Source organism: Aythya fuligula, chromosome 2 (assembly GCF_009819795.1).
Source record: "Aythya fuligula isolate bAytFul2 chromosome 2, bAytFul2.pri, whole genome shotgun sequence".
Taxonomy (NCBI): Eukaryota; Metazoa; Chordata; class Aves; order Anseriformes; family Anatidae; genus Aythya; species Aythya fuligula.
In genome coordinates, this window is record NC_045560.1 from 27,023,312 (window position 1) to 27,150,956 (window position 127,645).

General features: G+C 38.4%; 3 protein-coding genes across 6 annotated transcripts; 2 read left to right on the top strand and 1 right to left on the bottom strand.

Annotated features, from left to right (window-relative positions):
- The first annotated feature begins 7,712 nt into the window (after positions 1-7,712).
- Positions 7,713-21,311, top strand: C1GALT1 (core 1 synthase, glycoprotein-N-acetylgalactosamine 3-beta-galactosyltransferase 1). Of its 4 annotated transcripts, none has more exons than XM_032181805.1 (4): positions 7,713-7,777; positions 13,245-13,484; positions 15,100-15,767; positions 17,175-21,311. In XM_032181805.1, exons 2-4 carry the CDS (start codon positions 13,262-13,264, stop codon positions 17,382-17,384), a joined length of 1,101 nt encoding a protein of 366 aa, XP_032037696.1. In that variant the 5' UTR covers positions 7,713-7,777; positions 13,245-13,261; the 3' UTR covers positions 17,385-21,311. The 4 variants fall into 4 exon arrangements, with proteins under 4 accessions (XP_032037696.1, XP_032037697.1, XP_032037699.1 ...); XM_032181806.1 differs by having other exon boundaries at positions 7,748-7,772; XM_032181808.1 differs by lacking the exon at positions 7,713-7,777 and adding an exon at positions 8,095-8,649.
- A 12,665-nt stretch (positions 21,312-33,976) lies between these two features.
- COL28A1 (collagen type XXVIII alpha 1 chain) lies at positions 33,977-100,842 on the bottom strand. The gene is made up of 36 exons (XM_032182138.1): positions 100,664-100,842; positions 99,613-99,769; positions 98,467-99,026; positions 96,701-96,721; positions 96,005-96,061; positions 94,646-94,699; positions 94,075-94,116; positions 93,344-93,370; positions 92,351-92,395; positions 88,275-88,319; positions 87,578-87,631; positions 76,000-76,068; positions 75,317-75,385; positions 73,955-74,023; positions 72,911-72,979; positions 71,328-71,396; positions 70,146-70,214; positions 68,717-68,785; positions 67,549-67,620; positions 65,612-65,680; positions 64,998-65,069; positions 64,270-64,338; positions 61,684-61,752; positions 58,283-58,351; positions 56,216-56,284; positions 49,113-49,181; positions 47,334-47,402; positions 42,100-42,168; positions 40,361-40,441; positions 40,236-40,271; positions 39,982-40,018; positions 39,112-39,666; positions 37,640-37,818; positions 36,833-37,049; positions 36,217-36,389; positions 33,977-35,406 (listed from the first exon to the last, which is right to left on the bottom strand). Exons 2-35 carry the CDS (start codon positions 99,743-99,745, stop codon positions 36,217-36,219), a joined length of 3,495 nt encoding a protein of 1,164 aa, XP_032038029.1. The 5' UTR covers positions 99,746-99,769; positions 100,664-100,842; the 3' UTR covers positions 33,977-35,406.
- A 10,423-nt stretch (positions 100,843-111,265) lies between these two features.
- Positions 111,266-124,127, top strand: MIOS (meiosis regulator for oocyte development). The gene is made up of 11 exons (XM_032181870.1): positions 111,266-111,330; positions 112,129-113,495; positions 113,700-113,798; positions 114,739-114,996; positions 116,161-116,330; positions 117,225-117,290; positions 117,918-118,076; positions 118,982-119,134; positions 120,254-120,458; positions 121,567-121,696; positions 121,932-124,127. The coding sequence occupies exons 2-11, from the start codon at positions 112,199-112,201 to the stop codon at positions 122,026-122,028; spliced, it is 2,634 nt and encodes an 877-aa protein (XP_032037761.1). The 5' UTR covers positions 111,266-111,330; positions 112,129-112,198; the 3' UTR covers positions 122,029-124,127.
- The last annotated feature ends 3,518 nt before the right edge of the window (positions 124,128-127,645 follow it).

The window sequence follows — 127,645 nt, forward strand, 5'->3', positions numbered from 1 at the left end:
GCAGAGCTGCTTATTCCTATAATTTTGAATATATCTATTTTTCTTTTATTCCTCTGTGTTCTTTTTTTTTATCCTTTGGAGACATTTAAAGGACATGCAGACTGTTTGCCTCTCCTCCAGACAAAATCCTCTCTTGCTATAAAAAGTAGTCGTCTCTCCCCCTGGGAGTTTCTATTGCTGTCGTCTCTCTTATTTAATCCTTTTTCTTTTCTTTCTACTTAATTATGTTAAGCTTCAAAACAAATAAGGCTTGCTCTGACCTCAGAGTTGAGAGGTCACAGCACTGAAGTGTTAAAAGAATATCTTTTCTAGAGCTGGGCATTCAGATCTTCAGTAAAGCACTAGAAAGGCATGTCTAGTGCAGCAGTGGGAGAAAAAACAAAGTAAGGTGATTTGTTACCACCCGCACAAAAGCCTTGGCATTTTGCACTACTGCAGCATCCTTTTTTAATGTCCCAAGTCCTTCCATTGTCCCCCATGTGTATTAGCACATACAAGAAAAGGTTGTTGAAAGAGCTGTTGGCCATACAGCGCACATTGGAGGCATGGCATATGGCATACCAATGGCTCTTTTGTAAGCAGGCCCAGGACCACAGAGGAATGAAACACTGCTGACTTTAACTGAATAGTGGTCTTGGCTAATGAGAAGAAATCCGATGTAATTTATGCTCTCTTCCCTGGGGGTCGGTGAACAAACCCCCAAACCAAAGAACTATTACATATGGTTTTTTAACCACTTGTAAAACGAGACAGAAAAATTACTTGTCTGATGCTAATAATATAACATAAAGCAGAATAATTCTCTAGAGTTTTTAGTCATACTGGTAGAACTAATTTAAATTCTGGTTCTTCTTCATACAGTAAGAAAGACTGTGTCAGCTGAATTAGCATTTAAACTAACAGATAGAGTCAATGTGGCAGGACTAACTAAAAATTACAATCTTCAGTTCACTTCTTCATTGTGATTGACCCATTGTGATATTTTGCCCAATTCAGTAGATGTTTTAATACAAACAAGGTCCTTTTCATCTAGAGTAGAGCTAAATTCCACTGTAAGAGATGTGGCTAGCTGATGTAAAGTTGTTGCAGCAAAATCCATGCTTGAATGTATATAACAGTCTTAAACACGTTGGAATGTATTTTTCATTTGGAATAACTGGACTCGATTCTAACAAAGTCATTTTCACACACATCATTAGTGCTGCTTTCGTCTTTTAAAGCATTGTATTTCATTTTGTGGTGTATCTGGAAGACATCATCAACAGTGTCCCAGGAAATATGCTTGGATGCACGTATGTGTCCTCCTAAATACAATTAAGAACAACAACAGAGGAAGAATGACAATTATTGAATACTACATGTGGATAATTTTTTCAAATAAAGTAAAATGGTCTTCGGCAGAGGACTGAGAAACTATTCTAAAACGTATGAGTGCAGCTGCTCTTTCCCATCACTAGGTAGAGCTATTGCCTCAAAATGAGAAATCGTCTCAGTGTTTGCAGCTATCAAATATGGGTGGAGAACAAATACAACTAAGATCGGCAATAAAATAATTAGACTGGCAAATGTAACACTTTGCAGTGTGGAAAATAAACAGCTGCAATAGCACATACACTGAGACAATTATTTTCGTTAAAAGAAAAAAAAATGTTTTTTTCCAGTTTTCTCACCAAAGTACATACTAAAATATAGCTTGCTGCACAGTCAGTGTATAATGCCTTTTTACTAATCTGTTAAATCAAACAGTATTGAACCCTTCAAATGATTGTCTTGCTCCTTTATTATAGCTATTTAGTCTGCTTTTTTTCCTAGGAATTAATTCTGAAATCTGTACAGGAGTAAACTTTTATTGCTGCTATTTCTATTGTATAAACGGTAAAATAGAATGTCTCTCCCTTTTATTCTTCCCTAGCTAGAAACTCTAACAACAGGCTTTGTAAAAATTGTTTCCTTACATATTAGAAGAAGGTAAAAGAGAAGAAAAGTAATTTTGTAATTGGAAAAAGAGAAGAAAACTAAAAGGAGACAAAAACCTAAAGAGAAGAAAACCAATTCTAGTGAAACTCAAAATGCAGTAACAGTTCAAAAGGATTAAAAGAATTGAACAATTGAAGCACTGCAAAGTAGGAGAAAACTTTGTTCTGCGTGTATGAGGTATTGTACTGAACAATACCTCATTTCTCATCATAGATGTCAGATAACAATGTGGATAATTCTACTAATTAAACAGGTTAATTTCCAATATTAATTCCAACATTTTTATTAATCCTTTTTTTTTTTTTTTTTTTCCAAAGAAAAATAAGGAAATAAGAGCCAACTAAAATTTTCTATTGACTCTCACAGAAATACAAATATATGATGTTGATGCTCGAATTTCATTTTAGCTCACAACGATCCATTAAACCTTTTCACTTTTGCCAGAAACAAGTCCAAGATAGGCAAACAAAAGAATATATCCACAAGTGTTGGCTACTCTTCAATCCATTCTGAAATGTACTTCTTTTGGTTGGGACCTTTTATGTGACATTTTCGTAGGCTTTGACAGAGAAAGTATTTGCTCTTGCGATTGCTACCTTCTAAATTGCTTGTAGCTGTAGAATAAACGGAAATTTACTTATCTATATAGAAATATATCAGTAAGAATAAAAAGAGGTGCATTTTTCTTAGGTGCTTAAATCATTTTTTCAATGCTATTTCTATAAATAAAGCAGGGCCAGCAAGTACATTTCAGTACAGTAGGCTGAGTAATTATTACCACACTTGTCAGTGTGATTTATGCCCATGCCAAGCAGCATTCCTTGAGAAAATCCCTGGGCATGGTTTACAGAATAACACCCACCAAGAGCTAGTTCTAAGGAGTGCTATGGGCAGGACCGAGGTTTCCCCCCATCCACAGTGCAGTCCGCCAGGGGAATCCCAGCAGACTTCATAACTCTTCAGTACCCCTGCATGCCTCCTCTCCACATTGCCCAGTATTGACAGTGTGCGTCATTTTCTCAGTTTTGTGATACAAAAATGTCATTCTGGCAGGCTGCCAAACAGCCCTCAACTTAGTTTGAACTGAAAAATACTAAAATAATTATGCCAAAGAATGATCCCTAGCTCTGTCTTACTTAGAAATAGGGGTGTAGCCCCAAGCATTTGTAAGTCCTTTTTGGGGCAGGTCTGTAAGCCGGACAGAAACACTGTCTGTGAGCACTGTGGGATGTGCTCTTCTTGCAGAATTTCCAGGACAATATCATATTGCATTTTGTCCAATATTTCTAATAAAAATACAAAGACATTTCACACTCTTTAATTTTGGTAGCGAACAAAATTCCTTCACTTCACACTCTCTTAAAGTGCTCTTTAAATAACACATGTTCAGCAAGATCCAGTGATTAATTTTTTATTCTGCCACTCGAGGTGTACCGTTTAAGTTTTTGGCAGGTACCGAATACTAATCTATAAATTCACAGTGGATTGTTTTAAGTCAATTATTTGTTGCAAGTAGATCTAATTAACGTGAATACCAATGCAGATATTGTACATTGTTTAAATGCAGAGAGTACTTCTAACTTTACAGATCAGTGGTGTGTATTATCGCATGGCAATTCCATTGTTGTTTGTGCAAGCAATGCAGGGAGTGAAGTTCCTTACCATAATAGGTGGTCAGACTGGGAGGCAGCTGGTGTGTTTATGAATAAAGGGAAAGCGGGGTGACACACTTCAGCACAGAGAACCCTCTTCTTTATTATATTAAAATCCCATTTTCTCAAATAGATGACAGTAAATAAATTAGAATTACAGCTTTGTATATGGTTCTAATTGTCCCAAGACAGCCAAAGGAAGGACCAAGCACCAAAATAGTGTGTGCCTTCACAAGTGGGCAAAGGTCAGGTGGTAAGTTGAAACTTTGCATGCTTTCCTAAAGGCCTTTGTTTTGCTCTTGCAGTTAGTGTAGGCATGAATTATACTAGTACCTCATCTAGGCCAGCGTGCCTACAGCTACACTTTGTGGGTTCACAAGGTGACACAGAATAGGCTCCTTACAGAACGGTCTCCCTTAGTCTGAAAGGCCAAGATAATAGAATTTTTTTAATAAATACTATAAAGCAAATAAAATAAAACATTTAATCTGGTCATCTCTTTGATCAAAAATGAGTGAGAATGGAGAACACAGAAGCAGCTTTCAATTAAAACACATGGAAATTACTCAATATATATTTTCATGGTCTTTGATGATTATTCATAAAAGTAATGGTATAAAGGAAGTCAAGATAAAGTCAAGATAAGACCATTCATAATTGAATAAATCGTTAAGAAAACAAAACAGCTATCCATGAGAGTATGTAGAATTTCACAGAATGACAGAATCACAGAATTGTCTAGGTTGGAAGAGACCTCAAGATCATCGAGTCCAACCTCTGACCTAACACTAACAAGTCCTCCACTAAACCATATCACTAAGCTCTACATCTAAACGTCTTTTAAAGATCTCCAGGGATGGTGACTCCACCACTTCCCTGGGCAGCCCATTTCAATGCCTCACAACCCTCTCAGTAAAGAAGTTCTTCCTAATATCCAACCTAAAACAACCCTGGCACAACTTTAGCCTGTTCCCCCTCGTCCTGTCACCAGGCACGTGGGGGAACCCCCCACCTCTCTACAGCCTCCTTTAATGTACTTATAAAGAGCGATAAGGTCGCCCCTGAGCTTCCTCTTCTCCAGGCTGAACAAACCCAGCTCCCTCAGCTGCTCCTCACAGGACTTGTTCTCCAGGCCCCTCACCAGCTTTGCTGCCCTTCTCTGGACTCGCTCGAGCACCTCGATGTCCTTCTTGTAGCCAGGGGCCCAAAACTGAACACAGTACTCGAGGTGCGGCCTCACCAGAGCTGAGTACAGGGGGACGATCACTTCCCTAGCCCTGCTGGTCACGCTGTTTCTGATACAAGCCAGGATGCTGTTGGTCTTCTTGCCCACCTGAGCACACTGCTGGCTCATATTCAGCTGACTATCCACCATCACTCCCAGGTCCTTCTCTGCCTGACAGCTCTCCAACCATTCCTCTCCCAGCCTGTAGCTCTGCTTGGGGTTATTGCGCCCCAGGTGCAGGACCCAACACTTGGCCTTGTTGAACTTCATGCAGTTGACCTCAGCCCATTGGTCCAGCCTATCCAGATCCTCCTATTTGACCTAGAAAAGCTGTTTTCTTGCCAGCCATCAGCATGTAGAAAGCGACTTGTGAAAGGAAGTCAGTTTCACCTTGGATATCTAATTAAATATTTAAGTGTATTATGTATGCCACCAATGACTTGCCAAATGACAACAGCTCTTCCTCTTCCACCTGAACTTTGTCCTTTCTCTTATTTAGAAACCAGCATTCTCAGCCTCCTGTACATGGCAATGAGCAGGGTTAAGTAGCTGATCTGTAGCTGTTAGAGTAGATGTATACTCTGGAGTGCTCTCCAGAGGGCTCACAGGTAAAGATGCCCAGCCAGGCAGCTCATGAGGGTGTGTAAAGTGGCTGAGGGCCTCTTTCCCTGCCTCTACCATGTCGCCTTTTGAAAGCATGCATTAAAAAGTCCTTCTGTTGACTACAGCTAGCCTGTCTAGGTAGGGAAAGATCTGTCTTTCCTTCCTTTCTTACATACTGCCATGAAGACCAAAATGACCAATTTCCTTGTAAATTAAATGACTGAAATGTTAATTTCCCTCTCATTCATTCCCAGCCACACATACCCGAGAAGGTAAGTGACATGAGCAGAGGATAAAGTCTCTCACAGAAGTAGTGCATTTCTAGAAAGGACTGTGGTCAAGCAGATCTGCAGGCCCTACAAGCAAGAGAGAGCACCAGGCTGCTCCCCTTTCCTACCCAGAACAAGTGGATGGCTTTTCCTTCTGCAGAGCCACCCAGAGGCATGCCTTGTTGTGCGGAGCAGAGCAGCACTACAGAAGGTTTGCAGAAGTGTTTGCTACCGCAGCTCATGCTGGGCAGCCCTTTAGAGGAAGTCCAGCTCTGCATGCTCTGTCGCTCTGAACCCGCAGACTGCTTATCCATCCCCAAGTGAAAAACAAACAAACAAACAAACAAACAAACAGCTTGTATGTTTGCTATGCAAGTTTCTCCATAAAACATGAAACAGCAATTATACAGTGGCCAAACCAGCCACATTTGTTAAAGCAAACACTGTGTGTACACCAATATTGGCAGACCATAATTGACCTTCGTTAAATTACGGTACATTCCACCTTCTCTTTGAAATTTTCCTTTCAAATTAAGCTAACAAAGAATAAGATGGCTCAGTAAACGTGTCCATATGAAAATGTGTAGCATATGTATATATACATGGGCCACGATCCTTGACAGTGCCACACCCATAACACAGGTGCCAAGCAAAACGAAGTCTTACATTCAACTAAATCCTATTACATCATCCATAAGATGAGACATTTTGAAAACTTCATTTTATTTCAGAATTTTAAGGCATGCCCTGGGCATGGGTGGACAGAACTCCAGTCAGAATTAGCCAGGGGAAAAAAGGAGGAAATGAGTAAAAACAACTCTCTCTATTTTGCAGCCTTTGCAATTTCCATTGCCTTTTAATAGTTTATAGTCAGATTTATTAATGCCAAACCCTCAAACTTTTCCTCTACAACAACAACTGTATTCACCACACTTTTGTCCTTTCTTCTCTGATTGAACTAGCTCATGGAGATACCATTTCCTAAGTTGCTTTTAATTATTATTTTGAGGGTGCAGCAAACCATGAGATGGGACAGGAATGGAAACAGTGACCTGAAGCCACACAAGAGTTTCTTTGACCCATACAAAAGCCAGAATCTTGTGTACCTATCGCGAATGCCTCATCTTCCAGAGAAAAAGAACTGAAAACAAAGGAGAGGACACATGCCACAGTGTCCCATTTTTTTTCAGAAAGAGGAGAGACAAAGAACAAGAACACATCTCTTGCCATGAGGGGTGATGCTATAGTTTGAACCAGACCTCTGGATGGGCTGGAGGGAGAAGCAAGAGTCACGGGGAGGGGGCTATGGCAAGACACCAAGAGCAGTGTGTCCAGTGGGCTCCGCTGACAGGAACTGGTGGCCCTCACCAAGGACCAGTTCTTGTCCTCACTTCTCTGCACCCCAGTCCTCTTACAAACACATGTCCCAGTGGTGGAGTCACTGTTCCTGGGGGTTTTAGGGTTGGACCTGGTGCTTAGGTATGTGGTTTAGTGGGTGACAGTGGTGACAGGGGGATGGTCGGACCAGATGATCTCGGAGGTCTTTTCCAACTTTAATGATTCTACGTTCTCTATGTGGGAACTACAAAACCCCATTAACTCCCTGCTGCTTGCAGGACGGCTATACAGCAACGCAAAGCCCCTTTCAAATCCACAATCCGTCTCCGTGCTTAGTCAATTCCCCTCAGGAAACACACCGGGGGCGCGTTGCCCGCCGGCGCTCGGAGGCAGGCCGCGCTCGCCCGCGGCCACCAGGCGCCATTTCCGCGGCCGTTCCCTAGCAACCGCCCGCAGCATGGCACGGGCACGGCGGGGGCTGCCGGCCGCCAGCCGCCCGGCCTGAGGGCCGCTCCCGGGGGCGAGCGGGCCGGAGAGGGGCCGGTAGGGCGGCCGGGCCCGCAGCCGCCGGGCCGGGGCGGAGCGGAGCGGAGAGGAGGGGCAGGGCCGGGGCGGGCCGGGTGACGCGCGGGGCAGCGCCATGGGGGCGGCGGCGGAGCGCGGCGCCTTGCGGGGGCCAGCGGCTGAGGGCGAGCCGGGCCCCCGCCGGTGAGGTGAGGGGACGGCAGCGGGGCCGGGGGCGGCGGCGGGCGGCGGGGGGGGACGGAGCGGGGCGGGCGGCCCCGCGGTGCCGCTGCCGGGGACTTCCTGGAGCGGGGCGGCCGGTATTGGCACGCAGGGCTGCTGGGGGAGGGCTTTGGTGCTGCTTGCTTGGGCGCTGGGCAGCCAGCGGTGCCGCCGGGGGTTCGGCTCGGGGCGTTGTGGTGCCCGGTGTGGCTGCCGGGGGCACGGTGGCACGGATCGGCTGGCTGCTCGCTGCAGCCTCAGGGCACGGCTGCGGCGCGCTGGGCCCCAGCACTCGCCGCCAAGCCAGGGGTACAAGGCAGAGCCGGCCGCGTGTGTCTGCCACTCGTGTTTGTCACGGTGAAATTACGGGATCTTAGTCTAAAGCGATGGCGGGGCGGCGCTGGGATTAAACAGGTGCAGAAGTATCTGCATTCTGTGCTGCATGCTGTGAACTGCGAAACCCCAGATTCATTATCCGCTGTTGAATGCGTTTCCTCTGAAACAACTCCAGAAGGTTTTATGGTCTGAGTTGGCTTAAAAATACGAAAGGTGGTTTTGGGGGATAAGCTCCAGTGTCATATATTCCTATTGCTTGCGGATCCCCCTAAGGAAGGACCCTAACCCTTCTCAGCACAGCCAGCAGACTGAGAACAGTATTTTAGAAGATGGGATAAAAGCCTCATCTCCAGGAACAGAGAGGAGCAGAGAGGCACAACGGTGAAGGAGGGAAGAACCATTAACATCATTTAGGCAGGAAGCTCCCTGCCCTGTCACAGGAGAGCCAGCACCCTGTCTTCCAGGTGTGAGATGTCAAGAGAAGTCGGCAGAAAGGGTCTTTAGATCATCTTACAGGGTTGAGGTGGGTAACTGCCTACAAGGTATGGGGTCATGTTATGGGATGCAGAAGAGCATCTTGTGGTTGTATAGAACTTACAGGATGCGTAGGATGGGGACCAAAGGAAGGTGACCAGGTGGTTTGCAGGGGAATAAGTATGAGCAAATAGATGGGTAAGAGGATAAAAGGGCCATGCTCTGTGGCAGATTACCACAGCCTGTTCCCTTTTCTCATTAAGCTCCATTTCTACCTGCTTTCCTGCATGGGAGAACTCTTTATTCTGTGTTCACCTGTGCATAGTGAGGTTGGAGCTCCCGCAACAGGAGCAGTCGGTCCTGTAAGACCTCCGTGTCTGGAGTCAGATGGTCTAAGTACCCGTGGTGGACTGGGAGCACAAGTCCACAGTGCTGGTAGCAGAGGGTCTGGAGTGCACACACGTGGTGTGCGTGAGCCCATTGTGGTGCTGTGGGTGGAGAACATCGGGCTGGGCTGGCACACGGTCAGCAGAGTGAGAGGCCGGGGAGCCAGGGACCGAGCTGTGAGTGTGGGCACGGCACTGGTGAGATCAGAGGGTCCTTGGGCGGACAACAGGAGAGATCGGGATGTCCAGGCCAGCTTCTGGAGAGACTGTAAGATCTGGGGGCCACTTCAGATTGTACTTGATTGGGTGGCACAAGGCCAGACCACTGGTGCCATCTGTGTTTGCACGAGCTCTCAGTTTAGCTGGGGCAGTCTCCCTGTGCAGGTGTGTGTGTAGCTAGGGAAACGCACCCCCTGCCCGGCCCCTGGCTGCACCTCGGGCTGTGACACTGGGCTGCCAGGTCCAGCAACACCTAATGTGCGTACAGGACCTCCGCTGTACGTTGAGGACGCCAAAGTCTTTGGCTCTCAAAACTGAAATTTGGAGCGAAATCTGCAATGGCTGTTAAGTTGCAATAGAGTTGTAAAACATTTGTCATTCTGGCTAATGCAAATAAGGCTACTTGCACGGGTGTGTGAATAGATCTGTTTAAGCTGCCGCGGTGTAGTAATGGAGCACAGATTAAACACAAATTTAGGCTTTGTAGGTTTTTTTTTTTTTCTTTTTCTTTTTAAATGGGATCTGGTGTTGAAGTCAATAGAAATGAAGATAGAAATAGGAATAAAAATGGGGAACTTTTAGTGCTGTGGTACATTTTGCACTTTCCTTTTCCCTCTCTGTATTTCTCAATCTCAAATAAATCTGGTTGTGGAGAAGAATGGTAACACAGAGCCAGAACGGGGGTGCTTATCATCGTAAGAATTGACCTTCCTTTCAGACACTTTCTGGTTTTAGTCCAATGCTGTAACTGTCAGTTATCGTTGCCGGCAAATTAAAGGACTCTGCTTGTATCAAATATCAACATCCTATTAAAAAAAGTAAAACCAAAAATTGCCATCCTGCTTGCTGTTGGAGCTTATGAAGATGTGGATATGCACTCATGGGTGTAATGGTCCAGTCTGGTGACATGAAACTGGTAGGCAGAGGAGCAGATTCTTTTAGACTGGAAACTGTGACTGGAGGCATTTCATAGGGAATCTGAAGGGCTGCTTCAGCATCTGTCCCTTCTTGCCCCAGAAATCCTGCTTGTCTGTGGAATACCACAAGTAAGCTTCAGATTGCCGAATGGGCTGGATGTACTTTCTTCTGCTTTAACATTTTCCATACACTTATTTTTTTTTAATTATTTCATTGTTGTTTAAGAATGTAATGCAGTTTTAATTTAACACAACGCCATAATTTAATAACCTGCCGTTATTTCAAATGACTTTATTTTGCTTTCTCCAAGCAACAGTAATTTTAGCAGCTGTTAGGGCAGATAACCGAAAGTGCATGGCAGAGAGACACGGGATTGCAAAGTGGAACAATGGGGACTTCCAGAAAGTGCTGTAGGTACGCTGTGTGCATCCATGGATGTTTTTTTTCCCCCTTTAAAATATGCTGAAGGAGGCATTGTTTTATCCTGATGCTCTCCCTTTCTGTATTGCTAATTTTGAGGGGACCTTTGTGGTGATAGGTGAGATAAGTAACAACGACAAAACATATTTTTAGTACAGTGAATGCTTCTCAGTGTCATGGGCTGCTTCTGCATACAGGCTGTTCCTTAAATTGTGGCGGGGGCAGGGTTGGAGTGTACATGTTGTAAGCCTTTGTGTCTTCTTTCCAAGTTAGTGGCATGTAAGACATCAGAAATAAAGCTAGACACGTGATGTATGACAATGTATGATTAAAAATTGTATACTATGCATTTTCATATTAAAGGACTGGAGTTCCTTAAGACCTGTAGTTGTAATTACGTGAATTTGGTACAGCCTTTAAGTTTCCTAATTTTTCTTTTGTGCTTCAAGTTGTGTTTCCAGTTTCATTTCATTTTTGTGGCAGCACAGAAGGAAAGCCCTACCACATGTTACAGCTTCTCCCCTCTCAGATGATCTAGGTGCATACGCGTGCAGTCAACCCGATGATCTCCGAAAATGCCAGCCTAGCAGTAGGCACACCTGCTCTCTGCCTGCTCTGCTTTCCGATCAGGAGAGAGGTGGGAGGGATGAGAGCTGGTGTTTGGAGCAGGTTCTTGCTGTGGGGCTGCCTCGGGGGCAGTCTTTTTGCCATGGACTCTTCGTAGCCAGCAGGAGAAGTGGGTGCAGGCTAAATAAATTGTGTTGGTGGTTGCAGCTTGTCTCTGACCAGGGGTTTTCAGCAGGAGAGCAGCGTTTGGCAAAGATTGACACCTTGCTTGGCGTCAGCTGTGTGCATTGGGCCTTTGCTTCTGCTCAGATGCAAGACTTGGCAGCACCAGGACCGTGTAAGATGTAGAGCCTGGGGTCATCCCAGTGCTTTTCTCTACTCTTGTTTCTTTTCAGTGGTAGTAATGAGATACACTTCTGCAGATTGAATGTATTGCAGACAGCAGGACATCAAATATAATTGCTGCTCTAATATTAACAAGGAGGGGATGCAACAACTTTTTGAGCAGTGTCCCACCTTTATACTTTAATATGTGCTCATTTTGGGTATTAGGAAACTTGGAGATGAATTCAGAACAACCTAAATTGCACGGGTTAAAAGATGTTAGGAGACGGTACTCTATTAGCCTGGTTCGCTACGTGTCAGGGAGCACAGTAACATTCCTGTTCCCTAAATAGTTTCTCCCTTTTATGTCTGTGTGCCTCAGACATACCTTTGCAGTCTGGACCCCGTTCTGAGATCTCCTTCCCTCGTTCTTGTGTAGGAGGGCCCCATTCTTCTCCCACACTAGTAATTCTTCTCCTTCCTTGCAGCTGTTTTTCCTGCAGCGCTGTCAGTGTCACCACAGAGCTGAAGGATGTTGTCATGGAGTGTCTGAACACTTGCTCCTGCCCGCCTTGCTGATCTGCAGAGAGCAGCAGATTGTGCAGACAGCACTAGTTCCTTAAAGCTAATCCGGATGGTCTGTGTAATCCCGAACTTTTTTTGGCTTGCTACCTAACACAGTTGGGTTCACCGTTGGTGATGCTAAGAGTGATGCTAGCGGAGGGAACGCCATCAACTCGTTTGTAAGGTCCTGGCTTGACTCCAGCGAGGATTTCACTGCCTGTGGTTTTGTAGCTTAGTCATGGACTATTAAAAAATATCTCAGCCCTTTCCAAAGATGAAAAGGCCTTAGGCCTTAATGGCCTGAAATTGGCCTGCAAGCGCTTAATATATTATAAATTCAAAATTGATTTGAATGTGTAAAGCACACTTTACATAGGCATAGATGTTGGCTGCGATTAATTTTATAAAAATGCTAAGCCAAGACCTTTTGGTTTTGAGAAACAAGGGTGTGGCTGAAGTGGAGGTTTACATGACTGGAATACACATTTTTTTAATGTGTAGAAGAGGCTTTAAGGCTGATATGTCTCATTTGCCTCTTCTGCCAAATGCCTTTAAAAGAGAGTGTTTCTTTATGAAAATTCAGACGTTGTCCTACTCTTTCTTCTGAACATCTATCCTCAGCACTTTTAAAAGTGGAAGAAAAGCTGCCCTGCTTTGAGATGAGAGTAGATTTGCTGTATAAGTCTTCAATATCTGCTTGTATTTGACATCTGTGAAAGAATTCCTGTAATAAACTAACTCCTCGGGTTTAAGTACATCTCATGGTGACATGGGATCCTGACAAGTAGATTGCCTTTGATTATCATCTTTTAGTTTTGTAAGATTGAGCTATTACTTTTTTTAAGCACAATTTTCTGAAGACCAAGAGAATAAAGAAGTGAATGTAAACCACCTTTTTATAATTAAGATCTTGCACTTTAAATGTGTACATTCTTTTATTAATATTGTACCAGTATAATTAAGTAAATGAATGTTTTCCGTTGTGTATTCTGACTGTCCTTTACAACTCTAAGCTACATAGTACACAGCTGGCCTTTTACTAGATATAAGTCTGTACAGTTTTATGTAAATATTTGCATTGCTCTTGTACTTAAACTTCCGTGCAAGCCCTGGGGAGCTGGATCTGAGGTAGTGTTAAGATTTCTACTTTTAAAGATTTGGTCCTTGATTTTTTCCTAATTTTTTTGATTCAAGTTCTGTGTTAAACTGTTTTAGGCTTAATATATTTTTCATTTGTTTTGGACAGCGCATTATCTTCAGGAAATGGCCTCTTCTAAGTCCTTGATGAACGTTCTAACCTTCAGTTTTGGATCTGCAATAGGATTTTTCCTATGCTATCTTCTGTTTAGCATGATACTTGAAGAAAAGGTTGAAATCCAACCTCATATTCTTCACAATGATCCACATGGCCAACACGCAGCAGATACAGATAACGATCAGTTGCAAGGACAAATGAATTTCAATGCAGACTCGGGACAGCACAAAGGTATCTTGTTACACCTGACTAATGATATAGGGTGTTCCCTTTTCATGTATTGCAAAATGTTGTTTTCTTTACTGCCAAAATTTTGTATGAGTCATTTTCTTTCACTTGCCAATGTTCAGGTTACACCTAAATAATTTTGATCTCCCAAGGTCTGCTGAATGGTGGTTGTCTTCAATTACATCACGGCAGTGATTTTTCCCTTTCCCCTTGGAGCCTGTTTGTCCAAGTACTGTGTCCAGACTTGGCAGTTTCTTTAGGAAGTTTAGAATTTCTCTGTAGGAACTTCTCAGACGAACCATTGACATCAAATGTGATTTATTAAGGAGATATATTTGCTAGTGCTGTAGATGTGGTTGAATTGCTTTTTAGCTTTTAGAAGGTAATTTTGGACCATTTCTAACATATGATCTAACCTCTCAGATGAAGCTAAAAAGAGGGGAAAAAAAAAAAAGAAGAAGGAAGAAAAGCAGCAATGTGTCACTGGGCCCTCCTTACTAGGCTGATTATGTGGCAATCCAAAGACAAATTGGTGTTCTCAGTCAAAACCAGAGAAATTTGTTTACACTTTTTTTTTTTTAAAGATGGTAGACCCATCTAATATTTCAGGTATACTTTTACATTTGACACATCTCATTATATGAGTTCATTCTAAATCCTAAAAGCGGGCAGTATCTGAACTGGGGCAGTTCAGATTAGAAAAAATGCTTGCGCTATAATGCGTTTGCTGAACAAAGACATTAGTAAGTAATTTGTTATTTCAAGTTATTTAAATTGCAAACTCTGTAAGACAAATTTGTGAGTGCTTTGCATGTAATCACAGAAAACTGTTGCAAAGAAATCCTTGAAAAGGTTATACGGGAATATTTTAGGACCTATGGTGCAGATCTCCCTCTCCATGGAACGTTCTGTTCTATGAGTTAGCATCACTCTGTGTGTGTCAGTTGATAGGTTTCTTTGAGGGAAATGAACACTCTGGCACCATGGAAAACATTATATTGCATACCTTTTGTTCAGCACAGCAATAGAAGGTTCATACTATGCTATTTTACTACTTCTGACATCTTATAAATAAGATTTATCATGATATTATGATAAGTTCTTTTGTTCTGGCTTACCATCTGCTTTTTCCCTTCAAAACCACATTGCTTTTTTAGAAATATTTATTAGATTCTGTTTGTTAGCATAAAATTACATAACAAAGCTGAGAAGTTTTTTGACCTTTTTGTTGCAGTCGTGTTCACTGTGAATGGCAAAAATACTCAGTTTTTAAATTGTCATTCGTTTTCCAGTGCCATAAAAAGGATGGCTTCTGATAGTTTTTGTGTACAAATGAAGACATTCTAAAGTCACACTTTCTCAAACAGATTCCCATTTTGATGTCAAATCAAAATTTATCTTTTGAAGTCAAAGTAGCTTGAAGAATTTTAATTTCTTGGTTTGGGGAGTTTTGTTTTTCTAAATGTGAAGTTAATTTCATTTGGAAACAAAGACTTCTCTGTCTTTTCTGATTTAGGAATGGAACGTTTGGGGAGACGTTGTTCTTGGATTTATTTTACCACTCAGTGAAGTCTAATGCTTTCAAATTTTCCTCTTTTTTTTTTTTTTTTTTTTTTAGATGAGAATAAAAATGTTGCAGATGGACTGTATCAGAAGGTGAAAATACTTTGTTGGGTCATGACTGGACCTCAAAATCTAGAAAAGAAAGCCAGGCATGTTAAGGCCACTTGGGCCCAACGTTGTAATAAAATACTTTTTATGAGCTCTGCGGAAAATAAAGACTTCCCAGCTGTGGGCCTAGAAACCAAAGAAGGCAGGGATCAACTGTACTGGAAGACTATTAAAGCTTTTCAATACGTGTATGACCATTATTTTGATGCTGCAGATTGGTTCATGAAAGCGGATGATGATACATACGTTATACTGGACAATTTGAGATGGCTTCTTTCAAAATACAGTCCTGAACAACCGATATACTTTGGAAGAAGGTTTAAGCCTTACGTGAAACAGGGCTACATGAGTGGAGGAGCAGGGTATGTTCTAAGCAAAGAAGCTCTGAAGAGATTTGTTACTGCATTTAAAACAAACAAATGCTCTCACAGTTCCTCTATTGAAGACCTAGCACTAGGAAGGTGCATGGAGATCATCAATGTAGAAGCAGGAGATTCTAGAGATACAAATGGCAGGGAAACCTTTCATCCCTTCGTTCCAGAACATCTCCTAATCAGAGGATACCTACCAAAAACATTCTGGTACTGGAATTACAATTATTACCCTGCTGTAGAGGTAAGCCTTTAGGAACCTGACAACTGTTTTATGAAATTCATCTTATGATGGTATGATGTGTGTATTGGCATATTAATGGCAGCTAAATGTGTTCTAGAAAAGAAGATTTTGTTGTGACTTCCTGAGAAATACCTCTGAGCAGACTCATTAAACACAGTAGTCATCAACTAAAACTTGATGCTAAGAACTTAAGGTCCTGGAAGAAGTAATGAATCTGGAATTATTATTGCTGTCTTCCTATGTTCTGTGGACAACAAGAAATGATTAAATCTTTCCAATAGGTTTGTCTGGTGTCATCACCACTGCCTTCCTTGCAAAGTTACCGCTCTGTTTTGTACCTTCATGTCCCATGTAGTAGCTTCTCTTCCAGCCACCCACCTACCAGAGTGCAATGAGAAGGGAGTCCAGTGAGGTTCATTACAAGCTGTGTGTTAAAACTAATATTTGTTTCTTATGTTTTTATATGCTTCCTCATCCTTCGGGGTGTTTTTCTTCATTTTATCTTACAGTTTTAATTTTGGCTGGCTTTGCTTAAATTAAGTTTCCAACTTGAGTATTTATTTGTTCAGCTCAACCGTTTGAACTTTCACTTTCAACTGTTTTCATGGAAAAGAATAGTCATTTTTCATTTAGATTTTTGCATATCTTTGTATGCCATATGCTCAGTTACAGGATTTTTTGCCCTAAGATTAGCGTTGATAAGAAATTTCCAAGTGTAAAAAATACCTGAATCAAAGACATTGTCTCAAAGCTGAATCAGAGCTAGTCAAAACCAATTTGTAAAAAATGTGTTAACAGCCATCTTTTAGCTCTTCAAAATGCTTAGTAATGTCAAATAATTTAATAAATTTAAATAAATAAATATAATACCTCCTAACTGATTCATTACAGCAGCTGCCTCTATGTAGAAAGTTAGATACTGGCAAACCAGGCAGTGCTCGAGCACACAGAGGTACACATGAGCATGTTTGGCCTTTGTATTCTGGATAACTGATAGCATGATAACAAGCGTGTATTGTGTCATATATAAATGCAAGTGTATTGTTTCATTTATAAATACAATATACTTATACCTGCTTGATGCTGCTTAATTTTGTTTAAACACTGACATAAAAAGTGAAATATGGAAAAGAAAGAACACCCTCTGGCATTTATGAGAGCAGCTGGTTTCTTCATTGGCATGGCTACAGAGGCAAAAGATTTTGTCCAACTGTGCTTTTGGAAAGATGAGTTGGCAAATGTGTCTGATTAATATTAAGCAAGCAAAATGGATTAAGCTTTGAAATACATGAATGATGATGGTGAGTTTCTTCCCATGAAGTCAAGTGTGTGTTTGAATTCTTCCTACAGTATGCAGGGCATGCTCTGGAATTCTTCCTGATTATTTTGACTTGTTTTGCATTTTAGGGTCCCGGCTGCTGCTCCGACCTGGCCGTTTCATTCCACTATGTTGACTCCATGACTATGTATCATTTGGAATATTTGATTTATCATCTCCGTCCGTATGGCTATTTGTATCGGTACAATCCTGATTCGGCAAAGAATCTAGAAGAGCAGAACAAAAATGAAGCACTAGAGGATAATCAAAAGCTAAAGCAAACAATTTCTGAGAATTAAGTGGACTTTGAAGGAAACTGAATGAAGCCAGTACAGAGAAAAAGGGTCTTCCCCATCTCCTGCATGAAGCTTGTGGACTAGGATTATTCGTGGATTCTTATTTCAAAAATCACGTTGGCAGTACTTCCAGCCAGTGTCTGTGCACAACAGAGTCCAGCGTGGGCTCTGACTCTTTGGGATAGTATGATCTTGCAGCCCTACTCATGAAGATTGGGGGCCCTAAAGCTGTGAAATAGGAGGTGGTTCTGGTACATTAATCTCTGGAAGAACTTGTATTAAAAACATAGTGAACAAGTTTGAAGATAATCATACAGTATTTCTTTTCTTTGTTTCTTTATTTCCTTCCAAATGTTCTGTTAGGTGAGGTCTAATACTAGAAATCTGATATTGCACAGTCAAATATTTCGTGATGGAAATATTTATCTTGTGTTCTTAATATTTAGAAATTACTTTGGGTATTTTGCCATACAAGGAAGGGAGAGGGGTAAAAATACAGCCTCAAATCTGCTTTGCCTTAACAACAGACCAGTTGATATGAATAGACAGAGACACACCTCAGTGACTAACTTCTGAATTATTTCAGAAATGAAATTCACTGCTGTGAATTAATTTTTTTTTTTTACTATAAGTCTCTATTCTACAAAACAATATGAAGTTGGATTACTACTAGTAGCCAGGAGCAGTTACAGTTCAGATTGCTGAGGTGATGTGAGGAGCTTGCATACTTGGCCATGGCTTTTTTTTGTTTGTTTTTAAATCAAGTTGCCACCTGGTAGAATGGATGACTCATCTGAGAACTTCATAAGATAAGCTAGATGCTTTGTCTTACAAAAGTCTCTCCTCCTTCATACCTTCTCTGTAAATCAGAAAGGTTAGTATCTTAACAGAGCTACAACAGCATATAATAATTTGGTTTCATCCTGTGTTAGAATTACTTCATCTCTCTCTGATTCTTACATTACTCTACTTTGTGAAATTATCTTATTCATTAAAATTCTGCAGATACAAGCAAGTCCTATTTTAAAACTACAGCAAAGCTGATTTGACTGCTTGGCCAAAGTACTTAATTTCACTTTTCTGAACTTTTTTTCATCCATTTGTTATGTATTTGTTTCTTGTTGTATTTTTCCAAACGAAGTGTTACATGATCCCTGCTTCACTCTTGTGAAGCTGAAGTATGTAGTTGTTCAGGTGCACCAGCCTGAATGCAGGAATCTTTCAAAGTGCATTAACTCTCTCCACTACTTTATGAGTATCTCTGCCTCTTAACTGCCTCTTAACTGAAAACACTTTCTTGGTGTGAGACAAAATTGTGTTAATAACTGAAGAATTTTCAAAGGCCAAGCCTGTGTTTTATGTACCCAAACCTTCTGGTTTTCTCTTCATCAAATTCAATTGATAGCAAAGTTCAGGGGATGGGGTTAAGCTTGACATGCCTTTATTCCACACGTCGACAAAATTTCTTTCTTTTTTATCATTTTTCACCTTCATCATATTGATGAATTTGGACATAACCTGATTACCTCCAGTCATTGCTTTGGAGAGGGCACATACTGGTAGCAGACAGCCTTGGGGACTGCTGCTGTCCTTCAGGGTGTTCCTTGAAGAGGACGTTACCATAAAGTACTGGAATTTTTTTTTCCAAAGATAGCTCTCGCACACAGATTGGGGTTCTCTCTGTGGTCCAGCAGTAAAGTTCATGACTTCCTTTCTGGTCATTACTCTGCAGTATAATGGCAATTACTGAAATAACTTAAGGAATTGAAATGCTATGTACAACTTCTCTGCCTGAATGCAGGTTGGGTTTATATACAAAGTATTAGTTAAATGAATAGTTCTTGTTGGGTTAAATCTGTTGATCGTGAGAAAGATCCTCTCTGAAATACTGAAAGAGACAAGAGCTTTATTTTAAGTTAACTGACTTATGTAGAAAATTATAAATATATTTGTTTAGAAAAATGAAAAAGTCTCCAGTTAGCTGTAGTCAGAGGGACACTTGTCCAGAGGAGAATGTACGATACTTTATTTTAGATAGATGCTTCCTTCTGTGAGCTAAATGTTTATCCCATGTGCAACACAAAACAATAATATTGTGAAATCCATATGCTATTGATAAATCCAGTGGCATTGTTCAAAGCTGCAATTAAAAGATTCTGCAATATGTAAGGAAACCATAAAACGTAATCAATATCCCAACTTTAATCTCTCTGCCTTTCCTCAGCAGCAGTTGTAATACTTGTCTGCTACCCAACTGTCTTGTGGGTTTAGCAGGGCAGGGCAGGAGTGTCCCTCCAAGAAACATGCAGCACCCTACAGGGAACGAGGAAATAGAGGAACAAGCAAGCAGCATGTATGTGCAAGTTGCATCTCTTTAGGGAACGAGGCAAAGAACATCCAACCTTGTGATAAGCCAGCACCCTATCTGGAGGAGCAAGAGTCGCCTGCTCTTCAAATGTTTGTTCTTGCTCTGTTTTAAAGTGTCCTTGCTCTTGGGCCTCTGAAATGATTTTCTTTGCCTTTTTGGCAGCACTGCACAGTATTTATTTTTTCCTTTCAATATCCAGACAGGCTGGAAAAAAGTATTGATTTTTTCATTCTGTGGTTCTCACAGAGGGCTCTTTGTTGAATTGTATGGTTGTAACCATGAGCTGATACCTCCCAGAACAATTGGTTTGCATCTCACTCTTCAAAAGCTTAGGGAGGGAAGATCGGAATGTGAGCAGCTTAATTTTCACATACAATATTACACAACTATTAGTAGTTTATTATTTCACTCTCAGGGCTTTGTGCTTTGACAAAATATTTAATGAGTTTGAGTATTTCAGCAGCCCAAGGAGGCTATGTTACAGGTGGGGTCCCCATTCTGAAGCACAGAAACAGGCTCTTTCAGGCTATTCAGATTACTGTGCTCACTTTCTCTGAGATTTCTTCACTTTATAAAACCTAAAAGCTTCCATCACCATAGTAGTGACTTAAAATGTCTCGTCTCAAAAATTTTGAATGAGTTTTCTTGAAATTACAGAGCAGCAGGGTTTTCTTAAGCAGTTGCTTGTGCTTGGATGTGGGATGTCACTTAGTGTAACAGCACCATTTTTACCTTGTGTTAAGTCAGTTTTAGATCAGAAGGAACAAGAAGGCAAAGTAGCTGCCTTCTGATCAAAGTCCCTAGCTGAAGGACAGAGGTAATCTTGGCTTGCAGAAAAAGACCAATTTTAATCTTCACTCCCAGTTCAGTTTTGCAATTTCTATTGGTCTTATATAAGAGATTAGACACAGTCTCTTGTTTTGTGGAAGATCTTTGCTGATGCATTTTGCCTTTTAGACCGCTTTGGTTTGCTTTGTTGTGGGTAGATACTACAATCACTTTTTGTTCACATGTTGCCATTTGCTCTGTTACATTTCCAGAAGTGTACCTTTCAGTAAGTAGCTGATAGACCTGTTACATGCAGTTTGCTGTCTGAGAAGGGTTTTTTATCTTTGTACAACAGAGAAAAGTGGATTATTTCCCTGATGTACCTCCTACTGATGCTAACAGTGCACACATGGATGAAAATAGACCCCTCAATATGGGTCTGCTTGGGAAGGCTGCTTTGTCCTTTTTCTGTCAAGAAAAAACGTCTGTGGAACTCAAAAGGTGTAATTTGCTTTGTTTTACCATGCTGTATTTAAAATACTCCAGAAATGTTGTTAATCCTCTAAAAAAAAAAAAAAAGATATTGCTGCTGGACAGTATGTTCCACTTAAAACCTGTGAATGTTTCCTTTTGCGGTTCTAGGTAGTTGTGTCCTTAATGGCAGGTATAGGTGACTTGTCTGGACTGATCACCATAAGGTTTGTTTCTTAAATACCTTCTTTAAAGTGCCTTTGACCAAATTTTAGCATCAAAATTAAGTTGAGAATTGAATAAATAAAATAAGTTATCTCATACACAGTGCATGTCTGTCTTCATTTACCCATCCCATACACTAGTAGTGTAGCAGCACAGTTTTGATGAAGAAAAATCACAGAATCACAGAACTGTAGGGGTTGGAAAGGATCTCGAAAGATCATCAGGTCCAATCCCCCCCTGCCAAAGCAGGTTCCTCAGAGCAGGCTGCCCAGGTAGGCGTCCAGACAGGCCTTGAATGTCTCCAGAGAAGGAGACTCCACAACCTCCCTGGGCAGCCTGTTCCCATGCTCCGTCACCCTCACTGTGAAGAAGTTCTTTCGCGTGTCAGTGCGGAACTTCCTGTGCTCTAACTTGGTGGATACAGGAAAGTTGAAAAGCTTCTTGCACTTACTAAGTTTTCTGTTGTTATATTTACATTACTAACAGATAGCAAGCTATGTAGAAAACAGTTTTGTTTCAAATATTAAATTAATTGTAAGTGCTAGTGCTAGATTCACATACACGGACTGTTGTAACTGTGTTTCGCTCCTTTTCAGTGTCTCCATGTTGTTACAGCATCCTGAGTGAGCTTGACTGTAGCTGGTACCTCAAAGATAAAGCAACCCTGTTCAAAATTAACCAGATTTGACAGGGAACACTGCCTTTTATAAAGGATTTATTCTTTCACTGAACCTCTTCTGCAAGAAAACTGTTTAGATGTAAATGTGTTTTCTAACCTCACTTTCTGCTACCTGTGCTGAGTCAGGTTCAGCAATAAGGAAAGTTCCGTGTGTGCAGATAGGAGGCATCTTTATGTGTGTCCTTGCTAAGTACAGGAAGTCAAACAACCAATTTGACTGTGCTCAAGAGCTGGCACGTTTTAGCTAAGAAACAACAGGCAGTTGAAGAGAGGATAAAAGCTTCTCTCTGGAGTTCCGTGTACCCGTTACACTCTTATTGCTGCTACCGTAACTTTCACCTGTCAGGATGAAACTAGATCCAGCAAATTGCAGGATGCCATTGCTGGGGCAGAACAAAAACTGCTCTAGTGAAAAACTGTTTCGTAACTGGGTTTGCTTTGCCTTTTTTTTTTTTTTTTTTTTTTAATATGTAACAGACACTGCAGATTTGATTACCAGAAGTTGCAAAGATATGAGTGAAAGAACGTTAAATGAAGGTAAGCTCTCAAAACCAGTCCACTTACAGAAAGCTTCACTGGCTGAAGGGAGTTTTCTGGCATTCTTTTCTCTGTGCTACCGTGAGTTAAAAAGAAATTTAAGTAAATATCCAGGGACTGTGAAGGTTGTTGTAAGCTGCATGGAAAATAGGCCTGCACGTTCCAGCACTCACTGCAAAATGTTTTTTCCTCCTTTTTGCTAGTTTTTCACCTTAATGCGGCATGTGGCAGGGAGAGATTACTTCTAAGTGTGCTGTTGTTAACACTGGAATTCAGATGTGGTTTTGCACTGTGACCCAGGCACTTTCCTTTTAACTCTTCTTTCCAGATGACCTCAGCCCCATCCCATTTACATGTAACACTTCACTCTTGTGGTGAAACTACAAGCCACGAGGTATGTGCCCTTCCTTCCTTTCCACCAAATGCCTTTCTATAAGCTATGTGGTACTGGCCCCAACTTCATATTCCAGCCTCCGCTTCTACTTCAATGTGTAAGGCAGCTTTTGGGATGAGAAAGCGGCAGTTCTTTTGCATGCTCAAGGTGTTACTTTCTTTGAAGGTGTGATTTGGCTTTTAAAAAGATTCACTTTTTTTTTTTTTTTCTCCTCCTGTGAATAGCTTCAGCTCCTGCTCTGCGAAGTGCCGAAGTGCCGTTTGAGGAGCGCATGCTGGCGGATGGGTTGTTGTCATTTTCACACTTCAGGTGTCTGCAGTTCACTTCAGGTCTGTCTGTAAAAAGTTACACTGTCATCGGTGAAGTTAGTAATTTACCAAACATTTTGAAATCGCCCTGTCTAAATGGGTCACTACTGCAGCAAGAGTCAAATTAAAAGTTACAAATTAAGAAGATCTGAAGAGATGGAGTTGTGAGTTTCTCAGGAATGTTTGTTAAATAACAAGTTGTGAACAGCTTGCTTATTTCCTGTCATTTAAACTAAAGTTTTGCGTGAGTAGGTAGATAAGTTTGCAGGATATAGCTCTTCAGGTTTACAAAACCAATCTGCAGCCTGTGTGAACACATCACTTTGACATCTCAAAGTCAACAAGGCTGGTTTATTTTCCTGAATTTCTATTTTGGCTGCCAGCAACACCTTGCCCTCTTTCGATTTCTTTCTACTTCTAGGATAAAATCCTCATGAGCTGAAAGGGGAGAAGCTTTGTCAGCAACTTCACCCCCCTGAAGAACTGGATCAATCTGCTGCTTTTGTCCTGTTCCACTCTGTGGTTTCAGTGTTCCCAACAGCTCTAGGTCCTCCTTGCTCCTAGGTGGTCAAGGTCTCGACTCTTCCTCATCTCAGAATTGATTAGAAGGACTTAGAAATTGATGTGTGTTAGTACCCTGCACCTTTAAGAATTTAAACAATGATTTTTTTTGTTTCATTGTCACACTTGAATTCTTATCTAGCAATCACAGCAATGTTAGGCTGTTAAGGGTTGTAGTGTAAGATTAATGATAAAAATTAACTTGGGGCCAAATGCTGAGTACTTGGTAGAAATCAAAACAAATAGATGTCTGTATATTTTTTTTTATGTATGTTTTTTTTTCTCCAAACTCGCAGTTCTACTAAATTTGGGAGTACAACAACACTGTTGAACATCTGTTCTCTGGCTCATCTATCCCAAGTAGAGGAGGTGGCTGTAAACTTGAGTCCGTATCCTTCCTAGATTTGTAGCCCAGGTGAGCAGCCTGCAGGGATTAAGCATACATCATAGGAAGATCACACCTGAGGCTCTGAAATCTTCCCAGCACAGAACAGTACTTCACCAGCAGCTCAAGTGTTTCCCATCCGAAATGGCAAGTTTCACAAACTCCACTGTAGACTCTCTTGGAACCAAATCTACTGGTGTTTCAAGGACAGGAAGGGTAATCGTATTTGAAATCAAATTTCAAATATTTAGAAAGGTAAACCTCTCCTGTTTAGCAGCTGGCGGAAGTTCAATGTGAACAATGAAGTCATTGTTCCTGTTGGTCAATATTAGTGGAGAATAAGTAGAGCCTGTTTACACAGATTAGAACATTGGTTGTCAAACTAATTGAGAGCATCCTGATTTTAAAACAATTCCATACCAGCTAGCTTGGGTTTTATGGGCTTTATCAGCATCAAAAACTGCATTTCAAGCACCGTGTTCAGATTACTTAAAGTAAATATTACTAAAGTGCACTGGCCATATTCCATTCTAGGTAAGTTTCACAGTCTTTAAATGTAGACATTCACAATCTTTAAATGTAGAAGTTGCCTTACCAAACTTAGATTTGAATGTTCACAAATTCAAGCCAATTCCAGTGGAAGAAATGTTTTCATGTTTTCAAACCATCATTACAATGATAGCATTTCAGTCCTATTACTGCATTGTACAATTACTAGTACTTTCTCCAGGAGATTGTGCTGAAGATCTGGCAGACCTTTTTGTATTTCATCTTTAGAAAAACCCAGTTGTAAATGCAGTTATGCCAGTCCACAGTCTGGCCAGTGCTTGTTCAAAGAGCTTTCAGCAATGTTGACTGAAAAACTGGTGGCTTTCTGGTTTGTGCTGGTCTTTGCTGTACTGATCAACCCTCCAGCATTTGAATCTTGGTCTGGATTTCACAGGTATTTTCAGCAATGCTTTTTAGAAGATCCATGTGTACTGGTGGCAAGCAGTTGTGCTGGATACTCAGTGTGAGTCCATAAGACGCTCGTCAGTCTTAAAGAAGTGAAGAGACCATGAGCTACTCTCATAGCACCCAGGAATTTTACTCCTGACATCATTGTAAAATAAGGAAACTGTTACAAATGTTTAGCAGCATGTGGAAAAAAAGAAGGTGTGGTCCTTTTAGCTAAATATGTTCGTGTGCTAAGTCTGGTCCCAAGTGAGAAAGATCTTGCAACATGTAAATGAACCAAAAATGTTGGTTGCTCCTGTGGGATTTTGCAGTTAAGCAAAAGTTAATTACATGCTTTTTTTTTTTTTTTTTTTTTTTTTTTTTTAGCTGAACCACCTAGCATTTTTTATTTCTAAATGTGTAATTGTGTACTGTAAAGGTATCTCCAAGATGGGCGTAAGGAAAGAAAATACTAGTACAAGTAAAGTGGATGTCCCCTGCTAATATATCAGTCGGTAGTAGCAGGAGAGGAATTCTAACAGGACTGAAGAGAGGACAGAAACTTTTGATTTTGCACTTTTTGCATTATGCCTGACTGCCTGGGTCTCTGAATTCCCACATCTGTTTCAGCTGGAGCATTTCCTCAGGGGAACGCCTTAATGACGGGGTTTCCATGTACAGCTGGTAAGCTTTGTACTCCCTGCTGTCTGGCAGCACATTCTCCATTTAATAACAGCCCAGGCTTTTCCACCCAAAATGCCCTGACACTCCTGAAGAGTTTTGAGCTGTTCAAGATGGTCAGGTTTTGGGGGATGAGGCTCACTTTTGTGGGGTATTTGCCTGTCTGCTGGAGTGTAGAGGCTTGAATGATCTGGTTCAAGCATGCAGCTGACTCTTTTGAGAGGGACTTCTGGATGGACCGGATGACTTCTGTGGTCCCTTCCTACCTGAGTTATCTCCTACAACCCTAAAATGTTTTGTCAGCTTTGCAGGGACATGTTTTGGCAGCTGCATGTTTTCTCCTGAACTCCTCTGGGTCCTGCTGGTCCCAGCTTTGTAGCCAGCTCCTTCCACAGCCTGCAGAGACCCTGCTGGACCTCTGTGGGCTGCATCCTGCCCACCTCATCATTCCTGTGATCCCATCCTGCTTTTCACTTACCCCCTTTCTTTCCAGAGGAAAGGAGATACCAAGGCAGGAATTCTGTACATCTTTTTGACTAACACAACACGAAGTCTGACTTTCACGACCCATTTCACTATAAGGGTAGTTAGATGGCTGTTTTATCTCAATGGTAAAGCATATTATTTCCATCAGGTGGGGAAGGGACTGTTCCCTTCTGTGTCGTTTGTGACATTTATACAGCGTGATGTAAGTGACTAACTGTAGGTTGTTTGCCTTCCTCCTTTCGGTGTTGTATCCTGGTTAGCACACAGTTACTTTTACGGGTGTAAGATCCTCTCTCTGTCTTCCTGTTCAGTAATTGTGCCTATTGACGGCTGAACTGAGATCACATTTCCTTGGTATACAGAGCTAGCAGGTTATCCCTGGTAATGACACAGGTCTTTTGTGTAACAAAGGCCGCTAGTATCTGACAATCAGCAGGCAGCTGCTATTGAAATCCCCATAAAAACAATTAAGGACAAGGTGAGAACATAATCCAAGACATTTTTTTCATGCATGAACGTAATGAAGTGTCACACAGGCTTGCTGCCTGCAGCACCTGTGCCAATCTTTAAGAATTACTTTTTGTAATTCTTAAAAAGTGAGTACATAAAGAACAGGAAACAAATGCAACAAGGTAGAAAACGCAGTCCCTTGATGTTCAGCTCAGCATTATGCTGATATTTAGCATGCCATTACTGTTTCAGAAATACATCTGTTCCTTGTTAGAGGGAGGAAGCAAACTGGTTAAAGAAAGCATAGTTAAAGAAACACAGGCAGTATCCAAAAACTTTACTCAAAGATCCATGAAGGAAAATGTCCAAACTAGGGCTTGCCACACCGTGGAGTAACCTTTTCTGAGGAGAGCACCTGAGGACAGGTGGGGATGGAGACCACAGTGTGCTGCTGCCATGTACGGGGACAGTGAAAGCTCTACATACACCTACATATCTGCATACACCTAATGATCCTGATATGATGGTTGGGCTTATTTTTATACCACAAATAACTTCTAGATCTGGTGTTAATGCTGCCCCTTCCCATTGCTGCTGCTTGACTAATAGCCACTGTTCTTTGGAAAGCAGAAAAGGAATCTCATTACAGAATAAGAAGGTAAAAAAACAAACAAACAAACAAACAAACAAAAAAAAAACAGTGTAAGATGCATAAAAGGGAAAAAGATGGGGGAGGAATTTAATGAAATGATGTTCCTGGAGTGAAGCCTGGTTCTTGGGGCTGTAACATTGGAAAGCTCTAGAGAATGGATATTTTGGGGCGTTGCTCGTTCGACCTGAATGGGGAAGAAGGAAGGTTGTTCAGCTTCTGTCCCACGTTGTATCCAGGAAGGGGTCATTCTTGGCACACTGATGTACCAAAAGCAGAGATCAAAATCTAATCCTGCCATCATCCTCCTTCACCTCTCTGCACACTTCCTTCTGAGCTCCTTAAGCTCCTGAGCTCCTTACGGGCTCCTGAGCCCTTACCCTCAGATCACCCTGGTGAGAAAAAGCTGTTCCTGTGCAACGCCTTCATTTCCTGCACAGCCAGTTCTCCACCCAGCTTTGTGTTGGAGACAGCCTGGGACCGGGGACTCTCATTCACTGATGCTGCTGTTATGCTGAGCCCAGGTTTCCCTGGTGCTTGGGTTTCCAGAAGGTGCTCCTAGGCTTGACCTTAGTTGCCTGAAATTTGTTAGATGCAGCAGGTCGTGGCATGGTCACAGATAAAGTCGCGTGCTGCAAGGAGAAATTGATATCTGCAGTTAACCATTTATAATATCTGCAGTTAATAATTCCTCTCCTTTTCATTGTGTGATTAAGGGAAGTGTTGCTCATTGGCTTTATAACCGTGATATGGTGCTTAAACACCCTTTTTATAGCTGTGTTCCTGCTTCGGCAGAAATATCCTAGAACATTTGTCCCTGCAGTACTCAGTGTCTGGCTTCGCCTCCTACTTACACAATACCCAGTTTAAACATCAGTCATGAGACAATTTATAAATTTGTAAAGTTATAAATTAGACTGAGGAATATGGAGTAGCTACAGTGGTGAGAAGTGAATGTAATTTTGTGGGATGAGTTATGAGGCAAACCAGAAGTCCTCAACCAGCTACTGCTGAGCCAGTTGTTCTGGGAGTTGTTACTCCAATCTGATTTTGCAAAAACCTCTTGAGATGTTGCTGTGATTGCTTTATTTTGTTGTTTTCCTCCTGGTGGCACTGCAGGATAAAGCTATGGTTGTTGGGGCCCTGGGCTGCATCACGTAAGGTGCTGGGATTTCTTTTCCCTGATGTGAAAAATTCTGTAATGCTCAGTTTGGGAACCAGTACAGCCTCCTGCTTCATGTTACCCTGAGTTACCAAAGTGAGCTTTAACTTATTTAAGGGAACTTTTGCTGGATAATTTAAAAGTTGTTCTTGTGTGCAAATGGTTTTCATTCTGCCAGGGAGTCAGAGCCCAGGGGCAATAAAGTTAATGGAAAAGCAGCTTTTCCTCCCCTTCGCTGAGATTTGGATGAGAGATTATTAGCTGTGTTTGCAGCAATCTTATAGCTATTCCAAAATGGGTTTATTCTGCAGGTTTACTCACCTATTTATTCTTGTCAAAACTCTTATCTCCTGTTATTTTTACACTAACAGATTGTTTTGTTTGTGTCTCACGGTCAAACACATGTATGCTAAATGCTGGAGAAATCCCTTTGGCCATGCCAATAAAACATAAACGTGGCCCTTCTCCCTCTCCCTGTCCGCACATAGGAAGGTTACAGTTGCGGGAAGCAGACTGTGAGACAATGGGTCAGTGTTCTTCCTTTATTCTTAGAAATTGCTCTCAAATAGGCATTACATACTGTTAGAAAACCAAAACGAAAGTCTTCATGGATCCCAGTTTAGTGCCTTATCCCTTTGGCTGAAATTCTACATATTCCTTGTTAGGAAGAAAAAAACAACAACAATAACAACAACAAAAACAAAGAAAAAAAAAAGAAAAAAAAAAAAAAAAACAAACAAAAACACACAAAACGGGTTCAAACAGAACTTGGCTCAAAATTTCGGTTTCATGTATCCATGAAGCTTAGACCTGATTCCCTCCCTCCTAAAAGAAGTGATAAAACTCCTGGAAGTAAAGACATTTATATTTAAGGGTACCTCAAGTAATAACCTACCATTATTGATATAACTTATATTTCTCCTTTTCTTTTTCTTTTTTCTTTTTCTGTTTAATCTCAGATTCACCTCTTGATCATTTGGGGACGTATTTTATTCCTTTATTTGAATCTTATGAAAAAATGTTATGGTCTGTAAATGATAACAGCTACACATGATTATGGAACACAATGAATTGATTCTTGCTCAAGAATATGGGTTGGGTCTTTGACAAATTTTGGGGTTATTCTGAGTGATTTGACTTGTTGAGTTTATGATTTGATATTTAAGCATTCTTTTTTCAAACTGAAACTATTTCCCAGCACTCATTACTTCTCTGCAAACATACACTTTTTAATATATATATATATTTTTCTTCTGAGAATTCATTGTGTAGCTATAGGCTAATGGCCTTTTCAGGAACTTAAAGCAAGCATGTCTTATATCTTTCTATTGTAGATGCCATTTTTTATTCCTTTGCTATTCTCTGTAAGAATTAAAAGACAAATTTTCTGTTTGGCTTTTTTTTTTTTTTTTGGCCAGATTGCTTGGCTGCTATATCCATGTTGTTTTAGAGATGGTAATAAATAGTTAAATAGAAAGCCTTCTTTTAAGACTGACATGCATCTTGTCATGTCACTTCTCTATGCTATGTATTAAAAGAGGAAATTAAAGATATTGATCATTGCAAATCATTGCATGCTGCTGCTCATGCAAAGCTCACTTCTCCCAATGCTTCTTCCTCCCTCAATTTGCACATGAAAAGCATATCTAACATAAACTGAACCAGATAATCTAATTTTTCAGTGTTTCTATGCTTTTTCAAAACGGTTCCATGTTAGTGACAGAAATGCTTAGCAGACAATTTTATCAAGTGAGGGGCCAAGTTTCCCAATGCTTTGCTAGTAGTTCTGTTTATAATTTGCTATCCAAATATCTCAAATAGAGAAAAAACTAGGTCTGATCACTTTACCTTTTTTTTTTTTTTAAATAATATATGTATATACATACATATATATATATATTTTTTTTTGCCTATTCTTCTGCAAAAGGCTACCAATAATGTAAAAAGAATCATCCTATGAAAGCAAACAGCAGTAGGTAATGCAAGAAACAACAAAGTAAATTTAGTCCATAGCTCTTACTATTTTTATTTTTTGGAGCAGAAGTTTCTGAGAAGATAGTGAGGTCCTCGTGATCTTTATTTTAGCATGTGCTTTGTTGAAAAGAACCATGTTCATGGGTTCATTTTTAGTCCTTGTACCTCTCAGTGCTAAACCTAATTACAGCTCCCTGTGCAGACAGGTTAGCTGAGGGACAGAAGGGGAAATTATAATTCTGTCATAACCATGATGGTTTGGGGCAGTCTATAAAAGGAGCTGGTTATATGTTGTATGCAGAGCTGAAAAAAAAAGTCAATGCAGTTTTAGGATGTGTTTACCAAATGGAGCCACGTGTACATGCGGACATTTCTGTGTATGGCTGTACTTGTCATCTGAGGGAACTTGATTTGAACTGTGTGCTGGGCGTTTCTGCAAACTCTGAGGAGGGTGTGCTGCTTGTACAGTTGGCACTGAGACAGCTAAAAAAGATGCTAAGGAGGAAAAGTGCAGGAATGCTGCCCTAAATCTATACTGTTCATAAAAGTTTCCTGTCAGAAACAAAATTAAAAATAATATAAAACAAAGTTAAGAAAAAAAAAAAAAAAGTGGGTGTTTGGAGCTTTTTTACAGCCACGTCCAGACGAGGAAACGTGGTAATCATTTTCCTGCTCAAAACTGCAGTTCAAGGAACGCTGCCTATGTTTAGTCAATTTAGAGTAACGCAGAGGAAATTTGAAGATGTGGGAGAAACTGAGGAGTGCAGCAGGACACTCAGTAAACAGACAAGGTTATTAACCACTTTGAATGGGCCCTGGGGACAGGCAGCAACTAAACTGGATTAAGACAGAGACGAATTCATTTTGATGGTGGTTAGCAAGAGAATTGCAGAGTTGCTCAGAGTAAAAAGCTGCTGCTGCTCTACTGTGAGTAGATAGGGTGCTATTTTCTTTTAATGAATTTTCTTTTCTGAGCCTTTTTCCATGGTTACAAGCACAGATGTCTGAAATAGAATTCAGATTACAATGATCAGTTATACATGGGGTGAAAAAAAAAAGTGTTATTCTCAACCATTTTTAGCTTTTAGGGCTTATAGCATTGGGCATGGTCTTTAACAAGATTTAAAGATGTCATGATTAAACTCTTCTTGCTTTAAAATTTACCTGTAATGTTAATAAACTTTTTGTTTGTTTCCCAATGGAAAAAGTAGTGCTTTCAACTAGTAATGATGTTCTAGAGTATTCACAACTCGGGAATAATCAGTGGGCATTTGGCAAAGAGTGCCCTCTCCTGGTCTACTGATCCCAAACAACCTGGAGGATGTGCAGCTGGGTGAAGGGGCAGGTAAAGGACATTTATTTCAGGCTAATCTGACTTAAGCAGCATATAATTATTATTATTGTTAATATTATTATTATTAATAACATTATTATTATTATTATTATTAATAATAATAATATTATTATTAATATTAACAATAATAATAAACCTTTATAACCTTTGTTTCTGCTTTTTTTACCTGAGGAGTCATGGCTTGCAGAGGAAGAAACAATCCTTTGAGATCATCACTTCTCAGTGTGCATAGTTTTGGGGTGTGACATGGAGAAAAAGTCTGCTGGGTGAAGTTCAGTGGAGCCATGGGGACTCTCTTTAGTGGCTTGAAGGAATTAATGGTTGGGGGGGTACTTCATTTTATTTTTTTCCCCCAGTAAGCAGTGACAGCTTACTGTATTTAAACGAACATACAAAAACCACCCTAAGAAGATCCTCCTGTTAAAAGAGGGCAAATTTGGTCTTTGTCCAAGTAATGATGAGACAGCTTCTTGCTTACTTTTGGATAATCTTGGTCCAAACAACAGGAGGTCCAGTTATCACTATCTGTATTTAAGCATGGAGTTTTTCAACTGAGCTGAGGCCAATGGGATGAAGTTCAACGAAACTTCATTGTGTTCAAGAAAACCCTCATTGTTGCCTTTCAATACTTAAAGGGGGCTTATAAAAAAAAAAAAAAAAGATGGAAAGTGACTCTTCACATAACCAGATGATGACAGGACAAGGGAGAATGGTTTTAAACTTTAGTTTAGCCCTGTAGCGTGTGCAAAGAAGGTTTACGAAGCTGGTGAAGGGCCTGGAGCACAAGTCCTGTGAGGAGCAGCTAAGGGAGCTGGGTTTGTTAGTCTGGGGAAGAGGAGGCTCAGGGGAGACCTCATTGCTCTCTGCAACTGCCTGAAGGTGTGGGGAGCTGGGGGTTGGCCTCTTCTCACAGGTAACTAGTGACAGGACTAGAGGGAAGAATGGCCTCAAGTTGCACCAGGGGAGGTTCAGGTAGGAAATGAGGAGACATTTCTGCTCAGAAAGAGCAATCGGGCACTGGGAAAGGTTGCCCAGGGAGGTATTGGAGTCACCATCCCTGGGTATGTTCAAGGAAAAGTTGGAGGTGGTTCTTAGGGACATGGTTTACAGTGGGTGACATCGGTGGTAGGGGGATGGTTGGACCAGACAATCTTGAAGGTCTCTTCCTACCTTAATGACAGTGTGATTCTATAAATTCAAATGGACGTTGCCACTGTAGGGTGTTTTTTGTTTTTGTTTTTCAGGAGCAGCTAGTCCTAAAATATTTCTGGGAGGTGTATGGTAAGCTACGGTAGAATTTAACTACACAAAATGTTCATCTTTTCTGGATGGAAAGTTCTCTTCTCTGTATACTCATCTGGATACATATCTCAATTCCTATATATAAATATATAGGGACCTATTTGTTTCTCTGGTTATCTAAATCTCTCTCTGTCTCCAACTTCAATAACTTGCTTGCCTATATCAATGTAACAAGTTATTCCTAATGAAGTGTAGGATATTATACTGACTTCCTGACTCCAGGCTACTTTGGGGTGAGGGTCTTTTTGGGATGGGGACATGTGTTTTTTTTTTCCCTTCAGATGACTTTTTTTTTTTTTTTTTCTCATGAGGGTCATATTTTGTGCTAATCTTGTTCTTAAAAGGATTGTCACTGTCTCTTTGTTTTAGGATTTCTTACATTGTCTTCGTGATCTAACTGAAATAAAAGCCAAATACTGGATTTGAGACCTAGCCTAGAAAAAAGTCTCTCAATACATCTTCAAAGTTTGACAGTATATTAATGTTATGTATTAGTATTTTTTAAGTTTTGAATGTACAATTTCCAGCAAAACTGCAAACAATACTGTGATCTATCCCTCTTGCTCTTCTGTTCCCCTAGACTTTGTGTTTATTCCTCTCTTGCTGACTATATTTGCACATCTGTTCACTATTAAAGGTCTCCAGTGCATAGATATTTTTGTATGATAGCACAGGCTTTTTTACAGAGCAGTAGCTTGATTCTTCCCATGATCTTTTTGCACCATGAGTAGGCAGTTTATTTGCTTGAAACCTTTTATTTGACCCTTTGGTTATTTCCAGCTCTATACATAGCTAATATTATTTATCACAAGAAAAGATCCAGATCATTTATAATATACTTTGAAGATATTTATTCTTCTGTTTTAAAAAAAAAAAAAAAAAAAAAAAAAAGGAAAGAAACCAAAACCAGATTTATTTAAAGTAGTGTCAAATTTTAGTTCAGACTTCTTTCTGTAAAAGGCAAATAATTCTTGATTTCATCAGCTTTTTGTTCAGCTTTTGTTCTACACCACTGAATCCCTTCATTTTCAAGGTCCTGTCCTTGTGTTCTAGTGTTCCTTGGCAAAACAAAATTAATTGTGCCCTCAGGGCTGTTTGTTGTTGTTGTTTGTTTGTTTTGTTTTGTTTTATTTTTGGAGTGTCATTATATTAGTTCTGAGTATAAAAATAGCAGGATTTCTTGTTTTGGGCTGCTGTCCGTTTTTTATTTTCTAATTTGAAACTAACAAAGCCAGATTTTTGGAAAAAAAAAATAAAACTTTTAATCTGCTGTAAACAAGTTCATTTTGTATGGCATATGCCATCTTTTGGTTATCTGGGGAGGGGTAGCAGTTGTACAAGCATTGTTTAAATGTATCAAGAACTCAAGAACTGTCCAGAATGCCTATGTCTTAGTATCTACTAAGGTGGTTTTTTTGTTGTTGTTGGTTGTTTTTTTTTTCTGTCTGCAAAAGAGTAAGAATGCCACACTTTATCAGATGTTGCTTTCTATTTTAATCACATGATAATATTTTTCAGTTTTAATAATAGGGTTATTAGGGTTATGGTTAAAAGTAGAAAGGATATTAGCAAATATTTATATACATCTTTCAGTGCTTTTCTCTTTTTAACTTAGTAGCATATATTAAAGCATAAAATAACTTTTTTTTTTTTTTTTTTTTTTTTTTTTAATTAAACACAGAGGCCCTGAGAAAAGAAATTTGCAGACTTGACATAAAGGACAAGAAGAATCCTGGGTTTTATGTAATTCCCAATGAAAGTCCTACCCTGACAAGTGAAAAGATTGTACTGGTGTTAATCCAAATGTGCTTTAATGAGGAAAACAACAACAACAAAAATACTAATTACTTATAGCTGTGGAATTTACATTCAAATGAGGTGATAATTTGTCTTAATTTATGGCACTAAATGCTGTAATAAGAGCACTAATTTCAGGAGCCACTTACTCTTGTTTAAAGTGAGAGCACATTTTATTCTTCCAAGAGAACAAGACACCTCTGTCATTAAATGCTGAGTGTAAGCAGTTTGGGTATTTTAATCCTAAAAGTAAAATCTCATCCTTGCCACATGTAATATTACCAATTTAATATAAACATGGATGGAAAAGTTATGCTCCTCTGTGTGTGTGTGTGTGTGTGTGTAATAAAGTTGTTGCTATGGTGTTGTAGATAACATGCTATACAGGAATCTAGTTAATGTGAATACCATAATGGGAAGAGCAGTGGAGAGTGGCAGTAATATATTCATGTTCACATGGGTTTTGGATTCTTCTCAGCCATTTCTTCCTCAATACATGTGAACTCCCAGCTTTAAAAACTTCAAATGGCAGTCATTTCTAGAAGAAATAAGGAATTGATTAATTTTCTTGAAATGTTCAGAAAAAAAAAATATGCTGCTAGTTCCCTGTACTGAATTTTCCTGTACTGAAAGAGGAAATATAGAATTCAAAACGATTTACTGGGGAGGAGCTATATGGCTTTTGTAAAGGAAGTTGTGCACCACTGATAACAAAGCTCTTTGGAGCCCATGCCTCACTCACTGAGCATGTGCACCTAAGGCAGTTAGTACAGTCTTCCTGGGCTTCCAGAAAGGTACCTCACCAAAGGAAAGTTATATTGGATTAAGAGGTAAAGTTTACTAATTTATAAATAAGTCATGAGGAGAAGAAAAAGGAAAGGGAATAAATGGCCAATGGAAAGAAGTCACTGGAGGATGCATGCTATGGCCTGTCGTACTCAATATGGTCATAAGTGATCTAGAGAAAGGAGTAAAAAGTGGGGTGACAAATTTTGTGAAAGTGCTGTCAATGCTGATGAATGTGAAATAATACACACGAGAAAAATGATCTTAAATTCACATATAATATGATGGATTTTCAACTTCTCTGACCGTAATGATCAAAAAATCAAATACAATGTTAGAAACTGTATGATAAGGAATAAAGAGCAAAGTAGAAAACCTCACTGTGTTACTGTATTAATCCATGACTGCAAAGTGCACTTTTGTTCCCACCATCTCAGAAAAGCATCAAGACTGATCAAAGGTAGAAAATATGTATGTATCACATACTATAGGAGACACTTAAATAGATTGTTTTATCCTGGAAAAGAGGTGCTTGAAGAAGGACCTGGTTAAGACAACTTACTTATTCATCAATGCAGGTTTTTCGACATTCTTCATCTGTTTCAAATCTATTGTTGTTACCATTACAACCTCCGTACCAGAACCGACCACAAGAATTGCCATTTTTGTCATAATACCATTTTACCACATAGTCTCGACAATCCCCTGGTTTCATAGGTTCCAAGCACCTTGGATCTGAAAGTATATTATTAAAAGTTAGCTTGGATTCCGAGGATAAGTTACATTATCCTAAGAGTTCATTTTGTAGTTAAAGCATCCTTTTTTTCTTTTTCTTTCTTGTAGTGCCCAGAATATATTTGCATATGAAATTTGTAGCCAAATTCTGTTTCAATTAACAAAGTACATGAACAGGTCTGAAAAGAATACAGGATCGGTTTGAAATGAGACTGCTTAAATTCAGATGCAAGACTCAGATGGGTATTTAAATAGGTAAGCACAATGATACACAAGGTTGTCATCTAGGTTTGAAACTCTGGCTCTCAGTGTGTGCGCTATCTGCAGCCAGAGCACCCAGAAAAACAAAATTATGATTACAGTGACTGCATTGGGTAGGGTTTGTTGGTTGCTTGTTTTTGGTACAGACTTGCTACCCCATAGTCAGGTTAAATATTACTTACCTTTTTGAGATGATGCTATCTGTGGTTGCAACACTGCTAGGCTGCGATCTTCAGTAATGGTTACATTGAGCAAAGGATTGGCAACGGGACTGTGGGGTCTGGATTCAACTATGTCATAAAGTGGGGGGAATTTTGATTCTCTATGAACAGAAGTGGTCACAGTGTGATCCTGAGCAGATGGCAGCACCTCAGTGTATCTGGTCTGCGGTGGACTAAGCTGCAAAAGGAATCAAAAATCTGGTAACTTAAAATACTGTCTCAGATGTTACAAAGAAAAAAATGAGAAAATTAAGTAGGAAAGTAAGGGTCTTTCTCACACATGTTATCTAGCAATAATGGCAGGTGGATTCAGACCTTGTTTTAGTGATTACTCAGTATGGGGCCATGATTTTAGAATCCTAGAATTACAGTCCAATGCAAAAAGCGAAACAATACTGAAGGGCTGAAAATACCTATCACATGTAGCCAATGTAGCCATGACGAGCAACATTGCACCAACAATCAACTTTTACATAAATAAATGCTTACATACTATCTTCCTGAACGGGGAATATATCTGCAGGATTTCCAAATCACTTTTAAGGTGCATCAGAATTCCAAAAAAGTGAGGACTGCTACCATTTATTGCAACTAAGAAACAGTATTACCCTCTTCTGCAAACTGTTCTAAACAAATAATTTCAATCTAACTTTAAAAGTTTTCTTCAGATCTTTTGGTACAGCCAAATGACACATTCTTTACATATTACAAGATTGATAATGGTGCATTAAATAGTGTATGAATTTAAATAAATATTTGATAACTTACTGGGTAACCAATTCCTTCTGTAGGGGGCATATAAGTCTCTGAAGTCGTCATTCTAGGTAACTGACTAACTTCAGTGGGTATTTCAGATCCTGGGCTTGGAGACGGAGATAGAACATCTTTTCTGGTGTAGACTTCAGATACATTATCACAAATTTTTGTGAAGAGTTTATTTTCAAGAGCTGAAAAGATTAACAAAATAATGAAATGTATTAGGGGTAATAAAGAAAAGTCACAGTGATTCTCCACAAGCTTTTAGTGCAGTATTAACCTTAAATCTTCAATGACAATGAAACACTGCCTTCTGAAGTTATGTCAAAACTCAAATGAGAAATAATAAAGTAACACACTCTCAAAGTTATTTGATTTTAAGAACCTCTAGTTCTTCTATGAAACAACAGATAAAAGTACCAAAATCCCTTTTTAAGCCTAAATCATAACTCCATGGTCTACAGAAAAAAAAAAAAAAAAAAAAAAAAAAAAAAAGAAAAAAAAAAAAAAAAAGATTTTATTTCTAATAAGGAAAAACGGGGTTATACTTTCTACTTATGCACACACACACTAAATAAATAAATAAATAAATAAATAAATAAATAAATAAATAATCAGCAACTGGGATATCTTTTATGTTGAATTCTGAAGCCAGAACCAGAGCCCTAATTTTAATGCTAGCTGGGACCAGAACTGTAGCTCGGATTCTGTTCTCACTTTTTAAGACTTCAGCCTTAAATACAGACCTAAGTCCATCCACAGGCTCAGCGTAGCAAAATGAGTTTATGCTCAGGATAAATACAGTTTATAAGGTTAGTCTGTGGTTAGTCTAGACCAAAGTACTTTTTTTTTTTCCATTGGTCATTATAGGTTTCATTTGTTTTTTGATGTGATTCCAGCTGTGGCCAGATAATTTTTCAAGCCTTGGTTTGAAATGAATAATGGAGAATAAAGCAGATCCCTTGTTGGTATTCCTCCACCATCTCTTCCCTAGAATCAGGATGAAAGCATAGCTTTTCCTATGGCTTTCAGAAGAATACAAGAGATGGTAAAGGGACTGCAAGACTGACAAATCACCAGCGGAGTACAACAGCCATAGGAAAGACAGAGAGAGAGACAGAGCTATTGCACCAAGGTGGAAAGAAATCTGCACCTCTCTCAGGGATGAATCTGTGTGTGGCCCAGCACAAAAGCACTGTGAGAGAAAGCTGGTGCTGGCTCTCAGTAAAGAGTGCCCCAAAGAAGGCTTTTGCTGTAAAAATTGCTGTACATTGTGCTTTATTGCTTCTGCGAGAGGTAAGAGCTTGGCAAAGGTTTCATTTGCCCAAAGAACAAGGGAAACTGAAAAACGAGCTGCATCCAAAAGACAGACATAAGCTGCCATTCAATGAGCCTCTACTGGCTGTCTTGCCTTGCTACAGGAAAGGACAAACCCTGTTAATTGCTTATTTAAAATTTTCTCTTACAAACATAGTTTCTTTTACCTGAAAGTGTCATGAAGTCATCTATCTCGTAAACATGTTCTTCATTAGGGTCTGTTGCAATGAGGTCCATTTCTTTCAGAAAATCACTGTAGTGGGGATCAGTCTTTTGAACAACCCCAATGACAAATATCTCAATATTTGTAGTGTGGGCCTCCCTTACCACCACATCCAGTCGTACTTTGTCACGAGTGTCTGCTTGTCCATCCGTTATTACCACAGCAACTTTCCTCACTGCTGGGCGTGCTGCCTGAAATAACTTAATAGTTTCTCTGATGGCAGAAGCTGTGTATGTGCCTTCTCCTAAGTAGGGCATTTTATCAACAGCAGATTTCAGCTGTTCTTTGGTTGTGTACTGCTTCAGAGAAGACACCAACTCCACTTTATGGCTGAAGTTGATAATCCCAATGCGGGTTGTAGCATGGTTGGCTGAAACCTTGTCAATGACTGTTTTCATAAAAGTTTTGATAATATTGAAGTTATCTGGTCCAACACTTTCTGAACTGTCAATAACAAATACTAGTTCCAGTGGTGTTACTCTGCATCTGATACCACAACCTAGAAGAATAACAATTTCAGGTATTTAATGAGAAAACATCTTCTGATTATAAAAATGAATTTAAGTCAAATATCTGATTTACAGTCAGTTAAAACTCAGCTAATAAAATTATATAATACTTAGATTTTATAGTCAGTGGTACTGAGAAATAGAAACAGAGTTGGACTAAACTACTTCCATTATTGCTCTGGAAACAGTGAGTATTTTTCACATAAATGGTATTCTCACACACAAGCATGCAGAAGATTAATCAATTCAGGCAATATAAATTCAGTGTGTTTTATTAGATTTTTTTTTCAAACTTGAATGCTTACCACATATTTCACTGATAAGTCTGATAACTTCTTCTCTCTGAAAAAGAGTATTAATTAACTTGATGTTTGTTGTAATTTTAAGAATGATTACATTTATTAATTTATTTACTTATGAAAGTGTAAGACAATGCAACACCCCCCGATCAACCTTAATATCATATAAACTATGAGTATTTAAACAAACAAACAAACAAACAAAACAAACAAACAAACAAACAAAAAAAACTTTTAAATTACTTCATGTACATACTTACCGAAAGACCAGGTTCACCTTTTCTTCCCCAAATTCCCTGAAAATATGTAGAGTGAGATAATTAACACAATCCAAGTTTGTCTAATATCTATTGTAAAAAATTAAGTAATGTGAAATATATTTTACTTTTGGTCCTGGAGGTCCTGGATCTCCCATCTCTCCTTTGGCACCTTTGCTTCCCGGATCACCTTTATCTCCATAGTCTCCCTAATTGAAAACAGTCTTATTAAATACATCCTCAATTCCAGTATTGGTAGTAGTAAGAGCTGCAGCTGTGGTTCAAATAGTCTTCAAGATTAATTTTCTGAATTTTGTCCTGTGACTGGTTTATCATGTAGGCATGAACTACAGAATCTTAGGGAAAGCAACACTGGCAATATAAACATTTTCAAGAAATTTCCATGAAAAATTACCTTAATTTAGGAGTGAGAAGTAAAGACACCTTTACACTGATGCTGAGATTATATATTTTTTCTTTTTCTTTGATTTTCTTGAATTCTAAACTAACTAGACCTAAATTCTAAATTCTAGAATTCTAAACTATTAGACTTATGTTAATGCAAACCTATGGAGAGACTTAACTGCTTCCAATCTGCCAATGTATTGAAATTTAGACCAGTTTCGCACAGAACCCCCATGAAATATTGGAAGCTTGCAAAGATGAGAGCAAGAGATATGCCTAGACTGTTACATACATTGGAAAATACATAGTTTCACATTTAAAAGCAAATTTTGCACTTTTTTCTTCAAGTAACTAGACCTTTTGATTTCCAAGTTCAACTTTACTTCATTTTGAGATATAGTTTTCAGATAATGCAGGAATTAAATATAACATCAAAACATTCAGGATCTAAATTTGATACTTCTTCAAGAAGGTGATTGTGCAGGACAGTTTTTTACTTCTCTCTGAAAGTTACTAACCACCTTACATTTCACTTGAAATTTTAAATTTTAGGGACTTTTAACTAGAATACTATCCATTTTTATATTATTCCTCATTACTACTAGAGAATGGCATCACACAGATATTTCCTCTGTTACAGCATTTGCCATGGTGATTGCCATCAATTGTATGGACCTCTTTTGGCTCTCTGAGTCTGATTCTGATCTTAATCAAACTTATATAAACCTGAAAATTGTGTATAGGTCCTCCATAGTGTAAAGGAAATCAGACTCCACTAAGTAAGCTCTTGGAGGTCACTTTCTGTTCTATTTTCATAAAATCATAATATCCAGCAAACAATATTTCTTTCCATTATTTGTCTGTGAGCTATATTTAACCTCATCAAAGTTAATGTCAGCATAAGGGACAGCAAATATGATCTACTGGCTGTGGTGATGCTGGTATTCTCTTACATATAAATTGATTTGGTAATTGGCACATCCAGTGGAAAATACGTAGATGAAAATCCTACAGAACTCATCTATTCCTTTTCATCTGTGACAACTCTGCTTTATTAATAGCAAACAGCAAAACTGAACATTTGGAGACACTGACACTGGGCCTTCCCCCCCCCCCTTTTTTTTCCCGTCAAAGCCTGGCAAATAAAATGACATTTTGTAATGCCTGAAAAATATCTGAAGATAACTGAATACATAATTTGAATAATATTATTCTCCTGCTAACAGGTATGATCTCATTCCAGGTATTACTTCAGAGCCTGATCCTTCATGACATTTGGGATTTTCACAGACTCCAAAGCTGACAATAAGTACCAAGCATTTACCTTGCCAACTATACAAAACAATGTCTTTGCCTACTATTTATCTTCAAAGACCTGTCACACCAAATGACCAATAAAGGAAGGAAAAAAAAAAAAAAAAAAACTTTTTTCTTTTTTTCCTACTGCAAGCTTAGAATTTACCTTTGGTCCAGGAATACCAATTCCTAATGAACCCTTTGGTCCAGGAAAACCTTGATTTCCTTTTTCTCCCTAAACAGAATATGGAAAGAAATTTTAATGGAAAATAGAAATAAATTCCATGCATTATCTATTCACTTTGTAACATTCTGCATCACAGAGAAAGCCAGATACTTGTATTACGAAATTAAATGTAATTTTCAAGACAGGAGCAGTGTGCAGCTGGAGAGATAGGCATTTGAGTATGTTTCATAATGTACGTGAAGCCTTCATGAAGTATAAAACAATTTATTCCAATTTAATTAAAACAAGATGTCATTTCACTGACAGAGGTGGAAGACAAAAGTAACCACAATGAGGTTCACTCATCCAGTCTACAAGTAGTAAAACCAGGTCCAACACAAAAGTTCTTTCATCATAGCCCCCAGAATCTCTTCAGGGTTGACTTACTTTTTCTGATCTTAAGTAAATGAAAAGAGATTTTTGTTTGAGATCTCCGATCTCAATGTGGAGAGAACAGCTTTCTGATGATACTTCCAAACACACTATCAATCCGGCTACAAAGTTCAGATTTGTTTATAAGGATTGTTCTGTATGTCCTGCTGTACACACAGACCTGAAAAGCATGCACGTGCCAGCAATGTGGGCATACAGCATGTTATAAAACACAGTTGTTAGGAAATATGTATAGAAAATCCTTCACATCATAAGGCTTCCAGAAACTGTCCTGTTTTCTTTAACAACTATCTTTTCAGATCAAATACTGTATACATTTCAACCACAGCTAGAAGGGATTATATTCCCTGATACACACAAGCTTCATCAAAATTCATGTTTGCAGCATAACAGCAGTGCCCTGTGCAGGTACCAAAGAGTATCAATGAGATCAGCTATCACCTGTACCAAACGTAGCACGTGAGATATTAGCGGAAGCTTCTGCGCAGCCCAGTACAAGGCTAGTTATTTTTCAGCATTTTTCAGTCAAGAGCTCTCAGAGAGTCTCTCTAAAACATTATTATTAGCCTAATATTAGGATAGCTGTTCACAACTAGTCTTAGAGTGGCTACACTGCCCAGGCAGAGAAATATAAAAATATATTTCCAAATTTATCAAGACTCCAGCCTTTACCATAGGCACACTAGTGCCTTTGATGGACAGATGGACTGATCACTGATCATTTCTGCTGGGCTGGACAGGGGCTAGACAGGGACTTGGGGGCTTCTGCAGGTGGAGAAGCAGCTACATGGTGCACCACCCAGGCAGACACTTTCTCTTCCCATGGCTCAAGGTCCCGGCTCTCATGAGCTGGGAGTTTATCTGGAGTCAGACATGAGACACAGCTTCCCAGAAGAGGCAGCATACCAGAAGTCACAGGCAGTGGGTGGTTTTCCCTGGTCAAATCCTGAATTCCACAAAGATCCTGCTGAAATAAGAGCTTGTGCTTGCACACAGGTGAGTTGTGGCCTTGCCCTGTGCTAGGTGAAGGCACCTGCCACGCGCCACCTTTCACATCTCCACTGGGATGTGCCTCTCCACAAAACCCATAGAGCTCTGTCCTGTGGGAGCCTCTTTGGTTGACTAGCCCCAGCTCTGGGAGCTAAAAACCTCTGCTCCTCATCAGCCCTATATATCACTCATCTACTAATCATCAGCCTCTTGCTTCTGGAAGCACAACTCTCCCATTTCCCCACTCCACAATTTCTTACAAAAGCAAAAATTCAGACACTGCTATGTGGACTCTGCATACTGGGCAGGAAACTGCACTACAGCAAACTACACAGCTGATTCACTAAGGAAGAAGAAAGGAATTTCCTGCAAAGAGGAAATGTTACTAAGGCAGTGGGATGCCCAAGACAGTTTAGCTGGCATTGTTGTAGGAACATACAGTGACTATTTAATCTAATTTACTTTAAGGCACATTTTAGCAGGATTATACTTCCTAGGTTGCTAATGAAAATGACTTTTAAATACAGTGAAAAAAAAGAAAAGAAAATCAAAAAAAAAAAACAAACAGCCTGTGTCAATGCTAGCTGTCCAGCACTGGGACTGACTATCTTTCCTAACTACTCATCACAGAACTGCCCGATCAACCTCTTTGCAGATCTACAGAGCACACACATATGAACCAGAATTAGTATCTGCTTTGTATTCCAGTGGTCCTTCACTAACAATAAACGTCAGATCTAACAAAACTATAGATTTATTGAAGTCACTTGACACTGTTATGATGGTGTTTAGACAATGAAAATTGAATGAAACCTACACTTCTAAAAAAAAATCATACCTTTCTCACAGACACATAAGTGGCTTTTATCCTTCAAAATGTCAACCCCAGAACCAAATCCTGCTTCCCCTACTTGTGTAATCAATCATCAATATAGAAAAGATTTATCATAGATACCACAATTAAATGTTTAGAGACAAAACAAGAAGTATACTGCATTAAATACTTTATACTTTGCCAGTTCAATTTATGTAAATAATTGAATTTAAATTTGACCATCAGTCTTGTTCTAAAAGCTAAAGCAGTATGCATGTAAAAATGTACCCTTGGATCCCTGACCCTGCTATCATGCCAGATCGCTGATCAATAAGCAGACTTTTATGTTAAAATGTCATTCTCCAAACTGAGTGTAAATCTCGGAATGTCTAGACTGTGGTTTTAAAAGGAAACCAAACATAAAAAAGAAGACCTGTGGATGCTGATATCAACATAAAGTTACTTGAAATCCATCTCATTTCTAACATTCCATTCTTACTCAGGCAGAGCTCTACATATATATAAAAAATACTTGCAATGATATTGATAATTCAAATTCAGTAGCACAGTAACTCTAAGATGATGAAGAGGGGACAAAAAAGAATGAAGCTTGACATGGCTGTGAAGAGATAGAAGGACAGATGATAGATGCTCAACAAGCATCAGTGTACGGAAGAAACAGGCACTGATACCATAGCAGTACCAATGTTAACATCCAAAACTGTATGTGTATCTGTTTATCTATCTATAGACACAGAGCATATTTTGACTAACTTTTATCCTTCCTCAGGAATGGAAAAAGTAGTATATGATCTGTATAATGTAACATGATCAGATGCATTTGACTGATGAAACATTTCTGCCCAGAATAGCAAATTGCTTTTATAACAAACCGCACATATTCATGAACTTAAAAAAAATATATCCCAAGTATTAGATTCTGGGAACACGACAGAAATTTCTGTTAAAGCCACACAGGAAATTGTTTTCCTATACCATCAAACATATAGAAATAGCAGAAATTTTTCTATTTGCCACAAGAATAGTGTAAGCAGGCTTTAGAGATTCAGAAAAGGAAAATGAGAGGAGAGGAGAGGAGAGGAGAGGAGAGGAGAGGAGAGGAGAGGAGAGGAGAGGAGAGGAGAGGAGAGGAGAGGAGAGGAGAGGAGAGGAGAGGAGAGGAGAGGAGAGGAGAGGAGAGGAGAGGAGAGGAGAGGAGAGGAGAGGAGAGGAGAGGAGAGGAGAGGAGAGGAGAGGAGAGGAGAGGAGAGGAGAGGAGAGGAGAGGAGAGGAGAGGAGAGGAGAGGAGAGGAGAGGAGAGGAGAGGAGAGGAGAGGAGAGGAGAGGAGAGGAGAGGAAAGGAGAGGAAAGGAGAGGAAAGGAAAGGAAAGGAAAGGAAAGGAAAGGAAAGGAAAGGAAAGGAAAGGAAAGGAAAGGAAAGGAAAGGAAAGGAAAGGAAAGGAAAGGAAAGGAAAGGAAAGGAAAGGAAAGGAAAGGAAAGGAAAGGAAAGGAAAGGAAAGGAAAGGAAAGGAAAGGAAAGGAAAGGAAAGGAAAGGAAAGGAAAGGAAAGGAAAGGAAAGGAAAGGAAAGGAAAGGAAAGGAAAGGAAAGGAAAGGAAAGGAAAGGAAAAAAAAATTCTGTATATTGTCACATTAGAATACCTAGTATCTTTGCGGCTACAGATAATGATTAGAAGAAAAATGCAAACAGATCAAGACCAAAGTTTTTGCCATATGATTCTAACCACGCACAGATCTCTGTCTAGAAAAGTCCTGAGACATGATAAATCAGAATCAGTTGAAGAGACATATAGGAATGAGAAAAGAAAGAACATGGTAAGGTAAGTTTCTGTGCTATAAAACACTTCACAATGAAAAAAATGAAAGAGCTTTTTGCTGTATAAAAAGGGAAATGATTTAACAGAAGTATAAAAATGGGTAGACAGCTGGAGGACATTGAAGTTGGAATCAGAGTGAGTACTGAGTAAAACAAAGAAGCAGTAGGTACTTTCTTGGTAAAGCTTGTATGGGATAATTCCACCTTGAACCAAAGAAAGGTTCTCCTGTGAAATATTTTGCCAACAAAGTATGTTTTTATGATTTTTATTTACTTGTTATAGCATGCCAGTATTTTCCAATTAAAACCTATTTTGTCATCAAATTCTACTGTGGCTTCAGTTTCTGCAACCTACTGAAGTACCGTGAGGCATCTTTCTCAACCCAGTTGAAATAGTGCTCCTTTTACTGAGTCATGAGTGGTTTAATAACCTGTAATTGAAGAGTGGAGCTCAACTCTCCCAATCCAGGGAAATATTCAATCATATGTTCAACTTTAAGCATTCATTTAAGAGAATAGGAGGTACTTGGGTTTTTCTTCACTAGAGCCTCCAGTTTTAGTTTTAATTTTTCCACTTGCTTATGAAAAGACATTTTATTAACATTGAATACTGACAACGTGCCATGTTTGTGATTCTCCTTGTAAGGAGAGATGTTATGGTTATGGCTGGAACTAGGTAAGTAAAAATCTGCTTAAGAGGATGTGGAAGACTGGCTAAATTTTTTCATATTTCTATACCTATGTGTTGTTTGACTTCTCTTAGCAAACATGGTAGCTCTGTTACTGTCTTTATATAACAGAACCTAGAGAAAGCTGTAGATGTCTTCTGTGGACAGTGCTTTAAATCCAAGTAAATCAATAAAATGTGACAGAGATGAGACTTTTTCCACATTAAATATATCTGTAGCAACAAGAATAATTAGAGAGCCATCAATCACTTACCCAAAATACTGGAAGTCAGCAACTAAATTTTGCACACCTTATGTACAAGAAACTTAAATTACACTGAATATTTGCAGGAGTTCACTGACTCAGTGACAAAACAGAATTTATGCAGGAAGAAAAACAGACTCCTTGAAACTCCTTGAAGAGACAGTTTTGAGAAGAAATTGGACACATTATCATACTGAACTGGATTACCTTGTTTCCTTGTATGCTCTCGCCAGGGGGGCCAGGTGGACCAGGCAAGCCTTTCTGTCCCATAATACCCTATGACAGTCAGTCGGGAAAAAAAAAAAGAATTAGGAGATAAACACTATTCTGGGTAATAAGTAATCTCAAATTTGCTGCAAGCAAAAGTAAAACCTTTTTAAAGACTCTGGTTCTGATCTTTCTTTGGTTTATGTTTTCACACTGTAGGCTTTAGTAATTATCCCTGACAAATTCCCAGGAAAATAAAGGAACAATTAAGCTCAAAGTAATTAAAGGCTAAGATATTCCCATGAAACAGTGTGATACTTTTCACAGTTTTTCCGGGGCAGAAACCGACTTTATGCAACAGCTTTGTGCAATCACTCCAAATCACAAAGGCAACTGACAGTAGATGCACAAAAGGCCAGAGCAGTAAAACCCAGTGTAAGTTAACCTGCCAGGCACGTTAGCTCTTGTGCACCACGTACACATATATTTCAAACCACTGTGGTGCCACAGTGTCTGGGAGCACCAGGTCAGAAAATCCTAAGTGGGAGAGGAGGAAACAAAAGCCAAAGGAACACCCTCTGGTTTGTGTAGCTACAGTAAAAGACAGGTAAAAACTTTGCGCTCATCTGTGTGACAAAAGATTTTGCCACAAACTTTGAGAGAATGTCTTGTGAAAAGTATTGTTAATCTGTGTAAGTATAAACAGGGGTTCACCCAAAATATTGTTGTTCTAAAAATCTTATCTCAAGAACTAGATGCTGCAAGCAGGCCCTCACCCTTGCAAACAAGATATTGTTTCCCCACGAATAACATATTTTTCATTCTTGAAGGCTCTGGGGAAGCAGTATATAGGGTCACACATTTTGCGGGATTTTGACACTCAGTTTAAACTTACCAAACTTTTTAAACTGACTGTGTCCATATGATTTACTGAGGAAGTGAAATTTTTTTAGCTTCCAGAAAGCAAAGCAAAGTCAGACATATATCCTGCAAAAATATTCACACTCTACTCCTCACTACATTCCTGTATCAGGCTGGTAATAGCAACATTTCTCCATTCAGATACCAGTTTGTTTAAAATGGAGACATCTGTTAGCTTCTGCTACAGAAGTAAAAGTTACAAAGATGTATCTATGATTACCTTAAATTAATGTGGAGAAAGATACACAAATCCAATGTTTCTCCCCATTGACTTTGTAAAAATAATTGATGGACACATCCATGATAAAGTAATACAGGCATGCACTGAATTGCCTTTTTTACTAGCATTTTTTTTTTCTTTCTGAATTATCAGTCATTATAGTTGAGGGAGGAAAGAATTGTCTAGATGTTGCATGCTGGCTCCTTATAGAATTAACTTCTTGTTTTTATGTTTCCTTCCTAATGGTTTTACTAATGAGATTAAATGGATTCAATCTCATTGAACAAAACATAGAATTCATATTTGACATGTTTTCACCCACAAAAGAATCTCTTGGAAACATAATCAATACAAACAGAAGAAATGTGACATTTAACTCATTTATTAGCTTGACAGTTCTGTGTAATTTCCAGCTGTAATCTCATAAAATTTGGCTGCAAATGCAATTTTCATCCAGTCAGTATTCCTTCCTAACCCAGGCAGTAGAAGCGCATGTCTGGTGCCCATGTTTTTATGCGTGATGCCTGCTGCAATTGCACCAATACAAATCAATAACTGAGGAAGCTATTCTGGTGTCAGAGAGATCAGAGTCTGGCAGCATAAATGTGCAGAAAGCTTCAAGGCAGTGCCACACCAACCTTGGGACCAATCATTCCACTCCCCCGTGGTCCGGGGGGCCCAGGATAGCCTTTCATTCCACGGTCTCCCTGAAAAGAGTCATGGTATCATCAGTAGTTTTACATTTATTAACTGTTAGGCCTTTTACCCACTTGCAAAGCATTTTGTCAAACTTCTGAGTTTTAAAATCAAAATACAAAAATGTTATAAACAGTTGCATTATAAATTAAACAACAACTAAAAAAAGCCCAAAATGTAGGCACCCACATCATTTAAGCTCCAAGTAAGAACACTCTATTCCTCAAGCAAAGATCCACATGGTATAAACCACCAGCAGAGTAACACTCTGATTTATCTTACCAGCTACAGAAAAAAAAAAAAAATCAATTGAAAATGACATTTTTTTCTACCATGTTCTGTAAGTGCTTGCCAGAATGGACAAGATGCCCACTAGGAACAGGTAGGCACAAGGGCTCCTTATCGACAAGAAAAGGCACAGAGACATAGAGGAGGCTTTATTTTCCACAGTCTGTAACTGTGCAAGTCGATAGGCACACATGCAGCATATTTTCACTAGAAAATGCTCATCAGTTCAAAAAGAAAAGAAAAAAAAAAAAAGTACGTTATAGATGCAGAAATTTCTGAACCAGGTTCAGTAAATGTCTGTAAATCTGTGCATGTGCTGGCAAGAAAAAATGTTCTGATAAGCTATTGATCATCCAATATATTAACAACAGAGCCACTAAGAGATGGTATTTCTTGACAAAATAAATATTTTTATTGATAAAACCCTTCATTCTACTAGTTTTTGCAGTAGGAAAAGCTCTAATAATGGATGTGCCTGCAGAGGGAGCATTCTAACCAGAAGAGAGGCACAAGCATGAATCATGCAGATCTCAGATGAGACTTTGTGGTAGGTGAAAAGAAATAATATATTGTACTGGTTAAAATGGAACGAAAGAAAAGTACAGAATCTTTTAATGACTTCTTTTACTTTCAGTGAAGAATTGTGCAGCTTTCACATTATAATGACTGCTTTTTAGGTGAAATGCCCGAGATTCAGCCTCTAGTGACAGATCACTCCAATCTGTGGTTTTTGTACGTGGTTATGAAGCTCCCATGCCAAGTCCTGACTTGTACTGTTTATGTAAATATATCACAGCCTAAACTATGCTCAGGTTTGATGGATTTGGAGAGGTGGGAACCCTGAATCCAAAGGCTGAGGCTTAAATTTAGCTTATAATGCTTTCCTTCTTCATGTAACTTTTGGCTTCCAAATTTATTTTCAAACCCTTTTTCTTCCAAAACAATGGACATTGGCCAGCTTGAGTCAGGACACAGGCATGGTACAGGGATGCTCTTAGCTTTAAATTGGTGTGTCAAGCTCACGGTCTGTGGGATAAGTCAACTGTCGGATACAGTCAGGGGGAAATTTCTCCTTCAGATGTGATCAGAGAGGAGAGTTTGTTGATTGGTTTGGTTTGGTCTAGACAGGTTTGGAAAAGGAAGCAAAAAAGATGGCTACTTTTTTCTCACATATGAAAGGTGTTCTTACTGTGATCTGAGACTTTTATATCACACCTTCCCTACTAATGCAAACACAAAGGACATTGGAAATGCCCTTAAACTTTTTGTTTTGTTTTGTTTTCATTTTGTGGCAGATTCTAGCTGTAAACATTTAGAGATTACAATCTTAAGCACTTCAAGATTGTAGCACTAGAGTCTGACACACAGTGCTGGGAAATGCCCTTCTGCAGTGAGATGAAGGGTAGATATTCCTCATCGATTAAAACCTTCCTGATTTATCAGTTCCTCCTGCAAAGTATTTTCATTAGCTTCAGATTGTCATATTACTAGCAAATACTCAGAGTCTAGGTAAACGCAGCCATCTTCTTATTTAGTTCCATCTGTTATTAAGGGAAAAACTATTAGTCTTCAGTGTCCTCATAAACCATGAAACAAACCTAAGCAGATGTTGCACAGAGCAGACAAAGGTTTCTCTGCCTAAGCCTCTGAAACACGCCAGAGGTACCAAAGCTAAGAGGTGGTTATTTAGATATGGTTTTACAGTATGCATTGCTTTTTGGAGATTCTGGGCTGCTGTCGATTGTGAAGCAGCCTGTAAGCCACTGTGAAGGGAAGTAACTCAGCAGGGAAACAATTCCATGTGTTCCAGTATTGAATATACCTGCAACCTGCTCTTGGATCAGTCCTGACCAAAAAGAGCACATGAGGGACTTGAAGTTGTGTCTCTCTTCCTCCCATGGGTAACACATTCTTACCCAGGGTCATTGCAGGTGAAGGATTGAATTTTAGCTTCACATGCTTAGTTAATACCAGATGTCTCACTGAAAAGCTCTTTTGTAGAGCTTTATAGTAATTCTCAAAGTTTCTGTATTTCTTGGCTTAGGAAAAATACTTCTATTTTGCTTTATGAGTTGTGAAGTGGAGCAGTTCTTTTTTCTAAGATGTGACACTAAGCTGTCCTCCAGGGAATTCATTTCAAGAAGGATTAGTACTGCTCTTTGATGAGCTCTAATTTATTTTCTGCACTATGCTTGTAGACAAGCTTGTCACCATCTGCAGTGAACTAGAAAAACACCACTGAAACAAGAAAGAAAGAGCTGCATCAAGACAATGAAAGTGTGGTACTCCAATGCCTATTCCTTATCACTGGATCAAGAAAACTCGTTTAACGAGCTAATGCTCACCTGGGAAATAAATTTTGGCTTCTCATCATATACATCTCATTTACTGTGAGGCATGTATATTTGGTATTGAAACACACAGGAGACATTGCAGTGCTCTCTTTAGTGAGAACTAGTTGATAGAAGGGTATTTATAAGAAGAACATCTAAGAAAAGAGTAACTGCATCTCCACCTTCCCTATTTTAGTTCAAATAGACAGGCCCCAAGCTGCAGAAGGCGTATTGCAAATGGATCCAGCCCAAGCGTTCATACACTAGGGGCTATGCTGGTGAGATTAATAATCTTTCTGTTGTGCAATTACTGAGAATGAACCTTTATTTCTAGTGATGTGCTCTTGCTCTTGAATGTCTGCAACCCACCCCCTAGTTGGCAATAGTTCTTTTATATCTTTTTTTAATCCTCTGACATTATGTGCCTCTGTTTTAATGCTAGAGAAAATAGGGTGCTGCCAGGATTGAATGCATCCCACATGTTCCAATTGTGTTTTCATGTGAATTTGACCTCTGATACACAAAATTCCTATCTTGCAGTGTGCACATATGTGAGCCATTTCTGAAAGGGGGGGAGAACAGAACTCTGATTCAGCTGAATGGAACATTCTTATGTAGTGACAGTCAAAGGAATTTTACATTAACTACCATGTAAATTTATGAGTCACTTTTATCAAATAAATGTTCTTTTTATATGCTGAGATTGCTGGATTTTTTGTTTACTTGTTTGTTTGGTTGGTTGTTTTTAAATATGGAAAGGATAAGAGATAGCCAGTGTACTTATATTTTAATTAAAATTCAAACAAATATATAAATAAAAAAAAAACATGGAAGGTTATGCACTTTAGGAACTAAGTTCTAGGGGAATTTTTGCAATTCAGGTGAACTGTTTTCCCTTGCAGCACCTTTGCTACCAGGAAGTTCTGTAGAGACTGAAGATTCCAAACTTTGTATAAGCAAGCAGGAGTACAAAATTGAAAGGAGGGAGAAAAGCTGTTTATATTCTTTGTTTCTTTTTTTCCAGTGTACTCTCCACCATGTTTAGCGTGGATGCACAGAACTACATCACAGGTGTGGCTATTTACCTAGATAATGAATGCTTTGGAACAACAGTCCCACATTGCAAAAGCAAGGCTGTTCACCACTTAGAGAATCAGTACACATTCTCACCCTATAGCATTAACACGTCAATCTAGTTCAATCACAAAAAAGAAACTTGCCTATTTTAAAGTTAAAAATACAAATTAAGTTTTTGTTTTTAACTCTGATTTTTTTTTTTTTTTAATTTCTGACAGAGACCGCTAGATAAGCAGTGCTCTGAGCAGCCAGATTTTATGGCAATGTCACACTGCAACACAATCAAACCCGTAGATCTACGCTTGATTTTTTAAACAAAATCTGATATGAGCATGGTTTCCCCTAATTATGTTATTTGTGTTATTTGCAAAGACAGCTATTTCTACAGATTTATTTTTTTTTTTTTTTTATAATACAATTCTTCCTAGAATGAGATGCCACCTCTCCATATCCCACAGATGTGGTGCATTCCCAATCTACCCCATGACTGGCTATGAGGAGTAGAAATATCTGCTCTACAGGAAGCTTCTAATAGCACGTGTCCTCCAACAAACAGTGCTACAGGCCCAATAGCAATGCATCTGCAGTGACCGCAGGCAGCTCCTAGCCTGCAGCTGTGGGCTGATCACCCACTAGTGGCAGAAGCGCATTAAGAATGCTTCCAGCTCTGATGATCTAGCTCAGTTTCATCTGAAGGGAATCCATATCTTGTGCTATGAGACCGTTTGCTCTGACCTCTTTTTGGTTCATAACCCAAAGCACAGTAAATTGGAACTACTTCATTTCAACAGCACATTTCCAATTCAGCCTAAAACCCTCGTGCAGAGTACGCAAGAAGATTCTGAGTTTGTGTGTGTGTCTTGCCTAAACCAGACTGACTGCAGGTTCTGAAGCCTTGCCCATTAGGCTATATAACACCCAAGTCCTATCATAGATAATCCATTACTGTATTTCTGGAATAATCAAATACTATTAAACTATAACAGCCTCACTTGGTCACTTCTTTTGCATAAATTTATTATGAATCAATAATGTTCAATTAACAGAGCCTCAGTCCCATTCCTCCACAACAAGAAATTACCAATAAACTTCCTTTACTAGTACTATTAATATACTTCAGCTCTCAGACCTGCAAGGATGGTAATACCTCTGAGGTTGTTCAAAGGTGGAGAAGAGACTGACAACTAAGGACATGAGGTCTTTACAAGAGAATATGCATAATTCGCTTCGATTGACAATGATTTACTTCACATAGAGCTGAAGGTGAAAACATAAGTATTGTAATAGCTAATATATGACTTATTTATATATATTTATATATATATATATATTATTATGTCATGACAGTTACAGAGGTGTAAGAATGCCTGTGATAAAAAGACTAGATCACAAATCCTCCAGCGCAAAAGCTGGATATATTACCTTCTACTTTACAGCTCTTACCTCCTCCCATCTAAGGCATTTTATGATACTATTCTGTTCTTCTGTCAGTCATGATCTGGTTTGGAACTTTCGTAATAACTATACAGCCAAATAACTGCTTGATCGAGCAATTACATGGATTCATGACTATAAGAACAAATGTGAGTTGTGACCCACTTTTTGATCTCTTCTATTAGCCAGGCACTATGATTTTCTTAAGTTTATTTCTGTATACTTTGTATATTTCTGATGCTTTTCAGAAACACAACCACAATGGTTGAGATAAAAAATTCCAGCTGTGAGAAATTTCACTGCAGTTATTCTAGTGGTTTCCTTTCATTTAAAAACAAACAAACAGAAAAATAAAACAAGCAAACAAATATTATTTGCATTTTGTATTTGTTTAACTCAAGTTTCTTTAAATCAAACCCCTATATTCCCATTGAAATTTTGATGTATATTTCTGGGGTTTGTACTCATTCAACCATGGTATCATGGTGGGAGATATTCTTATTGGATGACCTGATATGACCTTTCAATTCCTTTTTCTGGGGAAAATGCTACTCTCCAGTAGGAGGCGCAGGGGAATTCCAGATGGAAAGATGCCCCCAGACATTTTGTAGCCAGAGGTTACATTTTTATGTAATATCTGACTTCATATTTTTATACAATATCCTAGGCTGTAATGGAATGTTCTTCTGTGGTACCAAGAAAAATTTCTTGTAAGGCTGCATTATATCAAGTGTAAAATCTATATTTGAAAAAAAAAGAAAAAAGAAGATAAAAAAGAAGAAAAAAATTCCCCTCACATAAAATATCTAGTTAGTTTAGCTGTATATATTTTCTGTAAATCTATACCAAATGGCATAACTGAAATTACTTTTAGTTCTTTAGTAGTTCTGTCATGTTCTAAACCACATTATTTCATGTGGAATATCTCAATATATTGATAAGTGGTAGCTCTGAACAGAAGTATAAAGCCAGGTTTTTCAGGTCCCTATCTGCAGGCTATTGGTCATTCTAAGGATGAGTGGCATTCAGTTTTTCCTTTATTGTGGATATATTTTAAAGACATTATTGTTGTTGTTTGCTTTTAATGGGAACTCTCATGTTCTGGGAACTAAAGTTTAAAGTCCTTTCTGTTTGGGAAAAATTTTGTTTGGGCAATATTTATTTTACTTTCTATTGCAGCATGTTCCCTGTTTCCTATTTCACACATGTAATAAGGAAATCATTAATAAAACCACTCTGCAGGATATTTTAAAGCAATTTCTTCTATGATCTTCGTCATACATGTCTCTTCTTTTTCCAAGTTTTTATAACACAGTAGTTACAATGTGACTTTTTAAGTCAATTACACCCTGCTTAGAACTTTTTAACATTTATCTATTTTGTGTTTTATGGAAAAAACAACAACAACAACAACAACAAAGGAAGTGATGTATTTCTAATCTCCATATCTTTTTTTTTTTTTTTTTCCATCAATTTTTTTTCTCTAAGCTGATATTCATTTTAGACTAAGACTCAGTCTTCTCTTGGGAATCGCTTTCTAGTAACTTTAATAATATTTAATTGTTTCCAGTAACCTCTATTTCCACTACTCCTTGGGGGCCTTTGCCCTTTTCATTGCCATAGACAAAAGGAGATGTGAAAGTACAGTCAATACTGTACTTGCATTGGATTCTAACTTCTACATGGAAACTCCAATACCTAGAAACATCCTGGATCTTTGGGTGTATGAAAGATCTGCAGAGATAAAGCAAGAACTGTTATGCATCCAACATGGCAGAGAAGCCTATCGACAAACTTCTGACTGGAATACAAAGATTTCAGCATTTTCTCATCCTAATTTAATGCACTTTTAGGAGACATATTTGTCTACCCTGTCTACTAGTCAGATGCATGTACTACCACTGTGCTAGTACCTTTGGTCCAGGATCTCCCACACCTTTTGGGCCTGCTGGTCCTGGAGGGCCTGCTGGTCCTGGAGGTCCCTGGTACAGGAGAGGAATAAAGCATGTCAGTACCAGTCCTAAAGAAGTAGTACTTATGTTCTTCCATATAGAAAAAAATTTCAGCAGTAGTTATTAACATCTCTGTTTCTGCTGTATTTTGTCGAGTGCATAATATTTCCAATGTGTACTGAGCATCATAGTTAGTCCCAGGTGGAAACCAAAAAAGACTACCAGAGTGGAGGAAAATAAGTCCTGCTCCCGACTTAAGAATATCAGAGCTGTTCTCAGCTGAGAAACCAGTCAGAAAGCAGATATTGCTCCATGATTCATACACCACATCTGGGATACCAGAGCTGATCCATTAAACCTGGGGGTCAGGCAGAACTAACATATTTTGATTTATTTGTGTTGACAGCCTGTTTGCTGAACTTCCCATTCAGTCCCTCACAGCCCCTTCAGCGGTCCTTCATGCTGTTGGAGGCATCCCTACCCTCCCTTTCAGCATTCAGATGCCAGATCTCTTTGCTCTATCAGAGCTACAGATCCTTAACTACATATATCTTGTTCGTGTCCACGAGTGATTTATAGAGTGGGATTTTCCAGACCATGGGGCACGCAAAGGTGGAAACCTATAATAAACATAATAAACATCAGGAATACTACTGCATACTGAATACTGTATACAATACTGAAGCTTTTTTTTTTTTCTGTTTTTTTTTTTTTTTTTTTTTTTTAATTATTTAGTCAGCAATAGCAGTGCAGCATGCACACATCCACCTAAGTTTGCCATCCTGTGACTGATGACTGGGCAAACTACAACCAGCCTTTGGGTAGCTTTATTAATCAATGGTTACCAAACCGGGCTGATCTTGAATTCTTTGATTATTTAGGAACGAAAAGTTTTCAGTCTTTCACTAATCTCTTTGATTCTGTATCTACTGATACTTTTTTCTCCCACCTAGCTTAGACAGAAATCTTGTAAGGTTTAAAACTTAGTTGCTACGATGCATTTTAAGGCCAAATAATATTTTTTCAATCATCTATTTGCATCACTGTCTTTTTTATTATCACCTTTGCATTTGCTTTTTGGTTTATCTGGGATAATGATAGGGGTTTTCATTTCATTTATTTGTATGTAGCCTGTTCAATGGACCTGGGTCCAAAACTGGCACTCCTTGACCTTCCAAAGAGTCTCGAGCTGGTCTAGTGTCACCAAGTGCTGTGAAATGTATCAGGTACATAGCATTTCTCCAGGAATTTTGAGTGAGTACCCTTTGAACTAATTCTGAATCCCAAAGGGAAAGGAGGGCTGAGATCTCTTCCCAGGATCAGTTTGAATGACAGGAAATTGGAGCTGAGCCATGACCTATTTGGAAGCAATCAGGTCCCACCTCAGAATATTTGGGAGAGCTCTTGTGGTTGTAGTGTGGAAAAAGGTTGGATTACAGACGTGGCGAAAGAAGGATGGCAACAGTATTCACACCTTCTAGTGAAAGATTTGTCAAACACATCTGTGTGGCTTTGGATGACTGATATTTAGGATGATAGGCCCTTGTGATGGATGTGCCAGGTGGAACACTCAGGTGTTAACTCCTTCAGTAGCTAACCATCAGGAAAGCAAGAGGAGGGGGAGGAGGAATCTTCAAAAAAAGATAACTTGACTCCCCCTGGTATGAGAAGCAGCTGAAAAAACAAGGCAGTGAAGTCTCTAAGATTTGGCCAAGAAGATGTTACTAGAGATATTGAACAAAAAAGGAAGGAAGGAAGGAAGGAAGGAAGGAAGGAAGGAAGGAAGGAAGGAAGGAAGGAAGGAAGGAAGGAAGGAAGGAAGGAAGGAAGGAAGGAAGGAAGGAAGGAAGGGCTTCAAAATATATGTGAGATACTTAAATAAGCTAAAGAGTGAAAGAAAAACTTAATTACATTCAGTTAATTAGTTAAATAGAGAGCATACACAGAAGTAGTAGTAGTAGAAGCAGAACACAATGTACAGAATCTAATTACAAACAATAAAAAGTAGAGAATTAAAATTAAACTTACAGCTTCACCTTTGTGGCCATCACCTTTTGCTCCACGGGGTCCAGGTAGTCCAGGCAGGCCCTGGTTACCCTAAGTACAAAAATAATAAATCAGGCATTGTGTCAGTATCTGGATCATCATGACGTAACTGTAACAAATATGTGAGGAAACTGTTTAATATCCTTTTGGAAATATAGAATAGCAGTCGCCAGCTTTTCCAATTTATTTGCAAAGCTCAGAATTTTTTGTGCTTTTTTTTTTATCGTGGTTTCAGTTGATCAAATTAAGCTTTTAGAAGAATAGGAGGTCTCATTATGAAATCATCAACATCTAGATTTGTAGTTGCAGAGAGAAATCTTCAGAATATTACCTTTATCTTCAGCCAATTAAAAAAAAAAAAATCAAAAAGTTAAACATTTGTGACTTTGAGGGTAACAGTCCCGAGTTTTGAACAATTAAATCAACAATACTGAAACACAGTATGCTAACCGTAAGTTATATTATGTAGCACATTTTGTGTTTCAGGGAAATCACGTTGGTTCTCTTATGCAGTAAACTAAAGCTGCATTTTACAAGGAAAATAATTTAAAGAAATATAATCAATAATATGACATATTTATTTTCTCATAGCTTAGCCTAAAATGCCTTGTATTAGGAGACAATTACTCCTTATGTTCACTCTTCCAGTGACTCCCACTAAAGATTTTATCCATTTGCAAAACCTCAGTGCTTCCTTTCACTACCAGAGAAACCAATAGCAGTCTTCTCTTCCTTCATTTCAGCAATCATTTTCCTGACATTTAATGAGTAAGTTAACCGAGCTTGTACTAGACTGTTCCTTGCAGAACCAAGAAAGAAAACGTATTACTTTAAGGTATCCCTCAAGGTATGTTGACAGTCTATAGTATTTATGTTCGTATGTGCCAGTTGGAAATCCTTATTGATACTCGTAAGACACACACCCAACCCATTCCCAAGCACAGTATGCATATGTCCATACAAGGAGCAGTGTGCATCCTTCACTCAGTCCCAGAGAACCAAGAAAGGTAAATGGGCTCTGTTGCAGATTTTTGGAAGGTCAGTTGTTAATATACATAAAGATAAAACATCCTGAAGAACAATTACATGCAAATAGCATTCCTCTCCCCTGAGGAATAAAAATAGATAAAAATAAAAATAGATAAAATTAGATAAATAATTCCAATAAAAATAGATAGGGGAAGGGAAGGGAAGGGAAGGGAAGGGAAGGGAAGGGAAGGGAAGGGAAGGGAAGGGAAGGGAAGGGAAGGGAAGGGAAGGGAAGGGAAGGGAAGGGAAGGGAAGGGAAGGGAAGGGAAGGGAAGGGAAGGGAAGGGAAGGGAAGGGAAGGGAAGGGAAGGGAAGGGAAGGGAAGGGAAGGGAAGGGAAGGGAAGGGAATTACAAGTGACTGAACAATGCTATTTTATCAATGTATTTCATCAGCATATTGTGCCTGGAAATTTCTGCAACATACAATACTTCAAGAAACTAGAGATGGATTCCTGACAAGCAGCTCAGACCTCAGGGACTGGTCTGTATGAGTCTCTCTTATTGTACAGTCCAAAGGGATAATTTCACTGAAAGATTTTAAAGGCAAACACTTGAATCTTACCACCAATTTCAAACTGCAAGAGCCCTGGGAGATGTTTCTTTATGCTTCCTACTTTCCAAATCATGAAATTCCAACTCAGTTCTGAGAGAATTTAACAATGAGTGTGCTTTTAGTCCATGAATAGCTTTATAATGGAAAACCAATTTACCTCTTCCTCATTCTTAATACCCATAGTTCTTACATTATGGATAAAATAAAAAATGTTTTAAAAACGTTTTGTGACATTTTTTTAACAAGAATAGAAATCATGGATCATGAGTTCATCTTTATTTTTACTTCCAATTCTAGTGCAGTAAAAAAATGCCAAACAGATGTTTTCATTTAATCTTACCAGACCACTGTAAATACCAAATACATGTTAACACATTATTTTCTTTCAGAACTGGGATTTTGTCAAGTAGCTGGTTTTGCCATTAGTAGCATAGCTATAAATCTACTTAAGTCATAAATCTACTGCCAAATCTGCTGGACGAGACAGTTCTTTAGTCCAGATTATTTAGTTGTTTTTGTGCTTTTTGTTTTTGTTTTAATAGCTGCATCCAAAACACAATAGAGATGGACAGGGAGAACTTCCATGATTACTGTTTCCCACAGTTTTGTGGGATCTGGATAACATAATCCCAGTGACTCACTGCAAGTCAGTGCACTGCCAACAAGGCAGGTGCCACTGTTGTCACTGATGACATGCTACATTAATTCATCTACATTGCTTTCCTTCTCAGAGCAGGTTGTAAAGTCATGTCCTGAAGCAGTAATGTAGAAGCAGTTGCTTCTTCACTCTTAAAAACAAACAAACAAAAACACAGTATATAAACATACATTTTGTGCCCATGGCTTTGACTGTCTGTAAACATTACCATGTGTAAAAAACAGGAAAAAGTTTCAAGAAGTTTGTAGATGAGATTCTACATATCCAGCAGGAAGAACAGGACAATGTTATTATTAAGAAAAAAAAAAAGTTATGGCATGATCAAAACCTAAATGATTAAGTACTGGACTGGACAATTAAGTCTCATTTATCACTTTGTTTTATGGAAAAACAGAGTGAATTAGCATTCCAGATTACAGACAAAGTAAATCATTTTACTGTTGTTGAAAATTCAAAAATACAGGCTACTGCATGCATCACTGGATCAATACTGAATATATAAATGTGCTATCCACCACCCTCCAGTAAGGGTGGTTAATCTTGCCAGTAAACCATTAAAGGCTTGCACAGTGAGCATAGCATAACCTGCAATAGACTACTGCACCCCTTTGCCAGTGTTGAAGTTAAAAATGTAAAGGATTTGACCAAGTAAAACCCATTCTGTAACCTATACACAAGTAAGTGTTAGGAGATCAATTTTTAAAATCCATTATTTTGTGTTTTACATATGTTTTTGAAATTGCAGGGTTGGTAGTTCTGAAACACCACTGTTAAAACAGATAATACCTGTTCGCTCCTACTCAAAAAAGTGTATATTGTTCAAACAGAGGCACCAAAGACAACATGAGGTAATGAAAGGTGGAGATGAATTTCAAGAGCTACCTTCTTAACGAAGGCTTCATGAGGGAAATTTGCAGAATGAGGTACACTGTACTATTTATTTAATATATTTTGAGTTTTTTCTTTGAAAAGAATATAAGCTTATTTTAAAGCATATACTTAAGTTGGGATGATAGAAAAGTTGAAGAATTAGTTGGTTACTTTCCTGAGAAAGATGTTCAGGCAGTTTATACATTTTCACAAGAGCTTTGCATTATGTCTCACATTTCTCTGCTTTCCAACTTTTGTCTCAAAATTCCTACCATTGGTCCCATTATTGAATTTCCAGGAAGCCCATCGTCTCCTGGTGGCCCCTTGGGTCCTGGATCTCCCTATCCAAAAAGAAATAAAACCAAAGACATTTTTGTTATTTTTGGTTTAATATCAGTTTAATATAATATTTTATTATTTTCAGCTTAATATTCCATTCCTTCTGACAGTGACATGACTGTTGCTGAACTAGGTAATATGAAATCAGCATTTCTAGAGGAAGTTTTTAACATCACAAGCTAAGCACAGACTGGTGTAAGGCTGGTGTAACCTCGTTTCTGCCAGAGGACAGCAAAGAAATTCAAAGTGCTGGCAGACAGGATATGTTCAGAAAGGTTACAGATGCAATGGCACACCATTTCAAAGTTGCAGGCTCCACAGACTTCTACGAAGACCCAGGAAGTAACTTGCATTTTTCTTCAAATATTGCCAGAATAACTGTTGGCAGTCCTAGCTCTGCCAGTGACTTTCCTAGAAAGCAACGAGGCTTAAATTTCACTTTTCGTATGTTAACCCTTGGTTCCTGATGTTTAATCTAAGGCAACAGATGTTTCACTTTACATTAAGGATCATAAAAATAAAAAAGATGGTTTTCAATGAAAGTTTTCCTTTTTTTTTTTTTAACAGTAATGAGAAAGTCAGTATTTCAGGACTTTCACTAGGGAATGAAGATCAAAGGTTCTATCAAAACCATGGAACAGCTGTAACCATGAGAGGAATATGAGAAAAAGCAGCTATCTAATGTTACTGTCTCTGTATTGGTAACAGCATAATGGTTGTCAAGGGAAATGAAACTCAAATCCCCAAACGTGGGTGTAGCTTAAAATAAATAAATTTCCAATTGACACAACCTTGTCCAGGGGTTAGACATCTAGTGATCACCCACTACTACAGCAAATACTTGGAGATGTAATAAATAGACCTCAGACCATGACAACTCCCAGCACTGAAAAACATGCAGTTTTCCTGCACAATAATTTTATAATGCCTTGTATTCTTTGAACATCCTGGTAGTGAAACAAATACTACTAATCACTGTACTTTCCACAATGCAGAGAGAGTATGGACGTGCATAGCTTTTTATATTTTTGAGCAATTGGCATAAACATAGGTGATATTTATTGAAACAAAGGTATAGGTATTACTATGGAACTAAATAGGCAATTTTTCTAAAAATCAACTTACATAGTATAATTACCCAAACTAATTGTTTTGATGCATTAGTCACTGCATACAAAAGGTCTGACATAAAATTTAGTGAAGAGCCTGAAAACACTTTTACAGACTCCAGAGGACTTTGGATCATGGCTGGTCTGCTAAGAAAGTGGTATGAACTGTACTGAACTGAATAAAAGAGTGAAAAAGATAATGAAGTCTACAAAGTTATTATTATTCAGCAAGAATGTCATCAAAAGGCTGACTTACATGTCTTCTCAAAAATGCCACATTAACCAGAAAAATGGCACCATGTCAAGAAGGCAGACGGGTGTTCTGAAACCTGCCTTCATGCAAGTCATGTGTTATAAGATGACACTTTTATTTTCCTGACATAATGTTTGGCACGTGGCTATGATTTTAAACCTATATAAGAGAAATGGAGCACCTTGCACTCCTTTTTTTCTTCTCTGTGGTTCCATTTTTACTGCAGGTGCACCCTGAGCTTCTTCCATTCTCTCTTTTCTTCATCTTCCATACACAAACAAGTCCAAAACAAATCCTAGTCCCCTGGGCTGTCCTGTTGCCAGGCTGGTAAGTACATTGTGTATACAATATCTACATGTGCATGTGTGTAGGTTCACATATATTTTTACAGAAGAAGAAAATTGGGGATGAAGTGACTCCAAAGTGGATGGATATCCAGTAGTGATTATTACACCAAAACTGAAGAGCAACAATTAATGCTGAAATTAACTGGGGTATTATAAAAACAGCATTGATTCTATCCATAAAATAAAAATGTGGGCAATAATGAATATTCAAATGGTTTTAATGCTAAGTCAGCATATTTCACTCAGAAGGACAATTCATGCCCATTTCAGGTACATTTCAGCCATAGATAAAATGAGATAGATGTAGCTCTAGGTATCTGGCGTATGATATTTCATTTTAAATAGAAAATACAGTCCAGTTATTCACTTGGAAGTAACATACAAACAATCACCTCCAAAAAAAATTTCTACATCAGCATATAACTCCCTGGAAGTGTCCATAGACACTTTTCTGCAGGGGCTTACAGCTGCTTTCAGGAAATCTTTAGTCTTTACAAGAAACAAACAAACAACAAAAACAAACAAACAAAAAAAAAACCACAAGCATAAGTAAATGTGAAATAAGATGATTTCAACATGATTAATTTCAAAGGAAGACACCCACTAAGCCCAGCACCATGTTAAATGGCTTCCAGACATACTTCATTAATTTTTTGGTACTTTTCAGTACTCCTTACCTTTAAAATTCACTCAGATTTGCTACTTCCAAAATAAATTTTAACTCATTTAGTTTACATTCTTTAACTTTGACAGAAATGTGCAATAAAAATTTGCTGATCTCTGGTCTCCAGCAAATATACAGATAATCACCTTTGGTCCAGGTGGCCCCTGAATAGATGATCCAGCTACTCCAGGTGGCCCTCTCTCTCCTGGTTCACCCTGTTACAAAACAGTATCACCTACATTTAAACAGTTTCATTTTCTGCACAAGTAGATAAAAGTTTTTTCAACACTTCACATTATAAAAATATGTGTAAAGCTTTAGGTAAAGATGGAAAATATTTGGGATAAAACAGTCAACTTTTTTCTCTTGTGGTTCAAGTTTCAAGCTTTAAATAACTATTGGTTGAACTGCGTATCTGATTTTTTTTTAACTGTAATTATTTGTGTGTGTGTGTGTGTGTCTCACTTACAAAGCCAATGGAATAACCAGAATGCTTGGATTTTTTCAATTTCCTCTCCATTAAGAGACACACAAAATTATTATTACACACAAAATACTGTAATAGAAAGTTAATGTTTCCAAGTCAAAATCTGCAAAATGCTTGTCCTTAGAAATTTATCTTCTCAGTGCTTGAGCATAACTGTAAGGTCTATAATTATATGATTACCTGTTATTTTTCTCCTTAGGACTCTTATTTCATTCAGGACAAACAGGAAAAATGATGGAATTACTTCTGCTTTTCCTTTTTTTTTTTATTTTTATTTTTGTGTTGTCTCAAAGCAACAGACATTTGAGAAATCTGTACATTAAATATATCCAATAGATTCTTGTACGATGTACAAAATGAAGGGTTACCCTGAAAGAACAAGCTTACTTTTGGTCCAGCTGGGCCTTGTACTCCTTTATAACCAATCAGTCCTTGGGATCCTTTTTCTCCTGGGTCACCCTAATGGAAACAAAGCTTTTGTTTAAATCACAACAAAGGTTCATTCACAACTGCATGATGCCCACTATTAGAAAGGTATTTAGATACTTCGCTCCAAGTGAAATCCCACTCATTTTTAGAATCTGCCCCAAAAGTCCCAAATTTAACTAGGTAGGAGATAAAAGCATTAGTTTGTCTACACCTTTCCAGGCTTTTAATTTCATATTTAGAAACCTAATTAGTCACCTAATTTCCTTTAGTTCCTCCTCTTGCCCTATCAGCATACTGAAATAATTTTCAGTAACCTAACTTTAATGAAAATTCTGTGCCAAACATTTAGAAAACCTCTACTGTCTCATTAACTTTACTGTCTATGTTCATAGTCTGATTTTCCTGCACTTGTTCAGGCTAGGGATCATATCTGTCTCCTTTAAATCATCAGTTAAAAGGTAATTGCAACTTAAGATATAACGAATGAAAAAAATATGCAAGAATTGGAACTATTACAAAAGAAGTCCTTCTAAACTTTATAGTGCTTCTCAAGTGTGCATGCTAAGACATACCTTCTGGCCTACATCTCCTTTGCCAGGGGGTCCTTCTGGGCCTCTTGGACCTTGATCTCCCTTTTCCCCCTAACAGAGATTAAATGGTTAGTTTTTATTTAATTCATTGTATTGATTCCATCAATGATTGGACTTACAAAGTCTGCATAAGTACTTTCCCAAAAAATGTCAGTTAAAAAACTGGTCGAAGAAGAAAATATTCTATCTTTTTACCTCCCACCCCCAAACCTCCTACAATCACATTCCTTTTGCAGTAGAATTCCATGTGTATACTCATATGTGGAAGATAAATGTTTGCAAAGTTATTAGAAACAGTCTGCTGACCAATTCTGAGACAACCAACTTTTAAGAAGCAGTAATTTTCTGCATTTCTATAGCCAAAGGCCAATCCAGGCTTCAAATATTAGCCAGAAACATTGCTTCAAATAATTCACAAATAATCTGCATATTACATCATGCTAAATATTTATATATAAATATGTATATTTATATATATATAAATATATGAAAAAATATTTATGAATAATATTGGTCAGATTAGGGTTTCAGAAAACCTGCAGGTAATACAGAAAATGAAAAATAGATTAAAATGAAGTTTTAACTTCTATCTCTGATACAAGCTGTTGATGGATGTGTTATTATAGAGCCTGCTCATGATACTGGTGGCTACCATTTCTGTGAGACAGTTCCCACCTGCAGAAAACTGCTATAACATCTCTGTGCCCACTATTCACTGCAGACATCCAACTGTTCTTTGCATTGTCCTGAATACACAAGGTAGCTGCTCAACTCTAACATTTTCAGTTATAATTAATTACGACAGCAATAGTACCAAGATGATCATGAGAATGGCAATATGTGAAAGAAAAAAGAAACCACAGCATGCCCAAATAAAGAATCTAACTGTAACCTTAGCTTAACATCTACTCTGTGTTCTGATGTATCTTCCTGATACACTGAGAGGTTCATTTCTAAGCACTTTAATAGCAGGTGATTTCATTTTTTTTTAATTAAGTAAAACCAGAAATGTTATGTATTTATCCATAGTAGGAAGCTTATGGCCTCAGACTGTCACTTGTCAAACTCTTACATGCACTGCCCTTGCAGCTGAAAAAAATGTGAAGTTGCATCCTTAATAGATGGTTATTAGAGGTATTCAGCTACTTTCTGATTAAAGACAGTCAAAAACTGTTAATTTGCTTGCACTGAATCATGTTCAGTTCATCAGTTCAATATGTTGGGCAGGTGTCACCCTCATTTAAGAGCTGTACAGCAGCAGAGTTTGGAGACCACTGGATGCCTGCAGCCATTCAACAATCAGCCAAAGCACTGAGTTTTGCTCACTCAGCAGCTCATTTTATTTGGATAAAGTAGAATTAAAAGAGAAAACAACTTTTTACTTGGAGAGCAACTTTTTACTTAGGCAAATAATGATAGGACATTTTTTTGCAATATGGCTGAGTTTCTCTTAAAATCTCAGAATTTCGATTGGAAAAAAGGAGCCCTGGTTTCAGTGTTTTCTTATAGTTTCTGTACCAGGCTAGGGGACTTCAGCCACAGCTCACAACCCTACTAGATGGAGGGTTACCGTAGGTTGCACCAACTGGAGCCAGACTTCTAGGTGTCAGGAAAAAATCTAAGCAGGCCATAAGACACAAGCTATCTGTTCTCCAAGAAGATTGTGAAAATTAATGAAAATCAGTAGCCCACAAAAGGCAGGACAGGTAAAACATCTACAGATTCAGATGGCAGCCACTGTTTATAAAATCTGTTGGAAACTTTCCAACTAGCATACTCACTTTTCCCTAGCAGAACTATTGCCCCATGCCCTCCCCCAGGATGAACTGCTTGTCACTACATACCTGTAAACTGATAAAGATTGAATTTGGTATTCTTTCATCTATAGCTTTTACATGCAGAAAAATATATTTCCTTACCTTTTCCCCTGCTTTTCCAGGGTCTCCCTGCACCCCTCTCTCTCCTGGGACTCCTGATGGACCTATATCTCCCTTGAAGAAGAATAAATAATTGCATCTACACACATCATATTTTTATTATTATTATGTAAAATATTTCTAACAGTGCGCTAAAATATTAATTCATTACATACAATATTTTTGTTCAAGTAAAGGTTGTTATCCCCAGTTAATTATTCTATAGAGCCAGAAAAATGTGAACTTTAAATTTCTCTTAAAGCCTTCCACCTACTTCTTAAATCTTTGTTTTATATTAAATAAACTTGCATTTTTCAGCAAGTAAAAACATGAATTAAAACTATTTGTTATTCTGTGCACAATGATAATGTGATAAGAATGCAATTTACTTGAAAAGTCAAGCATTTGGGATTGAAGAACTGGTCAGTTGGACTGGCCTGTCCAATCTAATCATTTCTCTCATGAATCTACATTACAGTCTTTGGTTTACCTGACTTAATGATATTGCATTGCATGAGGTGAATGATGCTCATAGATTGGCTTGTACCCAAAATCGTGTTGGTTAAAGACTGCCTCTCTTGTTGTATAAACTGGTCTAGGCATTACTTTTAAGACAGACCTTGACACAAATTGTTGAAAATGTCATATGAACTACTCCTGCAACATGCTTCTTCCATGATCCTTGGAAAAATCACTGAAATCAAAATATCCATGTTATTTTAGCCAATTTTTGGGGAAGCCCTACTTGAAATGTCAAGGATCTGATATACAGGTTTCAAACTGGCAGCTGAAGTCAAAGCTGTAAATGTTTACCACCTCTTCTAACACACAGGCAGTATGAGCACTGCTGTCACACAGACTTTTTTTTTCTTTTCGTTTTTAATCACTGCAGAGGAACAGAGATAGTAGAAGCCTTCCAGAAGGCTGTAGAGATAGCTTAGAAAAACTGGAGGCAAACTCTTTCAGTTATGGATGCAGTAATGACTTCAGGAGAGAGGGTGAGAGCCTTAGCACAGCATTTTGAGTTTAAAGGGTTAAAGTGTGACATTAAGGGAATATCTCTCACTGAAATTCCTTATTATTTTGATCATAGTCAATATATAGCAAAAAAAGTCTACTTCATTTATCAGCAACAGGGGAAAGAATCAGAAGACACTAAGAAGCAGTTCACTTTAAGTCCTCGTAATCCAGTTGCTGGGAGTCCTGGTTCTCCTTTTTGTCCACGTTCACCTTGTTGACCCTAGTAACAAAAAGACTTCTGTTAGACACAGGAATATAATTTGGCTTCATTCATTACTTGTATTATCTCACCAACTGTTTTACACATAGAGGTGGTCCAATTTTCAATCAAGTGATTTTTGACTGTAATATCCCATTCTGTCAAAACTCCAATAACTTGTAGAAGTGCATCTATTTTATTTATTTATAGAAAGTGTAAGTGAATCATGCCATATTTCTTCTTGTTGTTTTAATTCATTTAAGTATCTTTTATTTTCTATTTCCTACTGGTATATCAAAGATTCTGCTGTCACTGTAAGAAAGATGAATCCAAATAAAGAAAAATCAGAACCTCAGTTTAAAGGAAAGTTTTGATCTTGCAATTCTTCCTTCTAGTAGTTCTAAAACTATTTCTAAAGAAATTGGAATTAAATTTTTCAATTATGCTTTTTAAAGTATTTTTTCACTGTAGAGAAAATGTCTTCAAACATAACGTATTGCAGAACTACATCATTTTCCCTGCATTGATATTAAACACTGTTGCTGTAACTGCTACTTACAAGCCAAAGTAATGTCCAGATGAAAATGACTGTATTTCTCCCTGCTTTTGATGGAGTGACTACTGTGATTCTTCCGCCAATCAAGGTGATTACTAAGCACACAACTGCTTTACAGTTTATCAGTTCTTTTAATTTGTTCTCCTGAATATTTTGTCAAATTCCCTTTTCACCCTCATAGAGTTCTCACCTGACACCATATTGCTGGAGGCTTGGAGTTTGGCAGCAGTAATTTTTTACCTTACTTTCCTGTTCTCTTCCTCCTTTCCCTCTTGCTATGGTGCAGCATCAGCTACTAAATAAACTCTAAATAAGTTCTTTTTTTCTCTCCTAGTGTTTCTAACTTTGGTTTCATCTCTCTCTCATGGTCACCATGGAAGGCTGAAGGACAGACAAGCATTGCAAAAAAGAATTGGCCTGATGAGATCAGCCATAAGTCTCCAAACCATTGCTGCTTTACAGCTAAGTTGCTTAGTAAAATGCTAAGAACAATGTGAATAAGACACCAAATTGATTAGATATAAACATGTCTGAAAGTCACTTTGTTTAAAAAGTTGTGTTCATTTGGAAGCCAAAATTTACACTGAAAAAGGGGTGGATGTCAGCCGAAGCCTTATGCTCTGGGGAACACCTTAATAAATGAGTGTTTTTTCCTTGAAGAATCAGAAGTAATTGTTATCTCCAATTAACAAGCTCAGCAGTGAACATATCATCAAAACACACTCTTGAAAAGCCTGGCAAAGGATACATTGCTTGCTGCTTCTTCCTAGTGTTATATATATATATATATGTATATATATATATATAAAGTATCTTAACCATTACCTTTGGACCTGGCAGACCAAAACCTTTGGATCCTTTTGCCCCAGGATTTCCTTGTGGACCCTGTACACCCTATAAATCAAAATAAATGAGTTAATGCATTATATTTTTCTACATTTTAAATTCATCATGAGTCTATCTTTCAGTTAATATTTTATCTCATCTTCGTCACTATCTTGTGGATTTCACAGCCTTATCCAAGTGTAATGACTACAATTGCAAGCCTTGCAAAATGCAAGCTTTATTACAAGTGTAATGACTACAAATACTATTCAGGGATAAAGCCAATGGGAAGTTTCTCAGTATCTAAACCCCAATTTACTGGAATGCTGTAAACATGAATAATATTCTTTCCTAAAAACAAACAAACAAACACACAAAAAATGCAGAACAAAGCAAAACACACAAAAAAAATATCTTTTTGGATGTTTCTGTTGTTCTGCATCCACCTAATCAAGGCTGTTGACAAACTTCAACGGGGATTGAAATCCAGATGTGGTGGACTCTTACCTCATGAAGCCCCTACATGTCATTGTCCAAGCGGTGCACTTGATTTATCTCCTATGCAAATTATTATGCATATTACACCATATTTCTATTTTCTTAATCCTAAAATCATTCAAATCAGTTGTAACCATTAATGTCAAGATGCTTTCACTGAAGACTAACTTCATGCCTTTTAAAATGCAAAAACACTGAGATTTTTAACGTCTTCAAATCAAAATTAGAGCTCTGATGAAGTATAAAACAAAAAACTATGTACAAATACATACATATATTACATTCCCAAAGTGTAGGACTGATCTGATAGTTGTTTTGTTTTTTTTTTTTTTAAATAAAGTTTGTAGCAAAGCCATTTGCTCTTAGAAGAGCAACAGAGCTCTTCCATCTTTCTCATCCACTATGGCCACAAGAGTAGACAAACAGGATTAGAATTAAGAACAGTCTTCTTAAATAGGAGTTATAGTATGCAGTATTTTTGATGAAATTCATTATATGTTGCTGCTGTTTAATTCTTTATAAAAAGACTAGAATAAATGCAGGACAGATTTCACACTACAGCTAGGCAGTTTATGGGTGTCTTCTAACTTAACAATGGAACAGACAAATACCTCACTCAGGTCATACTAGCTGCCTTCTTCATATCTGCAGCTCAGTGTCTGCCTGTTCCTGATTCAAACTTACCTGGCTTCCTGGATTGCCTATTCCTGGTGGTCCTGCTGGGCCCTGTGGTCCTACTTGGCCTTGTTCACCCTGTATTGTATAAAAGTATTCCAGAGAGCTAAATTGCAATAAACTATGTTAGCTGATTAGTACATTTAAATTAAACACAGAGCGGTAGTCCCCAGACTGTATGATCTTGAGGTTTGCTGCTTCTGTTTGAGGTAAATGAGAATTTTGAATGCCTTAAAGTCTGCTTATGGCAATTCATCTAACACACCTCTTCCTTTCTGCAAACTCTATTGCATTTGTAACATTAGACAATCACATCTAGAGGGATCTGCAGCTTATCTTTCCAGACTGAGATTAATTTTGCAGATTTTCTTGTATTGAAATATACAGTTGCTTGCACAGCACTCAGAAGAAAATTTTGCAAGTGTAAAAGAGCAGCTAGAGGGTATTATTTTTAAAGAGGAGCTAGAGAGTATTGTTGAAAAATCTTTGTCAGGTGGTATTGTACAGCACTTAAGGCTGGAATAGTGGAATTACAGGAGTTCCTTTGGGTATTGAAAGTGGCAGAGACCCATAAAGGTGTCCGGGAAGTGGGACAGCAGTCCCTTCAAAGCAATAGTTAATTTAACTTACACCAGACACTCTTACATATTGAGATGGTCCCAAACACTTACTGCCCTGGCTGTCACTGCATTTTTCCTACATAGACATGGGAATAAGACAGTTTGTTTCTTCTCAGGTAATCAGTCTTCCTGTAACTAAAGCCTCGAGCAAGATGGTCTGGAAGGTGTTCATTGACCATGCCTCTTACAGATGGGCCACATCAGACCACCTAGGTTTCCCTGAAGATCTTGGAGATCCATTTGACAGAACAGTAAGATGAATAACTTCAAATCAAACTTCCCACATCTGAGAAACACTCCCTGTTGACTAAACTGTAGGTAACTCTGTATGGGAGTGTCATCTTCCCCTCTCACAGAAGAGAAGTGTGGGATAGTGAGGAGAGCAGGAGTCATGGGGACATGCGGGAAGGCAAAAAACAGGGAGTAGGAGTAGGGCTACATCACTAAACCATGAGAAGGAAGATTTGGATCAATGTCTCTGCTCTACATGACATTTGAGCGTTTTTCATCAGTCATCCTCTAGATCCATGCAAGTTACAGGCCAGAATCTCCTCAGGCCAAGGGAATTACAATTGTTCTGGATCATTCTTTGAGGGCCTGGGTGCCAAAAAGCTAACTAATTTCAGAAGCCAACGTGTTCATTGCCTGTCCCAGGTCCATTAGACTAGATAACCCAAAGGGTTTTTCATTTTTTTAAATATTTAATTTAAAATATTTTAAGTACAATATTTCTGAGATAATTTTAGGAGGAAAGTAAATCAATTTCTTCCCCCAAACTCCCAGCTGCATAGAATACCGTCCATAGTGCAGTTAACTTGTATAGATGAATGCTATGAAGTTTATGAAGCTGCATTGAAGGAGTACCTCAGATACAAGCTAAAACATATTCTCGTGTTGTTGTTTGAATAATTCATCATTAATTTACTATAAATATAACTATAAATATGATCAGGAAAATACTCTGTGTCTCACCTTGTCACCTTTGATTGATTGACCTGGCAGTCCGGTTGGACCAGCTACACCTTCAGAGCCTTTTTCACCCTAGAAATAAGTAACAGTTTTGTAACTGTATATGGGAATTTATGAAGGAAACGATCCAAGACAAACTTGTCAACACAATGTGGGTAATGAGGAGAAAAGTATTCCTTTGCAAAAAAACAAGAAAAACAGCCAACTAAATTATTAGTTTTACAGAAAAGTTACAATTTTACAAAGTTACAATTTTGGTTACAATTCATAATGTACTTCATCTGTATTCATTGTTTCGTTGAACACAGGACTTCAAAAGGAGAAAATTAAATACCATGAAGTCAGAAAGTACATTTTGAGAATGCGATAACATGTTCATTTTGTAAGTAGATAGAGTAGTTCAGAACCTTCTGGTGCAAGGACATGGCTAACGTCTTTTCCTTAAAAGGAAGAAAAATCTGCTTTGCTTGGTAGCTCAAGGCTCTGGAGAATCTTGAAGCCACTTAAAGAGGGATACACTTTGATGAGAAACCCAGTTATGATTCTACCATAAATCTTTGCTTGTTTATACTTATTTTTAAGAAAAGGAATGTTCACACATATTAAATTGCCACGTGCCCTTAATGAGGTAACTGTCCACAGAGACTCATATAACCCAAGTTTTAGCTTCCAAAAAATGGTAAGACAGAACAAAAATACTTCCTGAATGTTTTCTTCCAATAAAAAACATAAATAGCTAAATAGTCTTTCAGAAGACTACTTATCTCATTAATGCTGGTGAAAAAAGGTATCTTGGTAAATACATAAATACGAGAATCATTAACTTCTTACATTTAGAGGGACACTGCAACTCTTTTGTAATTATCTTAATAGAGCTTTTGAACTAGGAGGGGTATTCAGAGAGCACAGTGATTCAGAAGACCAAGATCTACCATACATGTATGATATTTTGTACCACTAAAATGATCAGTGCTCTTAAATAGCTTAGGCACTAAAGCAAATTTGTCCTATGATTAAATAATTTAAAAAATGTTTCCATAAAGCTACCTTTTGTCCTTGAATGCCCTCTCCTGGTAGACCTTTCTCACCTGGCAGACCATCAGGGCCACGTGGTCCCTGTAAGAAAAGAAAAAAAAAAAATCAGATGATATCAGCAATTACATTTCTTACTGACATTTTGTCTAGTTTGCTAATATAGTTCCTTGCAACTCTTATGGCACTGATAAGTAGCAACACTTACACAACAGCTGGCTGAGCCCAGACAATCAAATGAAGTGTAGTAAACCTTAATTGGAGGATTTAGATAAGAAGAAGGTAATGCTGAAATGATCTGAATGTCATAATGTCTAAAGACTCTATCCTTAAAACCCAAATGAAGTTGTGGGTTAATTTATAATAAATATATTTACTGCCTTGTAATTTATTCCTTATAATTTCATGTACCTGAAATAATGAAAATCATTAATTTGAACTTTTTTTTTTTTTTTTAATACAAAATGGCTGGCTAAACATAATTAGAAAATTCCAACTTTTGTTTAAATGAACACTGAAATAATTCTTTTGTTTTGTAGTATTTTTGGTTCTTCCAGAAAATTCAGCTTTTATTATTTAAAGCTACTGAAGAGTTTTTAAGGATGATCTTGATTAAATAAAAATATTACTACATTTTTTGTGAAAAAATATATTTTATAGTCACAAGGAGACTTTCAAAAATAATATTAGAATGAATTCTAACAATCATCTACATTTGTGGCTTCTTAATTAACAATCTTTTGATTATTAATGAAGTAAGAAAACTACACATTTTATACAGCAGGAAAAGCAAGCACTAACTTAACAATGGAAGAAGGAGTACAATCCTTTGCTTTGCAGCTTCCAAGGAGGCTATTAGAAGAAAACTGTTTCTCAGAGCTACAAAGAGCTTGCTAAAGGTAACTTACTGTAATTCAGAAGAGAAAGGTGTAATTAAAAGCATATAATTTGGATTTTTGCTTCTGATGCAATTCAAATTACAGACTGGAGTTGAGGAACATCTCAGACTTTGGATTTTTACCTTCTTAAAATTTGATTTTAAACATTTTTTAAAGATCTCCTTAATTCAAACAAGTAAGGGTATGCCTATTAGTATACAACTCCATGTCTGTCTGAAAACTGTATGCTGTAATCTCGCTCACATGGACCATGCAATTTTTTATTTCACCAAAACTTATTTGGACATGACTTAATTCTCCTACTCCAGCAATTCATGCACAATTACTGTTGCTATATTAGGCTGGCACAGCTGCTGCTCTAGACTATGTAGATTGGCTTATGGAATCAGTACCCTATATAGCTGCTGTCATTCAATTAAAGTCTTATTTATTAAAGACTTATTTATTTTCACTTCCGATTCATCTATCCACAACTTACAGGTAATCCTGGCTCACCAATTCCAGGAGGTCCCGGGAGTCCAATTTTACCTTCTCGACCTGGAGCGCCCTTGTGAAAAAGAATATTACTAAGTTCAGTCTTAATTCACCTTCATGCTTTTGAAAAGCTTAACATTTATATATAGATGACTTAATCGTGTCATTAGAAAAATCTGAAATCAAACAATATCTCTTGAGGTAAAACAAACATAAATGATAATTTAGAAACATTTGAAAGTACATTTTAGTTAACATTCAGAACCTTACATTGTATTTCAGTCCTCAAGCCAACTGCAAAGGATATAAGAACATCAGTTCCCATAGTGAAAAATAGTAAAGCAAATCCGTCACTTGATTGTATATCACAGTGACTGAGATGTATTTCTATGCCTTGAAGAATGATTACTCATTAACGCAATCATCTGCTAGTGCTTGACTTTGATCTCAGGTATTTAACCCTCATTTAAATGGCATTATTTCTGGCCTATTGTTTCAGTGGAATCATAATCAAAACTTGGGGTTGAAGGAAAAGCAGTTCTGTCATCTCCATTCTATACAAACGCACAAACCAGTACTACACAAGATTATAAGAGCTTGAGTTTGATAAAACTTCAGATGAGAACTTTCATCCAAAAAATGACTGACCACAGTTAGCACTTTAACAGACATATAACTGAGACTTACCTTGGGTCCTGGCTGTCCAACACCAGGGAGTCCTGGCGGACCATAGGGACCTATAGGACCTTGTTCTCCCTAGAGAAAAAAAAACAAAAAAAAAAACACAGAAAGACATTATTAAAGAAATAGTCTCTTTTCATAATCAAATTCTCCCAGAGTATCTTTCCATCACAACCATTCAGGGCTATAGAAATATGTATTTAAAGTAAAAAAAAAACAAACAACCAAACAACCAACCAAACAAAAAACAAAACAAAACACAACTGTTTTAAAACTAAATGTTTTGGTTAGTAGCATGGCCAATATCCTGGCCATACAATTTTCTGGGATAGATAATAAAGTCATAACGCCATTCAAAATGTGTTTCTTCCTCATCATATCTTTTTGGTCCTGATTTTATTCAATAATTTGGTATGTGCTTCCTTCACTCCTTTTCTTGCCAGGAAGACAGGTATCTGGAAATCAATCTGTGTTTATGCTTTATACATAGGACTAAAGATTTTTCCAGTAGCAAAGGCTGCATATCACAACTGTTGCTCTTACTACTGTCTTTGACTGCAGCTCCTCTTGTTAGCTGAATATGTTTCTAACAAAGCCAATGTAGGTTCTAGTGAAAACAAGCATCAGATCCCCCAAATTAACAGGTATTTAGAGTCATAAGCAGGAGCGAGGCAGATAAAACCCTTTGAAGATCTGAATTTCATTGCCTGGAGAACCTGACACAGACTGATACTACAAATACTAGTTCTGACACATTGGAAGATATATTCTAAAACCACTGACTCAGAAAATTATTAAGATCTAATTTAACCTAAGTAATTTTCTGATTAAAACATTGTATAGCTAATATGGTAATGATTTTCAATCAATTACAAATTTAAGTGCTTGGCAGTTCTCCAAATCAAAACAAATCCAGACAACCATTCACAAATACACATTTAATCCATGCACTTCACACAATACAACCCCTGCGATGAATAGGGTCTGCACCTTGATCTATTTAAAAAGTTCAGTACAACTGCTATGATATATAGAAGGGCCGGAGGGCAGACCCGGGAAACTACAGGCCTGTCAGTTTGACCTCAGTGCCAGGGAAGCTCATGGAGCAGATCCTCCTGAGAGTCATCACACAGCACTTGCAGGGGAAGCAGGCGATCAGGCCCAGTCAGCATGGCTTTATGAAAGGCAGGTCCTGCTTGACGAACCTGATCTCCTTCTATGACAAAGTGACGCGCTGGGTGGACGAGGGAAAGGCTGTGGATGTGGTCTACGTTGACTTCAGCAAGGCTTTTGACACCATCTCCCACAGCATTCTCCTCAAGAAACTGGCTGCTCTTGGCTTGGACTGGCGCATGCTTCGTTGGGTTAGAAACTGGCTGGATAGCCGGGCCCAAAGAGTCGTGGTGAATGGAGCCAAGTCCAGTTGGAGGCCAGTCACTAGTGGCCTCCCCCAGGGCTCGGTGCTGAGGCCGGTCCTCTTTAATATCTTCATCGATGATCTGGATGAGGGCATCGAGTGCACCCTCAGTAAGTTCGCAGATGACACCAAGTTAGGTGCGTGTGTCGATCTGCTTGAGGGTAGGAAAGCTCTGCAGGAGGATCTGGATAGGCTGCACCGATGGGCTGAGGTCAACTGCATGAAGTTCAACAAGGCCAAGTGCTGGGTCCTGCACCTGGGGCGCAATCACCCCAAGCAGAGCTACAGGCTGGGAGAGGAATGGTTGGAGAGCTGCCAGGCAGAGAAGGACCTGGGAGTGATGGTGGATAGTCGGCTGAATATGAGCCAGCAGTGTGCTCAGGTGGCCAAGAAGGCCAACGGCATCCTGGCTTGTATCAGGAACAGTGTGACCAGCAGGGCTAGGGAGGTGATCGTCCCCCTGTACTCAGCTCTGGTGAGGCCGCACCTTGAGTACTGTGTCCAGTTTTGGGCCCCTGGCTACAAGAAGGACATGGAGGTGCTTGAGCGGGTGCAGAGAAGGGCGACGAAGCTGGTGAGGGGCCTGGAGAACAAGTCCTACGAGGAGCGGCTGAGGGAGCTGGGCTTGTTCAGCCTGGAGAAGAGGAGGCTCAGGGGTGACCTTATCGCTCTCTATGGGTACCTCAAGGGAGGCTGTAGCGAGGTGGGGGTTGGCCTGTTCTCCCACGTGCCTGGTGACAGGATGAGGGGGAATGGGCTTAAGTTGAGCCAGGGGAGTTTTAGGTTAGATGTTAGGAAGAACTTCTTTACTGAAAGGGTTGTGAGGCACTGGAACAGGCTGCCCAGGGAAGTGGTGGAGTCACCATCCCTGGAAGTCTTCAAAAGACATTTAGATGTAGAGCTTAGGGAAATGGTTTAGTGGGGACTGTTAGCGTTAGGTCAGAGGTTGGACTCGATGACCTTGAGGTCTCTTCCAACCTAGAAAATTCTGTGATTCTGTGATATCCCCTACGTGCATTTGCTCTAGGACCCTGATATAGAAAAGGTCTTTAAGCATGATCTCAGTGGACCTACTTGTGTGCTTAAACACCTACTGTTTCTTCTATGTAGGAACACTAAACACTAAATACTAACAATTTCTTCAAAGCTTAATGTTTAGACAGAAACTCAGGTATAATAGTAAGTGAAAATGGATGAAATCTGAAATATTGCTGGGACAAAATTCCAAAATACTTCAATCTCTTCATCTTAACAACAGTATGCCTCAAGACTTCATATTTGTATGTTATATTCACTTACAATGAAGACCTGCAAATTCAAAGATTATTTAAAATTCCTTATAAATATGATAGTTTGGGAAAATAATTGTTCTAAATAATGGAGAAATTAGAGGGAAAATATCTTAAGAACCTGCCTTTTGCAGGAGTAGGTGCACTAGCTTTAAGTCATAAGTGACAAATTGCAGAATAGCTTTGTGAGTTTAGCTATTCTACATGTACTATGTTGCTATGAGGGACACGTTACCCATGGAAATCTCTAGGCAAACTCTAATGCCTGAGATCAGAGTCTTCATCTTTGTAGCCCTCCTTTGGATATTCTCTAATAGTTTTAGAGTGTGGCACCCAAAACTGCACACAGTACTTGCGGTGAGACCACACCAGTGCAGAGTAGAGAGGAAAATCCCTTCTCTCAACCTGCTAACAATGCCGTGCCTGATGCTCTATGGGATACAGTTGGCCTGTTTTGTTCATAGCTGTTTTTTTATCTCCTGTGTCTGTTTTGAAACTCACTAAAAATAAAATAAAATAAAAAGATTCCTCAAATGGCCCATCATCTAGACTTCCAGCTCATCCGTGGAATTAATTTAGCATTGAACATGCTGTCCTTTAGATTCAGCTGATCAAAAAGAATTTTTATTAACCGTTTCCCATCAGCAGGAAATTTAGGGAAGGCCAAGAATAATACAACTAAAGCTAGCATTTGCATCCTCTTTAATTCTCTTTTCAAGCTCTCTGTTTTAACACTGCTGTACTTTAGCTGAATTTCAGGGCTTTCTGGGATGATTCTGTTTAGACAAGAAGTAGAGAAAATATGTAAGGAAATGTTTATTTCTTTAGAAAATGATATACACTACAAGCAACATTTTCAGAAGGGTTTTTGTGACTTAGAAACATCCATTTCATTTCCAACCATAGCAATTTTGACTACTGAATTTCATCAATGCTGACAGATCACAATTAGCTAAGCATTGGTGGAAGTTCAGCTCCTGCATTAGCATGTAGAAGTGCATTGGCCGAACAGTACCAGCAAAGTCCAGTGCCGCTGGTGTGCACTGCTTCCCAGGCAAAGGCATCCCTATGGGAGCTACACAGGTAAAACTGTTGTATTAAGGTTTCAGAAGAAAGTTCTGCAAACAAATTTCCATGCATAGACACCCTCCAGGACAGAGACACTTCTGCTGTGTTTATCTGCAGCTGTACTTCTTGCAAAGGTCATCAAGATATACAAAACATGGCTTTTGGAAGAATATTAAGCAAACAAAAAAAAAGCCCAAGATAATTTGCCTTTCAGCTCATAGCCTCCCATAATTCACCACCAACTCTTATTCCAATAGCTCTCTGCTTCACTAGTGGAGCTAACAGGTACAGCCTCTTGTAGTTTCAGGGTCTGTATATCATAAAGTTAGGAATGGACTTCACCTCAAGGCAGAGGTGCCTCTGACAGAAAGAATTAGACACAGACCACTGTAAATGCTGGCACTTTTAGAGTGGCAGACTGGAAAACTGACACAACATAAATAGTTGATTATTGCTACCTTCCAACTTCTTGAGTCTGATCAAAAGCCTACTGAAATCAACTCCTTTTGATTCAAAAGGCTTTGGTCAACTTGGCTTCTTTGTAGGAATAGGGAAGTCCATAAGGTGACAAAGCAGTTGCTTTGGCTTTTCTCTCTCCTACATGTACTTTATCTATTGCCACTAAGAATCTCTGCCACTACTCTTTTTAGTATGTTGCAAGATTTACTTAAAACATGCTAGTGTGATTATCATTCCTCCTACTAAACTCACACGCTGACAAGATGATATGGCTTTGACAGCTGCTGGAGGTGGATCCCCACTCTGGCTTCCAGCCTGAGCAGCTATAGGCTCCTCCAGGAAACACACACACAAGCGGTGCCCTCTCCCACTGCTACTGCAAGAAATGATGCACACATATGCACACACAAGCCAGCTGTAGCTGCTGCTGGACTCACTGTTTTCCCTACAGGCAGAGCTGCAGGTTCATGTTTTGACATGGTGCTTCCTTCCTGTGCCCTCTCACTCATTCACACAGGTACGGGGTGGCAGCCATGGCCAGGCAGTGTGCAAAGTGTTAGCTTTTCAAATTCTCAGTCGTCATCTTTATCATGGAAAAGGCAGCCTAGGGTGTGTGTTGTGCCAGGATGAATTAGCATGCCACACAGAAAAAATGCAAAAGATATGTGCAAACTTGAAAAATATTAAATAAATATATCAGATTCAAACAAACAAACAAAGCCAAAACCAAAACAGCAGCACGCTAGCCTACTAGGTGTAAGCAGGCTACTTTGGACACAGCAAAAGCCCCTAAACACACTAGCTACATTTGTCAAAACTAAGCCTAAGAAATCGTGTAGGAACTTGTTCCGTTCTGAAAACCAATGTTAGGTAAATAACAACCTCCTAATGCAGCTGAAACAATAAACCATACCCCTTTGTTGTGTTTGGAAAGTGTCTTCCAATTTTTATTTTTATTTTTTGGCCTGTTGTCCAAACAGACATTGTGTTTCATATCTATTTCTGACAGCTTCTGACAGAACTTTCCAACGACAATAACTCTGGGGAATGCTTCCTATTACAATTTATTTGTTCCTGCTCAAGTTTACCCACATGCTAGGGCTATGCTAATGCATGCATTGTCTCGATGGAAGTCTCAGAAAAGTTAACATTTTTCCAAAAGCTCTTATTTAACCATGATGAAAACATTATCTAGTTTTCTCTCCAATAACTGATGTCCTTTAACCAGCTTTGATGCAGCTTTTATTTGTTTTTCAATAGATACCGGTGTAGACACTGTTAAGTAGGCATTATAATAAAAAGAATGTAGAGTAGCATGAAAATTTGATAGGGGAGGATGTCTGAAGATTAATGATGGGGGAAAAAAAAAAAAAAAAAAAAAAAAAAAAAAAAAAAAAAAAAGAGCCTTTTTCCAGACAAGATGCAAAATTGGAACTTAAACTATTTTTACCTGTTTTAAAGACTATATATCAGTCATATGTTCATACAGCTATTAGCAAGCCTCTGTTTTAACTTCTACAATCACAGTGCTACAAGAAATGTGAAATTTATTAAAACAGTAAAGCACTGCCAATAATAACATTACCTACAGTCAGAAGGAAAATTCTACTTTTCAAAGTAGCTTCTTTGTAATCATTCTCTTTGTTTAACATTCCACTCAAATCCACTCAAAATTTTACATATTAAAATTGTACAATTTTAAGCTTGGAAAATACATTAAAGTCTACCCCCCAGCAAACAGTTTGCTATGTTATGATAAATACCAGTTAGTGCCAGCATAAATGGCTTCTTTACTTTTAGGAACGCACATACACCCTGCAAGGAACAGGAAGTCTGTATGTCAGAGTCTATAAAGCTATTAATGACTAAGATATAACAAATAAGCTATAGTGAAAAATATGCTTTCAAATATGATGCTCTTTTTAAACATTTGAAACAACAATGGAAACAGATACAGATATTGAATATATATTACTGATATTTAATATTTCTGAGGTAGTTGTGCTACACCAAAACTACACTTCTTTATAGGGAAACTGTATTGTTCAGCCTCCTGGGAAACATATAACTTGCCAGATAAGTAAGGAAAGAATTTCTAAGTCATGAGAGAAGCAGGAATCCTTAGCAGTTCATTCTGGGACACATTTTCAGGGAAATATGCAACAAGGGAATTTTCATAGAAGCGTTATCCCAAGATGTTTTCATGGAAATAAGTGCTTTCAATACCCACATTCAAACTTAACTATCTCCTTTAAAGTCTGAGTACTCATCTGTTCTTACAACTTTAGCTGGTAATTCTTTGAGAGTTTTTGTTAAAGGCACTCACTTTAACAGTGGCTTTTAAAGAATGTGTTGTTCTCAATCTTTCCATGAATATATCAGGGTTTATAGAAATGTGTTATTTATTGCCAGTAGCTGGTCTAAAAGTTTAAGCAAACAAACCCAGTTTTATTTTTGAAATGATAACCATACCAACTCCCTGCTCATTACTTCCTTCTGAGTGGCTACCTTAACTACACAGGTCACGTCCACTTCCTGATTTTATGCCCCAATTTTATAATGTGTAACCAAATCATTCTGTTTTTAAATTGTCCACTGAACTTCTGAAAATTCAGTCCCTCACTAACAGATTTTCAAAATTGCCTTGAATACAAACACTCTTACAGAACCTCACTTGTGCAATTGTACGGAATATGCTTTATATATATATATATATATATATATATAATAAGCAAGTATCTAAATCAATTAATGAAAAGCTCAGTAATAGGCATATGCATGTTGCAAATTCATTTATCTAACTCCAAGAATACTAGGAACATGTGGATCCGCACATTTTATGTTTTCAACCCCAATGAGATACTTTAGCTTTGCAAAAATGTAGCAGCAAAAACTCAGGACTGAGAAGTTTGCTTGATCAAAATAAATGGCATTACATTCACTCTTAATGTTCAGAATTCACTCTTAGAATTCACTCTTAGATTGGTAGAATATAACAATGTAATATAGGAGGTGATAAATAAATCCGATGAAAGTAAATGCCGTAGCCAGCTACAATGCTATTTTCCTGTATTAGCCAATGCAGATAAGAGATATGTAGAAGAGAAGTACTTAAATCACACAAAGCAGACTACTAGAACATTGGAAGTGAGATGAGATTCTCTTTGGATCATGCTTCTGGACATTGGTGCTTAGGGCAGAATATATCACATTTACAGAGCAAGTAAATGTTTTGTTTCCATCTACAGAGAATACTAACTTTACCTCCTGTGTCCCCTTACGAAAGCCTATGCCTTCCTGTAATAACTTCAACGTGATCTTTGAGAAGCTGGCCTAGCAAAAGCAAACACTACTGATTTAATCAACAAACCATCTGTTAACAAGCCATCTAGCCGGCTCCTGGCAATCCAGGCAGCAATATAGGATATTACTGGAGCAGAACCAAGCACAGCATGGCTTTTCTCTTTGCTGACCTTATATTTCTAGTACTTTTAATCCTTCTGTAAATGAGATCCTGTCTTTTCTTTGTTTCTTTGTTTGTCTTTGGGAAACTGTTGTTTGCATCAGCCAGCAAAATCGTAGTGTAGGCCAACTATGCTTTCATGGTGAGACAAGGAACACAATTAGTTCTTTACTCTTACAAGCTGCAGTGTGACAAGAGTCAAAAATGTGTTTACCACAGGTAAAGGTTATAAATCAAAGTTCTGCAATTTAATTAAATTGGGTGTGGCGACTTCAAAAGAACTACAAAAGCTTTTTCTTTTTAATTTTAATTTTAATTTTTTTATTTTTATTTATATGTTCTATAGCTGGATAGAGTATGTAATATGCTTTGATGTAAGTTTTTGTTTCATGTTAGAATGCAGATAACATGTTGTGGTTGATAAAGCTGAAATATGCCTTAAAGTGAATGACCTTCAGCAAAGTTGTAAGAAAATATAAAGCACAGCTATGAATGGTATTCTTTCTCAGTATTTTAAGTTAGTGAGAGAGAAAAGATAACGTACACTTTGGCATTAACAATATAACTGTTATTTTGTGAATTTAACATCTTTTTAGTGAAACATGGCCAATAAACATCGGAAAGTCAATACAAGAAAAAAAAAAAAAAAAAACCTACAACAGGGAACAGGTCCAAAATGACTGATTTATAAGGCAAGAGATACAGAGTGAAATTAGCCAGTTCCCAATTCCTAACTAGTAGTGAAATTTCCTGTTCCTCTCTAATGTTTTTCTTTTCAAATGATTGTGTTTTATACTGAGTTGTAAGTTTCCTCTTATCATGTAAGTTCAACATTCGGTTAAATATAAATATATTTAGTCAGGGCAATTAATAACAATATGGCATAAGGAAAAGATGAGTTAACGTATTATTATTTATATAGAAACAGAGTTTAAATTTGTCATTTTAAATCTCTCAGCATCTTTATGGAAAAAGTTTATATCGTAATAAAACTATTTATATTTATTTGAGATGCTATAACTTTGCACAAGTGCAAATAGAGAAAGCTTTTTAAATTTTGCTTAATAGCAAAAGCTGTTTTTAGTTAATATGCTGAGCTGTGTTTTATGCAGGATATAGGCTGCTCTACAATTCATATATGAATCTAGAAAAGAAGGCAAAAGTAAGGTGACACAGTTTAGTTTTGTAATAAAGAGGTTATTACAGATAAGGGCTGATTGCAAAGTGCATCAGAAAGACTTTCAGAGGTTAAAGATGAGGTTCAGCTCCATATGAACACCCCTAAACTTTGGTGTCTACATGGAAACACGCTACAAATGGAAAGCTGTTCAATGCAAGTTGTGGGACTTTGCAAACCATTCAACTGAGCACTGGCAATACAATAAGGCAGTATCATATGGTGCAAACAGCAAGAATTATACCCTGACAGATTAGGCAGCATTTTAAGAGAGAATAAGAGAATGCAGATGGATGACAAAGGAAGTAAGTAATGAAAAGTTCCTTCCAGTAATTTCTTGGATGATGTTTCTGGACTCTATGCTGCATTGCTTCAGACATATCACATTTAAGCAAATAAATTAAAGTTGCAATACCAGCAACCCTCTCCTGCTGATGGCTGCCAGAGCCAGCAGCACAGACGACACCACCATCCCCAACTGTCTGCAACCCGGCGCTGCAAAGCAGAAGGGGTATGGCACTGCATTACGGTCAGGGATGCACCGAACTGGCCAGATATTTGAGTGAACAGTAGACTTCACAAATGAGACCCAAAACATCTGTAGGCTGAACTTGATCTGGAGTTTATATTTTGAGGAACTGACTCTCTCCTTTCAAACCTCAACATGGCCCACAAACAATGAATATAAATGTTCAGCAGTGGTGTTCTGCATTATGTCATATTGATACTAATGCCATGAAACTGCCTTCAGCTCTGCTAAACCAGACTGAAGGCACTAGCTCAGCTCAATAAGCAGAAAGTATTAGCATGGAAAGGCCACGGGTACAAGGAAGGGCACTAAGAATAGTCTTATTTATTTTATATGAGACAGTTATAAATAACTGCTACTTTTCAGATATATTGTATTATGTGTCATGAAAACTAATTTTAAAAGAGCAATTGACTAATCTTTCTCTAAGGACAAAAGATATTGGAAAGATCACTATGTGTCTGAACCAAAAAAGGCCTTGACCTTTACCAGCTGAATGGGTGTTTATTAAGCTATGAAGAACTACTGATTATCTGTAGTGATCATTGAAAAATTTTTCACTCTTCTCAGATAAGCTCCAAAATGCCAAAGGTTGGCTTTGGCACTAGGTAAGGTCGACAGATAACCTCTATGTTTCTTCTATATTCTTTAGCTTTTAGTGTAATTACATAAGTGCAATTAAACTTGTCTGAGAGTGTTTTTATTATCATAGATGTCTGAGCCTGAAAAACCTTGGCTAGAGATCTTAGTCAGCAAGTTGCTGAGTTGGAAGCTGAGAAACAAGGAAACTTTTCCATACTGAAAATCTGCAGAAAAAATGAAAAGAGGCCATAAATATTGCACCCAGTTAGAAGAATTATAGAGAGCCAGCTTCAGGTATTTTACAGATAGGTAAGTGTATAAAAAGACTGACAGAACAACAAATAACATATAACAAATATGGTTTAGTGTATAACAAAAGTATCTAGAGTACTATCTTGGACTCATCAGTGTGAAATGACAGATAAAAAAATTACTGTCATTTGCCATGCTGAAATTAAAGAGAGGCATGACTTTTCCACCACATTCATGAATAGCTTCTTTCAGACCCTTTATCCTCTTTCTTTCCTCACTTCTGAAATATTCTGTAGCAATTTTCCTAATCAAGCATTTTGTGAAAAGATGAAGACACAAGAAGTATGAAAAAGCACTTGTCAGGAAGAGGAAAATCATGGTGGATGCCAGTATTTCAACCTTTTTACCATAAATATTTCCCACAACTAAGTTTATTTCTGTGAATCTTCAAATTAACTTGTTGCCTAAGAAACAAAACATGAATGTATAAATGTTGCATCCTTGGCAAATTGTTCTATGTGAATTCAGTTGCCTGGTAAAACTTAGATATGGCATTCTATTATTCATGCAGTAGTAAAATGTCCTTGTCATTAGACCCCATATTTTCAAACTGATACATAAAAGATCTTTCTGTACCGAACAATGACATTAATAGCTGTCCTATGGGCAAGATAACTATTCACATAAAGCAATTTGCCAAAGGTTTGAAAATCAGAAGACTGCCTAAATTAATCAGATACTTTATCTAATTGGTTTTGCTTGACAAGCTGTAGTCATTATCTCCAAATGATCTATTTTCAATATAACTAAGGTATTAATCATCACCAAATCTTACACCCCTACCAATTTTAAAGTTGTCCTGAACTTTTACAGTATATAAGCAGTATAATAAATGACTTTAAAAACTCCATCTCAATATTTTATAACCACCATCTAAAATCACTTAACAATGTTTAAGCACAAAGCATCAGAGATATTCTAGAAAAAACTTCCCACATGATGGCAGAAGCAAAGACATATTCAGATGGTTTAAATTCCAAATTCAGTTGCTGTGGCTCTAGGTCCCAAGTAGCACCCGACTGTGGCCCTACAAAATGCTCTCCCAAGCTCTGATGGCTGGGCTTGAGGACCCAGGTGGAGCACAGGCTGTATGTCCCAATGAGACAAGGCCTAAATACCATGATGACACTACTGTGCACAGTGCAGGTGATCTATGTAATTTTTGTACAAGGGACACCACTAAAAAAAACTACTGAGGAGAAAAGATAGCACAGTATAAAGATCCCATGCAGATTTTCTGCATCTTCTCTCCTTATATAACATCTACACACACGTGTCTACATCTTACCTTGCTGCCTTGAATGCCCTTCAGACCTGGCTCACCTGGAGGTCCACTGACACCCTACACAAAAGTCAAAGTAGAGAATGAATTTCCTTTGAAGATGTATGTGATGTTTCTCTTGAATTTGGCCTGAGCAGGATACAGTACAATGTAGCACAATGCTAAGGTCTGCTTCATATTCTGTAAAGTGTCCGGCATGTTGGAACTGTATTGTTAATATTCATTAACCAATGCTGACAGAAAAGGTATCTTACTACTCCATACAAATTGCATAATTTTTCTTACTCTTTTCCCAGGTTTTTAATTAATCATGTCAGATTTTAGTCTCTCCTACAAAATTCTATCTCTCTGGCTGCCTTGTATTTCAGGAAGACCATGTTCAGGTTTCCAAGAAACATATATGATGAGAGGAATTTAACATGTTAGGGTATGTATGGGCATGATTTTACACTAAGGGCAGGAGGAGAGTTCTGCAGCTGGAAAGCCCGAATGCACAATTCACCTCTGAGAAGCTTCAAGCAGCAGCAGCCAAGAACTTTTCTTTGAAAATTATTTTTGAATGCCAAAATTTGCCAGACTCTGACATCTTGGTGCCTCAGGCACCAAACATACTGCTCTCCACAGAATTGTCAGGTTTTATGTAGAATAGACTTACAGAAAATAATGTTTTTTCTTTCTATTTGATATCTTTTAGTTCCCTTACCTGAGGTCCCCGAGGTCCCCTTGGGCCAAAAGGACCTTCCAATCCCTAAGAAAAAATAAGATTCAATTATCCTATTAAAAAGAAGTTGCAATTACCTGCTACAAAGTATTGAAAACTGCAGTGCACATGTAGTGACCCATCTCTCTCTCTCTGTTCAAGCATTTTCTAAGGAGTCTGTTTTTTCTCCACAATACTGATGTTCTCCTTCTGTATTCCGTATTGTTGGATACACTCCATTTTCAATAATTGGCTAAAATACTTCCAGAACAAACATTGTGGATGGCTACTTAACATCTTAGCTATTTGGTTAACTGGTTGTTCTTTGCCACAGGTCTTAAAATTCTATTTCTACTGGTATATTAGATACAGAATTCTTATTAAAAAAAATAAAAAATTATACTGCTTATAACAAAGTAACTTCAGCTAATGTTGTCTCAGTCACCTAAACTGTAGCAGGGTAGAATCACACTAATAGTTTGCAAAAATCATTTTAAAATTCCATATTTAATTATTCCATCAGCTGTTATTTCTCCATTTAAAGAGCTGTTACCAGCTACTGCTACTGTGGATAGCTCACAAATCCTTTTGCTGCGCTATTTTTCTTCAGTCACCACAATGCTTTTTCTATGGGATTTCACTTCCAGTTGACTCAATACTCAGATATAATTTTTCTAAAGAAAGAATAGTTTTCAGCAGATGCGGTACCTGTCTTTTCGTTCTTTTAATTAGTAATATCTCTGAGTACAGAGGCATCGGCAGACTGTTGCATTTTTCATAGAACACAGTGTATTCTGAACCTCTAATAGCCCTAGCAAATTTGTCAGTGACATCTATGAAACCAAACTCCCTCTACTATCTTCATGTACAGATTCAGAAGTTCTAACAATTCTGTACTCCCAGGCATTAGCTCCCAGGCTGAGTGCCAACTGCCAGAGAGCAGACAACCCCACTTAGTTCTCGCTCATTTTACAAAAACTACACAAGCAACAGATGGCACAAACAACAACATTTTGATGTCATGATACCTACTTTTGGTAGAATACAAACATATGATTGGAGGCAGTTTTGATTTCAAAGCTGAACACAAACTTTCCAAATTTCAAGCTTTATCAGCTTTTAAAGAAACTGAGACTGATGGCATCAAAGCCTCTGCTACAGTCAGTTTGATTTGTGGGACTGGAAAGCTAGTGGTAGGGAGAATGGAACATTTTCAAATCAGACAGTGCTGCCAATTATGCTTCAATACCCATCTCTGCAGTTAAAGGTTCAGTTCAGGATACTGAAGCTATGCTTCACACATTTGGGCATGTCCATTCTGTTTCTGGTGATTATGCCTGATAGAGATTACTTTCATAAAAAGAAAAAAGGGAAGAAAAAGAAAAAAAAAGAATCATTATGTTCTATCTTCTGCTTTTTGTAATGTGAAGCTGGGAATTCTGGAAGTGACTATAATTCTCATTTGTTCACTAAATTCTTGAAGTCCATAATCCATTTTAATATCTGATCGTCTACAGATGTCAAACTTTTTTTTTCTTTTTTTTTTTTTTTTCTTTTCTGTCCTCAACAGAAATGAAACAAGCAAATTTCCAGCAGCCCTGGCATATGGTTTCTACATCCAGATTTTTGGCTGATTAGATTATGTTCTTTGCCAGTTTCTGAACAGCTTCCTTTTATCCCCTTTCCGGGGAACTATAGGCCTGTCAGTTTGACCTCAGTGCCAGGGAAGCTCATGGAGCAGATTATCTTGAGAGTCATCACACAGCACTTGCAGGGCAAGCAGGCAATCAGGCCCAGTCAGCATGGGTTTATGAAAGGCAGGTCCTGCTTGACGAACCTGATCTCCTTCTATGACAAAGTGACGCGCTTGGTGGATGAGGGAAAGGCTGTGGATGTGGTCTACCTTGACTTCAGCAAGGGTTTTGACACCGTTTCCCACAGCATTCTCCTCAAGAAACTGGCTGCTCTTGGCTTGGACTGGCGCACGCTTCGTTGGGTTAGAAACTGGCTGGATAGCCGGGCCCAAAGAGTCGTGGTGAATGGAGTCAAATCCAGTTGGAGGCCGGTCACTAGTGGCCTCCCCCAGGGCTCGGTGCTGAGGCCGGTCCTCTTTAATATCTTCATCGATGATCTGGATGAGGGCATCGAGTGCACCCTCAGTAAGTTCGCAGATGACACCAAGTTAGGTGCGTGTGTCGATCTGCTTGAGGGTAAGAAAGCTCTGCAGGAGGATCTGGATAGGCTGCACCGATGGGCTGAGGTCAACTGCATGAAGTTCAACAAGGCCAAGTGCTGGGTCCTGCACCTGGGGTGCAATAACCTCAAGCAGAGCTACAGGCTGGGAGAGGAATGGTTGGAGAGCTGCCAGGCGGAGAAGGACCTGGGAGTATTGGTTGATAGTCGGCTGAATATGAGCCAGCAGTGTGCTCAGGTGGCCAAGAAGGCCAACGGCATCCTGGCTTGCATAAGAAGCAGTGTGTCCAGCAGGGCTAGGGAAGTGATCGTCCCCCTGTACTCGGCTCTGGTGAGGCCGCACCTCGAGTACTGTGTTCAGTTTTAGGCCCCTGGCTACAAGAAGGACATTGAGGTGCTCGAGCGAGTCCAGAGAAGGGCAACGAAGCTGGTGAGGGCTCTGGAGAACAAGTCCTATTAGGAGCAGCTGAGGGAGCTGGGCTTGTTCAGCCTGGAGAAAGGGAGGCTCAGGGGCGACCTTATCGCTCTCTACAGGTACCTCAAAGGAGGCTGCAGCGAGGTGGGGGTTGGTCTGTTCTCCCACGTGCCTGGTGACAGGATGAGGGGGAATGGGCTTAAGTTGCGCCAGGGATGTTTTAGGTTAGATGTTAGGAAGAACTTCTTTACTGAAAGGGTTGTTAGGCATTGGTACAGGCTGCCCAGGGAAGTGGTGGAGTCACCATCCCTGGAAGTCTTTAAAAGACGTTTAGATGTAGAGCTTAGGGATATGGTTTAGTGGAGGACTGGTTAGTGTTAGGTCAGAGGTTGGACTCGATGATCTTGAGGTCTCTTCCAACCTAGAAATTCTGTGATTCTGTGATCTTAGTAGGCATTTCACATAACCCCATGCTATTTCTCACATATTGCCTGGATAAAAGAATTTAAGAATTTAAGAATTTATGATATTTTTTATTCTTCTAAGAAATGCAACTCTTTCACATTCTTAATAGATATTTCAGCCTTTTCTGACTCACTTGCTGACATTTTGTATCCCAGTACCTCACAACAGTTTTTCAATTTTAATTAGTACAATTTATTATTTTCTTTGCAACAAATACTGCTGCTTTAGATATTTCCTAAAGCCTATCTGAAATGCATCATCAAATAGCAGGTGCCAGGAACAGCAAGCGTTTCAAGGTGGTCTTTGATAATGACAATCATAATGTGGATGCTAAAACTGAAGAAATGGTTTGACAGAACAATCAATTCTTAGCAGGTTGGTAGTACTTTATAATGCTAAACAGAATTCAGTAATTTTGCAGTACTTGCACAAGCCTCTTTCCATGAACTCAACATACACGATTATCCCTATCAGGACTTCACCATCCTTCCATCTTTTCACTGTAAAATCCCAGTTAAATCTACGTTCACCTGTATGAATTCTGCACTTCAGGTTAAAAGAAAAGAAACAGATAAAACTCTAAATACATATCAGCACAGAAGGGCTAGCAGCCTTCTCCTTAAAGTTGTTCAGGTTGTTAAAGAACCCGTTTCCTCTGTAATATAATTTTATACACTTGCATTAAAATTTACATTTTAAGGAAAAAAAAATCTGTTTAACTCAGTGACACCCTCACAGTCCTTTGTAAGTAGAGTTTGGCAACAGTTACAGAACTACATTTCTTCTGCAAAATGGAAAAAAAAAAAAAAAAAAAAAAAAGAATATAGTGAACTGGAGGTTCAGTTTCTGTGAACAGTATTTTTAGTGTGAATATACCTCTACAACCAGGGAATTATATGATGTTCAATTTTTACAGTAATCTTTATGAGCTATGTTTATGAGTATGTCACATGATTTTCTAACATCTCCATCAGTGTGCAACAGTTTAAATAAAAATTGTACTTACTCTTTCGCCTTTTATTCCTGGGGATCCACATTCCCCTCTTTCACCCTTTAAAAGAAATCAATAGGTTAGCAGCTAAACAAGTTGTCTTGATTACCCTAAAGGCATTTAAGTCTGTGCAAGCAGTTCAAAGGCAAAAGAGGTTTAGTAGATTTTGAGGACCTGAGAGTTGCATCCTTAGATGCAACTCTGGAAGATACAGTGTGCTGTACTTTTCCTTCCTGAAAATACCTACAAATTTTCCAACCTACATAGAAAAAGGGTAATATATTAAAATTTAGTAAATTTTTCTGTATTTTCCACCTTGCTGTGCTGCCTTCAGAGAGCCTGTCTGTATATTTTAATTTCATTACTGTGATGTTCAAGATTTTCCTGTGTAACAATTACAGGATTGTATGAATGGAATGAAGAAATAGAATTACTTGTCAAAATGGGATATCTCCATTTCTCTACTGGCTATGATGGTCAAGATTGCTGTGATAATTTTGGCTTTGGCATCAGGCAACTCACTGAACTATATAATTTTTTTAGCTCCTTGGAGAGCCTATCTTGAGATTTGGTTTGGCCAAGCATTAGCTCTTTTGAGAGATAGTTAGCTTCCTTGTGGTAATTTTTTTAAAAGCTCCCAAGTGACACATCTTTTTGTGTTTGTGATAAGCAATTTCACATTCTTTCTACTTAATTTGTTCTTTGATCCTCATCTTTCTTACTCTTCTGAGCAGCTTTATTTCTGGTCTTTGACATTTTTCATTTTATATTTAGATTGTATTTTAATCTTTTACTTTGTATGTATTTATTTTATGTATTTATGTAAATTCCAACAAGCCAGTATGCAAATTTAGGTAAATTACGTAAATGATGACTTTACTTCCAGGAATTGCACTGGGAGCTCTCATGACAAAAAGGCGAGCCCGGCTCTTCTTTCCACTCTTTCTCATACACTGTCAACAAGTGACAATCCATTCTTACACTACTTCCATTCTATAAAAATCTTACCTTTTCACCCTTATAGCCAGGAGCTCCCTGTTTGAAAAAAATCAAAAAAGGGGGGAGAAAATCATAAAAGAGATTGCAAAAGCATTACACACTGTTAATTTACATAGAAAAAAAAAAAAAAAAAGAAAACACAGTAAAGAATTATGTTTAAGTTTAACTATTCATGAAAATAAAATATCTCTCTGGAATACCTCATTTAACTTGTAATTACCTGAAAATTCAGAAATGTGTACTTTTCCCTCTTAACATTGGACATAAATGTGCCAGATTAGCAGTCTCTTATCAGATATATACTACCATTTAAAAAGGATTTTTAAACTGAACTGATCTTACTTATGGAGTAGTGTTTCTCCTGAGAATCAACAAGAATTCAAGCTTAGAAATATTAGATAACAGAAGCCAGAACTACCTATATGCTGTTAGTGATGACATCTTCTGCTCTATCTTCACAAATTATAATACAAGTCAATTCAAAATCACATAGCAAGAGAAGTTCCTTTTGTCAGTAGCATCCTAACTCTACATTTAAGCACATGGTTAGACTAAAGCAATTTTTAATGTGTTTCCCTCAGTATAGATGCTTCTCTAGACTAGAACTTAGTTTAGGTGTTCTAAATAATTCAGTAAAGTGGATGTGTGAAAAACTGAAAGAAAAAAAAATTGTTTTCAGTTCAGTGGAGTTAAGCTGTGGTATCCTGTGATGTCACTGTGATAACTGTGGTGTCACATACCTCTTCACCTTTTTCTCCATGATCTCCTTTTTGAGCATCACCCTATTGGAAACAAAGGAATACAATTTAAATATATAGTGCTTTTCTATTTATTACTGTTACACTAAAACCTAGAACACTGTTTAAGGATCAGAAATTGTTTTTCCTACTTAGGAAGATCCCACAGTCAAGAACACACAGTTCCCAAACATTAACACAGTCAACTACTGTCAGTAGATGACAGAAATCTCAGTCACCAAAGCAAGCTGCTCCATACAAGAGATTTGTGTACTGTCAGAAAGCCCTGTGGAGCTTAATGAACCTTCAGACAGATGCAGAGATCTCTGCTAATAGAGAAATACTTGAGATAGGCAGTGTTACTTGGTAGTAGTTTAGTTTCAATTTTCTCTTTCTGCCTCCTGAAGCAGCTAACTACAAATCTCTCATAGCAAAAGTCAATGTTTTAAATCACATTGTACCATACCTCTTCTTTGCTATTTTCACCTCTATGGTTTGGACAAAATGATTAGATAGAAATTTGATTTGTTGCTTTTTGTTTGATCGTGTGTTTGTTTATTTAAACTCTCTTTACCTTGTTTCCTTTTGGTCCAGGCTCACCTTTTTCCCCCCTGTTTCCAGCACTGCCCTGAAACAAAGCAGGAAAATGTTATTATGATTGCAAGGAAAGAATTCCTAGTTCCTCTAAGACTACAGCTTTGGAGCAGGCCACAATTATTCTAGAATAAGCTTAGATATAAATCCACACTGATTCAGGTATAGCACATGTGAGATTGTTTTCATATAACTAAAAAAACATAAGGTAACTGTGATTTATTAATTAATTTATTTATTCATCCATGTTCAATGATAAGTACATTTTTTACCTTCAACTTTAGCAAAACAGAGCCTTTCAAAGTCTAACCAGCAAGGTGTCACAGAAAACTTAACACAGTTTCTCCTCACCGTTTTTTAGAGAGTTACCCATCACTGTCTGCTCCCCTCTTCCTAAAAAAAACCACTGCATAGAACATCTTAGTGTTGATATTCAGCAGCTCTAAAATTAAAAAATTAGTAGATACCCTTAGATCTGTTTGGAGGATCATGAAGATGTGGAATGGAAAGTTTGGTGTATACATATACATATATATATTAATTTACATGTGTATATATATATGTGTGTATGTATAAAAATTATATATTATATTAGGTTACATGTAATCACTTTGCATAAAATACCTAAAAATTCCTGGATCTTAAATTATCGACTGGAAGGGTTTTAGTTCCAGGACATTATCTGGAGTCAAGAGACTGGATGATAAGCCCTGCTTTCATAACCTGCTACGGGTGTTTGGTCACTTGCTTTGGGTCAAGGGAGAAAGGCAAAACCATTTATATGTACCTTGACTGTCTGTGGGGGAGCTATTAAAGATAGAAAAGGGATCAGAGAGGTCACAGACTCAGAACTCTCACTTCTGTGTTCTTTACCAGAGTCAAGAAACAGTTATGTGCTAAAGTGTTACAAGAGAAAAGAGAGTGTCAGAGACAGAGTTTTAGACTTTTCTTCACATATGCCACTACACTCAATCTTTTGAACTTTTATCCCTACACAGATAGAAACTGCTGGTAGGGTTTTAAGTTTTAAGAATAAATTCTTGATTTGGGATTCAAAATCATGCATACAATGTTTACCCAGTAATATAAACGTATTTCCAAGGCAGTATGTGATTATAGATTTATTTATTTATTTATTTATTTATTTAAGCTATTAAAACATCAGTGGCCTTTCTGGAGATGTCAGTGATATGCTATGATACTTTACTTCTGCTTACTCTATATGCACAGCTAATGTCTTGCTTTTATAGACATAGTAACCCATTATAGTATCTTGAACCACTGATCTCAATGATTAAAACATAGATTTCCAAGTTTTTTCAAGTGAATGCATACTTACAGAATCACCTTTGTCTCCTTTTATTCCCTTTTCACACACACAGTTCTTCTGCATACACTAAAAGGTTGATAGAAACATTAAGAAGAACATTTTCAAATGTATTATCTCAAATTTCATAAGCAAAAAATCTGCTTTTGCCTGGTAGAGAACACGGTAGAGAACATAAAAATAAACAATATGCTAATAACTATCTCCTTTATAATCAACATTACACTTCTGTATAGCTCCACCAAAATTGTCTGTTTCAATCCCAAACTTTATTTATTACACAAGCAAATAAATCACTTACTATTGTAACTACAAATATTTAAGGTTGCGTATACATAGTATATAGTGGTGTGAAATCTTATATAATTTTTGGACAATTTTGACATTGTTATTTTTTTATAATGTGACAACTAATGAACTTTCATGTGTTATACCAGTCTTACTCCACTTTGTTAGGAACCTTTAGGCCTTACTACTGATATTACCCACCAACGAACAGAAGTTGTAGATTTATCAGGAACAGGGGGGGAAGAAATGGATAAAAATGTAAATAAAAATCATGGTAGAAACTCTACTCAGGAAAGGAAGGGTGGTTATTCTTGCAGTACTGATGCATCACAGGAGAAGCAGAGATCAAGAGAAAAAGATAGACTGTGGTATTGATAAGAGTAATCAAGAGTAATACAAATAAAACTCAAAAAAAACTACCTGCTTCTGAAGTAAGGCTTCCTGGAAAGAAAAAAATAATAATATTATTTCCATATAGACTTCATTTAACAGTGTAGTAATTTAACCACTTTTCCTCTCTAGTTTACAGACTTTGCAAGGTGAATGGTAAAGAAGGTGAACACCTTCAAGCATCATCCCTTTCTTACATTGTTAATTACAACTCTATGGAACCAGTCACACAAGAAAGGATTCTGTGGTATGAGGAGGGGGTTGCTCCATCTGACCCACAATGATCAGAAAGCTAAATAGACAGCTAAATAGCCAATATCAAGAACCAAAGCTAAGAAGGGGAATATGAAAAGACTAACGAGCTATGGAAGCTCTTACAAGGATAATATGTAGGGGAAGGAATCAATGTTTTTATCAGTGTTATACATGACATCAGTAACCTTTTAAAGTTTTAACATGTGCTCAGAGACATGCTCCATGTGCTGGGAAACACCCTTCAATTGTTATGACAGCAGCTGTGCTATTATTGTCCGAGCACACAACTCCTTGGAAAGCGTCTGGAAGAAGGAAGCTCCCTCAGTCCTAATTAATGTGACAGAGCCATACACCACAGAAACATTCCTCCCCACAGCACCATTTCCAGAGATCTCTGGAAAGAGTTTTCATTTTCTAAATGTATAACTGCACAGGTACACACGTCACAGGTATACACGTGTAACAATATGAAATATTTTAGAAATGCCTTTTGCTACCTATATCTGTGAGATCTCTAGCCATGTGCGCAACCTAGCCATCTGTTTTCAAACATACCACCTAGCAAGTTTGTTTCCAATTTTAAATTTTCCAAATCAGTTTTACCACCCTCAAGAGAATAACAAAAAAAGACATAAATTCTGTATTGACTATTCCCTTAATTGAATTCCCTATTGAATTTTCTAAAAAATATTTTCCTCCAAATTATCTTAATTTATTATGTGCAAAGTCTTCTCTTACTCAAAAGTACTTTCTAGCATTTTAAAAACCAAGAGCTTCCTAGGCCACCCTAACACTTTGCACGTTAGTGCTTAAAAGCCAGAAGGATCATGTCCAGCTGCTATCTATAGTACTACAAAACTTTTGTTTCTCCTAAACTAAGAAGTTAATTAAGCAATATTCCTTACATTTTCTTATGTGTGCCTTATGTTGCAATAGAAGGGCAGAGAGCTAAGTGCCCTTAAATAAATAGAGTGGTAGATTTATAGTATTTTGGAAATCTGATCCCACTGAAGACAATAATAAAAAATTCCTGTTGCTTCAGCAGACATTCTTGAACTGCAGTGGTGAAGGCACCTGTTTTTGACATATCCCAGTGACTTCAGTAGACATACTTCAATACAATCTGTAAAGAGAAGTCTTCTCATTTGTCTTCAGGATCAGGATCATACTGCGTTTGTTTGTTACCTCTTATATCTGCCATGAAATTTGAAAGTTGATCAATCTGAGTCCAGAATTAATAGTTTTATCACTACTCTAAGTAGTGGAGTTACAAGCCTTGACTACAGTTAAACCAAATTATCAATCTTAAGTTGCTTCTCAAGCCAATAGTTACTGACCTTCTTTGCTACCAACCATGGAGCCCATCTCATGCAGACATCCCACACAGTGTTTAAAATCTTCCTGAAATCCCAAGCCTGAGGTCAGCTCCAGACCCCGTTTGACCTGCAAGTCTCTGCACTGAGTTCAGGACTTATCTATCAAAGTTAAATGAAATCTGCAATGGATACGTATGGGACAAGATTACAATCAGCATTACTTACCAGCTCTGATGCTACATCATCTATCAGGTTATTATCATCCAGGCTTAAGACTTGTTTAAAAGATGAATCACCAGATATCATACGCAATTTTTCTTCTTGAACATTTTTCTTAGAAAGGCCAATGGTGAAAAAATGTATTCCAAGACTCCTAGCTGCTGCAGCTATACTCTGGACATTAGGGCTGTTGGGATGATCCACACCATCAGTCATCAAAAAAGCCACTTTTGCACTTCTTTTACGACCTTCAGTTTCAAGCAGCTGAGTGGCATTGGAAATTGCATAATAGGAGTAGGTTCCATGGCCAATGAAGCCCAGAGCCTTGATTTTCTCTTTAAAATTCTGCACATTTTTCCATGCTGTAAAGGGTTGATCAATGCTGACTGTGCTGCTGAACTGCATACTTGCTAGTCTGATATTGTACTTCTGAGATTTAACTGGTTTCATCTGGAAAATGTTGTCAGTTAAGTTTTGAATAAAATTCTTCTGTAAATTAAACAACTGGTTTTTGGCACTTTCTGAACTGTCCAAGATAAAGACTATATCAATTAGACACATATCACCTGTAATGAAACAAGAAAGTTTTATGAGTGATGGGCACACCTGCATGACAGATTTCAGATAATTCTCTGCAACAAACCCAGTCCTAAAGCCATTTCCCAAATAATTCCCGTCTTTCCAGTAAAAAATCCAAGAAGAAACTTCATTGTAAATGCCAAGAAAGTCTACTGAAGTCAAGTAATTTAATTTAATCTAATTTAATTCATTCTAGTATTATTAAAGATGTCTATAGACAAAGACATTCATAGCAGTATTATTAAAGGTCTATAGACAAAGACTTTCAGATTAGGGTCTTAATGGGATTTTTTCAGCATTTTAATTGATTTTGTATAATTTTTCCACACGGAATTTCTAATAGGCTACTTATCACTTATCTTAAAAGAGGTATGAGTGTCAATGAAAATCATAGGTCCAAGTGGAGTGCCTGAACAAATAAATGCAGGATACACCACAGATTTGAAGCCTGATAATCAAAATAAATCATATTTTATAAATGCATGCATAAGTTTTCAATTACTAGTTAATTACCCTGAAATATGAGGAGGCATGCAATATGGTCAATCAGATAATTTAAGAAAATTGTTTTACCTTCATTGTTTTGCACAAGAGAATTAGATTTTTTTCCTTTCTTTCTGTTTTGCCCATATACTATTTGGTATGTTGTCATAGCCAGAAGTAAAAAGAAAAAGAAAGAATGTTTGTTCCACATAGTGACTTTCATCCCAAATTAGATGACTTTTCCTTCCTGTTATAAGAAAAATAAACAAATATCTGTGAATAATTCATTAATAGATAAAAATAAGTAAATACACATACTTTACAGACAGAATACAGATTTGTGGGAAGCACAATTCTAGAGGCAACATCTAAAAAACTATTATAAAAAGTCACGGGGAATGTGATTTAAGACAAGCAGCCACTGCAATCCCAACTGTAGCTCACATGTATATTATAGCCTGTTTTACTGGAGAATAAATACAGGTGCAACACAGTGATCCCTTTTCTTTCTTAAAATTGTCAGTGTTACCTTTACACCTCAGAAAGAAACATCTCAGAAAGAAAGGTAAAAGAAATTTGTATTAACTTATACTGCTTTTAACATATTCTGCTATTAAACTAATTATATGAAAATAGCAGAAATATTATAGAAAATGTTGAATTTAGTTTGTTTCTAAAAATCCTTACCTGTTAGTAATAAACAGAGCTGGGTGTTTTGGAATGAGATATACTACCTAGGGCTGGAACACCAGTATGAACAATTTCTTATAAAAAACAATTGCTTAGTAGTGAAATTCAGTACATGAATGTATCATTAATATATAAGGCTGTAACAGAATGTGTGCAGTATAGTCTGTAAAGACAGTATGCTATTATGACAATATACACTAATAGAATCAATACTAGAATCTTTAAGTCAGTGATTCAACACATTTCTAGGGAAAATTGATATCTATTGAAATAAAAGATGCCTTTAATTCACAGTAATTAATATTAGAAATCATTAATAACAAATACAATATGTTACATTTAAAAGTCTTTCCTAAATACCATCTCCAACTCCATAAAGCTGTTACATATACAGAATCCATCAGTGTAATCCTCTAAAAATATGAAAAGAATAACTTTATAAGTCTCTTACCTTCAAAGTCATTCAAAGAGCAAACTGTGGATTGAATAAGCTGTCAGTGTAGAAAATATCTCCAGCAGGTCATACTGGAAAGTATCTACTTTTTAAGAAAATAAAGAAATCTGTACATAGTCTACCCACTTGTAAATGGCTTTACCTTGCATCTAGATCCTTTATGGTCCATTATTCCTGTTTAGTTGGCCAATGTTTAAATGAGAACAGTCAGGCACTTAGCCAGTGCTATTTTGTTAAAGGCACAGTGTCAGTCTAGGAGCACGAGTGTTTTCCCATGTTACAAAACTAAACTTTTTCATTAAAATACTTGCTTCTAAACAATCTGCATCTTTACCTATCACTTTGTCAGCCACATCTCTTCAGTTTCTCTACGTTAATGTCGCAGTACTGGCTAGATCAGAGATGTGACATTAGTATATTGTCGCTTACATAATTTGGTTTGCAAACCTGCCAGGAGCATAAGCACACCTCAAAGGTGATAACTGCATTAGCAATTACAATAATAAAAGATGATTAAATATATATATATATAGCCGAGCTGTTTTCCTCAGATTTTTTTTCTACTACTTAAACCCTCTTAAAGGACCAGATGCAGGCAGGACATACAAAAATAAGCTGTCATTTAGGTAACGTGGGAAGGGAGCAAGAGTACTGTAAGAGAGGACTCAAAAAATAGCTGGTTCATTTCAATAAGGTTAAATACTGAGAAATCCTCATTTTTGATTTTTTGGTACAGTTAAAGACCCTAATATCAATGCATTTGAATGTCTTATAGGCTACTGTTTCTCCTAAATTTTCAACAGTTATTGCAACGTTCGATCTCTCTGACCACAGACCCTGAAGCAGGTTGTGTTTGACAAACTATTGCTTTTTTAAAACAGTGTAGATGAACACATTTTCCTATTTCTTTTCTGTTCCCTTGTAGAAAACTGTATGAAAGCATGCTTGTTTTGCAACAACAACAACAGTGCAATATGCTAACTAGGATCTTCTAAGTAACCATAGTCCATTTCCTGCTGATTTTATTAAAATTTCAATGAAGAATCTCTTGGAAAAAGAACACGGGGGGGGGGGGGGGGGGGGGGGGGGGGAGATCACTGACCAGTGAGCACAAAAAAGTCTCTGCCTTCATTCAGGCTAGTAGAAGCACAATTCAGGAATGGCTTGGAGATGATGAAGGAGATGCAGCACCTTGCCTGCAAAGAAAGGCTGAGGGAGCTGGGCCTGTTCAGCCTAAAGAGAAGGCTGTGGGGTGACCTCATTGCAGATTTTCAGTACTTATTGGTGACTCTGCTCAGTCAGATAATGACAGGATGAGGTGGAATGGTTTTAAACTAAAAGAGGAGAGATTTAGATTAGAGGTTAGGAGGAAATTCTTCACTCAGAGGGTAGTGAGGCACTGGCACAGGTTTCCCAGAGAGGCTGTAGATGCCCCATCACTGGAGGTGTTCAAGGCTGGATGGGGCCTTGGCCAACCTGATCTAATGGGTGGCCACCCCTATGGCAAAGGGGTTGGAAGTAGATGATCTTTAAGGTCCCTTCCAACTCAAGCCATTCTATGATTCTGTGATTCATTTAGCATGGGAACAAGGTCTCCTCTATTGTTACAGCCAAAACTTTCTGTAGCACCTACTTTCTGCTCCTTCATGGGTAGACACCTTTTTTTTGAAAGATCCTCAGCAGGAATTCACAATTTGGCAATAATTCCCAGCACCTCTGAGCTGTGTTGCTACAGGGTGATGCCAGCTCCCCTGTCTCACAAGCCAGTATCTTTCACTGCTGAGCCAAATTAATGACTGTTCGTTGTGCAACGTGTAACTTCTTCCAACCTTTCAAATTATTAATGAATGTTCCTCACATTCTGTTCCTGAGGAAAAACAGGAATAGGGCTAGGGGGTTTCCTTTTCCTTCTGAGTGTATATTGTAAACCTTAACTAGCAATAAGGTAGAAGAAATTGCTACCATTGAGTGCTGTTTTTGTCTCCATTTTATTAATTTCTGAAAAAGAAAAAGCTATGCAACCAGTTTTGGGAAAGCGGTCTAAAGACATTTAAGCAGGAAATTTACTACATTGCAAACTGGTAAATGAATTTACAGATCACTATTTCTGAATCCTTTGAGTGTAACTTTTATACTAAATAGCTTTAACCTCTTTGAAAGTGTAGGCACTTTATCTCTGTTATGCATTGTTTTGAGTCCACTGTAACTAGTGAGCCTTATGTTCACACTCCAGCTCTTATTTGCTACTTAGTGTGCTTTGGATGTACAACCATGATCTTGACAGTTCTGTAATAGAAGTGTAGAATTAGAATACAGAGCTTTATTTTTTCTCTAGTCTTGCCAGTATATAGCTTTATATTCACTTAGAGACCAACTCTAATAGAAGCAATGTCTTCATATGGATACAGCATCATTTTAAACTCTACTACTGCTTCTTGCTAAGCTGTTCAGCACTGTTTCAATGGCTGCACTGAACCAAGTACAATTTCAGCTCAGTGCATCTAGATCCCCATGGTACTGAATCTGCCTAAATGCACTCATTCCATGATCACACTAAAGCTCTTGTCTGCAATAAAGGTTTTATCTGTAAAACTCATCTTATGTTGCTATTGAATTTTGAGTCCTGCAAAAAAAAAAAAAAAATCCTGTTTCTGCATTCATGTTAAATGACTTCTTCTATTGGAAAATAAATAAATAAATAAAAATCACATATCAGCTTTATTTCCTTGTACAATACCTGTCATTGTTAAATAATTCCTGCTATTCTACTTACTGCAACTCAGAAATTATAAAGAAGAATAAAAAGAAACAGAGAGAGGTGAAAAAGATGAGAGAGCTTCTGAATGAAAAGAGACAAATTACGTTACAAATCTTTCACCTGGACAAATTACTGTGAATATGATGCAGATATATAAAACCTTGAAAGAAGGTTACTATAGTACAAGAATCTCATATGTCAAAAGACTTGCATTTTGGTTCTGTTTTGTCAATGATTTTAACCAAATTTGACTGCCCTAAATTTATTTATTTATTTGTTTGTTTGTTTGTTTATTTTGCCACTAAGTTCTTTACTCAATAAGAATGTGTGAATGAATTGTAAACTATAAAGAACTGTATATTTTTTTCCAGCTAGAAAATAGCTAATTGTTGTAATTTAGAGTACACATTTTAAATATTTAAAAACAAACAAACAAACAAACAAACAAACAAAAAACCACCTCTGTTCCTAATGCTTGAGGTATCTTAACTCAGTGCCATTGTTATTCACACGCTGTGTAAGGTAAGGCCTTTTTAAAACCAGACTGCAATACACATAACAAAAAGGATCATTTATTTGCTCAATTCAATTTATGTAAACTATAAAAACCTGAGATATTATTCATGCTGTCTAAATTCTGCCCTCTGGTGCATCCACATGATAATGCATTATGATTTCTCATATTGGGTGACATACTCAGCATTTGATCAGGACACATCTAGTAGATACGGCTACTGTCTGGGTAAAATATATGTCTCCTTGTAATAGAAGGTTAAAGCTGAAGATTAAGATACTAAAGAACTAAGATACAGGGATTCAAGGAGGGAGGATAGATATCTCCTGGAACAACTGGTTTCACTCTTTAGTTCCTATCTGATTCTGATAAACTTAATACTCATTTCAGGTACTTCTCTGTTAGATACACAGACTGGGAGTCCCAGGACCTGATGTATGGATTTAGATACGCAGCATTCTTACTGAACTCTTAATGGGAAATTTAGAAGCAGTTAAACAATTCATGACACCAATCCTACTAAGGATTTCTAAGGATCAACAAAACAAAGTCTTGTGCTCCTAAATCACATAGGTCATAACATCCTAACAGTTTTTTGTTTGTTTGTTTGTTCTGCTATAAACCACCACCAGCTACAGTGCTGGAGCAAGTCTCATATGCATTAGAAACAGTGAGAGCAAGATTCAGCAACAGCAGTAGTAACTCCATGCTATGAAAGAGAAGTTGCAAGTGGAAGTGATTTGTGAATTATGTCTCTTTTTTGCCACAATTTGTGAACCTCTTACATTAAACTTTTTCGGGTTACTCAACTAACTCTTCTTCAAACTGTAGAGTTAAAGAAACACGTTCTTTTGTTCCCCCTGTGCACATCCCAACAGCAACATTTGCAATGACTGTGTTTTCTACCTCCTCTCCCTATTCACATCCATATTTAACGATGCCTATAACATTATTGCCATTGGGCAAAAGGCAACATATGCTCTTACTTGGTACACTATATGTTACTAGCATGCTTGCACTATCATTAGGACTCACAAAATGAGTAAGGTGTCAGGTATTTAAGTTGCTGATTCCCTCATACCTAAAGAACTTCCTCTCAAAATCAAAGTTAGCTAACATGGTTATTGGAAGTATTAACTAAACTCATTTCCTATACTTTCCTGTGAAAAAGTGTTAGAAACATACAAACTAATCTAATCTTTGTTATAAAAAGAAACAGCAGGTGATTATTGGAAACAGATGTGAACAAGTCAGTATGTCTGACTCCAACAGTAGCAGAGGAAGTGATATGATGAAAAATGAATGAGCAATGAAATTATAACCACGAAAATACAGGCTGCCAAAATTTACCTTCAATATATGATATAGTACTCTATTTGAATTGCTTTTAATTTTTCCATAAATTTTGTCCTACCTCATTTATCAAAATCATTGCTGAGATCCTAAAGATGATCATAATTAAGGAAAAATTGCTGTGTTTTCATGAAGAAAATGCTTTTAAAATGGAAGGAACATAATGATTAAATCTAAGTAAACTAACTGTTGTACTATTAGACCATGTTTGTGGCTCAAATTAATAAACCCTCTGATATATAACTCATGAAAAATAACTTAATACAAGTTCTCCAATATGTTTAGTGATAGGAAGAAACAGCCAGCACACAATAACACAAATGATGGGAAAAGCCACTCCATTCACATGTTTGCAAACTAGAGGCACTGGGCAGATTATTAGAAAGATGGAAAAACAATTGATTATCATATGTTTTCCTTTAGAAGTTTTGCAAAGCTGTAAAAATGTTGGAAAGACCATTAAAATGATTCAAGAGAGAAAGTAGGAAAATACTTAATCAGGAAGCCAAAAACTTTATGTCTCCTTTGTTTTCGTAAAAAAGAAGGAAATATGAAAGGCAGCTAAAAGAAAGAATTAAGACCCTGACTCAAATGGAGCCAAAGAAAGAGTAAAAAATGTGGCAGTTAAATGTTTCCGGGCCAACTATTAGCATGTGCATCTGAAGTAGTAAGGTATTCAAAGAAAATCTGAAGTGGTCTAATTAGTATTTCAGCTTGTAATTTCTATTTCAGACAATTTTAAAGAGAGTAACAAGCAAAGGAGAAGACGTAAAAAGTGTACTGCCTCATGACTTGCAGAAAAGCAGGTTCTGAAATGCTGAATACCGAGGAACAAGGAAATCTTTGTTTTGTGTTTTTTCCAGTTGATTTGGAAAAAGCAGTTTTCCTTTTCAGCCACGACATATGGTTATTACTGCCACTGTAAGCAGCACATACAGGCACATCTTCACAGGCCTAGTGCCTGCTGCAGAGACAGGCAATCAGTGCAGCTGGTCAAGTCACCCCAAACGTTGTTCATTGCTCTCACTTCTCTGTGTCTGCACAGACAGACTTTGTGACAGACTTGAAGGTGTTGCTGCTTCATCAATTCCAATGGGTCCCAGGAGCCCAATTTTTCTATCTTGGCCTCTTTGACCCTTAACAAAATGAACATTAAAGAGTCTTTATTGTTTGAGACAGATCTTCTTTCTACATCACAGAAGACTAATCTCTTTCTTGAAAAATTTGATTTCTTCTTCAAAAAACAATACTTGGCCCCTTCAAAACTACAGCTTACTGGAAGTCAACAGTTGGAATATCAATTTCACGTAGGATGCTTGTGCAAATATGAAAATTTGGAATTATGTCATTTTTAATTTCCAAACTTAAGAACCCAAATTTGATGCATTAGAAAATGAGAATGTTCATTAAAAACTTAGGCCCTTGATGTCCTGCGGTAAGGAGTGCTAGAGGATCATAAAGACCAGGGGGCCTTGCTCTCCCTGCAGGTACAAAAGCAAATAAGAGAGTAGTGTTGATCTCAGATAATCCATTCATTTATTTACTGCTTTGGTATTGAAAAGGTATCTAACTATGTTTAGTGTTTGATTGGAAAAAATGGCTGTTCCTAGGACTGCTACCACTACTTCCATTGAGAGGACCTTCAATCTGCTTGCTTATAATTGTAGCAAACTTGATTTTGGTACTGACACTTGACATCACGGTCCTGGTTAAAGTTTCTTCCTACTCTTAAATATTCCACACCTAGGAAGAAGAGCTCTCACAAAGAAGTAACTTTATTTGTTTTTCTCCTCAATTTGTAGCTCCTGGCTTTACTTTCTGCTCATTATAAAAATAAGACTCTAAAGGAATAATTCCTAATTTCCACGTGGGTTTTCCTATGTGTATCCTAAGCTTTATGAAGTTTAATGGAGGCTGAGGAAATGAGGAATAGTTCAGCCTTATGTTACAGAAATTAAAATCAAAAGCTTTCACATATTCTAGGTGTTCTGCTTGAGATTTTCACATTTTAAAAGGATTCTATAGTATCAGAGAAATGGCACTGTCCACCAGAGGGAAACAGAGCGACATTCCTTTAAACTAAGCAGAACAGATTTTAGAACTAAAGATTCATGTTCTGACCCAAATTAATTCTCCTTTAGTCTTTACCCTGCTCTTCACTGGCTGTACTGTTTCATCTGCTCCAGAGATGCTTGTGTTCAGGCAGTCATGCATAAGTGGTGTAGGAAGATTCTGTCCTCATTTTGCCAACATACAGAGCTAACAAAACATGACAATGTTTATGAGATCTCTGTCACAGTAAGCAACTCTCTACAGATTTCTGTCTCTCCTTCTAAAAGACTGTAGAAGTTAAAATACCCAAAAGAAGATATGACTCATTCTGGCAAATGCAGAGACAGAAAATATCAGGGATCTGCCATCTACAGTAGCTAATGAAAAAAAAAAAATGTGTGTTGGGCAATTACTGCCAAGGGTACTCTTCATTTTGATGGGAAGGGATTTTTTTATTATTATTTTATTATTTATTTTTTATTCAGCACAGAATTATTTAACAAGCAGTTTTCAGCCCATTTGAATGGTTTCAGTCTCTTCAGCTGTTGAAGGAGTACTTTGTCAGTTGTCTTGGGACACTATGGAAGCTGCCACTTTGGCTACTTGAGAAGCTTGCCAGAAATTCTAGCAGCAGGGGAAATGAATTGGCAGGTCCTCAGTAAAATGAAAAATGTATCACAGCACATATGGAGAGTCCAACTGAGCTGCCGACTGTGCCAAAACAGTTCTGTGACCTGTGCCAGATGTGAAGCAAATTCTTGGAATTACCAGAATGCACTATTTCTGTCCCCAAAGGTGTACCATGTAGCAACAAAAATAGAATGTGTATGAAACACAAAATGAACTCTCAGAAAACTGTAGGAGTATTTCTGTACCTTACTTTTCACTTACTTGAGGTCCCTGAGGTCCTTAAGAGCCAAACAGACCTTCCAGTTTTTATGTATAAAGAAAAGAAAGAAATGAAATATATTCACTTATTAACAGCTATTAGTAATTACTAATCATAATGTTGGATTTTCAGATTTCAAAAAATAAATTTAAAATAAAATGCATTCAGTATTAATTCTTAAAGATTAGTTAAAAAAAAATAAAAAGAAAAAACAATTTTAAAACAATATGCCAATATCCTGAACCATCCTCCTTCATAACAATCCAAATCTTTTGAAGCCATTTATAGCTCCTTATTAGTTCATTATAGTTTCTGACACTCTATAGATTGCAAGTGCTTGCATAATAATGTTTTACAGGTTGCATTAAAAAAAAAAATTCCATAATTCTCCCCTCTCTCCCTGTAAGGTTATCTTATCTGCTTTTTTTACATTCAGAAAACGTTATGAACATGTCTTGCTTGTTGTCTCACAAAACACTTTGGCCACCTAAAAGCTTCTTACAAGTTTAAGGTGTTTTATGCCTTTTTCATACGAGATTAATTCCTTCCTCTCTTGAATGAAGTTCCAACTTTTTTTTCTTTCTATAATTCCCTTAGTCCTGAAGGGATGTTACAAACCCCACAGGAGGCAGAGTTTCTTATGCCTTCAGAACGTTACCATATCACACCCTCATTTTTCTTTCGACAAACCTAATTTGCCTTTAAGCTCTTTATTATAATACTTTGCTTAATGACTGTTCTCGAGGAATTTACGAACATTTTCATGTTGTCTTTGATACAATATCTAGAATGAAAGGAAAAATACCCAGGATTACCAAAGACAGGATTTGGTTATGATTCATGTGATCTGAGCAATGATAATACTTATTTTTCAGTATTTCGTACTTAGTATAATGTAGGCAATTTAAAAATTATCCTGTGTGTCTAGATAACGAGCATTCAGCTGTTTCTCCTCTGAGCATGAATGTGTACAAAGTCAAAAGAAGGCTCTTGTTTGGCATCTTACAGAGCTTGGATTAGACTCCATATCCACTTGTAATTCCCTTTACAGAGCACATTTGAAAACAGTGAAGCAAAGGACACATCTAGAGAGTATGTATAGAACACATGTATAATTACTGACAGGCCATGTAACACTCATTTGTATTAAGGTTGCTCAATATTTTCTATTTAAGGCTCTGCTTTTCATTGTTTATAGTTTTATGCAACTTTAAAGACATAAACTGAAACTATTCGTGCCAGATGTCTTTCTTTCTAAATTTTAGCCAAAGCAATTCAGTCATTTACAAGATGAAAGCTAACAAAAAACAGGTGTTTTTCTTGAGTTAAAAGTATTATTTTAAAAATAAAATCTCCACCCTTAATGTTTTGGAGCAGTAAAGTATACTTTGGAAAGTATATGGCTTAAGGAGGAGAAAGAAGATAAAAGAATGATGTACTTGCTGTAGCTCATATGCAAATCTACTGAATTTTGTCCCAAATGGAAGCCTTTGAAAAAGGTAATCTGCACTCTGCCATAAAACACTTAGACTGGAATGGGAAAAAGAACTTGAAAAGAGAGAAGCTAGAGGGACTAAATGCAAAAAGGTTGGACATGCAGGCGACAGCCACAGTCTGTCCTTGGAGGAGCCTGAAATCAGACATTTTACCCAGACTTTTCCATCCCTTTCTGGGGACTGTCAATATAAATTACAACAATTTCATCTTTCTGTCTTTTACTTCATTCATTCAAGAGGTGCAAGGTCTCAAATATTACTGAAGGATAAAATCTCATCTTAGTGAAGTCACTGTTTTCTGCTACGAACATAGCCCTAGTAATAGCAATTTCTTCTGAAATACAGGCTTTTTTCTTCTGAAGAATCTCTTCAAAGATTCTGAAGCACCACATACTTCATACCATCCAAATGTTTTAATTTAAAAGTGCAACTTACTCTGTCCCCTTTTAGCCCCAGTGGTCCACATTCTGCTCTTTCACCCTATTAAAAGCATTAGTAAGTTTCATATCTGAATAGAATTTTTCATTATTTTTTTTCATCTGCATAGAATTTTAATATAATTTTAAAGTTTATTTTAAGGATTTCTATTATTCTTAATAATTTTTCAATATATTTCATTTTTTAACATATTCTTGTAATGCAAAAAATCTGGTATTTAGGGAAGACTTTGTCCAGCACTGAAATACTTCACTTAAGACGTATTTATTTTTTTCTTGGAGATATACAAAACAACAACCCCTACAAAGCTAAAGAGCAGCATACATTGTGATATAAAACTCAGGTCCTGCAATCTCTTCTTTTAGGCCAACCTCCCTTTGGACAATCCCTTTTGACATTTACGTATCAGGCTAATTCCCATGGTATTTGTGGTCTGTGCCTGTGTGCAATTTGTGGGGACAAAATACTTGACGGGGGGGCGGGAAGGGAGTTTTTCCTGGAAATGAAATCACACAAAGCTGGTTACAAGGGAGGACAGGACTAAGGAAAAATTTGTCTGCAAAGAGAAGTCCTTGGTTGCCACAACCTCCTCAGCAGGCAATAACCATAGAGTCCTCCTGGCTGTGCTGCCATTTGCAACAGGTGTGCTCATTTTCAATTGCACTATGTAGGTGGTTTTTTTTTTCATTTTTTAGTTGCAGTAATACATCACAATCACTTTTAAAGAAAGGAGTACGATTCCACACAGAATTACCATTTTATTTAGGAACCTCCCCCCACGGCTTCCCACCAAAAAACCGCCTGGCACCCTTCCTTTATTATCCACAAACAGCTCCCTGCCCTTGTTTGCAGGGGCTTATTGCACACGTGTGAGGAAATCCGCACGTCCGTGAGGGAGACACGGAGAAAAACAAACTCCAGGCGAGCTGCCTAGACAGAAAACCTCTCTTTTTATTACTTTTTCAAGCCACAGCCGAGCTCCCTCAGCCTCCCTCACAGCCCGCCCCGCCCCGCCTGCCGTGACGCCACCCCGCGCTCCGCCATCCCGGCCGGCCCCCGGAAGCGCCCTGGGCCCGCGGCCCTGCCCCGCCGCTTCCTTCCCCCGCTGCCCGCGCCGCCGGAAGGGGCCGCGCGGCTGCCGCTGGGGCTGGAGCGGGGCCTGAGGTGCGGGGCCGGGGCGGGAGCGGGGCCCCCGCGCCCCCCGCAGCGGGGAGGGGAGGCGGGGGGAGGCCGGGCGCTGCAGGGCGCTGCCGGGTGCTGCCTTTTGTCCTCCCTCGGCCGCAGCCGTGGGTGTCCCGTGGTGCTGCAGAGGGCGGTGGGGGTCAGCGCGGGGCAAGCCTTGTGTTTGCTGGGAAGGAGGGCACGGGGACGCGGTGGCAGAGCCGTGGGGCCGTAAAGGTTGGGAAAGAGCCGAGGTCGGCCGGGCTGAGGTGTGATGGGAGCAGCAGAGGAAGGTTAGGGGTGGGAAGTCATGTATTTATACAGCTCTTTTAAGTCGTTTAGGATTTATAAAGTCATTTATGCAGCTCTTCAAACAGGGTCAGGCTTGAGGCGAAGCAGGGAGGCTGGTTTCTGTCAGCCAGTGCACTGCAATTAGGCAGGGATGTTTTCTTCATGTTTTAGGGAGTGGCGCTTTACTGGCAGCACACCCACACACCGTGTTTGGCTTAATCCTTCCTTCCCTAATAACAAAATCGCACTGCTGCGGAGTTTGTAAACACAGCAGACCCTGCTGTCTGCTTGGCTGTGTTGGTTTTTGCCTCAGTCAGCGTAATCAAAATCAACGCGTGCGACAGGGAAAGGGATGTAAGGTGGAGAATGCTGAGGGTTTGGGCCTGAAATATATCCATGGTAAATCCTGAGGCTAAAAGTAATTCAGAACCATATTTGTGTTTGCTGTAAGATGATCTCAGATGACAAATTTGCATTTGATAACGTTCCTACAAATTGTTTTCTCAACAGTTTCCATATGAATGGATATCACCTGAATCTTCCTGCAATAGTTTAAACTGCTTGTAAACTCACCCTAAACATGAGTGGCTCCAAACCTGATATTCTGTGGGCCCCGCACCATGTTGACCGCTTTGTTGTGTGTGATTCGGAACTGAGCCTGTACCACATTGACTCTGCCGTAAGTTCAGAACTCAAGGCAGGGTCCTTGCGGCTCTCGGAAGAAACTACAGCCACGCTGTTGTCCATAAATTCAGATACACCATATATGAAATGCGTGGCTTGGTATCCAAAGTATGATCCCGAATGTCTTCTTGCCGTTGGACAGGCCAATGGTCGAGTGGTACTTACAAGCCTTGGCCAGGATCACAACTCAAAATCTAAAGATTTGATAGGCAAAGAGTTTGTTCCCAAGCACGCACGGCAATGCAATACTCTGGCGTGGAACCCACTGGATAGTAACTGGCTTGCTGCTGGATTAGATAAACATCGGGCTGACTTTTCAGTGCTCATCTGGGATATCAGTAGCAAATATGCTCCAGAGACTGCGGTTGCTACAGAGAAAGTGAGGCTTTCCACAGGCGATCCAGAAGTGGGACTGGTAGTAACAAAGCCACTCTATGAATTAGGGCAGAATGATGCTTGCCTCTCTCTTTGTTGGCTGCCACGGGATCAAAAGCTTCTTTTAGCTGGAATGCATCGAAATCTGGCTATTTTTGATCTGAGGAATACGAGCCAAAAAATATTTGTTAACACCAAGGCTGTCCAAGGAGTGACTGTCGATCCATATTTCCACGATCGTGTAGCTTCCTTCTATGAAGGTCAGGTTGCCATATGGGATTTAAGGAAGTTTGAAAAGCCTGTTTTGACCTTGACAGAGCAACCAAAGCCTTTAACAAAAGTTGCATGGTGTCCTACAAGAACTGGGCTGTTAGCTACTTTAACAAGGGACAGTAATATCATTAGGCTGTATGACATGCAGCATACTCCCACACCTATTGGGGATGAAACTGAGCCTACAATCATCGAAAGAAGTGTCCAACCGTGTGAAAACTACATTGCTTCGTTTGCCTGGCATCCCACAAGTCAAAATCGAATGGTCGTGGTGACTCACAACAGGACTATGTCTGACTTCACAGTGTTTGAAAGAATTTCTCTTGCATGGAGTCCCGTGACGTCCTTAATGTGGGCTTGTGGACGACATCTATATGAATGTACAGAAGAGGGAAAAGCTAATTCCTTGGAAAAAGACATAGCAACCAAAATGCGGCTCAGAGCATTGTCAAGGTATGGTCTTGATACTGAACAAGTTTGGAGAAATCACCTCCTAGCTGGAAACGAAGATCCCCAGCTGAAATCACTTTGGTACACTCTGCATTATATCCTTTATTTTACTGTAGTTTATTTTAAGAAGTTGCCTGCACTTTGTGTGTAAACCAATTATATGAAATGCATGAAAGTCTTTGAACATAATATGACATGCTCTAAAAACTTTGCATATGTTAATAGGATATGACTTTTAACTTTTAAAAAGTATTTTTCAAATGCTTGGGAAAAATTAAGGTTCCTATACATGTAAATACTTATGAAGCAGTATACTGAAGATATGGATCAAAAACTTACAGGAAACAAAGGTCCCTTAGTTTATGCTGGCATTAAGTCAATTGTGAAGTCATCTTTGGGTAAGAATATTCCAACTTTGATAAGCTATATTATAGTATATTTACAGAATGATGCACTCATGGGTTTGTCTTTAAAAATTATTGAAAGACTATAAAAATAATATAAACAAAGTATTTAAGTTTGTGATTTAATATATGTGGGTAAATAGTTTATCTTACAGTAATTTCCTGAATTTGTGCTTTTCTTTGGAGGTCAATGATCAGAAAAACAAAATAACCTCGGAGGTAAATCTTCAACTGAACTATTTCAAACATTCAGTGATTGACAGTGACACTGAAAAGTCTTGTTCAGCATGTAACTATTTGTTAAAGTTCTCAAAGCTCCACATGGGAGTGTGTAGTTCTAGAAAGCTGACTTCAGTGTAGCCAAAGTATATTTATATAACCATGTTTAAATAAGCTATCTTGTTTTGAAGTGGTAATCAGCCCTTGTGCATCACATTATGCCTCTTATGCTTAGTGAAGTATTTTTTAGTGGTATCTGTTATTAGAATCTCTCCTTCCCTGTTCATTATGTGTCTTGTATTTATGCTGCTTGGAGCAAAGGCAACTCCTCAGCAGTGGGAAAGCTTGTAGCACATTGATGCTTGCTAAGAAGAGGAGAACTGGTAGAGCAGGTGCTTGGCTGTATTTTGAAGTTGGACACGCTGATCATTCCTGTCAGCTGTGTAACAAGAACCTCCAAAAACTCAGGATGGAGAGGAAAGAAAAAGGACTCAGTAGGGGATAAATGTCAAGTTTAGGTGCATGATTATTAGGAGATCAGAATAAAATTATTTTGTATATGCTGCTCCTTACAACCGAGTTAATAGTAAGGTTAATTTAAAGTAGTAAAGTATGATACTTTGCTTTTCTTTCTGCTTTATGGTTGAAATCAAAGCACTGTGGCTGCAATTTAAATTGTGATTAAAGCATAATTTAACATATTTCCCATTTTTAGGAACAACAGAGAACCTCAGGCACAGCAGGAGTGGATCTGATAGACAGGCAGATATTATTCAGTATCTGAGTGAGGAGAGATCCTTGGCTTTGCAGCTCTGTGGGTGGATAAAGAAGGGAGCAGACTTAGATGTGGAACCTTTTTTAAATTCATTGGAACAGGAAGGAGACTGGGAGCGAGCTGCTGCTGTAGCACTATTCAATTTGGACATACGGCGAGCAATACAAATTCTAAATAAAGGTGCTTCCTCAGGAAAAGGTGTGTATTGCGTTTTTCGTGTCTTTCTTCTTTTGGAATTACATCACCTTGGTGGATTTTTCTGTAAACAGAATTCTGGAAGATGGTAGGAAAAGGTGTCTGCTGTCTTTTTAAATATTTACTTGAAGTAGCTGGATTGGAGACTCAGAATCTGACAAATCTTGTTCTTTCTCTACTCAGATTATAATGTGCCTTACTGTCTAATTAAAATGCATTGGATGTTTTAGAATTTCATATTAATACATGACACAAAGTGTTACACACAGAAGTAGCAGGAATTTTTTCCTGTAATGGAATTGCACATTGGTCAGCTGTCATGTATGTCTCCTTCAGTTGGGCCGTATGGGGGCTTTCTGCCAGTGCAATGGCTGTGGAATAACTAAAATATAACATTCAGGATTTACAGAAGACACTTGTTTTGGAATAGTATTTGGGAAGTGTTACAGTGTATGAAGGAAAAAATAACAATTTTAGAGCTAAGAGACAGAGATATTTTGTTATGTTTTCTTGCCAGTATTCGTCCTATATCTCTGATTTGCATGTGTTCTCGTACTAAATTTAAAATACTGTCTTGCCTGCTTTAGATTTGGAGGAAGTACGTATGTTTTCTGTAGGGAAGGTTCAGAACAGTGACTGGCTGTCTTTGAATCAAAAAAAGAAAATTGAACTTTCCGACAATAAATATTTAGATAAAATAGATTTAATGATTTTAGGATTATTTTTTTTTGACTTAAAACCGTTATATGCAGTTGTCATCCACCAGCATGGTCTGTTATGTAATGGTTATGTGTGTATTCCAGTACTTTCACTTCTTGTGGATATGAACTATGGTAACAACAACCTTTTGTGAAAGCAGTAAGAATGCATGTAGCAGTTCCAAACTATTGCAGAACACCAGAACTAGAGTGATGTTGCTTAAAGTATAACTCAGGCTGTCATGCGTGTGGGCTTGTGACTTTGAGAACAGAAACTGAGTCATTGAAAGCAGAAACTGCAAAAAGCTAGCATATGTAATGTTGTTTTAGCTCATGATAACTCTACCAGATTTTGTCAGGTATTCTGCAGAATATTCAGTTTCAAACTGATGTGTTCAATTATGGTTTTAATTGATTTCTTTTTTAAGTCTTGAACTTGAATATTGTTGGTTGTTTTTTAATAAATCAGGTGATCTGAACCTTAATGTAGTAGCAATGGCTCTATCAGGCTACACAGATGAGAAGAACTCGCTTTGGAGAGAAATGTGCAGTACTCTGAGACTGCAGTTGAACAACCCCTACTTGTGTGCTATGTTTGCTTTTCTGACAAGTGAGTCTGGTTCATACGATGGTGTTTTGGTGAGTAAATTTATGTTAAATTCCTTTAAATAATAGGTGTGCATAAATACATCCATGTGTAGGGGAAGTGTTACATGCTCCATGAATTAATCAGTTTAGAATGTATTGTTTTTTTCCTCATACTGGCAGGTAATGTTTTTTCTTCTAAACAGAGTTCTCGTATTAATGAACATTGTGTTAGTGTACAAACCGTATAAAAATGGGCGTATCCAACAGAGTTCACACAGTTCTTAGAGGAAGTGTTTGGTTTTTTGTTGTGTTTTTTTTTTTTTTTGTTGTTTTTTTTTTTGTGGCATGGAATTCTTAAACCATTAGGAGTATATTATCAAAATAATTTAAGCAGGAGAAAGGTTGATGAACTGGGAGGTGCTGTTGACTCCCTGAAGGGAAGAGAAGCCTTGCAAAGGGATTTAGATAGATGGAGCACTGGGCAATCAGCATGGCCTGAAGTTCAGCAAAGGGAAATGCCGGGTGCTGCAGCTGGAATGGAGCAATGCTAGGCCCAGGCTAGGCGACGAGTGGCTGGGGAGCAGCTCAGCAGAAAGGGACCTGGGGGTGTCAGAATACCATGCCATAATCACGATAGCCCAGCCCTACATGATTTGGAAATATGTTTCTAGTTTCGAAAGCCACATTTGATGTGTTGAACCAGCCTTTCCTGCCAGATGAGTAAATTGCTCCTGTTAGCCTCAGTCTTGATCTGATGCATATATCTGAATATAAACAGTTTGTCTGATATTTAGTGTTAGCTTTTTTCAGGTGCTTTCTTTGTACATAATCAAATTCATTAATATTAGCTATACATTAAGGTAAATGTTCTGACTTTTACAAACAATGTATTGCAAAATTGGAAATTTGTATGTGATGGTAGTATTCCCATTTTTCTCTCCAAAGTATGAAAATAATGTAGCTGTACGAGACAGAGTTGCGTTCGCTTGCAAGTTCCTCAATGATGCTCAGGTAAGTCTATGGTTGGACACTCAAGCAAACTATTAAGCTGGGCTTTATTTAGAGAGGGAAGAAGATCTGGGGTGGAGAGGTGAGCAGTAGAAGCAATGATTCACGAGGGATTTGTTTTTCTCCTCACAATAGGATATAAGCCATGGTATAATCTGATCTTCAGTTTGTAACTTCAGCTTGATTTTTGACTTTTTTTTTTTTTAATAATAATATTCACGACATGCTAGTTTTTAAAATTGTTGTATGGCTTGTATGTCTCTCTTAATGGAGTGTATATTTATTTATTTCCAGACATTTACTTTCCCTTGAATAAAGGTTTCATTTTGCAGTAGGAATGTTTAAGTGTTTAAAAATAGGTTAATTATTAAAAATTTAAAAATCTCTTTGCACTTTGTGTCAGGAGGCTTAAAGTATATAGATAAAAAATTAAGTTCTTGCAATATAGTAGATATTGCCATATAAATTTTCCTGCATAACATGCAGCAAGCAGCATATTCTGTTAGCAAAAGACACTCTTAAGGAAAGCTGTTCAAATTGTAGGAAGTTTTGCCATTATGTCATAAATGAGTTACAAGGACATGAACAGACAGCAAAAGTTAGTGGTTTTTGTTTTGTTTTGTTTTGTAGCTGAACAGATTTATTGAAAAGCTGACAAATGAGATGAAAGATGCTGGGAATTTGGAGGGAATACTATTAACAGGGCTGACAAAAGATGGAGTGGACTTGATGGAAAGTTACGTTGACAGAACAGGAGATGTCCAGACAGCGAGCTATTGCATGTTACAGGTTAGTGTTTCACTCAAAAATAAATTGTAACATGAGAGAACAATAGTTTCTTTAGCAGCATAGTACTGAATCTTGCGAACTAAAAAGTATTTTTTGTAGTACATTTTGACAGCATATATCATGCTGTGATATGTGGATTTTTATGATGGATATAAACATGATATTGTGGAATCATCCAAACCACTTGAGGTTAACTACAAACTTGTATCTTCAAGTTATCTCAACAAGAGAAAGTGAGTGATAATAGGGAAAAGAGGAGAAAAAGCAAAAATAGCAGCACTGGGAATACCTGTTCCCCTGCTTATTACTGGTGTGTTTTCTGGTAGGTTCAAAGTATACATTTTTACTTCCAGGATTTTGATGGAGAAGTGAGGTGTGGTGTGTTTTTTTTTTTGTTTGTTTGTTTGTGTGTTTGTTTGTTTGTTTTTGGCAGTGAGTATTGGTGTTGAGTTTATTGTGGTGGTTTTTTGTGTGTTTGGGGGGGATTGTGGTTTGGGTGTCGTAATATATTTTTTTTGGTTGGGCTTGTTGTGGTCCTTATTGGCACAGCTGCAGCTACTTCTAACACTGTGCACGTATCATTTTTATGGTTACATATTTTACATATATACTGGGATATGTGACAAAAACGTATAATCCTTTGTATGACAGATGCAAGTGTTCAGGAGAATGTGGCAGCACCAGTATTCTCAACCTGAGAGGCAGACTGAAGAAAATGTTTATGAAACTCAGGTTAAATTTTAGCAGATGTTGTCTTTCTTTAGACAAATTACATTATTTCTCTTTAGACAAATTACATTATGTCTCATACATTGTAGTATGCTTTGTAAAGCCGTATGAAAATGTGAATAATTTGCATTGTGTATCTTCAGTGTGTGACTGGCATTTTTTCCTACCTGATTTAGGGTTCTCCATCAGATGTACTTAAGGATGAGAGGGTTCAGTACTGGATTGAGAACTACAGGAATCTCTTAGATGCATGGAGATTTTGGCATAAACGTGCAGAATTTGATATCCACAGGAGTAAGCTGGATCCTAGTTCAAAGCCTTTAGCCCAGGTAAATTTATTTCTTCTATGAAATACGACCAATCCAGAAAGGAAGGTAGCACGGTAGCATAGAAACAAAAATGGTGGCTGCATCTTGGCTTTCCTGAAGGTTCATGTGCAAAAGAAAGATTTAAGCTAAGGCTACCCTAAAAGGGTAAACATATTTGTTTGTTTTTCAAAATAGTTTGGAGAAAGGACTTAACTGTTTTGGTAGAGAGCAGGGAAATAAGGTAAACAAATGTACTTTTTTTTTTTCGTCTAATCAAGGAAATCATCATTATCATGGTGAGGATGATGCTGAAACCAGGGAATTGAACCAAGAACCAGTACAAATTGACTTTGTTTTAAATGATCTGAACCTCCAAGCTACTTTGAAGCCCTTGAACCTAAACTAAAGTGAACAGCAACTTTTATTATCAGTTCAGAACATAAGCTAAACTGAAAACTGACGCCCTGTACAAATATTATCTGGTAGCATTTTTTTTTTCCAATGTGGTCTGGCCACAGCAACTGACACTCGCTCATATTTGCTCAGTATGCGCATTACAAGCTTTATAGTCCCAAGGGCTTTTAAGGAAGGCTATATTAGAATTCATGTGTCCTTCACAGCTGTTTAAGGGGAGCTCCATCCATACTGTTGCAGGTAGAAGGGAGTTTACTGCTCCTGCCTTATGTGAGCATTGTAAATAATCCCTAAAGAGTGTAAAGTCTGTGCTTTCCTCTATATCACACCTCAACCTGTGGCATTAAATGTGCAGGTAAAGATTGCTAGGAAAATCCACACGTTCAGGACTCTGGAGTGGGTTACCCAAATAGAAAGAGGGAGAGACCAGTAGAGTAAACTTCTTTCATACCTTCACATACAGCTTTTCATAATCTTAAATAATACCTCTCTAAGCAATAATGCATGGTGTTATGTGCTGTTGAGGTAACTGGGCATCGTTAAGGCCTACTTCACAGAACTGCATGTCAAGTCTATAAGCCAAGATGTTGGCAATACCTTCACAAGAGAGTAACTTTCCAGTGCACTATCAAGAGTATCTGGTAAATGAGTATTTGCTAGGTTGAACAAATTCACTTATAGTTGTAGAACCAAACTGAAAAATTAACGAGCTTTTGTTCTCTTTAGGTGTTTGTGAGTTGCAATTTCTGTGGAAAATCCATCTCCTACAGCTGTTCAGCCATTCCTCATCAGGGGCGGGGTTTTAGCCAATACGGAGTTAGTGGCTCACCAACTAAGTCAAAAGTTACAAGCTGTCCTGGTTGTCGTAAGCCCCTTCCTCGCTGTGCACTTTGCTTGATAAATATGGGAACTCCGGTTTCCAGCTGTCCAGGTATGACATACTGTTTTTTAGCTATTCAGCTAGAGTGCTAGGTACAGGCCTAATTAACAGTTCTTGTAGGAAGATCGTCTGTTGCACCATTCTGTTTATTCTCATACTGTAAGTATTCATACCCTTAATTTTAAGGGAGAGAGACCATAGTGAACGTGTAAATGTGTTTACATCCCATCTAATGTTATGATAAAACCTGTGTTTCAATTTTTTGGTGTCAGCTGGTATGCAGTTACCTGGTTTTGACCATTTTTACCAGTGGGGTTGTTAGTGGAATCCCATGACAGACAAAGATTCAAGTATCATAGTGTTTTGCAATACGAGCTTTAAAATTGCAGGAAATGGGAGGTGTGTTTTCTTGGGATGAATTGATGGGAGGCTGCAGAAATATTGGAATTTACCAATTGATTTTTAAGTGAAAGAAGACAGAATAAATATAATGTACATGTATACTTTCTGTGGCTGAGCATGAAAGAATTTATGGGTGCTGCTGGCACATCTAAGAAATACTATCAATAGAATCTCTTGGTTCTAAATGTCTTGGGCTCAGCATTATATAAGGTTTAAGTGAAACTCATTTTGCCCATATTTTTAGGTCAGTCTTGTTAAAGAGTTATAGACAGCTGTACAGTTGTCGTCTGTGTACCTCCTCTAATTCTTTCACTGGTCTTTGTTATGACTTACTGTTGCAATTGTTCTACTTCATAACTGAGACTTGGTGAATTGTGTATATTTATACACGCACACATACATATATATTTTTTAAAGCCAAAAATCCCATGTACGGAAAAACCAATATATAATTCACTGGAACTGAAATCAATCACTGAGACATAAATCACTGTTGAAAGAGATTGTCTTCAAAGTTTAATAGGCAAGTGTAGCACATCCATAAGATGCAAAGCATTAGCTGAGCAGTATAATTCTTGTTTTGATTTTCTGTCAGTTCTTATTTAATAATTTTATCAACTTCTCTTTTAAAATCAGGCTACGTCTTTGCTTCAAGCTCCTAATTCCAAATTTATTGTAATGCTGTTACTGCAATTGCAATATAAATGAAACAAGGATTTACAGGCATATCTGTGGGGATGGGTTTGCTTTTTCACAGGAGGATCTAAGTCAGATGAAAAAGTGGATCTTAGTAAAGACAAGAAGCTAGCCCAGTTCAACAACTGGTTTACTTGGTGTCACAACTGTAGGCATGGTGGACACGCTGGGCATATGCTTAGCTGGTTCAGGTAAGTTGTTCAAGTCTTCTGTGTTTCACTTGTGCATGCTGCACCAAGTAGGACACAACTCCTTAGTTTTATCTACAATTAAGATGTTTTGTTTTAGAACACTTGCAGAGCTTACCATGCTGCTAAGTTTTCTTTGAGATAAAGTGTTTTTGTACATTCTTAAATTTGTAGAATGCAAAATTCTTGGTAGTTTTATTTTACCTGTTTTTTCTTTTTTTCTGCTATTGCTGTCTAGGGACCACACTGAGTGCCCCGTGTCTGCCTGTTCATGTAAGTGTATGCAGCTGGATACAACAGGGAATCTCATTCCAGCAGAGACTGTACAGGCTTGAAAACATGGGGCTCTCTAATGGATGTCCATCATAGTCCAAGCATATATTTTAGACAAAGGTCATTTGTGACTTACTGTGAAAAAATAAATTGCTGTCAGATTAGTAAAATAACATGCGTATGACTGTGCTTGGTAGAAACTGATAATCCTGGAATGAGCCTCTGGTGTGGGCCTTGTTCAGTGAACTTAAAAGTTAAAAAGCACTCCTAGTAGCTTTGTTAAATTCAATGAACTTTTAATGAAGTTTTCAGGGTAATGCTTGTTGGCCCTTTTATCAGTTTTCTAAACAAAGCAGTGTTTACATACAGTGCTTAGTAAAAGTGAAAAATCAAAATAAACAACTGAAAAGTGTTCTCTAGAGGATGGCAGAATGACGCTATGGCATCCTTTTCATTGATTGATGACACTTCCTCGAATGCAATTATTTCCTTGTAAATTAATTGTGTGCCACTGTTAATCGCATTCTAAAGATATTTAAAGAAAAATCCATTTCTTTCTTTTCTCAAGATTTGTTAATAGTAAGCAATATCTTTGCAATTCAAGATCTTATTTAATGTACCTATATTACCTAGCTGATGTGAATTTTAATGCTAAGGAATTCAGGAGCTTTGTCTCCTAACAAGGTTGATATCCTGTAGAAGAGTTTCCTGAAAATTCATGTGTAACTTCGAGTGCAGAATGCAGGTGAGCTACAAGAGGTTTTATTTTGAACATAGTACTGTGAAGATCTGAAATCTCAAGGACTGGAGGCTTGTAAATATTTAAGTTTTAAACTATGTGCTGAGTTTTGACTACAAACATATTTGAATTTTTAAGACTTTGGGATGAACGGGATTTTCCTGCACTTCTGAAACATTCTGGGATGTGTGAAATGAAGCAATTTATATCCTGCTTCAGGTCACTGCTGGACACCAGTATGCTCCCAAAAGGCTGCACAATTTTAGGTCATTGACTAGAAATGGTACTAGGTATGTTATCAGCTGGAATTAAGTTATTTATTATCTTGAGAGTCAATGATACCTTGCTAATACTGTGCAAGGACCTAATCAGTATTGTTGTCCTTGATTTTGTAGGCAACGAAATTCACATAAATTAGGGAAAAAACCTGTTTTAAGGTATGTGAAAATAACATCAGTTTACTTGGTGTGTGTTTATTTACTATTAGAAACAGTATGAGTTACTTAACACTTGCGTGCTATGAAATACTAAATGGAGTGCTAGCAATAAACTGGTACCATATTGCCAGGACTGTGAAATATGTTGTTTTAAAACAGAGTATATTGTAATATACCACTGGTTCTAAGTGCTCTAGTGTAGTTGCAACAGGATAAATTGTGGAAACATTTTCTGTGGGTGTACATAATTACATTTTGGACTTTCAGTTATATTGTCTAATTAATGTTGTAATACATCTGCTACATTTATTCTGATCTACGATTCTTGCCTAATTGACAAAGATATTTTTAAAGTTAAATCTAAGAGGTACTCGATATTTGTAGTCAGACTGTCATGGGAGAGCAGTTAATGGTTTTTGTGTTAGAATATTTATTTCTCTTTCTGGTATTTTTGCACACCTTATGTTGCTCTTGAAGAGCTCTTTAAAATGTTCTCCATTAATAAATGTAAACTGGGGTTTAATGTATGATACCCTATTTATATAAACACAAGCAATAAAACTTGCTTTATGAAAATGAGGATTTGTAAGTGTCAAGGATATATTTTTATTCCTCTGTAATAATACCAACTATTACTAAATTTTCCAGATAAAATTCCATGTCTGGAATGTACGTACTTAATGTCTAATTTTCTTATGTAAAAAAAAATGCCATATTTGTAACATTTTTGACTTGACTGTTTGTTTCAATTACCATCATTTCATTAAATTAGATGCTTACTTTGACATTTAGCATGTCTTTGAAGTGTTCTAGATTATGAAATATGTACATACTCGGGTCCACTGTAAAGTATCAGCTTTGGGTGTTGTAATGGGTATTTGGGGTTTCAGGCCAATAATTACACTATTTGCAAAACTTATTCTATAAGAGGTGTGTTTACTCATCTTTTTTTTTCCTTGTTTTTGCTTTTAAATAATAAAATCATGCTTTTGGGGAAGATTTGTTGCTTTCTAAGAAAACTATAGCTACAGCTATTTCATTAGCTGCAGTTGCAGAATCACAGAACGTACAAGGTTGGAAGGGACCTTTGAAGATCATCTAGTCCAACACTCCTACTGAGCAGGATTGCCTAGAGCATGTTGCATGAGATAGTCAAAACGCACCGGGATGCTATCTCTGGAGAAGGAGACTCCGCAACCTCTCTGGGCAAGCCGTGCCAGTGCTCTGTCGCCCTCACGGTAAAGAAGTGCCCACCGCTATTCAGCCGGAACCTCCTGTGCTTCAGTTTGTGCCTGTTGCCTCTTGTCCTGTCACTGGGCACAACTGGAAAGAGACTGGCTCCATCTTCTCCATACGCATACATACCCTCAGATACACATGTATATATGCATTAAGTAGGTCTCCCCTCAGCCTGCTCTTCTCCAGGCTAAATAGTCCCACTTCTCTGAGCCTGTCTCTATGACAGGTGCTCCGGTCCTCTCATTGTCTTAGCCCTCCTCTGAACTCACTCAAGTAGTTCTGTGTCCCTCTTGGACTGAGGAGCCCAGAACTGGACACTACTTCAGCTGTGGCCTCACAAGGGCTGAGTAGAGGGGGAGGATCACCTCCCTTGTCCTGCTGGTAGCACCCTTCTGAATGCAACTCAGGATCCTGTTGGCCTTCTTTGCCCCAAGGCCCACTGCTGGCTCATGGTCAGCCTACTGTCCACCAGGGCTCCAGGACACTCTCTGCAGAGCTGCTCTCCAGCAGGTCAGCCCCCAGCCTGTCCTGGTGCTTGGGGTTATTCCTCCATGGGTGCAGAACCCTGCACTTGCCTTTGTTGAATTTCATGAAGTTCCTCTCAGCTCAACGCTCCAGCCTGTCGAGGTCCCTCTGAACAGCAGCACAGCCCTCTAGGGTATCAGCCACTCCTCCCAGCTTGGTGTCATCAGCAAAGCTGCTGGGGGTGCGCTGCATTCTATCAGCCGGGTTGTTGATGAGTAAGTTGAACAATACTTTCCTAGTACTGACCCCTCAGGGACACCACTAGCTACAGGCAACCAAGATCGGCTCAGGTTGGAAGGGACCTTAAAGATCATCTAACTCCAGCCCCCCTGCCACAGACAGAGGTGCCACCAACTAGATCAGGTTGGCCAAGGGCCAATCCAGCCTGGCCTTGAACATCTCCAGTGAGGGGCATCCACAGCTTCTCCAGGCAATCTGTTCCAGGGCCTCACCACCCTTCCACAGTCAAGAAGTTCCTCCTAATGCCTAATGTATACTCTCTCAGTTTAAGAACATTCCCCCTGTCCTATGCCTTCTTACGGGTAAAAGGTGTAAATGGTATAAAACAGGCACAATTTTTACCATAGTGGTTTGTGTCCTCTGCTTTCTTAGGTGTAACAATTACGAAAGGTATAAAACGGGCCTGATTTTTACCCCAGATGGAGCTCCTTTCGTCTGAGAAGCTTGCTGTGCTGCTTGGTGGAGGGCACCCCATGCTGGAGCAGTCCACTCCTGAAGGACTGTACACTGTGGTACAGCCCCCAGGCTAGCAGTCCTCAGGCAGGCAGGCATTTTCTTCTGACCCGGGCTCAGGAGACTTTTTCTGTCAGCCTTGTTCCCGTTAGGGCCTAGTCACCTTTATGGCTGCTGCCCTCACCCAGTTACCCAGTCCCTTGATGATTTCCCATCCCCTAAATGACTTCCCTCTGGGTTGATTTTTAAGATTTATTTATTTTTTTCTTTAAATGCGGGGCTCAGCCTGGCGGCCTGTGTGGTTGCCAGCCCCTGGCTCCTCCTGCTGGGCCCTTCGCATCCACGACGTGTCCCCGGCATTGGCGTTCAGCGGGGACCGGGGCTGTCTGCGCCCATCCTGCTCCCAGTGCCAGGAGAAGCTGCGGACGAGCTGTTGTGCGGTTGCGGGGCTGCGGTCCCTGCACCTGGGTGAGACGCTGCGGGACCTGTAGCTGGAGGGGCTCCTCCGCCGCTTCTGCCGCCGCAGCCCCAGCCCAGCATTGCGCTGGAACCTTCCCCCGGTCCAGCGGGCCAAAGCATCGCGCAGGGCAGGTGGCACCAGCCTGACAATGGCTAGGATGGGCCGCCGGCAGAGTGGTCAGGTGGCTCTGTGAGCAGCCCACGGCTCGATGCACTCCCTGCAGAACGAGTGCCTGCAGGGTTCCAGTCATGCTGCATCGGCCAGTGGGCCCAGGCAAATGGTGCAGGTGTCTTGTCTGGGTGCCTCCGCTGGCAGCTCCTGGCGTGGCTGGCTCATTGTGCCTGCGGCTGCTATGGCGTGGAAGTGCTGGTCCTCTGCAGGACGCTGCTCCCATGGCAAATGGGTATCAAGCGCCTCTGGTCCTCAGCACCTCCCTCGCAGGTCAACGGCACAACCTCAAAATCACAGCCCACCAGCGGCACCTCAGGATCTCGATGCTTGGCCTGCAACCAGAGACACCTCAGCATCTCATATGCCCCCAGAAGGACCTTGACATCTCCAGTTCCCCCAGCAGGACCGGGGTACCTCACCTGCCACCCAGCAGGACCTCGCGTCTCTCGTGTCACAGGAAGGATTTTGACGTCTCGCGTCCCACAGGAAGGACCTCGACGTCACACCTTCCACTCGCAACACCACCTCGCACGTTCCAGCAGTGGGACCTCAACCTCTCAAGTGTCACCAGCCGGACTGAACGCAGGCTGGACGCTTGGGGCATTTATAGCCTGCTGCCTTTTGCGAGGCCATTGGGTGGCAGTGACTCCATGGTGACATCACATGGATCTTGGGGTGCCCCTGATGGAGACACTTAGGGAATTGATGTGACTGTTGTGAGAAAATTCTGATGTGAAATGGCTGCTCCATGCTCACAGGAGCAACGTCTGCCAGGCTGGGGTCCAGGCTGGGCACTTGTTTTTTTACCCCAAACCCATTTTTACCCCAGATGGAGCTCCTTTCGTCTGAGAAGCTTGCTGTGCTGCTCGGTGGAGAGCAGCCCATACTGGAACAGTCCGTTCCTGAAGGACTGCACGCTGTGGTACAGCTTCTGGGCTGACAGTTCTCAGGCCAGCACATGCTTGTACTGGTGCTTGGGGTTATTCATTCAATCCACCTCCCTGTCTACTCATCTAGCCTGCGCTTCCTGAGCTTGCCCAGTTTTCTGCAATCTTCTGGAGTCTGATAGCTATATGAAGGTGACTTTGTACACCAGAACTCCTTTTTGACCTCAAAGGGACTTACAGCACTTACCACTCAGATGCCAAATATTTACACTCACAGCCACATATCCAAGGACGGTCTCTGTGTCAGGGTAAAGTGCTATAGCCATCTAGCGGTGGAATCTAGTCTTTTAGGCTAGATAGGCCTTGGTAGGGACTACTTGAACGTAACATTTTACTGAATATACATGTATATATAAGCACGTATTTTTTTCTAAAGAATAATTCATGAGAGTTAAATGCTAGTAAAATAAGCACGTAATTATTAACAACATTTTATTTTGCTAAGCACTACAATATAGCAGGGATGGC

Bases quoted from the DNA above. Each gene is read 5' to 3' on its own strand.
- COL28A1 (XM_032182138.1), bottom strand. From the start codon at position 99,745: ATGAAAGTCACTATGTGGAACAAACATTCTTTCTTTTTCTTTTTACTT. The intron at 93,371-94,074 runs GTATGTGACACC...TTTTTCAAACAG, and splicing joins ATGGAGAAAAAGGTGAAGAG to GGAGCTCCTGGCTATAAGGG. The intron at 40,442-42,099 runs GTAAATTCTAAG...GTTTTCAATTAG, and splicing joins TTGGTATTCCTGGACCAAAG to GGAGACTATGGAGATAAAGG.
- C1GALT1 (XM_032181805.1), top strand. From the start codon at position 13,262: ATGGCCTCTTCTAAGTCCTTGATGAACGTTCTAACCTTCAGTTTTGGA. The intron at 13,485-15,099 runs GTATCTTGTTAC...TTTTTTTTTTAG, and splicing joins AGACTCGGGACAGCACAAAG to ATGAGAATAAAAATGTTGCA. The intron at 15,768-17,174 runs GTAAGCCTTTAG...TTTGCATTTTAG, and splicing joins ATTATTACCCTGCTGTAGAG to GGTCCCGGCTGCTGCTCCGA.
- MIOS (XM_032181870.1), top strand. From the start codon at position 112,199: ATGAGTGGCTCCAAACCTGATATTCTGTGGGCCCCGCACCATGTTGAC. The intron at 113,496-113,699 runs ATATCCTTTATT...ACATGTAAATAC, and splicing joins ACTTTGGTACACTCTGCATT to TTATGAAGCAGTATACTGAA. The intron at 120,459-121,566 runs GTATGACATACT...GCTTTTTCACAG, and splicing joins TCCGGTTTCCAGCTGTCCAG to GAGGATCTAAGTCAGATGAA.